This window comes from Rana temporaria, chromosome 2 (genome assembly GCF_905171775.1).
Source record: "Rana temporaria chromosome 2, aRanTem1.1, whole genome shotgun sequence".
Taxonomy (NCBI): domain Eukaryota; kingdom Metazoa; phylum Chordata; class Amphibia; order Anura; family Ranidae; genus Rana; species Rana temporaria.
The window spans coordinates 18,196,166-18,340,344 of NC_053490.1; the positions used below are offsets into that span (position 1 = coordinate 18,196,166).

Sequence of the window (144,179 nt, forward strand, 5' to 3'; positions counted from 1 at the left end):
ATAAGGTCTGCCATAATCACCTCCATTATTGCCAGTGGGTTCAGGAGATCTGTATCTCATCTCTCTCCTGGGGGATACTATACGTACCTCCCTCTCTGGGGATGACGAAACTGAACCCCTATTTCCATCCTTAAGGTTGATTTGCCATTTGAAGGTTTGGTGCTGTTGATAATCATTAGTATCCCTAAGGTATTTTCTCTTTTTGCGTTGTTTAATCTCAAGATCCTTTTGCTCCAATACTTTATTTAATTGGGCAGTGAGCGTTATGAATGAAGGGCTATCCTTATGGCCATCTAAAAACACCTTGCAATCAGCAATTTGTTTATTGATCGTAGCAATTTTTCTTTGTTTCCGTTTAATTAAAAATTGCAATACTTCAATCCCTTTTTCATTAAAAAACTTATACCATTCTTCTATCGAATCTTGGTCAAGGAGACCATCATTTATTGGTACATCCCATCTGAGTCTCCGGGGTACAATACCCTCTTTAATGTATTGTTCATGGGTGGTTAGATCCCACCATACGCTAACCTTCTTTTCCATTAAGTGGCCAAACTTTCTAAAAGTGGTATCAAGATCACCCACTTCAGAAACAGGTTTGGTGGTGAATACATCTTTCAAATCAACTGTGCGATTTTCCATAAATTTGAATATATCCATAATTGCTGCTGAATAGTGATATAGTGACCAGTGAATAAATGTAAAATAATAGTACTACAGCGCTAATTAAATATCAAAAATATAGAGCATTAAGAAAATTACCAAATAATAAACGCAGCAAAAGGTGTGATGTAGGTCAAACAAAGTAGTGCAATGTATATATAGGGTATTTTGCGCTGAATATTAACTTAGATAATGCAAATCGTGCTTATAAGTGATTAAGAAAACTATCAAATATCAATTAATAGACAAATAGATCCAACAAATAGTCCAATTGCATAGATATGCACCAGTGGTTCTCCTAGGAACGACACCCAGATCAGTGTGATGATTAAAGAAGGTGTAATGTGATCACAAACAACGTGCTCCTGCTTCACAAGTAGAACGCCTCTTCCACATTAACCACAGCTCATGGAAAACAAGAGAGAGAAACTCTCATAGCGCATCACACCTTTTGCTGCGTTTATTATTTGGTAATTTTCTTAATGCTCTATATTTTTGATATTTAATTAGCGCTGTAGTACTATTATTTTACAATGCCCTTTACATACCGTATAGCGAAAAAGATCAATGGCGCCAGTGGTTACTTGCTCAAGGAACCCCAATCAACCCTCAGAAGATCCTGTTTTTTTTTATCGCTGGTTACTGATTTCTCTCCCCTCCTCACACGCGGTGTCTGTGTGAGGAGGGGAGAGCCGGCAATGAGAGATGATCTCATATGTTTACATATGAGATCATCTCTCATTGGCCGCACAGATCGCGCTGTAAATAGCCGCTGCGATTGGCTATTTACCGCAATCTGTGTTTGGCTGTGTCCAAGGGACTCGGCCAGCACAGCAGTTCCCCGCTGCGCGCTCGGGAGCGCGCGCGGGGAACGAGCAAAGGGGCGGCCGTAAAAAGGCCTGTTAGAGATTGAGAGAAAGTCGTACGGCCGTCAGCTAGTGGTTAAAGGATGTAATTACAGAACGATGACCACAAAATGCTTTTAAACTTTTATTACATAAAACAAAAAATAGTACAAAAAACCTGTATAAAAAACTGGAAAACGTGTGCCGAGTTTGGACACAACGCACTATAATAAAACTTTGGCCCTTTATTGTTCAAGGGAGGGTTTATGGATACCACAGTGGGCAATGGCATACTATGCAGGACATATAACATCTACATCCAAAGGAAGATGCCCAGGGGACCCAGGAGATTCAGAAGGAAAACATGTGATTCACCCTCTCAATATCCCTCAAGACATCTTGGATACACTCCTGCAGCCGCAGGAGATTCTGCACTATAGCATCGAGAGTGTGCCTACACCACTGCAGATCCGGAGAGGGCTGCACACCTAGTGGAGAACAGAGCCAAGTGTTACTGGCACAGACACAAAACACACAGTTTCAAAGCAAATAGCGATGTGCAAATGAGAGGAGGATCATTGGACCAACCATTCTTAACCAGGGTTCCTTGGAACTCTAGGGTTCCTCTAGAGGTTGCCTGGAGTTCCTGGAGCTGTGGCTGACTTCCCAACTGGTGGTGCCTTAATAGTTTGGGGCTGATTGCCACTTGGCATGCCTGCTGCTATAAAGGTCAGTAAGGTCTTGTTTTAAAACCAGAAATCACTTTCTGATCTCAGCAAACCCCTACTAATAATTGCTTTGGCTATAGCTCACTGTACATTAGCATAATGGTCACTGGGTACAATGCTTCTCACATTTGTAGTCAGTGGCAAGAAAGCCCTCCCTTTAAATGGCTAAAAATATTATTGTCAAGGGGGGCACACTTGGTGTGGGGGCGCTTTCCTAAAGTGGGGGTATTTCTATAAGTGGGAGCACTTGTGACTCTGCACTTCAGCGAATGCACAAAGTAAAAGAACACAAGAAAATACAAAAAATAAATAAAAAACACAGGGCCAGATTCAGAAAAGAGATACGCCGGCGTATCTCCTGATACGCCGTTGTATCTCTGAGTCCGGCCGTCGTATCTATGCGCCTGATTCATAGAATCAGGTTACGCATAGATATGCCTAAGATCCGCCAGGTGTAAGTGTCTTACACCGTCGGATCTTAGGCTGCAATTCCAGGCCGGCCGCTAGGTTGCCTTTCGTTTTTTTTTACGCGACGAATATGCAAATGAGGATTTCTGCCGATTCAGAAACGAACGACCGCCCGGCGCATTTTTTTTACGTCGTTTGCGTTCACCTTTTTCCGTCGTAAAGTTACCCCTGCTATGTGAGGGGTATCCTATGTTAAGTATGGCCGTCGTTCCCGCGTCGAATTTTTTAATTTTACGTCGTTTGCGTAAGTCGATTCAGAAAAGGGCTGGACGTAAGTTACGCTCATGACGAAACCAATGACGTCCTTGCGACGTCATTTGGAGCAATGCACGCTGGGAAATTTGACGGACGGCGCATGTGCAGTTCGTTTGGCGAGGGTATGCACCTGATTTAAATTTTACACGCCTCCTACCCGCGGAATTTGAATTCCGCCGGGGGATTTACGATACAGCACTTGCCTCAAAAACTTGCGGCGGCGTAACGTAAATGAGATAGGTGAGCGGATCTTTAGATCCGCGTAACCTATCTGAATCTGGCCCACAGACTACAGGTGACCTTGTTTTCCTCTTCAGCTCTTTCTCCTTGTAACGTACTCTCTACCACTCCTTCTGACAGCTGTGTCCTCTATTCTTAAACTAACTCTCCTTCACCCCTCTTCTCTCCAACACCTACTAAGGAGCAATCGCCAATTGAACGCCAATAACAGGATGGCATCACTCCAACCACAACACCTATTATGCGCCCTGATCAACACTAGATCGGCAGTCAAGCACAGTTAGGAGATTCCCGACTTCATCACCCAACACAACATAGATTGCCTCTTTATCTTGGAAAGCTGGCTAACACCTGACTGTAACACCATCCTAGCAGAATTAGTGCCTGAGAACTATTGCATCCTAACCGAGCATAAAATATGGCAAAGAGGAGGAGGCCTAGCAGTGATCTACAAATCCCACCTCTCTCTCATCAAACAAACTCTACAGAACTCAGTACCTTTCATGGAAACACTCACCCTGCAACTCTAAACAACAGCCCAGGACACCGTCTATATACTGCTATGCTACAGACCACCGGGACCAAAGACCCACCTTCTCGCACCTTCTCACACCGGAAAAACTAAACACCTCATCCTACTCAGGGATTTTAACCTCTGGGCCAATTCCACCCAGGACCCCATTGCCACCGCCTGCATCGACTAACTGGAAAATTTGGGTCTGCAGCAACTGATAAATGCTCCCACGCATGTTTCGGGGAACACTCTTGACCTTATCTTCAAACAGAATATGGACATCAACACACTAGACAACTCGCCTTTACCATGGACAGACCACCACGCTATCAAATTTAAAATAACTACCAACACTAGTCTCCAAAAACCAACACATCCAATAACAACACATTGGACAAGATCACAGAATAAACTACACTCAGAACTCTTCAAAACCACACTTTCAAATAAAATAACAACGCTCAATCAAAACCATTCAGCGGAAGAAACCCTCAACCTCCCTAACAAAGCATTACTACAAAGAGCAGACATAGTCACTCCAAGACGCAGAGCACTCATCCGCGAAAACAACTCGGGCTGGTTCAATGATGCTCTTAAATTTCTGAAGCAAGAACGCAGACAAGCTGAAGGAGCCTGGAGGAGAAACGGAACAAAGGAAAACCACACAATCTACAAACTAGTTACCAAGAAATGCCACAAAGAAATCTTCAAAGCAAAGAAAGAACACTTCTCCAATACCATCGCAAAAGCCCTAACCCGCTCCGCGAACTTTTCAAACTAGTCGCGTAGTCTATGAACCCCACCTGTCTAGAGCCTCCAGTGAACGAAACACAAGAATTCTGCAATGAACTATCTGATTATTTTATTGACAAAATCGAAAACATTTGTGAAATAATTTTCCAGCCAAAGGAAAAAAAATACATCAATATAAATATTCCTCAATCAACGCCATTCACGCTGCTACCAATCACCATCGACACCACCAAAAGCATCATCAAAAATCTCAGAGACACTACAGCACCAAACGACATAATTTCTACAAAACGCTTGAAAGAATGTACCGAAATCGTGGCACCCACCATAACACATCTCATAAACCAATCATTCAAAGAAGGTATTGTTCCAATTTCTCTTAAGCAAGGCATAATCAAACCCCCTCCTAAGGAAACCAAACCTTGACCCCAAAGACCCAAATTGACGAAGACCGATAACAAGCCTTAGTATCGTCTCCAAAATCATGGTAAAAGCAGTAGTACAACAGCTACAACTCCATCTGTACTCCAACAACCTCCTGGACCCACTACAATTGGGTTTCCGCCCAGGCCACGGGACAGAAACGGCACTTCTCAAAATATGGCATGGTGCTCTTCAAGCAGCAGACGAAGGAGAATCTTGTCTCCTGGTGCTGCTGGACCTAAGTGCAGCGTTCGACACAGTAGACCACAAAACTCTACTCACAGAAGTAGGTGGAGTCGCAGACTCAAATCTACCATGGTTCGCATTGTTCCTAGAAAATCGATCACAGACAGTGAAACTAGGAGCCTTCATGTCAGAAGCCTGCACCGTCACATGCGGAGTCCCTTAAGGATCACCCCTGTCGCCCGCACTCTTCAACATCTACCTCCGCCCACTCCTCACAATCATTAGCAAACAAAACCTGTCCTACCACTCCTACGTGGACGACACTCAACTTTATCTGCGTATCAATAAAGGAAAAAAGGAGTCGGGCTAAGATTAAAGTGCACTGTGCCTGATAAAGTAAACAAAATATACACAGCATTAGTGATAAATGCAATGACACAAATGAGAGTGCCTCAAGCACATAAACAATTAAGGATGAAAAAGAAAATAAAGTCCAAAACGGATGGGTGTGATGATAGTATTGACCCCAGTGTGAAGTTGATCCGCAAAACGGTACAGCAACAGTGATGACAAAGCACCTCCAACACGATCAAGCACTGACCCTTACCGGAAAGATAGATCTCAAAGAGATCAAAAACAGCATAAACACATGGGATCCTCGGATCAGTCAGCAAATTCGAGCAGATCTTCACCAGTAGATAAATCCTCAGGCAATGCCAATTTAAAAGGAATATGTAAAGAGAGGAGGAGGACTCGCATAGCATAAAAACCTTAAGGACGTTTATTTAAATAAAAAGATGTACACTTACATCAATGTAGATAGAATGGAGCGTTTAAAATAACAAGCCGGCCGGCTAACAGAACGTGCAGCCCGTATCTTCCGGGTCCGATCACGTGATGCGGTGACGTCAGAACGTTGCCTCCCAACGTTTCGTCTCGATGGGGACGTGGTCCCGTGCATTTGTCCAGCTAACCACATGCCCCCTGGATCCTGTTCCCTCGCAAATGCTACGTTCACCCCCTGGCTCTATTCTACACTCTAAAACAGTGGTCATCAACCCTGTCCTGCAGGGCCCACTAACAGGCCAGGTTTGCAAGATAACTGAAATACATCACAGCTGATCCTCAGTGATTGCAGTATTCTAGACTGCATCTCCCCAAGGTAATACATAAAACCTGGCCTGTTAGTGGGCCCTGCAGGACAGGGTTGATGACCACTGCTCTAAAACATGCACTAGTCAGCCCCATACTTAAAAAGCATTCACTGGACCCAACAAATCTTAACAACTTACGACCCCATCTCCTTTCTCCCCTTTTTATCCAAACTCCTTGAAAGTCTGGTCTACAACCAACTGAGCAACCACCTTGCTGAGAATAGCATTCTTGATCCCCTTCAGTCTGGAACACTCCACAGAAACTGCTCTCCTAAAACTAACAAACAATCTACTAACGTCCAAAACCAATGTACACTATTCTGTACTCCTACTCCTGGACCTTTCTGCTGCCTTTGATATGGTTGACGACCACCTTCTCCACAAATGGCTCCACGCCTTTGGTCTCCGTGACTGTACTCTTTGCTGGTTCTCTTACTACTTATCCAACCACACCTTTAGTGTTAGTTACAATTCTACTTCCTCCTCTCCTCTTCCTTTCTCTGTTGGGGTCCCCCAAGGTTCTGTTCTTGGGCCTCTTCTATTTTCAATTTACACCTCCTCCCTGGGTCAGCTGATAACCTCCCATGGCTTCCAATACCATCTCTACGCTGACGACATTCAAATCTATTTCTCTACCCCTCAGCTCACTCGCTCTGTCTCCTCACGTATCACTAATTTACTAACAGATATATCAGTCTGGATTTCACACCACTTCCTCAATCTATCCAAAAACCAAACTTATAATTTTTCCTCCACCATGTGCCTCTTGCCCTGATCTCCCCATCAAAATCGATGGCACAACTATAAGTCAATCCCTGCATGCCAAGGTCCTAGGTGTAGTCCTGGACTTTGAACTAAGCCCCACGTCCTATCACTGTCTAAATCTTGCTGCCGCAACCTCCGCAAAATCTCCAAAATACGCCCCATTCTAATCAATGACACAACAAAGCTCTTTATTCACTCCCTTGTCATCTCTCGCCTCGACTACTGCAACTCCCTCCTCATTGGCTTACCTCTACATAGTCTATCCTCCCTTCAATCCACCATGAATGCTGCTGCTAGACTCATCCACCTTACCAATCGCTCTGTGTCTACAACTCCTCTCTGTCAATCCCTCTACTGGGTTCCGCTCACCCAACAAATTAAATTCAAATTACTGACAACTACTTACAAAGCCATCCACAAATCTGCCCCCAGCTACATCACTGACCTAGTCTCAAAATACCGACCTAATAGTTCTCTTCGTTCCTCTCAAGACCTCCTACTCTCTAGCTGACTCATCACCTCCTCCCATGCTCGCCTCCAGGACTTTTCCAGAGCCTCTCCAATCCTATGGAACTCCTTACCCCAATCTGTCCGATTATCTCCTACTCTATTAGCTTTTAGACGATCCCTGAAAACCCTCCTCTTCAGAGAAGCCTATCCTACCCACACCTATAAACTGAATGTCTGTTTTCTTCAACAGCTCATCCCCCACAACTATTACCTTTTGTTTTACTTGACCCTTCCTTCTAGATTGTAAGCTCTAACGAGCAGGGCCCTCTGAATCCTCCTGTAATGAATTGTATTCTAACTGTACCGTCTGCTCTCATATTGTAAAGAGCTGTGCAAACTGTTGGCGCCATATAAATCATGTATAATAATAATATAATAATTGTTTCAGTGGCTACTTACCTGATGCCGCATACACACCATCACTTTATGTGATGAAAAAAAACGACATTTTCTGTGAAGTAAAAAACGACGTTTTTGAAACTTCAATTTTCAAAGACGAAGTTGCCTACACACCATCGTTTTTTCACAATGCTCTAGCAAAGCAAGGTTACGTTCTCACCACTTTTTTCCATTGAAGCTCGCTTCATAACTAGCTTCTGGGCATGCGCGGGTTTAAAAACGTTGTTTTAAACGTCGTTTTTTTGCCACACACGGTCAACTTTTGTGAAACAAAAAACGACGTTTTGAAAAACGACACATAAAATTGAAGCATGCTTCATTTTTTTTTTGTCGTTTTTCACAAGACATAAAACGACGTTTTCCCCCACACACGGTCATTTAAATTGAATAGCAGGGGTAACTATACGCCGAAAAAAGCCTTACAGAAACTAAGTAAAAAATGCGCCGGCCGGACGTACGTTCGTGGATCGCCATATCTAGCTAATTTGCATACTCGAGGCGGAAATCAATGGAAACGCCACCTAGCGGCCAGCGTAAATATGCAGTTAAGATACGACGGCGTAGGAGACTTACGCCGACCGTATCTTAGCAACATTTAAGCGTATCTCAGTTTGAGAATACGCTTAAAGTTGTGACGGCGGGGATGAGGATGGTTTTTAATATATTGTTTTTTATCTACCTCGTGGAGCCTATCACACTGGTTACCACTATGTGTTTTGATACCATGTAACAAACATGTGTATATAACCATGTATTCATGTTAAGTGTATATATTGACTGTGCATGTATGCATTTTGGCCAGGATTCACGTAGCACTTACGCCGACGTATCTTGAGATACGCCGCGTAAGTGTAACTATGCGCCGTCGTATCTGTGCGCCGTGCCCACAGAACTAGATACGCCTGAAAATAGGCTTCTTCCGACCGACGTAACTTTCCTACGTCGGCGTATCGTGGGCGCATATTTACGCTGGCCGCCTCATTGCACATTTGCAAATGAGGAAGATACGCCGATTCACAAACGTAGTTGCGCCCGGCGCATCATATACGCGGTTTGCGTAAGTCGTACATCCGTCGTAAAGTTATTCCCCATATAGGAGGCGCAACTCATGCAAAGGTATGGACCAGGGAACAGCCGTCGTATTTTACGTTGTTTACGTAGTAGTACGTGAATAGGGCTGGGCGTAGGTTACGTTCACGTCGTAGGCAGTGATTCGACGTATCTTAGGGAGTAGTTTCGACGTGATTCTGTGCATGCGCACTGGGTTGTGTCCACGGGACGGCGCATGCGCCGTATGTTCGGCCCATCATTTGCATGGGGTCACGCTTCATTTAAATGGTCACACCCACTTCCACCAACTTTGAACTAGGCTGGCTTACGCCTAAGAATTTACGTTACGCCGGCGCAACGTTGGGAGCATTTGCTTTGTGAATTCCATGCTTGCCTCTCTGCGTTGCGTCGGCATAGCGTAAAAGAGATACGCTACGGCGGCATATATATGCGCCGATGTATGTTAATCCGGGCCTATGTGTCTAATATACGGTACTCTTTATTAATAAATACTTTTATACTCAAATTGTATATTTTATGGTCCGTCATATGCCTCATTCAAAGTCCCGAACTGTCCCCCATGTAACCAATTTAGGGATGGAGACACGTCTTATGGGCCTCATATAAAGTCCCGCCCATTTGCACCCGTGCTCACAGGGATGTCAAACTGGGAGCAGCGGGCAAACACAGGTGCATACTTTAGTATGCCCACGTGAACGTGGTCATACAATGAAGGAAAGTGATTGGATGTTATAGACAGTTGCTTACACAAAATATGACCCGCACCTCTTCCAGGAGCCTCCCCATTGACATGGGGCCCAACATCATTCTGCACTACTTCCACCTCTTCCTCCACATCGGGCCCAGCATCATTCTGCCTTTCTTCCACCTCTTCCTCGCTGAGGTTTGTTGATAGGACTGGGTCCTCTGAATCCAGCAGGGAAGGAGCCTTCATCCCTGCAATATGGGGGAGATCACAGGTATGAGGGTAAAGGCAGAGACATCGAGGGGTTTGTAAACTGCAGTTTGACTGCAGACTCTAGGCTTACAATGTTGAGTTTGATGGCCAGCAGTCTGCATGTGGGTTTGATTTAGCATTGATTAGTGGGCAGTAAACACACAGATTCCAAGTTCAGCAGTAATAGTGCAGGGTTTGACAAATTTGCTTGGAATCTAGGAGCCAGCTAAAAAAGTTAGGGGCCAGAAAACGCACCCCGTCCCGACGAGCTTGCGCGCAGAAGCGAACACATACGTGAGCAGCGCCCGCATATGTAAACGGTGTTCAAACCACACATGTGAGGTATCGCCGCGATTGGTAGAGCGAGAGCAATAATTCTAGCCCTAGACCTCCTCTGTAACTCAAAACATGCAACCTGTAGATTTTTTTAAACGTCGCCTATGAAGATTTTAAAGGGTAAAAGTTTGTCGGCATTCCATGAGCGGACGCAATTTTGAAGCGTGACATGTTGGGTATGAATTTACTCGGCGTAACATTATCTTTCATAATATAAAAAAAAAATGGGGATAACTTTACTGTTGTCTTATTTTTTAATTAAAAAAAGTGTATTTTTTTCCCCAAAAAAGTGCGCTTGTAAGACCGCTGCGCAAATACGGCATGACAGAAAGTATTGCAACGATCGCCATTTTATTCTCTAGGGTGTTAGGATAAAAAATATATATCATGTTTGGGGGTTCTAATTAGAGGGAAGAAGATGGCAGTGAAAAATAGTGAAAAATGACATTAGAATTGCCGTTTAACTTGTAATGCTTAACTTGTAATACCAACGGCCACCACCAGATGGCGCCAGCTCACACAAGGAAGAGCTGGGGACTTCACAAGGCCGCAAAGCCGCGGCCTCAATTACCGGACATCACGGGCCCCCCGCGATCGAGCCTGGGGAAAAGGCGCTCTGCGGACTAGGCCGAAGCCGCGGCCTCACCTAAAACATCCTGCAGGATGTTTTAGGCGAGGCCGCGGCTTTGGCCTAGTCCGCGGAGCGCCGGTCCTATGGAACAAAATGTTTTCTTTTTTTTGCCCACCTTCCAAGCCAAGTCGCCAGGACGCTATTTCTAGTCGCCATGGCGACCAGGATTTGTCGAGCCCTGGTAATAGTGTACTGAAGATCAGTTTGGCAAATGAGACAGGTCCAGCGGGGACTGTGGACCCACATGATGCAATCTGGAAGATGCTGTCAGAGTCTGCCTTGGAGGAGAGGAATGTGGCCTGGCCGGTCCACATCAAAAGTGAAGGCTTCCTGATAGGTAGTGCTGTCCCTGCACCCCCGGAACCTTTTCCTGTCTCTAGTCCTGTCCCTGATAGACAGGGTTACATAGTTACATAGTAGGTGAGGTTGAAAAAAGACACAAGTCCATCAAGTCCAACCTATGTGTGAGATTTTATGTCAGTATTACATTGTATATCCCTGTATGTTGTGGTTGTTTAGGTGCCTATCTAACAGATTTTTTAAACTACCGTATTTATCGCGGTATAACGCGCTCCCGCGTATACCGCGCACCCCTAAAGTTGCCCCCGATATTCCTGTAAAAAAAAATGTTATATGATTTCATTACTTACCGTTTTGGTGTCTTCCCAGCGTCCATCGTCCGGTCCGGCGTCCGTCTGCGGCCTCGGTGGTGTCCTCCAGTCTCAAATCGAGTCCCCGCTTCCCACGCTCAGTTCGAACGCCAACATATACCGAGTGCAGTACACTCGGGTACATTCGGCAAGGCTCGGCGTCGCTCGCGCTCACGCTCTGTGATGTTTATGCGTGAGCACGAGCGAAGCCGAGCCTGGCCGAATGTACCCGAGTGTACTGCACTCGGTATATGTCGACGCAGGATTTCAAACTGAGCGCGGGAAGCGGCTATCGGCGTATATCGCGCACCCACGATTTTCCCATTATTTTAAGGGGAAAATAGTGCGTGATATACGCCGATAAATACGGTATCAATGCCCCCCGCTGAAACTACTGCCTGTGAAAGAGAATTCCACATCCTTGCCGTTCTAATGCCGCGTACACACGATCACTTTTTGTGATGAAATAAAATGACATTTTTAAAAATGTCATTTAAAATGATTGTGTGTGGGCAAAACATCGTTTTTTGTCTTCTGAAAAACGACCAAAAAAAAAATTCGAACATGCTTCAATTTTTTATGTCATTTTTTTAAATGTCATTTTTTGTGTCATAAAAAATGATCGTGTGGGGGCAAAAACGACGTTTTAAACCCGCACATGCCCAGAAGCAAGTTATGAGACGGGAGGTAAAACTACCATTCATAATGGAGTAAGCACATTCATCACGCTGTAACAGACAAAAAACAGGAATCGTCTTTTACTAACAAGTAACCAGCTAAAAGCAGCCTAGAGTGCCGTCGCTTTGTTCATCATTTTTCAAAAACGATGGTGTCATTTTTAATGACGAAGTTGGAAAAATGTAATTTTTTTCCATGATAAAAAATGACATTTTTTTTCAGCACAAAAAGTGATCGTGTGCACAGGGCATTACAGTAAAGAACCCTCTACAAGGTTTAACCACTTAACGCCCGCCTCACGACTATTTAAAATGGCACGGACAGGCAGAAGGACGAATATATACGTCCTTGCCTTTCCGCGGGTCGGGGGTCCGATCGGGACCCCCCCCGCTGCGTGCGGCAGGCGGATTCCCTCGGGGAGCGATCCGGGACGACGGCGCGGCTATTTGTTTATAGCCGCTCCGTCGCAATCGCTCCCCGGAGCTGAAGAACGGGGAGAGCCGTATGTAAACACGGCTTCCCCGTGCTTCACTGTGGCGGCTGCATCAATCGAGTGATCCCTTTATAGGGGAGACTCGATCGATGATGTCAGTCCTACAGCCACACCCCCCTACACTAGTAAACACACACTAGGTGAACCCTAACTCCTACAGCGCCCCCTTGTGGTTAACTCCCAAACTGCAACTGTCATTTTCACAATAAAGAATGCAATTTAAATGCATTTTTTGCTGTGAAAATGACAATGGTCCCAAAAATGTGTCAAAATTGTCCGAAGTGTCCGCCATAATGTCGCAGTCACGAAAAAAATCGCTGATCGCCGCCATTAGTAGTAAAAAAAATAAAAAAAATAAAAATGCAAAAAAACTATCCCGTATTTTGTAAATGCTATAAATTTTGCGCAAACATGGCTGATCGCCGCCATTAGTAGTAAAAAAAATAAAAAAAATAAAAATGCAAAAAAACTATCCCGTATTTTGTAAATGCTATAAATTTTGCGCAAACCAACCGATAAACGATTATTGCGATTTTTTTTACCAAAAATAGGTAGAAGAATACGTATCGGCCTAAACTGAGGAAATTTTTTTTTTTATATATGTTTTTGGGGGATACTTATTATAGCAAAAAGTAAAAAATATAGCATTTTTTTCAAAATTGTCGCTCTATTTTTGTTTATAGCGCAAAAAATAAAAAAAGCAGAGGTGATCAAATACCACCAAAAGAAAGCTCTATTTGTGGGGAAAAAAGGACGCCAATTTTGTTTGGGAGCCACGTCGCACGAGCGACGCAGTGCCGAATTGTAAAAACGCCTTTGGGCATTTAGCAGCATATTGGTCCGGGGCTTAAAGGAACACTAAAGGTTCGTTTTTTATTAGATCAATTGATTGCTGTAAGCTAGAGCATTTAAATATTACTTACCTCGTTTTTCCTTTTGACCTCCAAAATACAGTAATCCAGGTTTGAAAATGCCATTTCCTGTCTCTCCTCTTCTTGCTTTCCACCAGGATCTGAGCTGTTTTGTATGGTGGAAAGCAGAATGTGCTCACCCCCTCCCTATGACTACAGCCCTGCGTGAATATGCTCTCTTATCCCTCACAGGCATGGAGGCTAAACCTAATAGGAACTGTAGTTCCCATTAGGCAGTGATGTAGCAAGAATGAATGCGCACCGCAAACCAGGAAGTCAGTGAGAATAATGATTCAGGAGTGACAGAGGTGAATAAAACAGCTCGATTTCAACATGTATTAAACTAGTTCTAATGCAAAACATTACTTTTTACTTTATCAGCTACTGTCAGACTTTAATTTAAGAGGAAAATATTTTTGTCTTTACAACCCCTTTAACCACTTAAGGACCAGCCCATGTACATATACGTCCACAATATGGCACGTACAGGCACATGGGCGTATAGGTACGTCCTCGCCTATTAGCGGGTGGGGGGTCCGATCGGGACCCCCCCCCGCTACATGCGGAGGTCGGGTCCGCTCGGGGAGCGATCCGGGACCACGGCGCGGCTATTTGTTTATAGCCGCTCCGTCGCGATCGCTCCCCGGAGCTGAAGAACGAGGAGAGCCGTGTGTAAACACGGCTTCCCCGTCCTTCACTATGGCGGCGCATCGATCGCGTCATTCCCTTTATAGGGAAGACACGATCGATGACGTCATTCCTACAGCCACACCCCCAAACAGTTGTAAACACATACTAGGTGCACCCTAACTCCTACAGCGCCCCCTGTGGTTAACTCCCAAACTGCAACTGTCATTTTCACAATAAAGAATGCAATTTAAATGCATTTTTTGCTGTGAAAATGACAATGGTCCCAAAAATGTGTCAAAATTGTCCGAAGTGTCCGCCATAATGTCGCAGTCACGAAAAAAATTGCTGATCGCCGCCATTAGTAGTAAAAAAAAAATAAAAAATAAAAATGCAATAAAACTATCCCCTATTTTGTAAACACTATAAATTTTGCGCAAACCAATCGATAAACGCTTATTGCGATTTTTTTTACTAAAAATAGGTAGAAGAATACGTATCGGCCTAAACTGAGGAAAAAAAAATGTTTTTATATATGTTTTTGGGGGATATTTATTACAGCAAAAAGTAAAAAATATTGCTTTTTTTTCAAAATTGTCGCTCTATTTTTGTTTATAGCGCAAAAACTAAAAACCGCAGATGTGATCAAATACCACCAAAAGAAAGCTCTATTTGTGGGGAAAAAAGGACGCCAATTTTGTTTGGGAGCCACGTCGCACGACCGCGCAATTGTCTGTTAAAGCGACGCAGTCCCGAACTGTAAAAACCCCTTGGGTCTTTAGGCTGCATATTGGTCCGGGGCTTAAGTGGTTAAGTGGTTAAGGTTAAACCGCTTTTCTTCTAATTTTAGTGAATGGCCACGTGTCCCTTCCGCGGCAACGTTTTCTCCCTATTGTGGGGTCACCAGTACGGTATTTGTACATTGAAATCATATCACCTCTCAATCGTCTCTTCTCCAGAGAGAATAGGTTCAGCGCTCACAACCTTTCCTCATAACTAATCTCCTCCAGTCCCCTCCAGTGTAAGCTCCACTGGGTCAGAGACTGATGTGACTGGCTGAGTGTTCTCTGTACAATACAGCAGAGGGTGACCACATTTCCAAACTACCACTCAGGGACACCCTCCCTTCCCAAAAATCAGCTGGTGCTGTAACGAATCAAATCACAGTGATTGGACACAAGAGGCGGGATTTATGATTTCTCCAATCACAAGCAGGGGGCAGGGATTGTGCTCCCCCTGGCATTCCCGGCCAGGACAAGTACTGTCAGTGAGTAAAGCGGTGATGTGGAGGCAACGGCGGATCCAGGGGGGGGGCAACAGGGCAATTGCCCCCCCCGAGGCAATCATGTCACATTGGCTTTAAAAATTTTTTAAACTGCTTTGTGGCAACGGCGGATCCAGGGGGGGGGCAACATGGCAACATGGCAATTGCTCTCCCCCCCCGAGGCAATCATGTCACATTGGCTTTTAAACTGCTTTGCGGTGCCTGCAGCTCCCGCTGCCGAGTCTCTAACTCTCTCTCCCTCTCTCATCACCAGGGCTGGTAGGCTGCTTTGAGCTGTAGCTGACTGCAGCACTCCCCTCTCTCCTGCGTGTATGACACCGGGCATCTCTGGCTGTGTGTGAGAGCTGGGTCTGTGTTCGGCTGTGCTGCCTGTGCTAGACCTGCTCATGTGATAGTAGATGGAGATGGAACACTGATTGAATCAGTGTTTTGTCTATCACACAAGCCCGTCTAGGGTGGGACTTTGCTAGAGCCGAACACAGACCTACAGCTCCTGTTTGTTCCATGACACACGTCGGGAGAGGAGATACCTGCTGTGTGTGATCGAGGCAATGCCATGGTGAGTGCCATGCACAGTGTGGCTGCATTAATAGACAAAAGTGGGGCTGCATTCATATACAGAAGTGGGGCTGCATTCATAGACAAAAGTGGGGCTGCATTGATATACAAAAGTGGGTCTGCATTGATATACAAAAGTGGGTCTGCATTGATATACAAAAGTGGGACTGCATTAATATACAAAAGTGGGACTGAATTTATACACAAAGGTGGGGCTGCGTTCATATGCACAGTGAGGCTGCAATGGTGGGCACTGATGAGGCTGCATTGATCTCTTGTACCATGTGTTTAGTCTCTGACCATCCCTTGTACCATGCCTGCAGTCTCTGACCATCTCTTATACCACGTCTGCAGTCTCTGACCATCCCTTGTACCATGCCTGCAGTCTCTGACCATCTCTTATACCACGTCTGCAGTCTCTGACCATCCCTTGTACCATGCCTGCAGAGTCTGACCATCTCTTATACCACGTCTGCAGTCTCTGACCATCTCTTGTACCATGTCTGCAGTCTCTGACCATCTCTTGTACCATGTCTGCAGTCTCTGACCATCTCTTGTACCATGTCTGCATTCTCTGACTATCTCTTGTACCATGTCTGCAGTCTCTGACCATCTCTTGTACCATGTCTGCAGTCTCTGACCATCTCTTGTACCATGTCTGCAGTCTTTGACCATCTCTTGTACCATGTCTGCAGTCCCTGACAATCGTCTACAAACTATGGGATAGATTTATGGCATTTATATTTAAATATTTTTTACTAGTAATGGCGGCGATCATTGATTTTTTAGCGGTACTGCAACATTGCAGCGGACACATCGGACACCTAATAGAGTTCTGTAAGCAACACCTTATTTTCTGGCAGTGCCCCTCCCGAGACTAGACTCTGGATCCGCCCTTGTGTGGAGGTGTTTTTTGGGGGCATCATATTGGCCGGGGGTGGCTTTGTCAGTTTCATTCCGGGACACTGTATTGTCCTGGAATGAATGTGCCCGGGACAGACCTGCAAAATGCGGGACTGTCCCGGGCAATCCAGGACACATGGTCTCCCCTTACACAGCAGTATATGTCAGAGCTATATACATGTATAACTGTAGTGACTGGCTCAATGCTTTACAAAGCTATATAACTTAATGGGTCAGATTCACGTAGCGCAGCGGATCTATAGATCCGCTCGATCTACGTGAATTAAATCCGCTCCCGCAAGTTTAGGAGGCAAGTGGCTAATTCACAAACCACTTACCTCCAAACTTGCGACGGCGGATCCTAAATCCCCCGGCGGAATTATAATTCCGCGGCTAGGGGAGTGTACTATTTAAATCAGGCGCGTTCCCGCGCCGATTTAAATGCGCAGGCGCCGTCCGCGAAATTTCCCGGCGTGCATTGCTCCCACTGACGTCGCTAGGACGTCAGTGGTTTCGACGCTTACGTAAACGACGTCCGTATTCGAGAACGACTTACGCAAACAACGTTAAAAAATTCAAATTCGACGCGGGAACGCCGGCTATACTTAACATTGGCTGCGCCTAATAAAAGAAGGGGTAAGTATACGCCGGGAAAGCCGCTACGGAAACGTCGTAAGAAGACTGCGTCGGGTCCGCGTACGTTCGTGAATTTGAGTATCTCGCTGATTTACATATTATTTATCGTAAATCAGGGGGAACGCCCCCGGCGCCATTTTTAAATTGAAAAAAAGATCCGACAGTGTAACACATTGTAACACTGTCAGATCTTAGCCCTATCTATGCGTAACTGATTCTATGAATCAGGCGCATAGATAGGACCAGTGTAAGTCAGAGATACGACGGTGTATCTGTAGATAATACACCGTCGTATCTCTTTGTGAATCTGGCCCAATACCTGTATAATTGTTCATTACACTGTAAGCTCCGCACTCACCACTGCTGTCGGCCTCCCTCTTGCAGACTTTGGCCGGTTTTTGTGAAATTAGTATTTGCTCCAGCTCCTCATAGAATGGGAAATCCGAAGTAAGCGCAGAAGCTGGGCACAGACCGTCATCCACCATCCACTTGCGTTTCCAGAATTCTTCCTTCAGAAGCTGCCACTGTGCCTCCACCTGATGCTTGCTGAGGGGACAGAGAACAGAGATGTATTATTTCATACTGGGAGCACATGGCACAGATCAGCTCCATGTCTCCATTGCAGTCAAGACACCATCAACTGGGCACTCAAGTGCTGTTCCTGCTAAGCTGTTCAATACTAACTGACCTGCACATAAGTACATACAGTGGCCTGGATTCTCGTACGAGTTACGCCGGCGTATCTCCAGATACGCCGTTGTAACTCTGAGTCGAAGCCGTCGTATCTATGCGCCTCATTCTTAGAATCAGTTACGCATAGATTTGTATTAAATCCGACCGGCGTAAGTCTCTTACGCCGTCGTATCTTAACTGCATATTTACACTGCGACTGATTCATAGAATCAGTTACGCATAGATAGCCATAAGATCCGACAGGTGTAATTGTTTTACACTGTCGGATCTTAAGATGCAATACCGCGGCCACCGCTGGGGGGAGTTTGCGTCGTAAACCAGCGTCGGGTATGCAAATTAGGAGTTACAGCGATTCCCGACGGTTTTTCGCGTTCGCTACGTCACCGCTAGTCTAGTTTCCCGTCGCAAAGTAAGTCGTTTTTTTTGGTGCCTTAACTTTACACAGCAATCGTATTGCTGTATAAAGTATGGCGGTCGTTCCCGTGTCAAAATTTAAAAAATAACGTCGTTTGCGTAAGCCGTCCGGGAATACGGAATTACGCTACGCGCGTCGCCGTTCGAAAAAATGACGTCACTTCGCGCAAAGCACGGCGGGAGTTCGGAAATGGAGCATGCGCGGTAGGTCCGGCGCGGGAGCGCGCCTAATTTAAATGGCACACGCCCATTTAAATTGGCCCGCCTTGTGCCGGAGGCCGCCGGCGTAGGTTTTCATCGCAAGTGCTTGGTGAATCAGGCACTTGCGATGAAAAATTGCGGCGGTGTAACGTATCTATGATACGTTACGCCGCCGCACTTCTACCAGAATCTGGCCCCATGTCTCCATTGCAGTCAAGACACCATCAACTGGGCACTCAAGTGTTGTTCCTGCTAAGCTGTTCAATACTAACTGACCTGCACATAAGTGTCGTGAAAAAGTATTCATACCCCTTGAAACTTTCCACATTTTGTCATGTTACGACCAAAAAGGTAAATGTATTTTATTGGGATTTTATGTGATAGACCAACACAAAGTGACACATAATTGTGAAGTGGAAGGAAAATAATAAATGGCGTTCATATATTTTTTTACAAACAAAGTGTGGTGTGCATTTGTATTCAGCCCCCTTTACTGAGATTCCCCTAACTAAGAACTAGTGAAGCCAATTGCCTCCAGAAGTTACTTAATTAGTAAATAGAGTCCACCTGCGTGTAATTTAACCACTTCCCTACCAGCTATTGTCATATGACGGCAGCAGGAACCCTCTGACCCTCCGGGCTGCCGCCATATGACGTCCTCGGCTTCCTGGGCCTCTAGGGGGCGCGTGCCTGCCGCGTCACTCGGGAGTTGATGCACGTGCTCAGGGGCCGCGATGTCCGCCGGGCACCCGCGATTTCCTGTCACACAGATCCACGTCCTGTCAGGTGAACAGTGACCGATGGTGTGTTCCCAGTTCAGAGGAAAACCGATCGGTCTCCGCCCCTTGTGAGTCCCCCCCCATAGTTCGAATCACCCCCTAGGTAACACATTTAACCCCTTGATCGCCCCCTAGTGTTAACCCCTTCCCTGCCAGTGACATTTACATCGTAATCAGTGCATTCGTATAGCTCTGGTCGCTGTTTAAGTATCAATGGTCCCAAAATAGTGTCAAAAGTGTTCGATATGTCTGCCGCAATGTCGCAGTCAGATAAAAATCACAGATCGCCGCCATTACTAGTAAAAAAAAAAAAATGCCATAAACCTAACCCCTATTTTGTAGACGCTATAAGTTTTGCACAAACCAATCAATATACGCTTATTGCGTTTTTTTTCTATTTATTTTTTATAAAAAATATGTAGAAGAATACATATCGGCCTAAACTGAGAAATAATTTTTTTTATATATATATATATATATTTTGGGGGATATTTATTATAGCAAAAAGTTAAAAATATTGTTTTTTTCTCAAAATTGTCGCTCTTATTTTGTTTATAGCGCAAAAAATAAAAACCACCAAAAGAAAGCTCTATTTATGGGGAAAAAAAGACGCCAATTTTGTTTGGGTGCCACGTTGCAATTGTCAGTTAAAGCGACGCAGTGCCGTATTTCAAAAAGTGCTCTGGTCAGGAAAAGGGTAAATTCTTCTGGGGCTGAAGTGGTTAAAGAGGTTGTAAACCTCCATTGGTAATTTGTACCTATAGGTAAGCCTATAAAAAGGATTACCTATAGGTACTGGAAATATCTCCTAAACATGCGCCATTTAGGATGGGGGTGGGTCCATCAGAATCTTTGAATCATAACATAAGGAAAGGAACAAAATTATGGATTTATTCGTTATGTTATGATTCAGAGATTCTGATTGATCCACAATCTCCATCCAACCCAAACACAATATGGACCCTTTCATTCTGATCAGGTTTTCAATTAACTACTTCCGGACCCGCCAAAGTACATTTCATGACCAGGGAACAAAGGGACAGATTCACGAAGAATTGCGGCGGCGTAACGTATCGTAGATACGTTACACCGCCGCAAGTTTTCATCGCAAGTGCCTGATTCACCAAGCACTTGCGATGAAAACCTCCTCCGGCGCAAGGCGGGCCAATTTAAATGGGCGTGTGCCATTTAAATTAGGCGCGCTCCCGCGCCGGACCTACTGCGCATGCTCCGTTCCGTAATTCCTGTCGTGCTTTGCGCGCCGTGACGTAATTTTTTCAAACGGCGACGCGCGTAGCGTAATTCCGTATTCCCGGACGGCTTACGCAAACGACGTTATTTTTGAAATTTCGACGCGGGAACGACGGCCATACTTTATACAGCACATACGTGTGCTGTGTAAAGTTAAGGCACCCAAAACGACGACTAACTTTGCGACGGGAAACTAGACTAGCAGTGACGTAGCGAACGCGAAAATCCGTCGGGAATCGCCGTAACTCCTAATTTGCATACCCGACGCTGGTTTACGACGCAAACTCCCCCCAGCGGAGGCCGCGGTACTGCATCCTAAGATCCGACAGTGTAAAACAATTACACCTGTCGGATCTTCTGGCTATCTATGCCTAACTGATTCTATGAATCAGCCGCATAGATAGAACAAGAGATACGACGGCGTATCAGGAGATTATTCCAATTTAATTCCAATTAATACGATACTATTACATAATGATAATAAATAATAAATTTAGTTTCATTTATTTTTAATTAACTTTAGTAATTTTGGGATCTGTCAGGGCTGGTCATTTATGGGATCCAAATTAACCAATACAAGGTGTGTTTTATGAATATACATATACACACACACACACACCATTAATATCCTAATTTAATAATGCCTTCTAATTATTTTGCTGCAGGCGGAAAAAAAAAACCCTTCCGCTCCCTCCCCCCCTACCCACCACCGTGTCGGGCGTCACCCCCTACCTGGTGACCCTCTGTAGAGTTACACATGATCACTCAGCAATTCATTGGGACGCCTGTGTGGGAGCACCTTGAGGTTGGAACATCATCCGGGGAACCAGCTGGACCACCTTTGTTGCGACGAAGAAGCTTGACTTGGACTGTTCCATACTCTTCTATTTGGTAAAAACTATTTTCATATCTATTTTAACTTTTTCTCTTTTTTATTTTTATATGCATTTTTGTTTTTCTTCCCCCCTCCCCCCTCTTTTCCACAGGTGCCCATATACAGACGGGGCCAGGGCAGGGGGACAGTCGATAAAAATATATAACATTAATAAATAATTTTTGTAAATTTATTTTCAGTCACAACAAAAACCTCTGAAGAAGACCTTTAGGGTCGAAACGTGTTAGGATCTAATTTATATATGCTATGTTTATGATTATCAAGCTGTATATTAACCTGTTGTGTGCTGTAAAAAGTTATGGAATTTTTATGCTTTTGTAATACCGCAACTCATATCTTAAAGCGGAGGTTCACCCTAAAAAACAAGTTTCTACCATGCCATCCAGCATACTAGCGTGAGCTACAGTATGCCTTTATTTTTTATTTTTTGCGCCGTACTCACAGTTTAATCCATTAGTTTCATTTCAGACTATTCCTATGAAGAGGGGAACATGATTGACGGCCGGCTATGGCACGTCACGCTTCCCGAAAATAGCCGGAGTAGGACTCGGCTCTTCACGGCGCTATACGGCGCCTGCGCACACACTAGGAGCTGACTGCGCAGGCGCCCTGAAGAGACAAGTCCTATTTCGGCTATTTTCGGGAAGCGTGACGCGCCATAGCCGGCCGTCAATCATGTTCCCCTCTTCATAGGAACGCCCATTCCCCGCGGGGAGTATGAAACGTAACTAATGGATTAAACTGTGAGTGGTAGACAAAAAAAAAATGTTTCTTTTAGGGTGAACCCCCGCTTTAACTATACTCCCATCCCCCCTTTTGTATGTGTTATTCATAATAAACCTTTTTTACACATTGCATCCTAACTTATTATTTGAGCTGCCTAAAAACCCCATTGGGGAAAATTTCTCTGACGCCATTTTCGGGGTGAGCAGCAATTTCTCTCTATAAGACGTGTTTTGTCCCTTTTGCTCTTGTAAGAAGAACCCACACTTGCCAATACTCACCTTTGCTGTGCTCACCTTCAAGAGAGTCATTAATACAGTAGGTGTTTGTGATATTGTGTTTTTAGCATGACAGCATCGCGCTGATTCTCGGCGACATGGTGCCGAGATCTCGCACTCACTGGAATAGTGACAGCACATTCCAACGTGCGCGTCATAGAAGCGACGGGAGATCCGACTTGGATTCCCGCCAATTCTACACGTGTGCGGCGTTTGTTATGAATCCTGAGGGGGAAGTCCCCGCCAGATTTTAAATAAAAATTCGGCATGGGTTCCCCCCTCAGGAGCATACCGGGCCCTTAGGTCTGTTATGGGTTGTAAGGAGAGCCCCCCTACGCCGAAAAAACGGCGTAGGGGGTCCCCCTACAATCCATACCAGACCCGTATCCAAAGCACGCTACCCGGCCGGTCAGGAAAGGAGTGGGGACGAGCGAGCGCCCCCCCCCCCCTCCTGAGCCGTACCAGGCTGCATGCCCTCAACATGGGGGGGCTGGGTGCTCTGGGGCAGGGGGGCGCACTGCGGCCCCCCCACCTCAGAGCACCCTGTCCCCATGTTGATGAGGACAGGGCCCCTTCCCGACAACCCTGGCCGTTGGTTGTCGGGGTATGCGGGCGGGAGGCTTATCAGAATCTGGGAGCCCCCTTTAATAATATATTAGATATCAGATATCAGATACCGGCCCCCCACCCTAAGTGAATGGATGTGGGGTACATCGTACCCCTACCCATTCACCTGGAGGAAAAGTGGTAAAAACACAAATAAATAACACAGGGTATTAAAATATTTTATTAGTCTGCTCCGGAGGCTCCCCCTGTCTTCTTTAGCTCTTTTACCAGGGGGAGCTTCTTCTTCCGATTTCCGGGGGTCTTCTCCTGCTCTCCGGGGTCTTCACCGCTCTTCTGTGACGTCTTCTCCGCTCCGGGGGGTCTTCTTCTATGTTCGCCGCTCTCCGCTCTTGACTCGGCACACCCCGGTTCTTCCTCCCGCTGTCCGGTGCCTTCTCCTTCTTCCGCTGTTCTGTGACGTCTTCTCCTCTTCTTCCGCTGTTCTGTGACGTCTTCTACTTCTACCCATGTGATACCTACCCACGTGGGTAGGTATCACATGGGTAGGTACAGAGCATGATGGGACTGTGAGGCCTATATAGGTCCGATGAAAGCAGCGCACCTGCCATTTCAGCGAGAAGAGCCGGCGTGTCAACATCTGGAGAAGTGAAGAAGATGACGTCACAGCCCGGAAGAAGAAGAATACGTCACAGCACGGAAGAAGAAGATAGACGTTCAGCGCTGAAGGAGAAGGCACCGGACAGCTGGAGGAAGAACCGGGGTGCGCCGAGTCAACAGCGGAGAGCGGCGAACATAGAAGGAGACCCCCCGGTTAGCGGAGAAGACCCATCGGGATAGCGGAAGAAGAAGCCCCCCCGCCGAAGACGCCCCCGGCGGTGGAAGAGAACCAGACGGCGGCCCCCACCCGGCCCCCACCCACCCGAAGACGTCAAAGAAGAAGCTCCCCCTGGTAGAAGAGCTAATAAAGAAGACAGGGGGGGCCTCCGGAGCAGAAAAATAAATTATTTTAAAAACCCTTGTGTGGTGTGTTTATTAACTTTGACATTTTTCCTACAGGTGAATGGTTAGGGGTACGATGTACCCCATATCCATTCACTTAGGGTGGGGGGCCGGTATCTGGGGGCCCCCTTATTAAAGGGGGCTCCCAGATTCCGATAAGCCTCCCGCCCGCATACCCCGACAACGGGGACATCGGGAAGGGGCCCTGTCCTCATCAACATGGGGACAGGGTGCTCTGAGGTGGGGGGGCTGCAGTGCGCCCCCCTGCCCCAGAGCACCCAACCCCCCCATGTTGAGGGCATGCAGCCTGGTACGGCTCAGGAGGGGGGGGGCGCTCGCTCGTCCCCACTCCTTTCCTGACCGGCCAGGTAGCGTGCTTTGGATACGGGTCTGGTATGGATTGTAGGGGGACCCCCTACGCCGTTTTTTTGGCGTAGGGGGGCTCTCCTTACAACCCATAACAGACCTAAGGGCCCGGTATGCTCCTGAGGGGGGAACCCAATGCCGAATTTTTATTTAAAATCCGGCGGGGACTTCCCCCTCAGGATTCATAACAAACGCCGCACACGTGTAGAATTGGCGGGAATCCAAGTCGGATCTCCCGTCGCTTCTATGACGGCTTTGTCTCTATCGCGGCAAGCCAGCTCGGCGCTGGCTCCCGCGATGGGGCTCGTAGGTGCTCAATCTCGCCGAGAAAGGGAGCGAGATTGACACAATATCGCGTGCACCTACTGTAGATACCCATTTCTTCCAGGTATGGGGTTGCATGTGATCTCCTTCTAGGATGCAGTGCTCAGACCTAAGTGGGGAATCTCCAGGCCTGAACACTATCACCTCGGGAGGCCAAAGAAGTTAACAAAGAACTCCAACTTAGACCAATGTAACAATCCAAATACCATACCTGGGACCCAGTGGTCAGGGAGAGTGAACCAATCGCAGGGGCAGGTTCCAGAGGAAGAGGAACAATATAGGGATTGGCACAGACTACTTTGGAGACATCTCCACTATTGAGCTCACTGCATCTGCCTTCGTTCCGCCTCTGTGTCAGGTGCCGCCAGCATCGGCCTTCCACTCTCCTGCTGAAGTTCCGTCTCCTTTGTGGGTGTTGACGCTCAGTTATAACTGTTGAAGAGGCTCAATTGCTGTACCTGGTGCTGTTAACACTATATATCACATTCCCAACCGCTGTTTGTGCTGAGTCTTCCAAATGGGTGCCTACCGCCTGGGTCCTCCCCAGCCCCAGGTTGGTTACAGGCAGGAACATTTCCTAAAATAGTGAATTTTACAACCCAAAAATAATTTTTCAGTCCCGTTTACTATAATGACGCATTAAATGATCCCTTCACCTGACTCTGATGTTGCAGCGGTTCAGTAGGACACTGAGGCGTTCGAAGGTAGCCCTGTTCGAAACAAATTCCTGCGTCAGCCCTGGAATGAAGCCCCCATCCTGGATTAAGTTCAGAAGAGTGTTCCTCTCCGCTGTGGTCCATACCCGATCCTCAGGGTCCATCTTGACTACCCTACGAGGGAGGGGTCACAATGTCATCATAGAGAAAGAATATTGTGGCAGACGTTTCCCCAACCTACCACCCAGGTCTTCAACTATGTATAAGCCCCACACATCAACCAGTAACACAACAGTTTCTATAAGACGGCCATGGTGCACTGTCTAATTGGGCGACTAAGTGGCAGATGAGGTTTAATGTTGATAAATGTAAAGTTATGCACTTGGGGACTAAGAATATGCATGCATCACACATACTAGGGCAGGGTTTGACAAATTTGCTTGGAATCTAGGAGCCAGCTAAAAAAGTTAGGAGCCAGAAAACGCGCCCCGTCCCGACGAGCTTGCGTGCAGAAGCGAACACATACGTGAGCAGCATATGTAAACGGTGTTCAAACCACACAAGTGAGGTATCACCGCGATTGGTAGAGCGAGAGCAATAATTCTAGCTCTAGACCTCCTCTGTAACTCAAAACATGCAACTTGTAGATTTTTTTAAACATCGCCTATGAAGATTTTAAAGGGTAAAAGTTTGTCGACATTCCACGAGTGAACGCAATTTTGAAGCGTGACATGTTGGGTATGAATTTACTCGGCGTAACATTATCTTTCATAATATTTAAAAAAATGGGGATAACTTTACTGTTGTCTTATTTTTTTAATAAAAAAAAGTGTATTTTTTTCCCAAAAAAGTGCGCTTGTAAGACCGCTGCGCAAATACGGCATGACAGAAAGTATTGCAACGATCGCCATTTTATTCTCTAGGGTGTTAGGATAAAAAATATATATAATGTTTGGGGGTTCTAATTAGAGGGAAGAAGATGGCAGTGAAAATAGTGAAAAATTACATTAGAATTGCTGTTTAACTTGTAATGCTTAACTTGTAATACCAACGGCCACCACCAGATGGCGCCAGCTTACACATCTGGTGGTAATAACTTCTAATACCAACGGCTCACCACCAGATGGCGCCAGCTCAAAAAAAAATTGCCCCCCTTCCAAGCCAAGTCGCCAGGACCCTATTTCTAGTCGCCATGGCGACCTGGCGCCCGGGATTTGTCGAGCCCTGTACTAGGGGGAGTACAACTGGGGGGATCTGTAGTGGAGAAGGATCTGGGGGTCTTGGAAGATCATAAGCTCAATAATGACATGCAATGCCAAGCTGCGGTTTCCAAAGCGAGCAAAGTCCTTTTTTGTATTAGAGAGGTATGGACTCCAGAAAGAGATATCACCCCCCCCCCCCCCTGTACAAATCATTAGTAAGACCTCATCTGGAATATGCAGTTCAGTTTTGGGCACCAGTTCTCGAAAAGGACATCGGGGAACTGGAGAAAGTGCAGAGAAGCGCAACCAAACTGATAAGAGGAATGGAGGAGCTCAGCTATGAGGAAAGATTAGAAGAACTAGATTTATTCACTCTTGAGAAGAGGAGAATAAGGGGGGATATGATCAACATGTACAAATATATAAGAGGTCCATACAGTGAACTTGGTGTTGAGTTATTCACTTTACGGTCAACACTGAGGACAAGGGGGCACTCTTTACGTCTAGAGGAAAAGAGATTTCACCTCCAAATACGGAAAGGTTTCATCACAGTAAGAGCTGTGAAAATGTGGAACAGACTCCCTCCAGAGGTGGTTCTGGCCAGCTAAGTAGATTGCTTTAAGAAAGGCCTGGATTCTTTCCTAAATGTACAGAATATAACTGAGTACTAAGATTTGTAGGTAAAGTTGATCCGGGGAATATCCGATTGCCTCTCGGGGGATCAGGAAGGAATTTTTTCCCCTGCTGTAGCAAATTGGATCATGCTCTGCTGTTTTTTTTTGCCTTTCTCTGGATCAACTGTGGGTATAGAATTGGGTATATGGGATTTGTATGATATCTTTTTTGTTTTAATGGTTGAACTAGACCAGGGGTGGGCAATTATTTTTTCGATGGGGCCACATGAGAAACTAAAAATATTTTGGAGGGCCGGGCCAAAAGGCTAAACTCAATACTGCATAAAATCTATTTCTTTATAAAAAGCAGTAAATATCATTGTTGGAAAACTGGTACGAGTACTTGTTATAGACATGGCACAGGAGGGGGACAGAGGCTGGGGACATGGCACAGGAGGGGGACAGAGGCTGGGGACATGGCACAGGAGGGGGACAGAGGCTGGGGACATGGCACAGGAGGGGGACAGAGGTTGGGGACATGACACAGGAGGGGGACAGAGGCTGGGGACATGACACAGGAGGGGGACAGAGGCTGGGGACATGACACAGGAGGGGGACAGAGGCTGGGGACATGACACAGGAGGGGGACAGAGGCTGGGGACATGACACAGGAGGGGGACAGGCTGGGGACATGGCACAGGAGGGGGACAGAGGCTGGGGACATGGCACAGGAGGGGGACAGAGGCTGGGGACATGGCACAGGAGGGGGACAGAGGCTGGGGACATGGCACAGGAGGGGGACAGAGGCTGGGGACATGACACAGGAGGGGGACAGTGGCTGGGGACATGACACAGGAAGGGGACAGAGGCTGGGGACATGACACAGGAGGGGGACAGAGGCTGGGGACATGGCACAGGAGGGGGACAGAGGCTGGGGACATGGCACAGGAGGGGGACAGAGGCTGGGGACATGACACAGGAGGGGGACAGAGGCTGGGGACAGGCAGCCACTGTTTAATCAATAACAATTGATTAAACAGTGGCTGCATGTGATGGCACAGTGGCTGCGTGTGATGGCACAGTGGTTGCGTTTGATGGGCACAGTGGCGACAATTGATGGCACAGTGGCTGCGTGTGATGGGCACAGTGGCAACAATTGATGGCACAGTGACTGCGTGTGATTGGCACAGTGGCTGCGTTTGATGGGCAGAGTGGCTGCGTGTTATTGGCACAGTGGCCCGCGTGTGATTGGCACAGTGGCTGCGTTTGATGGGCACAGTGGCTGCGTTTGATGGGCACAGTGGCTGCATGTGATTGGCACAGTGGCTGCGTGTGATTGGCACAGTGGCTGCGTTTGATGGGCAGAGTGGCTGCGTGTTTTTGGCACAGTGGCTGCGTGTGATTGGCACAGTGGCTGCGTTTGATGGGCACAGTGGCTGCATGTGATTGGCACAGTGGCTGCGTGTGATTGGCACAGTGGCTGCGTGTGATTGGCACAGTGGCTGCGTGTGATTGGCACAGTGGCTGTGTTTGGGAACAGTGGCAACAATTGATTGCACAGTGGCTGCGTGTGATTGGCACAGTGGCTGCGTGTGATTGGCACAGTGGCTGCGTGTGATTGGCACAGTGGCTGCGTGTGATTGGCACAGTGGCTGCATGTGATTGGCACAGTGGCTGTGTTTGGGAACAGTGGCTGCGTGTGATTGGCACAGTGGCTGCGTTTGATGGGAACAGTGGCTGCGTGTGATTGGCACAGTGGCTGCGTGTGATTGGCACAGTGGCTGCGTTTGATGGGCAGAGTGGCTGCGTGTTATTGGCACAGTGGCTGCGTGTGATTGGCACAGTGGCTGCGTTTGATGGGCACAGTGGCTGCATGTGATTGGCACAGTGGCTGCGTGTGATTGGCACAGTGGCTGCGTGTGATTGGCACAGTGGCTGCGTGTGATTGGCACAGTGGCTGTGTTTGGGAACAGTGGCAACAATTGATTGCACAGTGGCTGCGTGTGATTGGCACAGTGGCTGCGTGTGATTGGCACAGTGGCTGCGTGTGATTGGCACAGTGGCTGCGTGTGATTGGCACAGTGGCTGCATGTGATTGGCACAGTGGCTGTGTTTGGGAACAGTGGCTGCGTGTGATTGGCACAGTGGCTGCGTTTGATGGGAACAGTGGCTGCGTGTGATTGGCACAGTGGCTGCGTGTGATTGGCACAGTGGCTGCATTTGATGGGCAGAGTGGCTGCGTGTTATTGGCACAGTGGCTGCGTGTGATTGGCACAGTGGCTGCGTGTGATTGGCACAGTGGCTGCGTTTGATGGGCACAGTGGCTGCATGTGATTGGCACAGTGGCTGCGTGTGATTGGCACAGTGGCTGCGTGTGATTGGCACAGTGGCTGCGTGTGATTGGCACAGTGGCTGTGTTTGGGAACAGTGGCAACAATTGATTGCACAGTGGCTGCGTGTGATTGGCACAGTGGCTGCGTGTGATTGGCACAGTGGCTGCGTGTGATTGGCACAGTGGCTGCGTGTGATTGGCACAGTGGCTGCGTGTGATTGGCACAGTGGCTGTGTTTGGGAACAGTGGCTGCGTGTGATTGGCACAGTGGCTGCGTTTGATGGGAACAGTGGCTGCGTGTGATTGGCACAGTGGCTGCGTGTGATTGGCACAGTGGCTGCGTTTGATGGGCAGAGTGGCTGTGTGTTATTGGCACAGTGGCTGCGTGTGATTGGCACAGTGGCTGCGTTTGATGGGCACAGTGGCTGCATGTGATTGGCACAGTGGCTGCGTGTGATTGGCACAGTGGCTGCGTGTGATTGGCACAGTGGCTGCATGTGATTGGCACAGTGGCTGTGTTTGGGAACAGTGGCAACAATTGATTGCACAGTGGCTGCGTGTGATTGGCACAGTGGCTGCGTGTGATTGGCACAGTGGCTGCGTGTGATTGGCACAGTGGCTGCGTGTGATTGGCACAGTGGCTGCATGTGATTGGCACAGTGGCTGTGTTTGGGAACAGTGGCTGCGTGTGATTGGCACAGTGGCTGCGTTTGATGGGAACAGTGGCTGCGTGTGATTGGCACAGTGGCTGCGTGTGATTGGCACAGTGGCTGCATTTGATGGGCAGAGTGGCTGCGTGTTATTGGCACAGTGGCTGCGTGTGATTGGCACAGTGGCTGCGTGTGATTGGCACAGTGGCTGCGTGTGATTGGCACAGTGGCTGCATGTGATTGGCACAGTGGCTGTGTTTGGGAATAGTGGCAACAATTGATTGCACAGTGGCTGCGTGTGATTGGCACAGTGGCTGCGTGTGATTGGCACAGTGGCTGCGTTTGATGGGAACAGTGGCTGCGTGTGATTGGCACAGTGGCTGCGTGTGATTGGCACAGTGGCTGCATTTTATGGGCACAGTGGCTGCGTTTTATGGGCACAGTGGCGACAATTTATGGTGGCACAGTGGCTGCGTGTGTTGGCACAAGTGGCTGCATGTGTTGGCACAAGTGGCTGCATGTGTTGGCACAAGTGGCTGCGTGTGATGGGCACAGTGACCCCTCCCGGCCCTGCCTACTGTTATCACCGCGGCGGGGAACATTACAGACAGCGTTCGTTTGAACAGCTGTTTTCCCCCGCCGCGCATAGACACTCCCCCTTGGACGGATCTGTCCAATCGCGAGCAAGGGGGAGTCACATAGACACTCCCCCTTGGACGGATCTGTCCAATCGCGAGCAAGGGGGAGTGTCTATGTGACTCCCCCTTGCTCGCGATTGGACAGATCCGTCCAAGGGGGAGTGTCTATGCGCGGCGGGGAAAACAGCTGTTCAAACGAACGCTGTCTGTAATGTTCCCCGCCGCGGTGATTAACGTTAACGCGATTTCGGCGGCGGGGGGGGGGGCCAGATTAAAAGGTCCGCCGGGCCGTAGTTTGCCCAGGTCTGAACTAGACAGACTTTTTTCAACCTGACTAACTATGTAACTGTGGTGAATAAGCCCCACACATCAACCAGCAACACAGAACAGCAGGGCTTTTTTTCAGCAGGAACGAGGGAGAACGCAGTTCCGGCACCTCCAGAACCGAATGTATGTAATGGCAAGGGGTGCTGGGGTGTGCTGAAGGGTCTATTGATGCTGGCTGCTGGGGAATCTATTGTTGTTGGAAGGGATCTGTTTTTTGCGGAGGAAGGGGGTCTATTGTTTCTGAGGAGGTTTTCTGTTGCTCATGGGGTATCTATTGTTGCTAGGGGTGGGTATTATGTTGATTGGGGGTTAATCGTTGCTGGGAGAGATCTACTGTTGAGGGAGGGGTCTTTGTTCCTGGCTGTTGGAGGGACTATTCATCCTGGTTGCTGCGGAATCTATTGTTGCCGGAGGGGATCTATTTTTGCAGGGGGGGGAAGTCCATTGTTGCTGGGGAGGTTCTTTTGTTGCTGGTGGGTGATCTATTGTTGGGGGGGATCTACTGTCTAATGTTGCTGGCTGTTGGAAGTCCATTGTTGCTGGGGGCGGATCTATTGTCACTAGGGTGTCCATTTTTGCTAGATCTATTTTACTGTCTTTCTTGTTATCAATAATACATTTCATACAAAATACTTAGCACCACAAAATGATACTTGGTTCTGTATTCTCTAAAAGGAGTAGTACTGGGAAGTGGGTAAGGGGTGAAACCAAGGAACGGTGCTCGAAGGTGGGTAAGGGGAGGAGTCAAGGGGTGACTCAAAAAGGAGGAGTTCCGACACCTATTCTCTGAAAAAAAGCCCTGCAGAACAGTCTCTACAACACAGTCATGGTGAATAAGTCTCCCACCCCCTGGCAACATACAAGGTTTACGCACACCTGGCAGAGTACCGTATGTACGAATCTAAGAAAACACGATTGCTCAGATCAAATGTATCTTTTTTATTTTTAAACTTGGTGTCCAATCTATTTTTTTTTTCTTTTCTTACACATGTAAAATCTGATTTTTTTTGCTATAAAATTACTTAGAACTCCCAAAAAAACATATTTTCTAAATAAAAAGAGTTCATGGAGAATAAAATGGTGGCTGTTACAATGTTTGTGTCACACGATATTTATCAAAATGTTACTATTTATCAAAATGCTACTGTAATTTTTAGGAAAAACCGCTTCAGCTCCTAAAGATTTAACCCCCTCCCAAACGGCCCATTTTTTTGCGATATGGCACTACGTTATTTTAACTGGCTTTAACTTTAATTGTGTAGTTGTCCGACGCTGTACCCAAATAAAATTGATGTCCCCCCCCCCACAAATAGAGCTTTATTTTGGTAGTATTTGATGACCTCTGCGTTTTTTTATATTTTTTGTGTTAAACAAAAAAAGCCAGACAATTTGAAAAGAAAAAACAATATTTTTTACTTTCTGCTATAAAACATATCCAATAAAAAAAAAAAAAATAGAAGATCGAATTTCTTCATACTTTTTTTTAGACTAATATGTATTCTGCTACATATTTTTGGTTAAAAAAGAAAAAAAAATCATGCACCATTGACTTCAAAGCAAAATCGCATTCCCATTGACTACAATGCAAAACCATGTCCAATTGACTTCAATGCAAAAAAAGTGCCATATTGACTTCAAATGCAAAATCGCATCCCATTTACTTCAATGCAAAAACGCCAGCTACAAAATCCTAATTTTTCATTTTCAGCTGAGTTTTCATTTCGGCGCACCACTACTGTTTACATGCGATTGCCCAACCTAGGTGTGCATTTTCATGTATACACAGGGGGACAAGGGTGCTTTCAGTTTTTTTGTTAAATTATTTTTATTTTATTTATGTTTTTTTTTTACTTTTTTTAAATTTTATTTTCCATTTAATTTACTGCTCTCACAAGGTGGTGAACAAGTCCCCTTGTGATAGCGTTGGGCTCATCATGGAGACATCAGGGGACTATTAGACCCCTGATGTCTCTCCTACCCTCTAAAGCAGTGGTTCTCAACCTTCTAGTGCCGTGACCCCTTGATAAAATGTTCCAAGTTGTGGGGACCCCTAACAGTAAAATTATTTTCATAGCATGAGTTGAAAGCACCCAAGGCAAGACAAGTAATTCACGCCCCTAACCCAGGGACATTTAGCCCTCCCTGAGTGCCTTCCACTCGTAAAGTATTAAAACCCATTATGGTACATTTTAGGATGTACCACCCTTCTTCTTTGTTCTCCTTTCTTTCCCTTTCATCTCTCTTTATCCTAATTCCTTGTTTTTTTCCCCATCTTTCCCTCTAAGGCCTTGTACACACGAGGAGACATGTCCGATGAAAACGGTCCGCAAGACCGTTTTCATTGGACATGTCTCCTGGGAGCTTTTGGTCTGATGTGTGTACACACCATCAGACCAAAATCCCTGCGGACAGAGAACGCGGTGACGTAGAAGACACCGACATTCTCAAACACGGAAGTTCAATGCTTCCAAGCATGCGTTGAATCAATTTGACGCATGCGCGGGATTTCGGGACGCTGGTTACACGTCATAACCAGCGGACATGTCCGATTAAGTGTACTAACCATCGGACATGTCCGACGGACATGTTTCCAGCAGACAAGTTTCTTAGCTTGCTAAGAAACTTTTGTCCGCTGGAAACCTGTCCGCTAGGCCGTACACACGGTCGGACATGTCCGCGGAAACTGGTCCGCGGACCAGTTTCAGCGAACATGTTCGACCGTGTGTACGCGGCCTAACAGTAAAATTATTTTCATAGCATGAGTTGAAAGCACCCAAGGCAAGATAAGTAAATCGCGCCCCTAACCCACGGACATTTAGCTCTCCCTGAGTCCCTTCCACTCGTAAAGTATTAAAACCCCTTATGGTACATTTTAGGATGTACCACCCTTCTTCTTTGTTCTCCTTTCTTTCCCTTTCATCTCTCTTTATCCTAATTCCTTGTTTTTTTTCCCCATCTTTCCCTCTACCTGTCTTTCTTGCTCTCTATTTTTTTCCTTTCTCTCCCTTTTTCTTTGTTCCTCCCCTTATCATCTCCCTTTCCGAGAGAACAGTGCAGGCTTCAGGAACAGCCCAGGATCTGGTGACCCCTGGCAAATCATTATTTGACCCCCGAGGGGGTCCCGACCCCCCCAGGTTGAGAACCACTGCTCTAAAGCAACTAACGCGATGCTTGACGACTCTGAAAGCCGTCCCGACCACTTACCATGGTCCTTAGCTCCCCGGAGGAATGGCACAGCCTGGAAACCACTGCAGTCAGCAGAGCTTCCCATACTACTTTACATGAAAGATGATCAAAGGCTGTATAAAATATGATACCAGGAAGTTGCTCAGGCAACTCAAAGTGCACCGAGCATGTCTATTTATAGGGAAACAGAATGGTATGAGGACCAGGAAGTGATAGAAGGGAAGCAGCCTGGAGTCACCCTCAAACCTCCCTATTGTGTAAGACCTGGCAATGGAAAAAAATAGTGGAACCCTCAGGTAAGATGGCAGAAACTTTAAGGCCCCATACACACGATAGAATCCATCCGCTGAAAAATCCCAGCGAATGGGTTTCAGCGGATAGATCCTATGGTGTGTACACTCCAGCGGATCTGTTTCCGCGGATATTTATCCCCTGGGATGGATTTCCAGCGGATAAATATTCGCTGACATGCTAAACAAATCTATCTGCTGGAATCCATCCCAACGGATGGATCCGCTGGTCTGTATAGACTCACCGGATCCATCCGTCCGAAGGGATCCCCCGCATGCGTCGTAATGATTCGACGCAATGCGTGGAATTCCTTATATGACAGCGTCGCGCACGTCGCCGCGTCATAATCGCGGCGACGGCGCGACACGTCATCGCCAGAGGATTTCGGCGCGGATTTTAATGCGATGGTGAGTACACTCCATCGCATGAAAATCCGCACAAACCCTCGAGAGGATTTATCCGCGGAAACGGTCCGCTGGACCGTATTCGCGGATAAATCCTCTCGTGTGTACGAGGCATAAGGCTTATACAGTAGACACCAACAACCAAGAAGGGGGACCAGTGTCCACAATCAACTGACCCAAAGGTAACAAAACAGATGTTTTGCTGTGCAGTCCTGGGTGGTCAGAAACACAATAGAAACTGAGGACGAGGTTGGTGGAAGGACCTTTCACCCACTGTGGCTTGTGCTCCTCCTACAAGGAGGAACCATTGAACCCTCAGGCAGTAGTGCATTTAGGTTTTGCGCTGGCTTAGGCCTAAATAAAATCGTGCACCCCCAAATTTAAATATGACCCACCCCTTTCTGTCAAGGCCACACCCCTTGCTGTTTAACCGCCTGCCGACCACCCACCGCAGATTTAAGAGCGGGGACTCTTTCCGTGCTGCCCCCCTGCAAAGTGCTGCCCTAGGCCTTGTTGGCCTAGGCCAGGATACAGCATTGCCCCTCAGGTAGATGTCCTGAAAGGTAATCGAGAATATATTTAATGTACGTCACTTTATCCCCCTTCCGCAGTCCATGGGATGACATCATCCTCCTATTGATAAGATCCCGGGGAATGCTGAGTAGCCCAAATCTCACGAGAAGGTACTGAACAATGCAGGATTTGGGCTACCCAACATTCCACGATCCATGGCCAGAGGAAAGATGACATCACCTTCCCCTAGGCAGGGTGGAACGTTGGTGAGCGATAAGTATATTATAAGATAAGTATACTATATATACCCCATAGATTTTTTTTGCTCCTTCATCCACCCTTTTCACTAGGGTGACCACATTTACAAACTACCATTCAGGGGCACCCCCCTTCCCAAAAGTCAGATTGTGCTGTAACGAATCACAGCACAGTGATTGGACACAAGAGGCGGGATTCATGATTTCTCCAATCACAAGCAGGGGGCAGGGATTGTGCTCCTCCAGGCATTCCCGGCCAGGACAAGTACTGTCAGTGAGTAAAGCGGTGATTTGGCGCCCTTTTTTGGGGGCATCAGATTGGCCCGGGGGGGGGGGGGGGTGGCTGTGTCAGTTTCATTCTGGGACACTGTATTGTGCTGGAATGAATGTGCCCGGGACAGACCTGCAAAATGCGGGACTGTACCTGGCAATCCGGGACACGTGGTCACCCTACTTTGCCACCTGTCCGGGATTCACCCGGACAGTTCAGGTTTTGAATCATGTGTTTGGGTTTCAGTCCACCTGAACCCCGGACACAATATTCAGACAGGAATGTGGTTCAGAATAGGGCCCCATAGGAGGGGGGGGGGGGATACTGTGGCCCAGATTCTCAATGGCGTTACGACGGCGCAACACCATTTGCGCCGTTGTAAGTCCTAATCTGGCCCCGGGTATCTATGCGACTGATTCTTAGAATCAGTTACGCATAGATACCCATTAGATCTGACAGGCGTAAGGCTCTTACGCTGTCAGATCTTAAATGCAAATTTGTTTCCCGCCGCTAGGTGTCGCATCGTCGTTTTCCCCGTCGTCTATGCAAATTAGGTAATTCCGCGAGATTCCCAAACATACGCGCGGTCGGCGCTGAGAATTTACGACGTTTCCGTAGCTTAAGCGACGCGTAAAGTTTCCCCTGCTATTATGAGGGGCAACCAATGTTAAGTATGGCCGTCGTTCCCGCGGCGAAATTTAAAAATATTACGTTGTTTGCGTAAGACGTCCGTGAATGGCGCTCGACGCCATTTACGTTAACGTCTAAGCAAATTACGTCGGGGCGACGTCATTTAGCGCAATGCACGTCGGGTAATTTACCCGATGGAGCATGCGCAGTACGCTCGGCGCGGGAGCGCGCCTAATTTAAATGGTGCCCGCCCCATTTGAATTGGGCGGGCTTGCGCCGAGCGCTTTTACGATACACCGCCGCAAGTTTACAGGTAAGTGTTCTGAGAATCAGGCACTAACGCTGTAAACCTGCGGCGGTGTAACGTAAATCACATACGTTACGCTGCCCAGGAGCAACGTAATTCTATGAGAATCTGGGCCTATGTGTGCCACATTACTATTACTCATGCCACGCCCAATATGTAACCACACCTACTTTTTTGCCACGGTGTGCACTGCATACCGCGTATCGACAAGCGTCCATCTTACTCAAGTAGTAATGTTGGTGGGTACCCCCCTGTGTGTATCCCCTCCCCCTGTATACACTTGCACTATTGTCATAATCGTCCAAAAGCAGCAGCTGTATATAAAGTGGCAATAAAGCGTCAGGAGGCGTGGCTATGGCTGTATATAAAGTGTTGATAAAGCATCAGGAGGTTGTTACTTTGGCTGTATATAATGTGGCGATATGACAATAAGGCATCAGGAGAGATGTGGCTATTTCTGTATATAAAGTGGCGATAAAGCATTGGGGGTGTGGTTATGGCTGTATATAAAGTGGCGATAAAGTGTCAGGGGGTGTGGCTATGATTGTTTATAAAATGGCGATAAAGTGTCGGGGGTGTGGTTATGACAGTATACAAAGTGTCAGGAGGTGTGGCTATGGCTGTATATAAAGTGGCGATAAAGCGTCGGGGGTGTGGTTATGGCTTTATATAAAGTGTTGCTAAAGCGTCAGGGGGTATTACTTTGGCTGTATATAAAGTGGCGATAAAGCTTTAACGGGGGGAGGGGGAACGTGACTACAGCTGTATATATAAAGTGTTGATAAAATGTCAGGAGGTGTGGCTACAGCTGTATATAAAGTGTTGATAAAGCGTCAGGAGGTGTGGCTATGGCTGTATATAAAGTGATGATAAAGCGTCAGGAGGTGTGGCTATGGCTGTATATAAAGTGTTGATAAAGCGTCAGGAGGTGTGGCTATGGCTGTATATAAAGTGTTGATAAAGTGTCAGGAGGTGTGGCTATAGCTGTATATAAAGTGTTGATAAAATGTCAGGAGGTGTGGCTACAGCTGTATATAAAGTGTTGATAAAATGTCAGGAGGTGTGGCTACAGCTGTATATAAAGTGCCAGGGGGTGTGGCTACAGCTGTATATAAAGTGCCAGGGGGTGTGGCTACAGCTGTATATAAAGTGTTGATAAAGCATCAGGGGGGTGTGGCTATGGCTGTATATAAAGTGTTGATAAAGCGTCAGGAGGTGTGGCTATGACTGTATATAAAGTGTTGATAAAGTGTCAGGAGGTGTGGCTACAGCTGTATATAAAGTGCCAGGGGGTGTGGCTACAGCTGTATATAAAGTGCCAGGGGGTGTGGCTACAGCTGTATATAAAGTGTTGATAAAGCATCAGGGGGGTGTGGCTATGGCTGTATATAAAGTGTTGATAAAGCGTCAGGGGGGTGTGGCTATGGCTGTATATAAAGTGTTGACAAAGCGTCAGGAGGTGTGGCTATGGCTGTATATAAAGTGTTGATAAAATGTCAGGGGGTGTGGCTATGGCTGTATATAAAGTGTTGATAAAGCGTCAGGGGGGTGTGGCTATGGCTGTATATAAAGTGTTGATAAAGCATTGGGGGTGTGGCTATGGCTGTATATAAAGTGTTGATAAAGCATCAGGAGGTGTGGCTACAGCTGTATATAAAGTGTTGATAAAGCGTTAGGGGGGTGTGGCTATGGCTGTATATAAAGTGTTGATAAAGCGTCAGGGGGGTGTGGCTATGGCTTTATATAAAGTGTTGATAAAGCGTTAGGGGGGTGTGGCTATGGCTGTATATAAAGTGTTGATAAAGCGTCAGGGGGGTGTGGCTATGGCTTTATATAAAGTGTTGATAAAGCGTTAGGGGGGTGTGGCTATGGCTGTATATAAAGTGTTGATAAAGCGTCAGAAGGTGTGGCTATGGCTGTATGTAAAGTGTTGATAAAGTGTCAGGGGGGTGTGGCTACAGCTGTATACAAAATGGCGATTAATCATTTCGACAAGGGTCCCAATGAGCAGCAACCAAATTGGCGCCCTTATGCCATAGTCACACGCCGCCGACAACTAGAAAATTAAATTAAAAAAAGTTTAAAAAAAAAAAAACACACCTTACAGATAAATAGGGAATATATTCACGTCCAGACTCACTATTGGTTACCAAACTCTGAAATGAAGAAAAGTAAATTGGACGCCGTTGCTATGGGCAACAACACTACTTTATTCTGAAACTCCCCCATCCCTACATGAGGTGACCTGTGTGTACTGATCTCTATATACCCTGTATATACACACATCCCAACCTCCCCCGCCCAACATCTCACCGCTCCCTCGCCGAAGCCCTCATCCGTCAAATGTTCCAACTTATCAAATTCTCCAACCGTGTATACTGCGCATGCGTGCGTCAATAGATTCCGTCTGCTCCACGTTGTCCCAGTCTTCGCAACCGGGGTGTACAAAGATGGCGGACACGTCGTGCGCGGGGTGGAACTGAGCGGAACTCCGGGTGCCGATGAGGCTAAGTGGGCGGGGCCAGAAAGTAGGAAGAGGTGAGTGTGCCGTGATAAGCACGTGTGTGTGTGGTTGCTATTGGCGACCGCGCTGATAGTGAGTGGGGGGGCATTCTTTCACCCCCCCCCCCTGTTGTGAAGGGGGCAGTGACCCTGATAATTGAGACTGCCCCCCCCCCCCCACACTCCATAATGTAGGACCCCCCACCGATTATTATAGTGGTCTTCTACCAGTCCCTAAAAAAAAAAAAGGGTCACCATCACTTGCACATACTATAGATAGACACCCCCCAAAATAAAATTGCTGAAAAAATGAAGCCACAACTGTTACAGGCCCGCTGGTTGGCTGCCGCGCTGGGTGTACCAAGATGGCCGCGGCTCCGGAGCTAGGCCGAAGCCGCGGCCTTTTCTGATGCTGTGACCGCGGCGGCAATCCGCGGATTGCCGCCGCGGTCACAGCATCAGGAAAGGCCGCGGCTTCGGCCTAGCTCCGGAGCCGTGGCACCGCTAGCGGCCATGTTAAAGATCGGCCTAATTTGGAAAAAAGTCGGCCGATGCCGATTTCTCCAAAACGGCCAAATATCGGCCGATATATCGGTCGACCTCTAGTTTTGAATCATGTGTTTGGGTTTCAGTCCACCTGAACCCCGGACACAATATTCAGACAGGAATGTGGTTCAGAATAGGGCCCCATAGGAGGGGGGGGGATACTATGTGCGCCACATTACTATTCTCTTTGGAGTGACCAAAGGTGTCCCAGGTCTGTTACAATCCTATAGTGTGTAGGGGTCTCCAAACATTCTAAAGGAAGGACCAGTTTACTGTCCTTCAGACTTTAGGGGGGCCAGACTGTGCCCAGTGGGAGGAAACTATGCCCAATCTTTGGAATTAGGGGGAGAAATAGTTGGTGTCCATGGGAGGAAATGTGCCCAATTTTTGTTGTCGTTAGACGAAATGATGCCCAATCGTTGATGTCAGTGAAAGGAATACTGCCCCATTGTTGGTGTCAGCGGCAGGAATAATGACCCACGGGCCAGTTAAAGGCAAGCAAAGGGCCGCATCTGGCCCCAGGGCCACAGTTTGGAGACCACTGCTATAGTATATCCTAAAAATATACATATTTTTGCCTTGCACCGCTAAAGTGTTGGGGCTTGGCTTGAAGAAAGTGGCACCCCTAGGGGACAGCAGTCTCTTTCTGGTTCTTGTAGTCGCCCCCCCCCTGGTGACGCGCCATGGCCTTTGTGTGTCATCAGGGGACCAGCTGTCTCTTCCTTGTTCTTGCAAACGGACCCTGATGACGTTCACCAGTCCATACAGGTCTTTGGGGGGGGGGGGGTGTCTCATCCCAGTTTTTGCAGCCGTCCCCCTGTTGGCACGCCGTGGCTCATGTATGTCATCGGCGGGGGAGCTGTCTTCTTCTGGTTCTTTCATCTGGCCCCCTGAGGACATGCCATGGTTTATGCATGCCAACTGGGGGTTCAGCTGTCTCTTTCTGGTTTTTGTAACGAGCCCCAATGACACGCAGAAGAGACAGCCAGCTTCTGATGAAGTCAGAGAAGAAGACAGCGGTGTGGGACCGGGTGAGCCGCAGAGAAGTGGGGAAAACCCGTAGAGAACCATGGAAGATGTATGCAGTGTTTACAGCGAGTAGGTTTAGACCATGCCCTCTCATGCCACGCCCAATATGTAACCACACCTATTTTGTTTGCCATGGTGTGCCATGGTAATGCGCATGCGTGCGTCAATAGATTCCGTCCGCTGCACATTGTCCCAGTCTTCGCAACCGGGGTGTACAAAGATGGCGGGGACGTCGTGCGCGGGGTGGAACTGAGCGGAACTCCGGGTGCCGATGAGGCTAAGTGGGCAGGGCCAGAAAGTAGGAAGAGGTGAGTGTGCCGTGATAAGCACGTGTGTGTGTGGTTGTGGGGTTGCTATTGGCGACCGCGCTGATAGTGAGTGGGGGGGCATTCTTTCACCCCCCCCCCTGTTGTGAAGGGGGCAGTGACCCTGATAATTGAGACTGCCCCCCACACTCCATAATGTAGGACCCCCCACCGATTATTATAGTGGTCTTCTACCAGTCCCTAAAAAAAAAAGGGTCACCATCACTTGCACATACTATAGATAGACACCCCCCCCCCCCCCCAAAATAAAATTGCTGAAAAAATGAAGCCACAACCCCCCCCCCCGACACTCACAGTACCCATAAAGGTGGTGCCCCCCCCCTTGCATATACTATACCTACCCCCCTCCAAAAAGAATATTGAAACAATGAAGCCCCCTCAACACCCACAGTTCCCATTAAAGTGCCCCCCCCCTTGCATATACTACCTCCCCCCCCAAAAGAATACTGAAAAAATTAAGCCCCCGACACAGTCCCCTAAAAGGTGGTGCCCCCCTCCTTGTATATACTATACCTACCCCCCTCCAAAAAAAAATGAAGCCCCCACCCCCTCAAAGTTTCCATAAAAGTGGTGCCCCCGCCCCTTTGCATATACTATAGATGCCCCCCCCCCCCAAAAAAAAATAATACTGAAAAAATGAAGCCCCCCTGACACTCACAGTCCCCATAAAGGTGGTGCTCCCCTCTATATACTATACCTACCCCCCTCCAAAAAATATATTGAAAAAATCAAGCCCCCCCCTCAACACTCTCAGTTCCCCCCAGAAAATGCATATACTATAGCTACACCCCCCCCCCCAATACTCACAGTCCCTAAAAAAGTGGCACCCTCTCTTGCATATACTTTAGCTACCCCCCCCCCCCCCCCAAAAAAAATACTGAAAAAGTAAAGCCCCCAACACTCGCAGTTTCCATAAAAGTGGTGCCCCCCTTGCATATACTATAACTACCCCCTCCCCCCCAAAAAAAAAAAAAATACAGAAATAATTAAGCCACACTCACATTTCCCATAAAAGTGATGCACCCCCCCCCTCCTTTGCATATACCATAGCTACCTCCCCCCCCCAAAAAAATACTGAAAAAATGAAGCCCCCCTCGATACTCACAGTCCCCATAAAGGTGGTGCCCCCTTCTATATACTATACCCCCCCCTCCAAAAAGAATATTGAAACAACCCCCCCTCAACATTTCCCATAAAAGTGGTTCCCCCCCTTGCATATACTGTAGCTACCCCCCCCCCCCAATACTTTCAGTCCCTTAAAAAAGTGGCACCCTCTCTTGCACATACTATAGCTAAAATACTGAAAAAGTGAAGCCCCCTCAACACTCGCAGTTCACATAAAAGTGGTGCCGCCTTGTATATACTATAACTACCCCCCCCCTCCAAAAAAATAAGCCTCCCCCCCCCCCCAACACTCACAGTCCCCATAAAAGTGGTGCCCTCTTGTATATACTATAACTACCCCCCTCCACAAAAATACTGAAAAAATAAGCCCCCAACACTCACAGTCCCCATAAAGGTGGTGCCCCCTTGTATATACTATAACTACACCCCCTCAAAAAAAATTAAGCCCCCCCAACGCTCACAGTTCCCATAAAAGTGCTCCCCCCCCAGTACTTAAAGAAAAAAGTGTCACCCTCTCTTGCACACACTATACCTACCCCCCCCCCCCCAAAAAAAAATACAGAAAAACACTCACAGTTCCCATAAAAGTGGTGCCCCCCCCCCTTTGCATATACTATAGCTACACTCCCCCCCCCAAAAAAATACAGAAAAACACTCACAGTTCCCATAAAAGTGGTGCCCCCCCCTTTGCATATACTATAGCTACACTCCCCCCCCCCCAAAAAAAAATACAGAAAAACACTCACAGTTCCCATAAAAGTGGTGCCCCCCTCCTCTATGCATATACTATAGCTACACCCTCCCCCCCCCCCAAAAAAATGACTGAAACTATAAAGGTGAAACCCCCACTTGTAGACACTATGATTAAGCCCCCCCCCTTAAAAGAAATTAAATGATGCCCATAATCCAAATAAAGGTGTCACCCCCCCCCCCCCCCCCCCACATACTCCAACTTACCCTCCTCCAAAAAAAATACATGGGGACGAGGACACTCACTGTCCCCATAAGACCCCTTTCACACTGGAGGCATTTTTTAGGCACTTTAGCGCTAAAAATCTCGCCTGTGAATAAAGCCTTATCTGCAATCCCAGTGTGAAAGCCTGAGTGCTTTCACACTGGGGCGCTGCGCTGGCAGGACATCAAAAAAAGTCCTGCCATCAGCTTCTTTGCAGCGCTTTAGGAGTGATGAATACACCGCTCCTAAAGCACCCCCTGCCCATTGAAGTCAATGGGCAGTGCTGCCGAACCACCGGTTCTTTTAACCCTTTTTCGGCCGCTAGCTAACCCCGACGCTGCGCCCTGACTCTCTGCCCCCACGCTGCGCCCTGACTCTCTGCCCCCTGCCCCGACGCTGCGCCCTGACTCTCTGCCCCGTCGCTGCGCCCTGACTCTCTGCCCCGACGCTGCGCCCTGACTTTCTGCCCCGACGCTGAGCCCTGACGCTGCGCCCTGACTTTCTGCCCCGACGCTGCGCCCTGACATTCTGCCCGGACGCTGCGCCCTGACTTTCTGCCCCGACGCTGCGCCCTGACTCTCTGCCCCATCGCTGCGCCCTGACTCTCTGCCCCGACGCTGCGCCCTGACTCTCTGCCCCCTGACTCTCTGCCCCGACGCTGCGCCCTGACTCTCTGCCCCATCGCTGCGCCCTGACTCTCTGCCCCGACTCTCTGCCCCGACGCTGCGCCCTGACTCTCTGCCCCCTGACTCTCTGCCGCGACGCTGCGCCCTGTCTCTCTGCCCCGACGCTGCGCCCTGTTGCTCTGCCCCGACGTTGCGCCCTGACTCTCTGCCCCGACGCTGCGCCCTGGCTCTCTGCCCAGACGCTGCGCCCTGGCTCTCTGCCCCGTCGCTGCGGCCTGGCTCTCTGCCCCGTCGCTGCGGCCTGGCTCTCTGCCCCGTCGCTGCGGCCTGGCTCTCTGCCCCGACGTTGCGCCCTGACTCTCTGCCCCGACGCTGCGCCTTGACTCTCTGCCCCGACGCTGCGCCCTGACTCTCTGCCCCGAAGCTGCGCCCTGACTCTCTCTGCCCCGAAGCTGCGCCCTGACTCTCTCTGCCCCGAAGCTGCGCCCTGACTCTCTCTGCCCCGAAGCTGCGCCCTGACTCTCTCTGCCCCGAAGCTGCGCCCTGACTCTCTCTGCCCCGAAGCTGCGCCCTGACTCTCTCTGCCCCCGACGCTGCGCCCTGACTCTCTCTGCCCCCGACGCTGCGCCCTGACTCTCTCTGCCCCCGACGCTGCGCCCTGACTCTCTCTGCCCCCGACGCTGCGTCCTGACTCTCTCTGCCCCGACGCTGCGTCCTGACTCTCTCTGCCCCGACGCTGCGTCCTGACTCTCTCTGCCCCGACGCTGCGCCCTGACTCTCTCTGACCCGACGCTGCGCCCTGACTCTCTGCTCTGCTTTGTGTATTCACAGTGGATGGAGCACCCGCATGTCCTCTTCCCCAGGTTTCACCATGAAGGTCCTATTGTCCAGCAATCATCCAGATTTGTGCCCACCCCCCTGGGGTGGGGAGGATATGGAAGCATTCAGGAAGATGTCAGGGATCCCGGGCAGGTAAGTGGGAGACGATGGAGTATGCAGAATTCCTGGCTTATGTACTGACTGACCTGTATCTCTCTGTCTGGCCCACAGAGGCGGTTTATCCCCCTGTACAGCAGAAGAGCGGAGAGATGGGAGACCATCGAGCCAACGCCGGTCCCACTTCTACGCCCCAACACCGGTGAGTGTTCTGTCTGCGTTATGGGGGTCACATCTTCAGCAGGCCCCTTCCTCACCCCCCCCAGGGTAATAGAATCTAAGGGGCAATTCTTTTATTGTATTATGGAAGATTGAATATGGAAGAGATCCCTCCAGGATGATGGGAGGTCAACTCCTCCTAGAATGAGAGGGGTTCTCTCCCTCTGGGGTAATAGAGTTGGGAGTTCTCTATCTCTGGGGTAATTGAAATGAAGTGATTTTCTTTCTCTGGGGTAATAGAAGTGGAAGGGTTCTCTCCCTTTGGGGTAATTGAAGTAAAGGGGTTCTCTCCTTCTGAGGTAATAAAATTGAAGGGGTTCAATTTCTCTAAGGTAGTAGAATGGAGGAGGGGGGGGGGGGGTGTTGGAAGGATTCTTCCCCTTGGGATAATGGAGTTGGAAAGGGGCCCTGCCCATCAGGGTAAGGGAGTTGAAAGAGGGTCCTTCCCCCCTCGGGGGTAAGGGAGTTGGAAAGGGGTCCCTCCCCTCGGGGGTAAGGGAGTTGGAAAGGGGTCCTTCCCCTCGGGGGTAAGGGAGTTGGAAGGGGTCCTTCCCCCCCGGGGGTAAGGGAGTTGGAAAGAGGTCCTTCCCCTCGGGGGTAAGGGAGTTGCAAAGGGGTCCTTCCCCTCGGGGGTAAGGGAGTTGCAAAGGGGTCCTTCCCCTGAGGGTGTAAGGGAGTTGGAAGGGGTCCTTCCCCTGAGGGTGTAAGGGAGTTGGAAGGGGATCCCTCCCCTCGGGGGGGGGGGGGGGGTAATGGAGTTGGAAGGGGTCCTTCCCCCTCGGGGGGTAATGGAGTTGGAAGGGGATCCTTCCCCTCGGGGGGTAAGGGAGTTGGAAAGGGGTCCTTCCCCTCGGGGGGTAAGGGAGTTGGAAAGGGGTCCTTCCCCTCGGGGGGTAAGGGAGTTGGAAAGGGGTCCTTCCCCCTCGGGGGGTAATGGAGTTGGAAGGGGTCCTTCCCCCTCGGGGGGTAATGGAGTTGGAAGGGGTCCTTCCCCCTCGGGGGGTAATGGAGTTGGAAGGGGTCCTTCCCCCTCGGGGGGTAATGGAGTTGGAAGGGGATCCTTCCCCTCGGGGAGTAAGGGAGTTGGATGGGGATCCTTCCCCTCGGGGGGTAATGGAGTTGGAAGGGGATCCTTCCCCTCGGGGGGTAATGGAGTTGGAAGGGGTCCTTCCCCCTCGGGGGGTAATGGAGTTGGAAGGGGTCCTTCCCCCTCGGGGGGTAATGGAGTTGGAAGGGGATCCTTCCCCTCGGGGGGTAAGGGAGTTGGAAAGGGGTCCTTCCCCTCGGGGGTAAGGGAGTTGGAAAGGGGTCCTTCCCCTCGGGGGTAAGGGAGTTGGAAAGGGGTCCTTCCCCTCGGGGGTAAGGGAGTTGGAAAGGGGTCCTTCCCCTCGGGGGTAAGGGAGTTGGGAAGGGGTCCTTCCCCTCGGGTGTAAGGGAGTTGGAAGGGGTCCTTCCCCCCTCGGGTGTAAGGGAGTTGGAAGGGGATCCTTCCCCTCGGGGGGTAATGGAGTTGGAGAAGGGGATCCTTCCCCCTCGGGGGGTAATGGAGTTGGAGAAGGGGATCCTTCCCCTCGGGGGGTAATGGAGTTGGAAGGGGTCCTTCCCCCTCGGGGGGTAATGGAGTTGGAAGGGGATCCTTCCCCCTCGGGGGGTAATGGAGTTGGAAGGGGTCCTTCCCCCTTGGGGGGTAATGGAGTTGGAAGGGGATCCTTCCCCCTCGGGTGTAAGGGAGTTGGAAGGGGTCCTTCCCCCTCGGGGGGTAATGGAGTTGGAAGGGGATCCTTCCCCCTCGGGGGGTAATGGAGTTGGCAGGGGATCCTTCCCCTCGGGGGGTAATGGAGTTGGAAGGGGATCTTTCCCCTCGGGGGGTAATGGAGTTGGAAGGGGATCCTTCCCCTCGGGGGGTAATGGAGTTGGAAGGGGATCCTTCCCCTCGGGGGGTAATGGAGTTGGCAGGGGATCTTTCCCCTCGGGGGGTAATGGAGTTGGAAGGGGATCCTTCCCCTCGGGGGGTAATGGAGTTGGAAGGGGGTCCTTCCCCTCACGGAAAAGGGTAATCTAAAGGGGGTGCTTCCCCTCCGGGCAAGGGAGTTGGAAGGGGGTTCTTCCCCTTGGGGGGGAAAAGGAGTTGGGGGGGGGGGGGGAATGGATTTGAAAGGGGGTCCTTACCCTTTGGGGGAAAAGGAGTTGAAAGGGGGTCTTTACCCTCAGGGTAATGGAAATGGAGGGTCCCCCAGGGTAATGAATCCACTTTTGGTAATTTTAAAGCGATATTAAAGACTTGTTATACTTACCTGCTCTGTGCAGTGGTTTTAATTTTGCACAGAGCAGCCCAGATCCTCCTATTCTCCGGCCCCCCGCCGGCACTCCTAGCTTTTCCCTCCTGCTAAATGCCCCACAGCAAGCAGCTTGATAAGGGGGGCACCCGAGCAGGCTTACTCCCAAAGCCGCGGCTCTGAGTGTCCATTCACACACTGAGCCGTGGCTTTGCCCCGCTCCCTCTGTCTCCTGATTGGCTCAGTGGCTGTGATTGACACAGTAGTAGGAGCCAATGGCGCCTGCTTCTGCCAAAAGCCAATCAGGAGTTCGAGTCCCCAGACAGGCAGGGCTCTCCTGGAATCGAGAGAGGGCTCGGGTAGGTATTGCGGGGGGGGTTAAGGCAAAAAACTTGGGGTCCTTTACACCACTTTAAGGTCCGGCCATCATGTGACCTGTGTGTTTTTATTTTCCAGATTGCGGCTTCTCACCAGTGACAGAATATGACCTGATTCATAGGAAGCTGAAGAAAGCGGAAAACACCAACCCCGGAATTGCCGGAGTGTCCCTCAATTTCAGCAAGCAGGTCAGAGCCCCGCCCCCCATTATGTCACATGACAGGGTAACAGGAATACATCTCCATTGTCCTCCAATCTACCGGATTGAAGTGTGTGCTCCGCCCACCCACCATTTTTTTTTTTTTTTTTTTAGTAGGTAAATAAAAAAATAATACTCCCTACTCATTCACATGTGTGGGGGTGTATCAGGGGGCTGTCTTGTTGAAGGGGGCTTCCAATTTACAATGACCGGACCAGGGTTGTAGGCAAGAGACCCTTGTCCTCATCGACATGTGGATGCCCCCCCATCCCAGGTATCTTGGTTGGTATGGTTCGGGGGGGGGGGGGGGGCACTATATACTTTTTTTTCTCAGCTCTGTCACTTACTGGAGTTTTCCTTTTATTAACTAGAAATAATTCTATTTTCCAGATGGGCAGGTTCTGCTGGGATCAGAGCGGCATCGCTTTCCAGAGTATGGGACGTCTGCTGGAGCCGCACCTCTACCTGGGAGAGAAGCCCCCGAGGGTGACTGTCTAAACCTTATTGCAATGTTTTTGGGGGAACTTGTCTTGTTACACAGCATGGCTGCTGAATGACATCATTCTGTGTTGCTTGTGGCCACCAATCAGAATCGGACCTTTCAGAGTGAAAGATAAAAGTGTATGTCTTGTGGCCGCTGATTCTGGTGACCACGTGCCAGCCATCGGGTCACTATACAGATCTGGGCAATACTCGCCCGTCTGCATTGTCCCGCTGTCTGGATGAGCCGGGCATCACTCTATCACTGGTGAGCGACATTCTGCAGCCTGTCTCATTTATCCAGGTCATGCCATAGCTTGCAGTAGTCTCTGGGGTAGATTCAGGTAGGGGCGCGCACTGCTACAGCGGCGCAGCGTACCGTTTTTTTACGCTACGCCTCCGTAAATTTCTGGAGCTACGCTTCATTCACGAAGCATTTGCTCCGTAATTTGCGGTGGTGTTTCGTAAAAGGGGCCGGCGTAAGCGCGCGTAATTTAAATGATCCCGTAGGGGGCGTGGATCATTTAAATTAGGCGCGTTCCCGCGCCGAACGTACTGCGCATGCTCCGTCGGGAAAATTTCCCGACGTGCATTGCGGTAAATGACGTCGCAAGGACGTCATTTGCTTCGACGTGAACGTAAATGGCGTCCAGCGCCATTCACGATCCACTTACGCAAACGACGTAAATTTCGAAAATCGCGACGCGGGAACGACGTCTATACTTACCATTGGCTGCGCCTCCTAATAGCAGGAGCAGCCTTACGACGAAAGCGACGAACGCAAACGACGTAAAACACGACCGCCGGGCGCGCGTACGTTTGTGAATCGCCGTGAGTATGCAATTTGCATACTCTACGCTGACAACTACGGGAACGTCACCTAGCGGCCAACGTCAGAATGCAGCCTAAGATACGACGGCGTAAGAGCCTTAAGAGTCATATCTTAGGCTACAGTCGGCGTATCGAGCTTTCTGAATACAGAAAGTTGATACGCCGGCGCTACTTAGCAATTACGCTGCGTATCTATGGATACGCAGGCGTAATTGCTACCTAAATCTACCCCTCTGTCTCATTCAATTGGACTTGTTTTGTAATGTTGAAGATGTTTCTCTAAACCTCGTCTTCCGCTCTAATGAGCGATGGGGATAACATACCCCCATTTGTAGATGGTGATGGTCCAAAATATTCTATTTGGAATGCTGCTTATTACATTACTATATTGTCAAAAGTATTGGGACACCTGCCTTTCCACGCACATGAACTTTAATGGCATTCCAGTCTTTTAGCTAGATTCAGTAAGAGTTAGGCCGGCGTATCAGTAGATACGCCGACCTAACTCGGAATCTGCGCTGTCCTAAGTTTAAGTGTATTCTCAAACTGACATACACTTAAACCTAGCTAAGATACGACAGCCTGCGCCGTCGTATCTTAGGGTGCAATATTTAGGCTGGCCGCTAGGTGGTGCTTCCATTGCGCTCAGCGTAGAATATGTAGATCACTAGATACGCCTATTCACGAACGTACGCGCGCCCGTCGCAGTATAGATACGTCGTTTACGTAAGGCATTTTAAGGCGTAAAGTTATTCCATCAAATAGCTGGACTAGTAATGTTAAGTATGGCCGCCGTTCCCGCGTCGAAATTTGAAAATTTTACGTCGTTTGCGTAAGTCGTCCGTGAATAGGGCTGGACGTAATTTACGTCCACGTCGCAACCAATACGTCCTTGCGGCGTACTTTGCCGCAATGCACACTGGGATATGTACACGGACGGCGCATGTGCCGTTCGTAAAAAACGCCAATCACGTCAGGTCACCCCCCATTGCATAAAAAAAAAAGCAAGCAAAAATAGCTCTGGCAGCGAAAGGGTTTAAATCAATCAAACATTTTAATAATGTGAACCTTACTGAACCAAAATGTCTTTGGCCCAGATTCAAGAAGCACTTGCGCCCGCGCAACCATAGTTGCGCGGCGCAAGTGCTTACTTGCTCCGGTGTAACGAGTGCCCCTGATTCAGGAACCTCGTTACACCGACTGCAGCCTAGGATGTGACAAACATAAGCCTCCTTATGCCTTCACATCCCAGGCTGCATTCTTGCGTTGGCCGCTAGGGGGCGCGGCCTTTGTGATCGGCGTATAGTATGCAAATTGCATACTACCGCCGATTCACAAAAGTTGCGCGGGCCCTGCGTACGCAAGGTACGGAGTTTGCGTACGGCGTCTTTAGCGTAAGGCTGCCCCTTCTAATAGTAGGGGCAGCCAATGCTAAAGTATACCCGCCGTTACCGCGTCGTTAAATTTGAATTTCACGTCGTTTGCGTAAGTGATTCGTGAATGGCGCTGGACGCCATTCACGTTCACTTTGAAGCAAATGACGTCCTTGCGACGTCATTTGCCGCAATGCACGTCGGGAAAGTTTCCCGACGGCGCATGCGCTTTACGATCGCCTAATTTAAATGATTCCAGCCCCCTGCGGGATCATTTAAATTGCGCGCGCTTACGCCGGGCAATTTTGCCGGCGCGCCCTCGCAATTTACGGAGCTACTGCTCCGTGAATCGAGGGCAGCGGCGCAAATTTGCGGGGGCGCAGGGCAAAATCGTTGCCCTGTGCCTCCGTAATTTATGCGCAATTCTTACTGAATCTGGGCCTTCGTTTTTGTTTCCTCTTCTTCTGTATTAACATGCATTTCCATTTGTCTCCTGTAGGGAGTCGCAAAAGACCAAACTAAAATGACAGATATGCTGCAGAGACTACAGAACGCGCCGTACCACGAGTAAGTCCGGGCTCTGATGATATTTTACCTCTCCATCTTCTACATGGGCAAGTGTAGGTGGCATTTGTGGTTTGCTCCTGGCATGTGTTACATTTGGGATAGTTTAAAACCGTGGGGGAAAAAAAAAAAACGTTTCCCATGATTAGGACTAAGGATGAGCTCCGGGGTGTTCGCATTGAACACGTGCGGAGCCCGCCAGGAAGTCGGCACCCGCGCTGCGCTAATCACAGCCAGGCAGACATTTCCCAATGCTCGGCTGCAGAGATCCGGAAATGTCTGCCTGGCTGTGATTAGCGCAGCGCGGGTGCCAACTTCCTGGCGGGCTCTGCACGTGTTCAATGCGAACACACAAAATGAATGCTTTAGTGCCTTTGTCAGTATGAACGCTCTGTTATATAGCATGTCATGAGAGTTGTTCATAATCTGGGTTTAACCCCTTCCCGACCAGCCGCCGAAGTTGTACTGCGGCAGGTTGGCTCCCCTGGGCGAACAGACGTAACTGTACGCTGGTTCCAATCCGAGTGCCCGGTGGGCGCGATGACCACTGGGCACCTGCGATCGCTCGTGACAAAACGAGAACCGCGATCAGTGTGTGTGTAAACACACAGATCCCGGTTCTTTCAGTTGAGAGGAGACAGATCATGTGTTCATACTTTGAACACCGATCTCTCTCCTCCCCCTAATCCAGTGTTTCTCAATTCCAGTCCTCAGGCCCCCCCAACAGGTCAGGTTTTCAGGATTTTCCCTCAGATGAAAAGGCTGTGGTGATTACTAAGGCAGTGAAACTGATCAAATCACCTGTGCAAAATAATGGAAATCCTGAAAACCTGACCTGTTGGGGGGGCCTGAGGACTGGAATTGAGAAACACTGCCCTAATCAGTCCCCTCCCCCCCTACAGTTAGAACACACACAGGCAACACTGTTAACCCCTTGATCGTCCCCTAGTGTTAACCCCTTCCCTGCAAGTGATAGTTATATCGTAATCAGTGCATTTTTATAGCACTAATCGCTGTGTAATTGTATAATTGACGCAGTCCTGATAAAAATCGCTGATCACCACCATTACTAGTAAAAAATAATAAAAATGCCATAAAACTATCCCCTATTTTGCAGATGCTATACTTTTGCGCAAACCAATCAATATACGCTTTTTGCGATATATTTTTTTTTTTTTTTCTTATTTTTTTTACCAAAAATATGTAGAAGAATATGTATCGGTCTAAACCAGGGGTCTCCAATCTTTTCAAACAAAGGGCCAGGTTTATTGCCCTTCAGAATTTAGGAGGGCCGGATTGTGGCTATCGGGGGTAGAAATGTCCCGTATGGCCTCAGGGTTGGTGGTGGTCAATAGAAGGAGTAGTGCCCCTCCTAGTAGGAGGAATAGTATCCCATCAAGTGGAAGAAATAGTGCCCCATTGTTGGTGTCAGTGGGAGGATTAGTGCCCAAGGGCCGGATAAAGGCTAGCAAAGGGCCACATCTGGCCCTCGGGCCACAGTTTGGAGACCCCTGGTCTAAACTGAGAAAAAAAAAAAAAATTTAGATTGGGATATTTTATTATCGGAAAAAGTAAAAAATATTGCTTTTTTTTCAAAATACCGTATTTATCGGCTTATACCGCGCACTTTTTTGCCCTGAAAATCAGGGCAAAATCGTGGGTGCGCAATATACGCCGATCCCCGCTTTCCCGCGCCGAGTTTGAATACTGCGCCGACATATACCGAGCGCAGTACACTCGGGTATAGTCGGGCAGGCTCGGCTACTCTCGCGCTGACGTCCTGTACGTCCAGGACGTCAGCGCGGGAGGAGCCGAGCCTGCCCGACAATACACGAGTGTACTGCGCTCTGTATATGTCGGCGCAGTATTCAAACTCGGCGCGGGAAACGAGCGGGGAGGACGCCGCAGAAGGACGCCGGACCCGATGAAGAGGACACCCGAAGCCGCAGACGGACGCCGGACCCGACGAGGCCGCCGATGGACGCCGCGCAAGACACCAAAACTGTAAGTACAAAAAATCTTTTTTTCACAGGAATTCGGAGCAACTTTAGGGGTGCGCGCTATACGCGGGAGCGCGCTATACCCCGATAAATACGGTAGTATTTTTGTTTATTTTGTTTATATCAAATATCATTAAAAGAAAGCTCTATTTGTGGGAAAGAAAGGACGTCAATTTTGTTTGGGTATAGCGCCGCACGACCCTGCAATTGTCAGTTAAAGTGACGCAGTGCCGTATCGCAAAAAAAAATGCCTTAGTCAGGAAGGGGGGTAAATTCTCCTGGGGCTGAAGTGATTAAATACCAACAAATTTTATTTAATAAAATAACTTTATTCACTACTTGTCAGGCTGCTTTAACGGACATATTATGGAGATCAAAGTCCTTCCCTTCTGCAGATGAAAGAAACAAAATAAATACAAGCATAACAATGTTACTTTGTATCTCTCTATCTCCTGTCTGAACAATGGCCCGGATTCAGAGAGCAATTGCGCCTGCGTAACCATAGTTACGCAGCGCAATTGCTTACTTGCGCCGACGTAACGAATGCTCCTGATTCAGGAACCTCGTTACGCCGACTGCAGCCTAAGATATGCGTGGCATAAGGCTCTTATGCCCGCATATCTTAGGCTGCATTCTTGCGATGGCCGCTAGGTGGCGTTCCCGTTGTGCTCAGCGTATAGTATGCAAATTGCATACTAACGCCGATTCACAACGTTAAGCGAGCCCTGCGTACGCAGTTTACGTAGTTTCCGGACGGCGGTTTTCGCGTAAGGCTGCCCCTGCTATTAGCAGGGGGCAGCCAATGTTACGTATACCAGTCGTTCCCGCGTCGCGAAATTTGAATTTTACGTAGTTTGCGTAAGTGAATCGTGAATGGCGCTGGACGCCATTCACGTTCACTTTGAAGCAAATGACGTCCTTGCGACGTCATTTGCCGCAATGCACGTCGGGGAAGTTTCCCGACGGAGCATGCGCTCTACGATCGGCGCGGGAGCGCGCCTATTTTAAATGATTCTCGCCCCCTACAGGATCATTTAAATTGCGCGCTCTTGCGCCGGGCATTTTGCCGGCGCGCCCGCGCAATTTATGGAGCTTCTGCTCCGTGAATCGAGGGCAGCGCAAAAAAATTGCGGGGGCGCAGGGCGAAAACGTTGCCCTGCGCCTCCGTAATAAATGCGCAAATCTACTTGAATCCGGCCCAATGTTTATAAACCCTGTCATATGGTCCTACAGCAGTTTTGGCTGTCATTTTAACAGCTGGGAATTGCTGGCAAGGGTTGAACAGCAGTGGGGTAGGACAGGACATACTTGGTGAGCCCTGTGCACTTCCAGGAAGTTTATTTGGCCGTGTATGGTACGTCCAGTGTTCACAGTTGATTAAGATCTAGGCCCGGATTCAGATACAATTGCGTATCTATCGGCGGGCGTAACGTATCTCAGATACATTACGCCGCCGTAACTTAGGGCGCAAGTTCCGTATTCAGAAAGAACTTGCGCCCTAAGTTACGGCGGCGTAGTGTAAATGTGTCCCGCCTATTTCAAATGTGGATGATGTAGGCGTGTTTTATTTAAATTCCTTGTGACCCCACGTATTTGCCGTTTTTTACGAACGGCGCATGCGCCGTCCGTGAACGTTTCGAAGTGCGCATGCTCCAAATTACGCCGCAAACTGTCAATGCTTTCGACGTGAACGTAACTTACGCACAGCCCTATTCGCGAACGACTTACGTAAAATACGACGCTGTTCGTGTGTTTCCGACGTCCATACCTAACATGACTTACCCCTGTTTTATGAGGGGTAACTTTACGCCGGAAAAAGCCTCACGCAAACGACGTAAAAAAAAATCGCCGGGCGGACGTACGTTTCTGAATCGGCGTATCTACCTAATTTGCATATTCCTCGCGTAAATCTACGGAAGCGCCACCTAGCGGCCAGCGTAAATATGCAGCCTAAGATACGACGATGTAAACCCCCATTCACACCTAGGCGTTTTTACGCCTGTAGTGCTACGCCGCTGCCGCCAGAGGGATGAAAACCCATGTCCCTGGAGATGGTTCACATCTCCACGCTGAACGCCGGACGCCTGCCGCCTGAAAAAAGGTCCCGGACCTTTTTTTCAGGCGGCGTTCGGCTAGGAGATGGGAAGCATCTCCATAGAGGGGGTCAATCTGGGGCACATCTAGGCGGACAATACCGGCGTTTTGTCGCCGCAAATCGCGGTACAAAACGCCGCTATTTGTACCGTGATTTGCGGTGACAAAACGCCGCGAATTTGTCTGCCTAGGTGTGAATGGAGCCTAAGAGACTTACGCCGGTCGGATCTTAGGGAAATCTATGTGTAACTGATTCTAAGAATCAGGCGCATAGATACGACCAAGCGCACTCAGAGTTACGACGGCGTATCCGGAGATACGCTGTCGTAACTAGTATCTGAATCCGGGCCCTAAAGTTTCCATGTGGATGAGAGTTTTTCCTGCGACTGTTCTCTCCAGTGCGCCTTTTGTCTATTTAAATGTATACAGCTTACATTGTTCTCTCCCACAGATGTCCCTACCCATACAGCAGCTACCCCATACGAGGCCTCTCCTTCCTCACTGGCGATTGGCTGCAGGATGTACCGCCCGCATTGCTGGCTCAGCTGGTCGACGATGGCATGGCCGATGAATGGAAGCAGCTGCAATTCCAGGAGTCTCTGACAGGGGGCGCTCTGTCCTGGGCGCCATACCCGGGTGGTTCTGGAGGTTGCCTCATCTATCCTCGTGGGGCCGTTATGAACCAGCTCCGTATCCTTTTCTGGCTTGTTGATGTCTGTGTGCGCCAGGCCCACCAACACACTGTAACCGCACCTCAAGGTTTATCATGAAATCAATTTAATGGATCAAAAAATGTGTATCATCCAATTTTTTTTTTTTTTTATCGTTTGGCTAGAGTAGGAAAGGGTTAAAACAGGGGTTGACAAATTTGCTTGGAATCTAGGAGCCAGCTAAAAAAGTTAGGAGCCAGAAAACGCGCCCCGTCCCAAAGAGCTTGCGCGCAGAAGCGAACACATACGTGAGCAGCGCCCGCATATGTAAACGGTGTTCAAACCACACATGTGAGGTATCGCCGCGATTGGTAGAGTGAGAGCAATAATTCTAGCCCTAGTCCTCCTCTGTAACTCAAAACATACAACCTGTAGAATTTTTTTAAACGTCGCCTATGAAGATTTTAAAGGGTAAAAGTTTGTCGGCATTCCACGAGCGGACGCAATTTTGAAGCGTGACATGTTGGGTATGAATTTACTCGGCGTAACATTATCTTTCATAATATTAAAAAAAATGGGGATAACTTTACTGTTGTCTTATTTTTTTATAAAAAAGTGCGCTTGTAAGACCACTGCGCAAATACGGCGTGACAGAAAGTATTGCAACGATCGCCATTTTATTCTCTAGGGTGTTAGGATAAAAAATATATATAATGTTTGGGGGTTCTAATTAGAGGGAAGAAGATGGCAGTGAAAAATAGTGGAAAATGACATTAGAATTGCTGTTCAACTTGTAATGCTTAACTTGTAATACCAACGGCCACCACCAGATGGCGCCAGCTCACACATCTGGTGGTAATAACTTGTAATACCAACGGCTCACCACCAGATGGCGCCAGCCCACCTTCCAAGCCAAGTCGCCAGGACACCATTTCTAGTCGCCATGGCGACCTGGCGCCCGGGATTTGTCGAGCCCTGGGTTAAAACCTCTGTCAGTTGGGGTTGGGATCATAGGCGATGCTAGCCCATTATCATAGGCTGGGGTATGAATCATGGAGCTCCTTGTCTTATTTAGGCAGTTCATGTACACCAAGGGGCCCCGGGGATGGAAGCACTCCATCAAAATGTAAAAAAGCACAAAGTAAGGGCCAAACCAATAGCAGCAGAGTCCTAAAAGTCTACAGTTTATTAGTCCTAATTTAGAGGGAATCCAAATGTTTTTCCCAACGCGTTTCGGACGTGACAAAATAGCAGCAGAGTCCTAATTTGGAGGGAATCAAAGTGTTCCCTGTCAGGGAATCCAGATCTTTCTGCCAGTGTGTTTCGGAGGTAGCAAAAGTCGCCCTTCATCAGTGTTGAAAGTATACAGACAGTTGAATTTTGCTGGATGTGCCCCAGTAGTGAGATTTCCATTCACTTCCTGTCACAGAGAGGCAGCAGGAAGTAAGAAATCCATATAAACTGTTGACGCCATATAAATCCTGTATAATAATAATAATACTCTAATGCAGGGAGGAGCCGCTGTGGGACCCCAGAACAGGACGATCAGGGCCACTCTGTGCAAAACAAACTGCACAGTGGAGGTAAGTATGATATGTATGTTATTTAAAAAAATATATATATATTCTTTAGTATCACTTTAAAGTGGAACTTCGACTTTTGGGTGGAACTCCGCTTTAACCACTTGCCGCCCGCCAATGACATATTGACGTCGGCAAAGTGGTTGTAGAATCCTGACTGGACATCATATGACGTCCTCAGGATTCTGAGCCGCTGCGCGCCCCCGGGGGGCGCGCATCACGGCGATCGTTGTTGCGGGGTGTCAGTCTGACACCCCGCAACACCGATCAAGGTAAAGAGTCTCTCACGAAGGCTCTTTACCACGTGATCAGCCGTGTCCAATCACGGCTGATCGCGATGTAAACAGGAAAAGCCGGTAATCGGCTTTTCCTCACTCGCGTCTGTCAGACGCGAGTAGAGGAGAGCCGATCGGCTGCTCTTGTGACAGGGGGGGTTTGAGCTGATCGATTATCAGCACAGCCCCCCCGAGGATGCCCACTGGACCACCAGGGATACCCACTAGACCACCAGGGATTATAAAAATAAAGGTATGCCACCCTAGACCACCAGGGATGAGGACACAAAAAATGGATGCCAATCAGTGCCGCAATGGATGCCAATCAGTGCCCACAATGGGCATCACTGATTGGCAGGCATTGTTTGGCACTGATGGGCACTATTGTATGTGTTGTACTAATAGATGCCAATCTATGCCCATCCGTGCCGCCTATCAGTGCCCATCCGTGCCGCCTATCCTTGCCCAGCCGTACCACCTATCTGTGCCACCTATCTGTGCCGCCTATCCAAGCCCATCCATGCCGCCTATCCATGCCGCCTATCAGTGCCCATCCGTGCGGCCCATCAGTGCCGCATATTAGTGCCCATCAATGCCACCACATCAGTGCCACCTCATCAGTGCCGCCTTATCAGTGCCCGTCAGTGCAGTACCATCAGTGCCCATCAGTGAAGGAGAAAACGTACTTATTTACAATGTTTTATAACAGAAACAAAAAAAAACGTTTTTTAAAAAAAAATCGGTAATTTTTTATTTATTTTTGCAGAAAATAAATATCCCAGAGGTGATCAAATACCACCAAAAGAAAGCTCTATTTGTGGGAACAAAATGATAAAAATTTAGTTTGGGTATAGTGTAGCATGACCGCGCAATTGTCATTCAAAGTGCAACAGCGCTGAAAGCTAAAAATTGGTCTGGGCGGTAAGGTGTATAAGTGCCCTGTATGGAAGTGGTTAAGTACCGTAGTTTGTCGCCATTCCACGAGTGTGCACAATTTTAAAGCGAGACATGTTGGGTATCTATTTACTCGGCATAACATCATCTTTCACATTATACAAGAAAATTGGGCTAATTTTACTCAGATTTTTTTTTTTTTAACTTGTTAGCAACAAGTGTCAGAAATAGGCCTGGTCTATTGGAATAAAGTGGTTGTTAAGCCCCTCTAACCTGTATACACCATCAGCACTGCCTCCTATTGCAGTGTCCCCCCTCTGTGGGCGATTTATTAGTATAAATGCTGCAAATACCTAATTTCACAGCCAAGATTGCTTTTACATGACCAGGCAGTTTTCTGACAGATGCAGATTCCCCTGCTGACGTCAGTCTGGAGGAGAGGAGGGGACAGCTGGCCGGTCATGTGATCTCAAACTCGGCTGTGAAATTAGGTATTTGCAGCATTTATATTTATAAACCACACAGAGACAGGCACACTACAATTGGAGGCAGTGCTGATGGTGTACACAGGTTAGTGTTATGCAAGCAGGAGGCGGTAGGGGCGGCACTGTCACGAGGGAGCAGACAGGCGGAGGGGGGAGGAGGACACGAGCAGAGACGAGAGTAGAAAGTTGGCTACGGATGACGGAGGCACATAAACTGACCACGGTGTCAGGGCTCAGCAGCCTTGATACACCGTGGTCAGTTTGCATAGTGGAGAGCAGAAACTAGCAGGATCAGCCAGGTTTTTTAGGTAATACAGGGTGCCAAATGACACAGGACAAGCACATATAACATGCTTCAAAAGAGCAGGATCCATTTATTATTATTTATAAATACCTACAAAAAAACCTCCATCTGTCTCAAAAAAAGATAAAAATTTAGGGCCAGATTCTCGTAGATCCGCATATCTTTGCGCGGGCGTAACGTATCCGATTTACGTTACGCCTCCGCAACTCCGCGACGGGCAAGTGCTGTATTCTCAAAGCACTTGCTCCGTAAGTTGCGGCGGTGTAGCGTAAATAGGCCGGAGTAAGCCTGCCTAATTCAAATTTGGAACATGGGGGCGTGTGTTATGTAAAATAACCATGACCCGACGTGAATGACGTTTTTCGCATGCGCCGTCCGTGGACATATCCCAGTGTGCATTGCTCCAAATACGCCGCAAGGACGTATTGGTTTTGACGTGAACGTAAATTACATCCAGCCCCTATTCACGGACGACTTGCACAAACGACGTAAAATATTCAAAATTCAACGCGGGAACGACGTCCATACTTAACATTGGTACGCCCCATGTACGCCACCATATAGCAGGGGTAAAGCCTAACGTAAACGGCGTATCTGTACTGCGTCGGACGGGTGTACGTTCGTGAATTTGCGTATCTAGCTGATTTACATATTTCTAGGCGTAAATCAGCGTACACGCCCCTAGCGGCCAGCGTAAATATGCAGTTATGATCTGACGGCGTAAGAGACTTACGCCGGTCGGATCTAATAGAAATCTATGCGTAACTGATTCTAAGAATCAGGCGAATAGATACGACGGCACAACTCAGAGATACGACGGCGTATCTGGAGATACGCTGTCGTATCTCCTTTGTGAATCTGGGCCTTAGTTTGGGCATGGCATTACATGACCGTTTATGGTAGTTTGTTGGCATTCCACGAGCATAAGCAATTTTAAAGTGTGACATGTATGGTATCGATTTACTCGATGTAACATCTTTATATATTATGTTTTGATTTTATTTGCATTCAAATGAATTAAAGTGTATTTTTTGCATGACATAAAAAATTTGCAACGACAACTATTTTTATTCTCTAGGGCCTTTGTTAATTTGTTTGTATGTATGTACCGTATTTATCGCGGTATAACGCGCTCCCGCGTATACCGCGCACCCCTAAAGTTGCCCCCAATCCTGTGGAAAAAAAGTTTTTTTTGTACTTAGTTTTGGTGTCTTGCGCGGCGGCCTCGTCGGGTCCGGCGTTCGTCTGCGGCTTCGGGTGTCCTCTTCGTCGGGTCCGGCGTCCTTCTGCGGCTTCGGGTGTCCGTCTTCGTCGGTTCCGGCGTCCTTCTGCGGCTTCGGGTGTCCTCTTCGTCGGGTCTGGCGTCCTTCTGCGGCGTCCTCCCCGCTCGTTTCCCGCGCCGAGTTTGAATACTGCGCCGACATATACAGAGCGCAGTACACTCGTGTATTGTCGGCAATGCTCGGCAACTCTCGCACTGACGTCCTGTACGTCCAGGCCGTGAGCGCGGAAGGTGCCGAGACTGCCCGACTATACCCGAGTGTACTGCGCTCGGTATATGTCGGCGCAGTATTCAAAACTTGGCGCGGGTATCGGCGTATACCGCGCACCCACGATTTTGCCCTTATTTTCAGGGCAAAAAAGTGCGTGGTATACGCCAATAAATACGGTATGTATAAAAAAAAAATGCTGATTTTTACATATAAACAAAAAATATCAGAATAGGCCTTGTCTTCAAGTGACTAATCAGGTGATTCGACAAAAGTTTTTCAACATTCCATTCGACAAAAGTAATTGGGAACAGATGTAGATGGATCAAATTTGTCTGATTCCTAGTGAACCTGCAGCATCTCTTGTCAGCTTACACTGGAACAGCAAGCCTAGGGTGACAACAATGCTCTTGCATAGATACAGTCAGTGTTGTCACCCTAGGAGAGTAAGTGTGTTCCTGGCAGGATCCATATCAGTGGACTGGTAAACTGCAACAGATTACATTTTTGTGTTTAGAAGCACTCTAAAGTCTTAATGGCATAGTACAGAACACGAGCAACCTATTCATACCCCATGGGTTTTACTTGTACCTTTGCGTGATTGGATACTGCCATACTTTTGAGGACACGTCCCTCTGGGATGCTTTCCCTATAATCATACCCCACTGCGTGAGTCCTCAGTTTCTCGTAGGTGATGGACCTCTTTTTTCCATCTCGGAGACACCAGCTTCACCAGTTTATTATTTTTTTGTTCATTATTCTTCTTTCTGAATTTTTAATGATCTTAGATCGGTGCAACTTTGATAGAACCTTGGTACCCCACGCTCTGCAGTGGCTTGTTATGTTCCCTTGGGCACTGGATCCTACCTAGGGCACTTACTTTGACACCTGGGTCAGTGTGGTGAGTTAGCCTTAGGGTGCTATACAGGTCTAGGGCCAAGGTCCATCACAATGGAACCCAGTGCCTGAAGATATGTCCAACATGATGGGCAAAGCTTTGACCTTGCCTGTCTACGATGCAGGACTGTATATAAAGCCCAGGCTTTGCCCATCATGGCGGGCATATCTTCAATTAGGTTAGCCTCAGGGTACTATAGAGGTCCAGGGCCAAGGTCCATCACAGTGTAACCCAGTTCCTGAAGATTTGTCCACCATGACACAGAAGCCTTGACTTTACCTGTCTATGGTGCAGGACTGTATATAAAGCTCAGCCTTTAGCTCATCATGGTGGGCATATCTTCAGTTGAGTTTTTCGCAGAGTGCTATACAGGTCCAGAGCCAGGGTCCATCACAGTGGAATACAGTCTCTGAAGATATGCCCTCTGTGACACAGAAGCCTTGACTTTACTTGTCTATGCTGCTAGACTGTATATAAGGCCTGGGCTTCACCCATCATGGTGGGCATATCTTCAGTTGATTTTTTCTCAGGGTGCTATATGGGTCCAGAGCCAAGGTCCATCACAGTGGAACACAGCCTCTGAAGATATGCCCACCATGAAGGGTGAAGCCTTGACTTTACTTGTCCATGCTGCTAGAGTGTATATAAAGCCTGGGCTTCACCCATCATGGTGGGCATAGCTTCAGGGACTCTGTTCCATTGAGATGGAGCTGTATTTCTGACCATTACAGTGCGCTTGCAGGGATGAGTTTGAAAAAAGACACTCCATGTAATTGATAGGTATCTGCTCAGTGTGATCCATTTTGGTGTTTTATATCTCCGGTGTGCCAGAGTGATCCTTAGCAACATGTCAGACTTTCAGCAGATACTCATGAAGCCCCCCAGAGTGAAGATTAAAGGAAAGCCGGCCGTGTGCGACCTCCAGCAGAGGGTCCAACAAATAAGCACTGGGGAGTTTGATGACAGTAAGTATTAAGCCTCGTACACACGATCAGTCCATCCGATGAGAACGGTCTGAAGGACTGTTGTCATCGGTTAACCGATGAAGCTGACTGATGGTCCATCGCGCCCACACACTATCGGTTAAATAAGCGATCGTGTCAGAAGGCGGTGACGTAAAACACAACGACGTGCTGTTTTTACGCCACCGCCTTGCGTGGATTTTTAACCGATGGTCGTGCCTACTAACGATCGGTTTTGACCTATTGGTTAGGAATCCATCGGTTAAATTTAAAGCAAGTTGGCTTTTTTTTAAAGGTTAATTTTTTTGTTTTTTATTGTTTATAAAAACATAACAAACCAACACTATACAGGTGTATTATCCTAGCGAACATCGCTTCAGTCAAAGTGCAATACAATACTCAGGTATACAGGTAAACATTGTGAAACAACATACAGAAAATATCATCACAAAGCACAATCTACCTTAGTCAGGGCCTAGGCACTGGTAGTTCTAGAAGCATAGTATCCCTATTAAGAGCTGTACCCTAGGAGGCAGGGCCGTTTGAAGGAATTTGGGGGCCCCAAGCAAAATGGACATGGAGGTCCCACCAACCCCCCCCCCCCCCCCCCCACATGCATGCACGCAAAGCCTCCCCATGTTCTTTTTACTCCCCATACCGGGTCCATACCATGTGGCAGGAGATTCAGTTTCCTGTTCCCGGCCGGACTGAAAGGAAGTGAGCACTCAGTGTGCACATCCTGTCAGTCCGGCCAGGAACAGGAAACTGAATTCCAGCCAGAGTCCGGACTGACAGGAGGAAGGAAGAGGAGCTCGGCCACGCTACAGAGAAGGGGAAGTGACAACTCAAGGCAGCAGTGCTGCAGGCTCTCTATAGAGCGCTCAGGCGGCTGCAGCATATTGGGAATGCGGCAGGGGCCCTTTTTGGGGCCACAGACCAGCTCGGGGCCCCAAGCAATTGCTTGGTTTGCCTGCCTTGTAGCGACAGGCCTGCTAGGGGGCAGCTGGTATGGTACTCTCTGAGTTAACCCAGGAGTCCCATATTTTGGAGAACTTTTTGGGACATCCACTCGCTTTGTATGTTAACTTATATAGTGGTATCGATTGGTTGACAAGGGTAAGCCAAAGCTTTATATTTGGTGTGGACTGGGATTTCCAGTGCATGGTAATCGTTTTTTTAGCGTAAAATAGCACTATGCGTATGAAGGTTTGTACGTTTTGGGATAACTCTTCATCAAGTTGGCTTTTTTTTAATTGATGGTTAAATAACCTATGGGGCCCACACACGATCGGTTTTGACCGATGAAAACGGTCCATCAGACCGTTGTCCTCTGTTTAACCTATCGTGTGTACGAGGCCTTAAGATGTATCTAAGAGCAAATGATTTATGATGTGGTGATTTATTGCACCCAGCATTGACTACAGTCCTCTCTACCATTCCATTTCAAGTGTTATCTTCTGACCTGCAGAGATACGCAAGAAAAGTTGTGACTTTTGAATTTACAAGCACATATTAGTGCATTTTGCAAACTTGGCTCTAGTTCTTTAAGTCAACTGACCAGCAGAACAGGACAGGGAGATGTTATAGGGAGAGCCCCATCAGACTGCGCCTGCATGGATAGCTGACAATTGACAGCACTAGTGTGGCCTAAATTTCAGGACTTATATGATCCATGTCATTTAGAGTCCCTTGGTGTACTTTACTTTAATAAATGTTTTTATTGTCTACGGTAGTTTAAGGTGGATGAATTATAAATGAACTTTAGGGGCCAGCAGTCTGCATTAAAGCGGAGGTCCGCCCACCTGTCAAAGACAGGTATCTGCCCCCCCCCCCCCATCTCCCCAAAAGGTGTCAAATGTAGCACCAGAGGGGGAGAGGAGACAAATTCGCAGAAATTCCACTTTTGGGTGGAATTTCTCTTTAAGTTCTAGGGACAGAAAGAAGACATGTGTTCGGGGTTCCAGAGACAGGACAACTGGGTGTGCATGGGATTCCATTGATGGAAAGACCACTTTCTGGTTTCCAGAAACCGGAATACTGCATGTGCGTGGGGTTTCGGGACAGAAAGACACTGTTGGCTTCTGGGGACAAGACTGCATATGCATGCCTGTGTATTTTGTAATGGACTGCCTGTTGCCCCGCCCTGGTGTCCCCTGCCCTCCAAACCCTTCCAGCAGACCAATAGCTATGACCAGTCCTTTACCCCAAGCACTGTACATAGACGTTGAGGTAAAACCAATGAAATCACTTTTTTTGAACAGAAATACAGATTTTTATACACTATTTATTCAAAAATAGGGGCAGTCACCACATGAACAATGCAAATTTCAAACAGCAATCCAGCTCTAATGGTAATCTAATGAAACAGTAATCTAATTAACAGCTAGGCCCCTAGACAAGTCTTATCGGCATGACTAGCAGTCACAGGAATTCCCCCACCCCAGACAGTCCAGCACCTTGTTCCCCAATATTCGGGAAGACCCAGGGCTGTCCAAATCTCATTTACCAGCTTTCTTTTCTCACTGAGTTTCAAGTTAATAGAGACCATCATGGCTTCCTTGTTGAATGTGGTAATAACATGTTATCTTGCATTATATAACAGGATATCTTCCTGAATGCTCTCAGCTCCCTCAAATGCCAGGGCCCATAGTCAGTAGGTGTGACTGAACCGTCCAGCACCCAGCTTGAGTGCTTTCATTAGCATACAGCTTCCCCCAGTCTGGACATAGAAACCAGATATTATAGTGGACCATACAAGACTAGCCGACAATAGCTTGTATGAGAACTGAAACTCTTTATTGGAAACTCACACAGAATTGATATACACAATCAGGTGAGGCTGATAACATTATCGTATGCAAAGGCAACTGCATACAGGATAATAATTAACATAACTAAGAAACAACCAACATAAACTATGCTAATCCACCTCTAGCAACTAATAGCTGGCATTGATATAATTAACATGAGCTAATTAACTAGTCACTTAAGCCAGCCTAGGTGACCAGACTGTCTGGCAACAAAGTACAATACACATTATTATAACCATAACAATCCCATAATGGTTTGGTAACAAGGTACAGTGGTCACAATATCAATCACCTCTGCAAGAGATGATCAGACAGACAGAAACAATAGGTAACTTAATTAGCACAATTAACAATGGGTGAAAGACACTTGGGAGGCACAATATGGGAAAGACCTACTTACAATAAACACATTACAGGAGACCCCAGGCAGGTGGCTTGAGCGGATGATGGTAACATCTGCTATGAGTCTCCAAAGACATGCTGGTAGGTTAATAGGATCCTGCCCAAATTGGCCCAGTATATATGTATATATGTGTGTACGACTGTGTGTCCCAAGCTTGTCAAGATCCTACGGGGTAAATGACCGCACCAGCCAGGAAGACACTGGCTGCAAAAAGCGCCTAGAGGCAATTCAGTTTGCATGTGTAGCGCTATACAAGTCACTCACTCATTCATTCAGTCTCACAGTGTGCGGCAGTCATGATTGGTTACCGGGCATCTAGACCCTAAACATGGATCCCGGGCCTAGATTCCCAGAGTCTGTGTGTTTTGGGGAGACATGAACTTGAATCAAAAACAAGACCACTCCTAGGGTCCCCCAGGCATACATATTCCAAAGAGTAGTGTACCCTTAAAAGTCAGGGCCCATAGTCACTGGGTAAGGGGCCACCCTGCAGTCCCCTCCAAAATCCCCTGTCCTGGTTGGGTTCCTTGGTCAGGAAGTTTTTGTATGCATAGGGGTCTATGAAGACTGCATATTCATGGGGTTTTGGGAACAGGAAGACTATGTATATTCTAGGGGCAAGAAAACTGTGTGAAACAAATTTCAGGGGCAGGAAAGCTGCAAATGTGTTGGGTTCCAGGGACAGAAACTGTGTGTGTTGGATTCCAAGGACAAGAATACGTGTGCATAGGGTTTAAAGGACAGAAAGATTGTTAGATTCCAGAAAAAGGAATCCTATGTGTTGGGCTTTAAGGACATGTAGACTGCGTGCTTGGTTCCAGGAACAGGAAGACTGCATGAGGGGGTTTGGAGAACAGGAAGACTGACTGTTGGATTCCAGGGACAGCAAGACTACTTTGTGTTGCATTCCAGGTAGAGGAAAAATGTGTGTTGGGTTCCAGGGAAAGGACTGCATGTTGTGTTTGAGGGACAGAAAGGCCGCGTGTTGGGTTCCAAGGAAAAGGCCGTGTGTTGGGTTCCAAGGAAAAGGCCGCGTGTTGGGTTCCAAGGAAAAGGCCGCGTGTTGGGTTCCAAGGAAAAGGCCGCGTGTTGGGTTCCAAGGAAAAGGCTGCGTGTTGGGTTCCAAGGAAAAGGCCGCGTGTTGGGTTCCAAGGAAAAGGCCGCGTGTTGGGTTCCAAGGAAAAGGCCGCGTGTTGGGTTCCAAGGAAAAGGCAGCGTGTTGGGTTCCAAGGAAAAGGCAGCGTGTTGGGTTCCAAGGAAAAGGCAATGTGTTGGGTTCCAAGGAAAAGGCAGTGTGTTGGGTTCCAAGGAAAAGGCCGCGTGTTGGGTTCCAAGGAAAAGGCCGCGTGTTGGGTTCCAAGGAAAAGGCCGCGTGTTGGGTTCCAAGGAAAAGGCCGCGTGTTGGGTTCCAAGGAAAAGGCCGCGTGTTGGGTTCCAAGGAAAAGGCCGCGTGTTGGGTTCCAAGGAAAAGACAGTGTGTTGGGTTCCAAGGAAAAGGCAGTGTGTTGGGTTACAGGTACAGGAAGACTGCGTTTTGCATTTTAGGGGCAGGACTGTGTGCTGTGTTCCAGGGACTGGAAGACTGCGTGTCGGCTTCTGGGGACAGGAAATCTTTTGTGTGGGGCTGCAAAAAAATGGACTGAAACAGCTTCTCCTTTTATATGGAGGAAGATGTCCCCTCCTGTTAGAGGTTTCACCTTCCGCTTCTCTTGTATTCTCTCCAGTTTTTGTCGGTGTTCGATCTACATATAATTTGGCCACATGGAGTTTTTCAGCTGATGATCCCCCCAGACCTCTTGGTGTTGTGAGAACGAAGACTCCCAGCACCTGCCTCAATGTCAGGTAAGGCTGAGATTGGTTCACTATCTGTGTCGGTCAGCTGGGGGGCAATGGACAGAGAGGGCCCCTGGAAGTACTGTGAATGTGAGCTGACTAGCTAGGCTGCATCATGGTGTCTGCAGGCCACCAGTATAGATGAGCTGCATGCTGTACTTTGTGTTATCCCCATTATGGATAGTAGATATAATAGTAGAAATATAGTGTTTCCATTGTGTGTCACGTGTCTGTGTATGGTGTCCCCTCTTGGTAATGTTGTGTCCTCTTATCTTGCAGCCCTCACCTGCCTGGTGAACTCTGTGTCTGTACGGAAAGTGGGACATTGTACCTGTGGAACTTGGAGCGGGGGTAAATATCTATAGTACTGCTCAGAGTTTCCTGCCTTTCTGTTGCTTTATTATTGCGCCTCCATGACCTGGGGTCACTGAGGGCCATATTCTCAAAGAATTTACGCCGGCGTATCAGCAGATACGCCGACGTAAGTCCGATTCTAAGGCCGTCGTATGTTTAAGTGTATTCTCAAACTGAGATACACTTAAACATGCCTAAGATACGACGGCCTGCGCCGTTGTATCTTAGGCTGCAATATCTACGCTGACCGCTAGGTGGCGTTTCCTTTGCGGTCAGCGTAGAATATGCAAATGACTAGTCACGCCGATTCTCTAACGTACGTTTGCCCGTCGTAGTGATTTTACGTCGTTTCCGTAAGCGATACGCGGCGTAAAGATAAACATGCCCCCTAGGTGGCGTACTCAATGTTAAGTATGGCCGTCGTTCCCGCGTCGGAATTTGAAAATTTAACGTCGTTTGCGTAAGTCGTCTGTGAATGGCGATGGACGCCATTTACGTTACCGTCAAACAAATGACGTCCGTGAGACGTCATTTAGCGCAATGCACGTTGGGTAATTTACCCGACGGAGCATGCGCATTACGATCGGCGCGGGAGCGCGCCTAATTTAAATGATCCACGCCCCCTACCAGGATCATTTGAATTAGGAGTGCTTGCGCGGGTGGACTTTACGCTACGCCGCCGCAAGTTTACAGGTAAGTGGTTTGGGAATCAGGCACTTGCCAGTTAAACTTGCGGCGGAGTAACGTAAAGGACATACGTTACGCCGCCGGAGATCTATAAGAATATGGCCCTGACTCTCTAACTTTGCACTGATACCAATCAATATCCTGCTACCTTCCTCTTCATCCTTATCTCTTTTCCACACAGTCAGTTGTCACTTCTCTGTCAGTCCTCCATCCCTTTGCGATGATCAGCTTCTGCTCTTTCTCTCTGTGCTCTCCTGGCTCATAATCAGCTGCCATGCTGCCCCCTCCCTATATAACCAGCCAATACCTGGTACTTTCTCTTACTGCCCACCTATGTCTCCTTCCTTCATCTTGTCCTCCGCTCATTTCTATTGGGACCAGCTCAGATGTGTTCAGATCCTTGTCCGATGCCAGCTTCCCGATCCCGCCACGAAGCAGTCACTGTACTGGGCCAATAATAAGCGGCCAAGGCAGCATTCACTGACCTGCAGCCATACATATACACACCCCTTGTATACATGTGGAGTAAGGAATGCTTCGGCAAAGATTAGAACACCAAGCTCATCCCCATGCTCTATGATCAGCCAGTACTCTGCCACAGCCTGGCACTACCCACCTTCCTCTCTCCATCGTATTTCCCGTTCCTTTCTATAACCAACCAATACTCAACGCTCTGCCATAGCCTGGCACTGACTCTATCCCCTCTTTCCAGCTGCATCCTTATAACCAAAAAGTACTCTACCATGACCTGGAACCACCATCTTTCTCTTTTCTCCTCCCTATCACCTGCCACATGGAATGCTTCCACAGCCTAGCTCTGCCCACTGCCAGCTTCTCCCTCCATCCTATTGCTTGTTTCTTTCTATAACCAGCCAATACTCTGCGGTCTGCCATGGCCTGGAACCACCACCTTCCCTTATTCCTTCCTCCCCATAACCCGCCACCTGGTACTCTTCCACAATCTGGCACTGACCACCTCCCCAACCTTCTTCTGCCCTAGACCTGGGCATTTTATGACCCCTGTGCCACACCTGGTCCTTTCTGGAGCCAGGTGTCTGGCTCACGTGAGGTCAATCATAAGTTAGAAATCCCTGGATCAACGCTGGTCAGCCAACCAGATGTTGGTCCTGTTTCAACCCTCCTTGGTCGGCAGTCAAACTTCTACCCTTTATGAGAGGCTTTGTCCCTGTAAGGAGGGGCAGTGCTGCTCATCAAGCGACTGGGAATGATCATAGGAGGTGGGAAACAAAGATATGATGCAGGTGAGGGCATGCAGGGAGGTGTTGCCAGGTCCTTCTTTTCACCCCACAGGTAAGGGGTGGAGCTTATGTCTCCACTAGTCATTCCTAAAGTGTTACTAAATCAAAAAACCTGCATTCAATATATCTGGTCTCCCACAGTACACAGAACATGGAAATGAAATTATTTTAGTCAATTTAAACTGCTAAATTCCTTTTCTCATTAGTAGTATATAGCAGTTTTGTAACTTCTATCAGTGTCCGGCTGATAAGGAGATTTCATTCTCCTCTGACTGTCCTTTGAGGCGCATCGAGGCCTACGGGTAACTGACTGCGTTTTGTACCATTTTGTACTTTTAAGAATTTTAATAAATAAATGAACCATGATTAGCTCTGTGCTGATCACATGCACCCTCCTAAACAAAAAAAACTCCTCCTTCCTGAAGAATCTCTTGTGACGAAATGCGTTGACAACAGACACGTCAGACACTTTGGAACCCAGAAAATCTGGGGCTGCCATATTGATTATGTTCTTTGCCTAAATGTGAGTGCTATAAAAAAAAAAACTCTCTAGCAATACACACCAAACTGAGCATGTGCAGAATGCCTCCTAGTGCTATGTTCTATCAGGAGATGGATTGGGGACTATGGAAGAAAGGGAGGATCAGAGAGGACAGGATCAAACACCCTTTTTACACAATGCGTTGCATTACCCCTTAGTTTCCAGTGAGTATAACGAGCATGCTTTATTGAATTTACAGTCTGCCATGCTGTGGAAGAGACCTCACACACCAGGGAGCGTCACAACAAAACCAATTGTTCCTGCGGCCAATTGGGAATTGCCCACCCCTGGTCTATCGTGTCCGCTCCTCCTCTCTATAACCAGCCAATAACCATTACTCTGCCCCAGCCTGGCTTTGCTCTGCATTTTCCCCTTCAGCTCATTGTCTCTTTAGATTGCAGCGAATCCGTCAGGATGAACAAACCCTTTTCTTCCGCGATGACTCTCACTGGAGATGGAGTGACTTCACCTCCCACCCTCGTGTCCTCCTGTATGCTGACCGCACTGGAGTGCAGGCTGCAGACGTTCGGGTAAGTGCATAATGGTATTTGCTGGACATGGGCATCAGCTCTGTGTGTCACCACACTCACATCTTGCCACCTTCTGGGGATCTCGGAGCTTAAATATTGACTTTGTGTGAGTTTTTTCTTTTTCCTGAACGTTCTGATGGTGTGTTGCCTCCATAGGTGGAAGGTGGTCAGGGCCTGGACTTGTTTCGTATCGGTCAGGAGTCGTCATCCCAGAGAGGAGAGAGGGTGATCTTATCCCGCTGTCTGAGGGAGACGGAACCGGCTCACTTCCTGGTGACCACACAGGTAACACTTCTTCTGTAGGGCGAAGTACAGCAGGAGATGCAGGGGAGAGGTACCAGACATACCCAGAAGTCGTTTTTTTTTTTTTTAACCACTTAACCCCCCGGACCAATATGCTGCTAAATGCCCAAAGGCGTTTCTACAATTCGGCACTGCGTCGCTTTAACAGACAATTGCGTGCTCGTGCGACGTGGCTCCAAAACAAAATTGGCGTACTTTTTCCCCCACAAATATAGCTTTCTTTTGGTGGTATTTGATCACCTCTGCGGTTTTTATTTTTTGCGGTATAAACAAAAATAGAGCGACAATTTTGAAAAAAATGCAATATTTTTTACTTTTTGCTATAATAAATATCCCCCAAAAACATATATAACATTTTTTTTTTCCCTCAGTTTAGGCCGATACGTATTCTTCTACCTATTTTTGGTAAAAAAAAATCGCAATAAGCGTTTATCGATTGGTTTGCGCAAAATTTATAGCGTTTACAAAATAGGGGATAGTTTTATTGCATTTTTATTATTTTTTTTTTTTTTACAACGAATGGCGGCGATCAGAGATTTTTTTCGTGACTGCGACATTATGGCGGACACTTCGGACAATTTTGACACATTTTTGGGACCATTGTCATTTTCACAGCAAAAAATGCATTTAAATTGCATTGTTTATTGTGAAAATGACAGTTGCAGTTTGGGAGTTAACCACAGGGGGCGCTGAACGTGTTAGGCTTCACCTAGTGTGTGTTTACAACTGTAGGGGGGTGTGGCTGTAGGTCTGACGTCATCGATCGAGTCTCCCTATAAAGGGGATGACACGATCGATGTGCCGCCACGGGGAAGCCGTGTTTACATACGGCTCTCCCCGTTCTTCAGCTTCGGGGAGCGATCGCGACGGAGCGGCTATAAACAAATAGCCGCGCCGTCGTCCCGGATCGCTCCCCGATCGGACCCCCCACCCGCTAGAAGGCAAGGACGTATATATACGTCCTTCTGCCTGTCCGTGCCATTTTGCGGACGTAAATAGTCGTGCGGCGGGCGTTAAGTGGTTAAGAAAGCTTTTTAAATGTGCTGGGGGCACATTTAAGATGTTCTCTAGGCTAGTTCAGTGTTTCTCAACTCCAGTCCTCAAGCGCCCCAACAGGTCATGTTTCAGGATTTCTCTCAGATAAAATGGCTGCAGTAATTACTAAGGCAGGGAAACTGATCACATCACCTGTGCAAAATAATGGAAAGCCTGAAAACATGACCTGTTGGGGCGCCCTGAAGACTGGAGTTGAGAAACACTGGGCTATCGACAGGGTCACTTTAGAGCTAAACTCTTAGTTTCAAAATGTTGTTACTTCTTCTTTTCCATAATAAAAAACATAAATTTAATGTAAATTGCCTTATAAATGTGCATGACGTCATAGATTTAGAATGCAGCTATGCCTGGGTACAGGCCTCGATAGGTTATAGGGTTAACTCCAGCTCCCCACTGAGTTAAAGGGTCACTAGAGGCCGAATTCTTTATTTATTTTTTTAAATAACAAACATGTTATACTTACCTCCACTCTGCAGCTCGTTTTGCACAGAGTGTCCCCTAACCCTGTCTTCTAGGGTCCCTCGGCGGCTGTCTCGGCTCCTCCTCGCAAAAGCTTTTTACCTTCATGCGAGCTCCCATGGTGGAAAGCTTTTGCGAGCGCGCTCCCGTGATACAGCGGCGGGCATAGCCGCCGACTGTATCACTCGGTCCCGCCCCCCAGCCAATGGCTGCGCTGCTATCAATCCGTCCAGCCTAGCCAATCAACGGGCAGGCTGGGAACCATAGACCATCACATGGACGTGCTCGGGACTTTCGAGGGGTCAGGTAAGTAAAGCGGGGGGGGGGCGGTACCATCGGATGTTTTTTCACCTTAATGCATAGGATGCATTAAGGTGAAAAAACATTTACCTTTACAATCCCTTTAAGGCACCTCTGGCTCACTGCTACTATGACCTAACACTCCGATTGACTCCTTATCGGACCACCCCTCCGCTGAGCATAGAAAATAAAGTAAACAAACGCAATCGTACAGCACATACAAAAAAAGCTCCTTCCGGAGGAAGTCCCTGTGACGAAACATGTTGACAATAGATGTGACGCCAGATTCTCTGGAACCCAGACGTGATGGGGCTGCCATATTGGTTGTTACTCTTTCTGCCTAAATGTGAGTTATATTTTACAAAAGCTTAGAAAATCTAGACAAGTAAAACGTCATTGCGTAGCGCATAAAAAAAATAAAAATCTCTTGTTATAAAATTGCACTCACATTTAGGCAGAGAGAATAACCAATATGGCAGCCTCAGCACTTCTGGGTTCCCAGAGCGCCTGACATTGCGTCTGTTGTCCACACGTTTCTTCACAAGGACTTTCTCAGGAATGTCGGGCCGTGTCGTTTGCTTTTCTATGCTGAGCCGAGGGCTGGTCCAATAAAGGAGTTCATCGGAGTGTAAGGTGACAGCCGTGGTGAGCCAGAGGGAAGCTGGAGGTCATTTTATAACCTAAGTTGTGCTGGAATGACCTGAGGGGTGTACAGAATATTTTGAGGTATGATGTCCTGGTGAGTGGGACACACCAAGCGGTCTCCTGGCTTGTCAAATATACAGTGAGAGTGGAAGAACAGACCAGGAGTCTAAAAATGTCCAGTTCCCCCGTCTACACTAAATGGAGAAATAATAACCGCTGTTGCTGTTAGAAAGAAGCTACAATGGGAAAAGTACACAACCGGCCAGTGGCCCAGGGGGTTTGGAGGTTGGGACTATGCGGGTTTGGAGGTTGGGACTGTCATGGACCTTGGAATGCGGAAGTGTTCCTCCTTGAAATCTGTTACACAGTGGGGGGTCTTCTGCTCTGTCTTAAAGCTCCAGACGGCTCCATTGTTCTGTGTCTGGCTATTGTGTACATTGATTGCCCCCTGGGGCTTCTGTCTCATTACACATAACAGTCCCTCCATTCAAGCTATCGGGCCAATCCCTGCTGACTCATTTTCAAGTCCTCATTTGCATGGCTAAGGAGGACCTGAAGGAGGACTACATGTACTTTACAATTGACCAATAGGAAAGCGATTGTTGGGGGCGGGATGTTCCAAATTTTGTTTAAAAGTGTGTTGTGTACTTCCAATAAAGGTCTTCCTGTTTGAACTTACATACAGCCTGCCTGGTGTTTGTTCTAATGGATTACGAACGGCACATAGCTGTAGTTCGGATCCCGGAGCCTTGGATGACCGAACCATCAGATGTTGCGATCTGCAAGCTGACTCACTAGTAGTAGAGGAGTGTCGGGAGAGCAGAAGCGAGCGAGCAAGGGTCTCGTTACAGGGACTATGGGGGTTTGGAGGTTGGGACTATGGGGGTTTGGAGGTTAGGGCTTTGCAAGGGGGTTGGAGGTTAGGGCTTTGCAGGGGGGGGGGGGTGTTGGAGGTTAGGGCTTTGCGGGGGAGTTGGAGGTTAGGGCTTTGCGGGGGAGTTGAAGGTTAGGGCTTTGCGGGTTGGGGGGGGGGAATAGGAGGTTAGAACTACAGCGAGCAGCAGTATTGATTTATTTCAGGGATTTGTATAGTGCCGTCAATTTACGCAGCACTTTACATATATATTGTACATTCCCATCAGTCCCTGCCCCCAAGGAGCTTACAATCTAACGTTCCTAACTCGCATACATACTGGGGCCAATTTAGACAGGAACCAATTAACCTACCAGCATGTCTTTGGAGTTTTGGGGAGGTTGGGGGCTAGTGGGGGTAGGAGGTTGGGGGCTAGTGGGGGTAGGAGGTTGGGGACTACAGGGGGTAGGAGGTTGGGGACTACAGGGGGTAGGAGGTTGGGGGCTAGTGGGGGTAGGAGATTGGGGACTACAGGGGGTAGGAGGTTGGGGGCTAGTGGGGGTAGGAGATTGGGGACTACAGGGGGTAGGAGGTTGGGGGCTAGTGGGGGTAGGAGATTGGGGACTACAGGGGGTAGGAGATTGGGGGCTAGTGGGGGTAAGAGGTTGGGGACCACAGGGGGTAGGAGGTTGGGGACCACAGGGGGTAGGAGGTTGGGGGCTACAGGGGGTAGGAGGTTGGGGGCTACAGGGGGTAGGAGGTTGGGGGCTACAGGGGCTAGGAGGTTGGGGACTACAGGGGGTAGGAGGTTGGGGGCTAGTGGGGGTAGGAGGTTGGGGGCTGGTGGGGGTAGGAGGTTGGGGACCACAGGGGGTAGGAGGTTGGGGGCTACAGGGGGTAGGAGGTTGGGGGCTACAGGGGGTAGGAGGTTGGGGGCTACAGGGGGTAGGAGGTTGGGGGCTACAGGGGGTAGGAGGTTGGGGGCTAGTGGGGGTAGGAGGTTGGGGGCTGGGGACTACAGGGGGTAGGAGGTTGGGGGCTAGTGGGGGTAGGAGGTTGGGGACTACAGGGGGTAGGAGGTTAGGGCTTATTACTTTGTTCTGCTTGAGCCAAGCACAGGTTCGCTTTTTAGAATCAGAGATTGGAGGGTGTTATTCTGGAGCCATAGAACTAATACTGAATATATTTTCCAGCGCTGGTCTTTTTCTGGTCTGTCCTACTCTTTATTTCCTCTCTTATAGTTCTCTGTTTACATCATGGACGACCGATTCCCTCTGGTACCGCTGGCTAAATGGACGCACATGCTGGAGAGGCCGCCTGCGTTTGTCAGCGTCATTCCAGGAGGTCAGACTGAGAGGACCAACAAGATCCTTCTGGGAACCCAGCACAGCCAGGAGAGGGTGCTGCTGCAGTACTCAGGTACCCCCGGCTGTGCAATACTGGGCACGCCACATTGGAGTATTTCTTGCTAAAGTGCTGCAGTTTAAAGGTTTACATTAAGACCCCTTTCACACTAAGGGCGTTTTGCAGGCGCTATAGCGTTAAAAATGGCGCCTGCAATACGCCCTAAAACAGCTGCTCCATTCACTCCAGTGTGAAAGCTCGAGGGCTTTCACACTGGAGCAGTGCGCTGGCAGGGCGTCAGAAAAAGTCCTGCCAGTAGCTTCTTTGGAGCGCATTGGGAGCGGTGAACTTATTGCTCCTAATGCGCTCCTGCCTATTGAAATCAATAGGCAGCGCCCACGTACCGCTGGCTTTTTGGGCGGTTTTAACCCTTTTTTCGGCCACTAGCGGGGGTTAAAGCGACATCGACCGAAAAGCGCTGCAAATCCAACAGTAAAGCGCCGCTAAAAATTGCACCGTTTTACCGCCGATGCTCGAGGCAGCTCGGTGTGAAAGGGCTCTTAGAGAAGGAAGGTCATGCGTTGAAGCTAAACTTTAGGCAAATAGCTACCGTATTTATCGGGGTATTGCGCGCTCCGGCGTATAGCGCGCACCCCTAAATTTGACCCTAAAATCCTGTAAAAAAAACATTTTATTACATTTTACTACTTACAGTTTTGGTGTCTTGCCCGGCGGCCTCGTCCGGTCCGGCGTCCGTCTGCGGCCTCGGTGGTGTCCTCCCGCGCTGTCTTCATGTCGAATCCCTGCTTCCCGCGCTCAGTTTGAAGCCTCCGCCGACGTATACCGAGCGCAGTACACTCGGGTATATTCGGCCAGGCTCGGCTTCTCACGCATAAACGTCACAGACTACGAGCGAAGCCGAGCCTGGCCGAATGTACCCGAGCGTACTGCGCTCGGTATATGTCAGCGCAGGCATTCAAACACGGTGCGGGTATCGGCGTATATCGCGCACCCACGATTTTCAGGGCAAAAAAGTGTGCAGTATTCGCAGATAAATACGGTAAATACACATGATAAAGCGAAGCTCCACCCTCCACCTCCACTCCCGCTCATCGGAACCCTCCCCCCCTCCGGTGTCACATTTGACACCTTTCAGGGGGAGGGGGGTGCAGATACCTGTCTAAAGACAGGTATTTGCACCCACTTCCGGCCACACAGTCAGCGCTTCACTTCCTGGTTTCCTCACCAAGGATGGCGGAGGGAGCAGCAGAGAGACGAGTCTGCTGCGGACGGCGCTGGACTCCAGGACAGGTAAGTGTCCTAATATTAAAAGTCAGCAGCTGCAGTATTTTGGCCGGCGTAAGCGCGCCTAATTCAAATGAGGATGTGGGGGGCGTGTTTTATGTATATTACTTGTGACCCGACGTGATTGACAATTTTTACGAACGGCGCATGCGCCGTCCGTGTACATATCCCAGTGTGCGTTGCTCCAAAGTACGCCGCAAGGACGTATTGGTTTCGACGTGAACGTAAATTACGTCCAGCCCCATTCACGGACGACTTACGCAAACGACGTCAAATTTCGACGCGGGAACGACGGCCATACTTAACATTGACTAGTCCAGCTATTTGATGGAATAACTTTACGCCGGAAATGCCCTACGTAAACGGCGTATCTTTCCTGCGACGGGCGCACGTACGTGAATCGGCGTATCTAGGCATTTATATATTCTACGCCGAACTCAACAGAAGCGCCACCTAGCGGCCAAAGGAAAAATTGCACCCTAAGATATAACGGTGCAGGCCGTCGTATCTTAGATAGGTTTAAGTGTATCTCAGTTTGAGAATACACTTAAACTTAGGACGGCGCAGATTCCGAGTTAGGTCGGCGTATCTACTGATACGCCGGCCTAACTATCTCTGAATCTGGCTAATAATGATTATTAGAGGGCAACATTCATTTGTGGGTGGCGTTCAGCTTTCTGGAACTGCTTTACGTTCTGCACAGATCATAGAAATGGGTCAATAGGAATGTGCAGAGATGTGTCTTAGGTTAGGACAGGCTAGGATTCAGCAGTGACCCAGGGGGTTTGGGAGGGTGCTGGAGATATGTGCTCCTCTAGGTGGCGCTACTTCTAATACCCTTTCCTCATTGAAATGTGTGTTGCTTTTTACTCCAGGAGGTGATATGAACCCTTGCCAACTGCACCTACCCGCAGTGAGACTCCCACAGAATTCAGAGTCCCTCCATCATCTGGATCCATTACAGCCCCATCAAAGGGAGATTGTGGCACAGAGACTGGGATCTCCGATGGCAGGTAAGTGTCCCCATGTGCTGCACGAGTACTGACCTCCCTGGTGAGGGATCATTAGTCCTTACACTTAGGGCTAGATTCACGTAGAATCGCGTAACTTTGTGCGGGCGTAACGTATCCTATTTACGTTACGCCTCCAACTTTTACAGGCAAGTGCCGTATTCTCAAAAAAAAGTTGCGGCGGCGTAGCATAAATAGGCCGGCGTAAGCCCGCCTAATTCAAATTGTGAAGAGGTGGGCGTGTTATGTAAAACAGGCTTGACCCGACGTGATTGACGTTTTTCCCGAACGGCGCATGTGCCGTCCGTGGAATTTCCCAGTGTGCATTGCTCCAAAGTACGCCGCAAGGACGTCATTGGTTTCGACGTGAACGTAAATGACGTCCAGCCCCATTCACGGACGACTTACGCAAAACGACTTATGTAACTTTTTCAAATTTCGACGCGGGAACGACGGCCATACTTAACATTGGTACGCCGCAGTTATGCCTCATATAGCAGGGGCAACATTACGCCGGGAAAAGCCTAACGTAAGCGGCGTATCTTTACTGCGTCGGCCGCGCGTACGTTCGTGAATTCGCGTATCTAGCTAATTTACATATTTTGACGCGTAAATCAGCGTACACGCCCCTAGCGGCCAGCGGAAAAATGCAGTTACGATCCGACGGCGTAAGAGACTTACGCCTGTCGGATCTAATGGATATCTATGCGTAACTGATTCTAAGAATCAGGCGCATAGATACGACCGGCCGGACGCAGAGATACGATGGCGTATCTGGAGATACGCCGTCGTATCTCCTCTAAAAATCTGGCCCTTAGTCTACAGACTGGCAGAGCAGTGTCCTTGGTTCGAGACTGAAATCCGCCGAGGCCGATCATAAACCTGGTGTAAGGCAGATAGTAGCAAAGATAGGCAGACGATAGATTCTCCCGTGTAGTTCTGGGCTGATTCCTCACCGTTCTCATGATCATTGAAACTCCACGAGGTGAGATCTTTACATGGAGCCCCAGACTGAGGAAGGTGACAGTTATTTTGTGTTTCTTCCATTTGTGAATAATCACAACTGTTGTCACCCTCTCACCAAGCTGCTTGGCGGTGGTCTTGTAGTCCATTCCAGCCTTGTGTAGGTCTACAATCTTGTCCCTGACATCCTTGGACAGATCTTTGGTCTTGGCCATGGTGGAGAGATTGGAATCTGATTGATTGCTTCTGTGGACAGGTGTCTTTTATACAGGTAACAAGCTGAGATTAGGAGCACTTCCTTTAACCACTTCCCGCCCGGCCTATTGCAAAATGACGGCCGGGCGCGCAACAGGGCTGGGTTTTACGACTGGACGTCATATGACATCCAGCCAGATAAAAGCCGCCGCGCATCGCAGCGATCGGTGGAGCGGTGTGTGAGTTTGACACACCGCTACACAGATCTCGGTAAAGAGCCTCTGACGGAGGCTCTTTACCATGTGATCAGCCATGTCCAATCACGGCCGTTCACAATGTAAACAGGAAGAGCCGTTTATCAGCTTTTCCTCACTTGCGTTTGACAGATGCGAGTAGAGGAGAGCCGATCAGCGGCTGTGTCAAAAGTGTCCACCATAAGGTCGCAGTACCGATAAAAATCGCAGATCGCCGCCATTACTAGTAAAAAAAAAAATCCCCTATTTTGTAGACTTTTGCGCAAACCAATCAATAAATGCTTATTGCGTTTTTTTTTTTACGAAAAATATGTAGAAGAATACGTATCGGCCTAAACTGAGGATTTTTTATATATATATATATATATATATATATATATATATTATATATATATATATATATTTGGGGATATTTATTACAGCAAAAAGTAAAAAATATAATTTTTTCAAAATTCTATTTTTGTTTATAGCGCCAAAAATAAAAACCGCAGAGGTGATCAAATACCACCAAAATAAAGCTCTATTTGTGGGGAAAAAAAGACGTCAATTTTGTTTGGGAGCCACGTCGCACGACCGCGCAATTGTCAGTTAAAGCGACGCAGTGCCGAATCGCAAAAAGTGGCCCAGTCATTGACCAGCAAAATGGTTCAGGCTGAAAAGTGGTTAAAGCTCTTGCTACCAGCAGCTGTTTATAAAGGGGGGTGACAGACAAGTGGTTAAAGCTAAAAAAGTAGCAGGGGGGGGGGGGGGGGTCGGTTGCAAACGAGCGGAATTTCCCCTTTTTGGGTGAACTTCCACTTTGAATGACTTGCCTCTCAAGCCAATTCTGACACTTCTATCCAACATGTTAAAGTCATAATTTTTTTGCTAGAGAATTACTTACAATTTTTTTGTTAGCACAGACCCTAGAATGGTGGTCGTTGCAAATGTTTACGGTGTATGGTATTTGCGCAGCAATATTTTTTAAACGCTTTTTTTGGGGGGGGGGGGGGGATTAAAAAAAACAAAACGCTAAAGTTAGAACGATTGAATAGATACTGAACATGTCATGCTTTAACCACTTAAGACCCGGACCTTTAGGCAGCTAAATGCCCAGGCCAGGTTTTGCGATTCGGCACTGCGTCGCTTTAACAGACAATTGCGCGGTCGTGCGACGTGCCTCCCAAACAAAATTGGCGTCCTTTTCTTCCCACAAATAGAGCTTTCTTTTGGTGGTATTTGATCACCTCTGCGGTTTTTATTTTTTGCGCTATAAACAAAAATAGAGCGACAATTTTGAAAAAAATTCAATATTTTTTACTTTTTGCTGTAATAAATATCCCCCAAAAACATATATACTTTTTTTTTCCTCAGATTAGGCCGATACGTATTCTTCTACCTATTTTTGGTAAAAAAAATCGCAATAAGCGTTTATCGATTTGGTTTGCGCAAAATTTATAGCGTTTACAAAATAGGGGATATTTTTATTGCATTTTTATTATTCTTTTTTTTTTTTACTACTAATGGCGGCGATCATCGATTTTTTTTCGTGACTGCGACTTTATGGCGGACACTTCGGACAATTTTGACACATTTTTGGGACCATTGTCATTTTCACAGCAAAAAATGCATTTAAATTGCATTGTTTATTGTGAAAATGACAGTTGCAGTTTGGGAGTTAACCACAGGGGGTGCTGTAGGAGTTAGGGTTCACCTAGTGTGTGTTTACAACTGTAGGGGGGTGTGGCTGTAGGACTGACGTCATCGATCGAGTCTCCCTATAAAAGGGATCACTCGATCGATGCGCCGCCACAGTGAAGCATGGGGAAGCCGTGTTTACATACGACTCTCCCCGTTCTTCAGCTCCGGGGAGCGATCGCGACGGAGCGGCTATAAACGAATATATTTTCGTTTATAGCCGCGCCGTCGTCCAGGATCGCTCCCCGAGGTAAGCCGCACGCAGCGGGGGGTCCCGATCGGACCCCCAACCCGCGGAAAGGCAAGGACGTATATATACGCCCATCTGCCTGTCCGTGCCATTTTGCGGACGTAAATAGTCGTGCGGCGGGCGTTAAGTGGTTAATATTACAATCACTTGTGGAATGGCGCCAAACTACAGTACTTAAAAATCTCCATAGTTGACGCTTTCAAAAGTTTTACAGGTTTCCTGTTTAGAGTTGCAGAGGATAAAAACAATAAGGTAAACTGTCAGCGCGAAAGACTAGTGCATAACAAATGTAAATGCATATGGACAAAGGATAGATCTAAAAAACAGTCCCAGTTCTTTAGTCCATATTCTAATATGTGGTAATAACCAGTCCTTTAACCACTTAAGCCCCGGACCAATATGCTGCCTAAAGACCCAAGGGGTTTTTACAGTTCGGGACTGCGTCGCTTTAACAGACAATTGCGCGGTCGTGCGACGTGGCTCCCAAACAAAATTGGCGTTCTTTTTTCCCCACAAATAGAGCTTTCTTTTGGTGGTATTTGATCACCTCTGCGGTTTTTATTTTTTGCGCTATAAACAAAAATAGAGCGACAATTTAAAAAAAAAATGCAATATTTTTTACTTTTTGCTGCAATAAATATCCCCCAAAAACATATATAAAAAAAAAAATTTCCTCAGTTTAGGCCGATACGTATTCTTCTACCTATTTTTGGTAAAAAAAATCGCAATAATCGTTTATCGGTTGGTTTGCGCAAAATTTATAGCGTTTACAAAATAGGGGATAGTTTTTTTGCATTTTTATTTTTTTTACTAGTAATGGCGGTGATCAGCGATTTTTTTTCATGACTGCGACATTATGGCGGACACTTCGGACAATTTTGACACATTTTTGGGACCATTGTCATTTTCACAGCAAAAAGTGCATTTAAATTGCATTCTTTATTGTGAAAATGACAGTTGCAGTTTGGGAGTTAAACACAGGGGGCGCTGTAACATTTAGGGATCACCTAGTGTGTGTTTACAACTGTAGGGGGGTGTGGCTGTAGGACTGACGTCATCGATCGAGTCTCCCTATAAAAGGGATCACTCGATCGATGCGCCGCCATAGTGAAGCACGGGGAAGCCGTGTTTACATACAGCTCTCCCCGTTCTTCAGCTCCCCGAGCAGACCCGACCTCCGCATGTACCGGGGGGGGTCCCGATCGGACCCCCCACCCACGTCTAGCAGAGGACGTACAGGTACGTACATGTGCCTGTCCGTGCCATTCTGCCGACGTAAATGTACATGAGGAGGTCGGGAAGTGGTTAAAGGAGGGGAGGAGAGGGATAGGAGGATGGTAGGCGGCAGCTGTCCTCAGAAAAAGCCGGCTCTGTAAGGGGAAGACAGGGGAACAAAACAGAACGCGCCACCAGACGCAGCGTGCCACGCTAAAACCTCCGATTCACATGGTGCTAGTCTGAGAATGGAAGAGCCAACAATCGGCAGAAACATCCTGCAGTTTCTGCCGATTGTCGGCTCTTCCATTCTCAGACTAGCACCATGTGAATCGGAGGTTTTAGCGTGGCACGCTGCGTCTGGTGGCGCTTCCTGTTTTGTTCCCCAGAGTTACAAAGGAGGTCTTGGGCTGGAATTATTGGTCTCGCTCTAACGTTCGCGGCGATACCTCACATGTGTGGGTTGAATGGTGTTTACATATGCGCGTGTGACTTGCGTATGTGTCCGCTTCTGTGTGAGAGCTCGCAAGGACGGGGGTGCTTTACATTTTTTTTTTTTTTTTTTTTTTTTTTTATTGTTTATCTATTTATTTATTTATTTTTGACACTTTCCTATTACATTTTTTTTTTTTTTTTTATCACTTTTATTATCATTAAGCCCCTTTTACACCTGCGGACCGTGGCCCGGATTTAGAGAGATCTGCCTATCTTTCGGCGGGCGTAACGTATCTCAGATACGTTACGCCGCCGTAAATTAGGGCGCAAGTTCCCTATTCAGAAAGAACTTGCGTCCTATGTTACGGCAGCGTAACATATGTGGTCCGGCGTAAGCCCGCTTAATTCAAATGGGGATGATGTGGGCGTGTTTTATTTAAATTTAGTGTGACCCCACGTATTTGACGCATGCGCCGTTCGTGAAAGAATCCCAGTGCGCATGCTCGAAATTACGCCGCAAATCGTCATTGCTTTAGACGTGAACGTAACTTACGTACAGCCCTATTCGCGAACGACTTGCGCAAATGACGTAAAATTTTCAAAATTCGACGCGGGAACGACGTCCATACTTAACATAGGATACCCCTCATATAGAAGGGGTAACTTTACGCCGGAAAAAGCCTAACATAAACAGCGTAAAAAAATGCGTACGTTTCTGAATCGGCGTATCTACCTAATTTGCATATTCCTCGCGTAAATATACGGAAGCGCCACCTAGCAGCCAGCGTAAATATGCAGCCTAAGATACGACGGTGTAAGACACTTATGCCGGTCGAATCTTAGGGAAATCTATGTGTAACTGATTCTATAAAACAGGCGCATAGATATGACTCCGCACACTCAGAGTTACGACGGCGTATCCGTATACGACGGCATGTCCTGATCCTGCCCAGTCACAGAAGCCTTTGTATTATGTGAATTAATTCACAAAATACAAAGGCTTCTTTGAATGGGTAAGCAGAGGGGATGGACAGGCATAGCTGTGGTGTGTGCCTCTCCTCTCTCATAGCCCCGGGTGTCAGTGTATGCTCTGGTTTACAACTACCCGATGATCCTGCATTCTTTTTACTCCACTGTTCTCAGATCCCAGTTCAGACCTATAGAAGATCAGTACTGTGTCATATGATTAATGCAGCTAAAGCAGCCCTTCCTTTGCACTGGAGAGATATCGGGCCCCCATCGATCCTAGACTGGATAAATAGGGTGAGAGAGATAGAAGCCATGGAGGACTTAGGCCCCGTACACACACGAGAGGATCTATCCGCTGGAATTTATCCGCGGATCACTTTCAGCGGATAGATATTTATCCGCGGATATTTTTTTCGGGCCGATGGTTTTCCAGCGGATCAAAATTTCTTAGCATGCTAAGAAATTGATCCGCTGGAATCCAGTCCAGCGGATTGATCCGATGGTCTGTACAGACTCACCGGATCAATCCGTCCGATTCCATCCCTCGCATGCGTCGTAATGATTCGACGCATGCGTGTAAGTCCTTATATTACAGCGTCGCGCACGTCGCAGCGCCATCATGGCGGCGACGGCGCGACACGTCACCGCGAAGGGAATTCCGCGCGGATTTTGATCTCATGGTTAGTACAACCATGAGATCAAAATCCGCCAGAGGATTTATCCGCGCAAAAACGGTCCTCCGGACCGTTTCCGCGGATAAATCCTCTCGTGTGTCCTCTCAGCCAAGGGTAAGAAAAACCAATATGAAGAAAGATGGAAGAGTTGAACCTACCGTATTTATCATGGTATAACGCGCTACCGCGTATACCGCTCACTCCTAAAGTTTCCCCCGAAATTCCTGTAAAAAAAAAAGTTATATGATTTTATTACTTACAGTTTTGGTGTCTTCCCAGCGTCCATCGTCCGGTCCGGCGTCCGTCTGCGGCCTCGATGGTGTCCTCCCGGCTTCTCCAGCACACGCCTCAAATCGAGTCCCCGCTTCCCACGCTCAGTTCGAATGCCTCCGCCGACATATACCGAGTGCAGTACACTCGGGTACATTCGGCAAGGCTCGGCTTCGCTTGCGCTCTGTGACGTTTATGCGTGAGCACGAGCGAAGCCGAGACTAGCCGAATGTACCCGAGTGTACTGCACTCGGTATATGTCGGCGCAGGATTTTAAACTGAGCGGGGGAAGCGGCTATCGGCGTATATCGCGCACCCACGATTTTCCCCTTATTTTAAGGGGAAAATAGTGCGCGATATACGCCGATAAATACGGTATTTAGAAAATCGGACGAGGGGAAGAGACTACTGGATGAGATAGAACAATGAGGAGTAAAGGAAGGGAAAGAAAAAGAGACGCTCCCTGCATAGGGTGAAGGACAAACTTCTGCTTCTTCCAGACCTATAATTTAATAGAAAGGGATTTTTTTTTTTTGGAGGGAAGTGGGGTTAGGGTAGGCTCTTCGCCTGTCTCTCTGTGTGATAGAGAAGGTGAAGGAAAGGGGGAAAATAGGGGTTATAGTGGAAAGATGGACAGTTACCCAATTAATAGCCTGTTGGTTTCAGTATAGGTTAATGAGGAAATAATACAAATGTTTGTAGAAGCCGTCTGCATGCCTAGGTGCTGATTTTATACACCTGTGGTCATGGAGGTGATTGGAACACCCAAATACAATATCCGGAGGGGTGTCCCAATACTTCTGGAAATATATTGTATACTGTGTGTGTATATAATGATTTTTGGGTGGTGGGATGTTAATAATATGGCGGGTGTTGAAACAATCACTTCCATCTGACAGCCAGCAGTCAGCTTGTTGGATTTGAATACACTGGGGTGGGTTTACTAAAGGCAAATAGATAGTTCAGTTGCTCCAGAGCTTAATAAATGAGGTGGACCTCTGCAGACTTCCATCATCCAATCATGTGCAAGCAAAAATCTGTTGTTTTTTGTGTAGCATGTTATTGGGTATTTTTTGCAAAGTGAAGCTTCATCTCATTTACTAAGCTCTGGAGCATCTTCACTTGCAGAATGCAGTCTATTTGCCTTTAGTAAATCCACCCCATTGTGTGTGTAGAACCCACTGTTGTACAATGGTGGCAGCATAACAAAAAAACTATATTGTGTGGCATAATGAGGAACATACTGGAAATAGATTTCTGGTGTTCATACAGTTTATTCAGAAACTTGCAACATTCAAATACAGTTGAAAAAATAAATAGTTTTCTTTTATAATGTCTCACTTCCCTGAATTCTTTGTCTGTTCCCAGGATTGGCTGCCGCATGCACCGTTCTTAATCCAGAATTCCTGGTGCTTTTCCATCTGACAGAGGCTGGTGATGTCTTTACTCAGCAGTTGGCATACAAGAGGTCTCTGGCTCCGAGCTCCAACCATTTTTCCGGAGGGAATCCAAGTTGTACAGTCGAGAGGACAGTGGCTAATGACACCCCAACAGAGCAGATTTCAGAAGCTGTCACCATTGAATTAGACACTTCTGGCCAAGATCCAGAAAGTGGACCAAACCTGGGAGCTGTAGAACGTTCTCCTGAAACTGTCTCCACCAATGGAATTCACGCCACGAGTCCTATCTACGAGGTAATGTCTAGTTCTCCACCTTCGTTCAGCACCAAGTCTAAACTTTCCTTCAGCAAGTGGATCCATCGTGTACTCAATATCTGCAAAGGAAGCGTAGAGGAGCTCCAGCGTCCGGGATGCAAGATTAACAAGTTGTTCCGTGCAGAAGAGTTACGGGAAACTCCTCAGGAGGTAGATCGATTGCGAGATTGCTTACGTCAAGGTATGAGAACGGGCAAACTCATAAAATTGGGCTCCACGACCAGGTCTGAGACGGTGGAGCTTGTGCGCGCCGAGAGCTGGAAAGACCCATTAAGCCAGAGGCTTACCGCAGCTTGGGAGGGACGGCTTAAACAGTTGTGGGACGACCACAAAGGCCTGAATAAGGTCAGCAAGATGCAGGCTCTTCGAGAGAAGAGACGAAGACAAAAGCTGCAGAGGGCTCAAAGCCAAAGCTCCTTAACAGGAAGTCTTTTGTCCTCTCTTAGTTTCCGTTCTGATGTTTACGAGACAGAAGCCAGTTCCCCGTGGTCTTACGATAGTGCCCCGGTGGCAGACGTGGACACGTCGGTCTATTCTGCTGTCAGTGAAAAGCAAGGTAATGCGGTCTCTCTTGACCAAATTTCTAACTGTAGTTTCCAGTCGGGGCCTTCAACAAGGTCAGACCTCTTCCGTGTTAGACTGGCACAAGCCAACTTAAATGTAAGTGACTCAAAGTTATCAGAAACTTGTCCTATCATCTCCTCACAGTCCCTGCGCTCTAAGGGGATCCCTAAAGAGAGGAGGAGGACGCTGCAAGAATTCATGAGCAGAGACCCGCCAACCAGCGTTCCTACACAGATATTTCAGGAGACAGCCCTGTCCCAGAACTCACAGACCCCCCCGTGGTCCTCACAAACTCTCCCAACGGACACTGAGATGCAAACTTGCTCAAAGCTCCCTCCAGGGACAACCTTCTCTCAGAGTTCCCAGACCCTCTCGCAAAGCTTGCAGCGACAGACCTCTCCACAGCGGTCTCAGACTCTCTCAACAGCCACTAGGATGCAAACCAGCTCACAGCTCTCTCAGGGGATGACCTCATCTCAGGGCTTGCAGACCCCTGTCCAGCCACAGACCCCTTCACGGTACTCACAGACTCAAACTCTCTCAACGCGCACTGGGATGCTAACCCGCTCACAGCTCTCTCAGGGGACAACCTTCTCTCAGAGTTCCCAGTTCCTCTCACAAAGCCTCCAGCCACAGACTTCCTCACAGCGCTCAGCAACGCAAACCCGTTTGCAGCAGCCACCAGCTAAAAAGTTTCGTATGGGGTTCTAATTTTTTGCTCTTGTGGCCGATTCTCAACATCATCCTTCACATAATTCCCTTGTGTGTGTGTTTTTTTTTTTTTTTTAAATATATATTTATCTGCATTTGTAAGAAGAAGTTTGCCCTTCTCCGATCAAAGTTCATCTTTTGGTTGATTTTAGAAGTGAAATTAAAGAGTACCTTAAAGTGGAGGTTCACCCAAAAACTTAATTTTTAACATTATATTGAGGCTCGTTTTGTGAAGCAGAATCGGGTGTTTTTTTTTAAATCGAAGCCGTACTTACCGTTTTAAAGATAGATGTTCTCCGCCGCTTCCGGGTATGGGCTGCGGGACTGGGCGTTCCTATTTGATTGACAGGCTTCCGACGGTCGCATACATCGCGTCACGATTTTCCGAAAGTAGCCGAGCGTTGGTGCGCAGGCGCCGTATAGAGCAACACCGACGTTCGGCTTCCTTCGGCTACTCGTGACGCAATGTATGCGACCGTCGGAAGCCTGTCAATCAAATAGGAACGCCCAGTCCCGAAGACCATACCCGGAAGCGGCGGAGAAGATCGCTCTCTAAAACGGTAAGTACTGCTTCGATTTAAAAATAAAACACCCGATTCCCCTTCACAAAATGAGCCTCAATCTAATGTTAAAGCGGGAGTTCACCCGAAAAACAATTTTTAAGTGGTTGTAACCCCTTACCTATACCCAGTGAAGTGACTGGCCTCAGGTGATGCACAGAGATGGAACAAATCCTCCTACATAAGTTGGATTTATTTATCTACAGCCGTCTGTCCCCTACACCCATTCAAAGTGCAGAATTTACACAGGATCTCTCAGCTCTGAAAAGCAGGGGGGCGGAGAGCTGAAGTTACATCAGTGAGGAGAGCTCTGAGAGCTGATTGGTGAGAAGAGACACCTCCCCCCCCCCTTCACACAGCGCACAGAAACAGAGCGGAGGCTGTCGGTCAAAGGCTGTGCCCTTCCCTGTCACCTTTTTTCCCCTCTTGGTGTCAGAAAAACTTGTCAGAAGTGAGTCATGCTGGAAGGAAGCAGCAGACAGAAATGAGACTTGGTGCTCTAGATTGAGACAAGTAAACACTATAGATGCAGGGCTGTTGATGGGGGGGGGGGGGGGGGAGAGTACCACCGGACCTCTTTAGGGGGACCAGACATCAGGGGGAATTGATGCGGCAGGACAGGAGGAAAATTACAGAACATTGCACTGTATCTGTTTCTCTCCCTCCTGCTGGCTTGCAGCTACTGGAGGGAGAGACGCATTGTTCTGAAATTGTCCTCCCGTTCCGCCGCACCAGTCTCCCTCCTTGTGCTGCCAACACCTGATTTCACCCCCCTTGTCACTGTGCCGGCATCCCCCCGCAGCGCCGGCAGCATCCCTCTCCTTCCGGCTGCTACGGTGCACAGGCGGGTGGAGAGCGGGGGAAGGGGCTGGTAAATATGTAATTATCCAGCCCCTTCCTCTTTTGAATTGGACATAGTGAGCGCTCAGTATCAACCATTCCTGTTTCCATTCATAACTGAGCTTAGTAAACTGTGTCTCCTCTGCTTCAGATTATTCATCTTCAGTGTAGCTGAGGGCACAGAGAAAGGACTTGAAGAATCTATTTCCTCAATTCCTTTCTCTGTCTCAAATTTAGAGGTTCTGTCTAGTTCATCCAACCCCCCCCCCCCCCCCCCCCCCCACACACACACACACACACACACACACACACACACACAAACAGCATTGTAAAAAGATTAATAAATACTAATTTAATAAATAAATAAAGTTATAAAAAGGCTGTACGGGGTCCCATAATTTCTAATGGCAGCTCTGTATAGAGGGATATGCTTTCATATTTCATGTCTGAGGTTTACAACCACTTTAAATCTGACCTCCGGCCTTCCCTTCAGTCTTGCACAGTTTTACCGGCTTCTCTCCTGTATTGAATTGGTTTACTCTGATTTTGCCGCACACTGTGAGCTTCTCTTAAAGTGCATTAGAAGCAGCGGCAAGTCAGAGGGAGCCAACATCACTTCCTGGCGGGAGGACCTCCAACATCATCTAGTGCAGCCTTTCTTAAGGGCCCTTTCACATGGGGCAGATCAGTAATGATCCACCTCCGTGTGTCCGCTTTGCTCAGCGGGGATCCTCCGTAAATACCCGCTGAGCCATCGGCTGACAGGGCGGTCCCCGCACACTGTGCAGGGACCGCCCTGTCTTTCCTCCGCTCTCCCCTATGGGGGGATCGGATGAACACGGACCGTATGTCCCTATTCATCCGATCCAATCCGCCAGACGGAAGAAAAATAGGATTTTCTTCCGTCCGCAAAATCGTATCTTTGCGGAGGCGGGTGATTACAGGTGTCAGCGGATAGTCATCAGCTGACACCCGCAATCACATAGGGACCGATGTATGTCCCGTTTTCATCCGCAACATCCGAGTCAGTGCAATGGGTGATAAACTCTTCACATGGTTCAATCCATAATATAAGTGCTTCGATCCATAAAAAAGTAATTCCAATTGCAGATCTTCCTGGTAGATGGGCTCACAGAGCGCTTACCTTAATAGGTGAATGAATCAGCTTTCGATGGCTATACCCCAGCCTCCCGAGCAGATGATATTTTCTATGTGAGTCTTCTTGGTACTGGCTGTGATGGTCTTCAAGAAAATGGAGGCTCACAGACGAAACAGGTATTTACCAGGCAAATAAAGAACAAAAGGGAAGTCCCATCGTGAAGTACGCAAAGATAAATAACTTTTAATAAAAATATATATATGCTTACATTGCATACAATAAAACCAAGCAGGGATTAAAAACTGGCATCCAGACGGACTCGCGTCACTTCCGGTCACGTGTGCTGTTCCTGACGCGTGTCGTCGCATCACGTGACTTCATCAGAGGAAGTCACGTGACGACACACGTCAGGAACAGCACACGTGACCGGAAGTGACGTGAGTCCGTCCGTCTGGATGCCAGTTTTTAATCCCTGCTTGGTTTTATTGTATGCAATGTAAGCATATATATATTTTTATTAAAAGTTATTTATTTTGCGTACTTCACGATGGGACTTCCTTTTTGTTCTTTATTTGCCTGGTAAATACCTGTTTCGTCTGTGAGCCTCCATTTTCTTGAAGACCATCACAGCCAGTGCCAGTACCAGGAAGACTCACATAGAAGATACCATCTGCTCGGGAGGCTGGGGGATAGCCATTGAAATCTGATTCATTCACCTATTAAGGTAAGCGCTCTGTGAGCCCATCTACCAGGAAGATCTGCAATTGGAATCACTCTTTTATGGATTGAAGCACTTATATTATGGATTGAAGCATGTGAAGAGTTTATCACCCATTGAACTGACTCTTTTTGGACTATTGATTTCTTACAATTAGGAAGACTGGGTAAATGCTTGTTTACATCAGCATTTCCCCATTCTTCCTCACCGTGACACGATCGTAGGTATGCCCGCAGACATCGAGTCCACAGTACCCGCGGTCGGAGTCATGGAGCTTGCGTCGCACGCGTCCACAATGCCGCTACTTAAAGGGGACGTATATATACGTCCTTTTGCCTGCCCATGCCATGCTGCAGATGTATATCTGCGTGCGGCGGTCGGCAAGCGGTTAAACGATCCTCAATTGGTACTAAGGGGCCAAGAAAATATCTCCCACACCATTACACCCCCACCACCAGCCTTAACCGGTGATACATAGCAGGATGGATCCATGATTTCATGTTGTTTACACCAAATTTTGACCCGACCATCTGAATGTCGCAGCTAAGATCGAGATTCATCAGACCAGCCAACGTTTTTTCCAATTTTCTATTGTCAAATTTTGTTGAGCCTGTGCCAATTGTAGCCTCAGTTTCCTGTTCCTAGCTGACAGGAGTGGCACCCGGAGTGGTCTTCTGCTCCTGTAGACCATCCACTTCAAGGTTCCATGTTTTGTGCATTCAGAGATATTCTGCATACCTTCATTGTAACGAGTGCTTATTTGAGTTCCTGTTGTCTTTCTATTATCTGGAACCAGTCTGCCCATTCTCCTCTGACATCAACAAGTCTTTTTCTTCCACACAACTATATAAAAGGAAAAGATCTGCGCTGAAACCCTTATTAAATAAATAATAGTGAAAAAATTACACCAATGTGCAAACAAGAAAATTGCAAAAATAAAAATACTGGGCCAGATTCATAAAGAATCGCGGCGGTGTAACGTATCGTCTTTACGTTACACTGCCGCAAGTTTTCAGAGCAAGTGCCTGATTCACCAAGCACTTGCGTGTAACCGTACGGCGGTGTAACGTAAAGCCGTCCGGCGCAAGCCCGCCTAATTCAAATGGGGCGTGTACCATTTAAATTAGGCGCGCTCCCGCGCCGGACGTTCTGCACATGCTCCGTGCGAAAATTTCCCGCTGCGCTTTGCGCGAAATGACGTCGCCCCGACGTAATGTTTTGACGTAAAAGCTAATTTGCATACCCGACGCTGGAAAACGACGCAAACTCCACCCCGCGGCGGCCAAAGTATTGCATCCTAAGATCCGAAGGCGTACGCCTGTCGGATCTTAGCCAAATGCCGTTGTATCTTGTTTGTGAATCACAAATTAAGATACGACGCAGCAAATTTGAAAGTACGCCGGAGTATCAGCAGATACTCCGGCGTACTTTTTCTGTGAATCTGGCCCACTGTATTTATTGGCGTATAACACTCACTTTTTTTTACCTTGAAAATAGAGGGTAAACTGTGCCTGTGTGTTATACGCAGGGGGCTGTGGATATTTTTTTTCCTGAAACTTTCCTCTTAAAGTTAGGGTGCGTGTTATACGCCTATGTGTGTTATATGCCGATAAATACGGTAAATGATAAATAAAGTGGAGCTTCAATCAAAAAACCTTAAAACTTCAATCGACATACATATATAAAAAAAACGTATTGCGCTCCCACCTAGAAAATGTAAAATTATCATACAAACTCAAGTGTCCTTCAACAATAGTGTTCATACAAAAAAAAAAAAACATGTGAGTTCATAAATACTAAAGGGTTAACTCTGAAGATTTGTTCCAATAGATAAATATGAATGGCAAAGTCCATATAAATTAAATGGCATAAGGAAAACTTGACAGCAGGTGAATCTACTCTGATGTTCTGTTCATTTAGTAAAAGAAAGGCATTCAGCCCTGGTTCACACTGGGTACGATTTGGAACGATTTGAGATGCGATTTGACATGCATCTCAAATCGGCGGCAATTGTCGGCAATGGCACTGTCCTAATCAGTGCGACGCCGCATCTGCGATTTCAAAAAGTAGTTCCTGTACTACTTTTTGCGATTTCGGGCCGCGATTTACATTAAATTGCGGCAAAATCGCAGCCGCGAAATCGCAGTAAAATCGCATTTTACCGCGATTTTGAATTTGCAGCAGTGTGAACCTAGGCTCAGAGCCGCTTACCAGATAGGAGATCGTATAACGCCCATCAGAATATACTCCAGCCAGGCCAGGATAATCATCCGGGGATTCCTCCTCCAGGACACACCGTTCATGTTGTGCTGAATTCCGTTCGGCTTACACTGGATTCCTGCTGCGGTATACTCCTCACAGCTTCACCCGATCGGATCACCGATTCCATGTAACACTCAGGCAGAATAGAAAGAAGAAAGCCTCATGGTGTAGTATGAAGATTCAAAGGCGTTTATTAAATACTAGCCGACCAGCCGCCGTCATTCTACGGCGGCAGGTCGGCTCTCCTGGGCGAGAGCACGTAGCTTTACGTCGGCTCTTCGAGCGGCCACTAGGGGCGCGTGCGCGCCGCCGGAGGCGCGTGCGCGCCGCCGGAGGCGCGCGCTCGCCCCCGACTCCCGTGCGTGTGCCTGGCGGGCTCGATCACCGCCGGGCACCCGCGATTGCTCGTTACAGAGCGGGGACCGGGAGCTGTGTGTGTAAACACACAGCTCCCGGTCCTGTCAGGGGGGGAAATGCTGATCCTCTGTCAATACAATAGAGGATCAGTGTTTCCCCTAGTGAGGCCACCCCCCCCCCACACAGTAAGAACACACCCAGGGACATACTTAACCCCTTCCCCGCCCCCTAGTGTTAACCCCTTCACTGCCAGTGGCATTTTTATAGTAATCCAATGCATTTTTATAGCACTGATCGCTATAAAAATGCCAATGGTCCCAAAAGTGTCCGAAGTGTCCGCCATAATGTCGCAGTACCGAAAAAAAAATCGCTGATCTCCGCCATTACTAGTAAAAAAAATATATTAATAAAAATGCCATAAAAATACCCCCTATTTTGTAAACGCTATAACTTTTGCGCAAACCAATCAATAAACGCTTATTGCGGTTTTTTTTTACGAAAAATATGTAGAAGAATACGTATCAGCCTAAACTGAGGAAAAAAATGTTTTTTTATATATTTTTGGGGGATATTTATTACAGCAAAAAGTAAAAAATATTGCATTTTTTTCAAAATTGTCGCTCTATTTTTGTTTATAGCGCAAAAAATAAAAACCGCAGAGGTGATCAAATACCACCAAAAGAAAGCTCTATTTGTGGGAAAAAAAGGACGCCAATTTTGTTTGGGAGCCACGTCGCACGACTGCGCAATTGTCAGTTAAAGCGGCGCAGTCCCGAATCGCAAAAAGTGCTCTGGTCTTAGGGCAGCAATATGGTCCGGGGGTTAAGTGGTTAAAAAAAGTTGCACTGCAAACACACCGCAAATACACCAAAGTGCATGCAAAGATAAAAAACACAGCCGCGGCTGACAGTCCGATCGGCTCGTGCGTGGTGACGTATGGAATACTGAGGTATTGCACACCTCTTCCACACAACTGCCATTTACTGGATAGTTTCTCCCTTTCGGACCATTCTCTGTAAGCCTTATGCCCCGTACACCGGTTTCCTGACGGGAAAACTGCGATGAAAGCTTTTGGCTGGGATTCCCGGCCGTGTGTATGCTCCCTTGCAGTTTTTCCGACGGGAAAACTGCCAGCTCTCTTTTTTCCCAGGAAATTTCCCGACTGACTTTTTCCCATCAGAAAACCCGGCCATGTGTAGCAGAAAACGGACATTTTTTGCCGTTTTCCTGTGGGGAAAAACTCAGACGGAGCAAACACAGGGTTGGGATTACCGAGGAAAAGCTCTCATTCCCGACGGGAAAACCGATCGTCTGTACAGGGGGAAAAGTAGAGAGCAGGCTCTCGGTTTTCCCCTCGGGATTTTCGACGGATCTTTTCCTGACGGGAATCCCGGTCGTGTGTACAGGGCATTAGAGATGGTTGTGTGTGAAAATCCCAGCAGATCAGCAGTTTTTGAAATATTCAGACAAGCCCGTCTGCCACGTTCAAAGTCACTTTCGTCCCCATTCTGATGCTCGGTTTGAACTTCAGTAAGTCGTCTTTACCATGTCTAGATGCCTAAATGCATTGAGTTGCTGCCATGTGATTGGCTGATTAGCAAATTGTGTTACCAAGCAATTAACCACTTAACGACCGCCGCATGTACATATACCCTGTTTCTCCGAAAATAAGCCCTACCCCGAAAATAAGACCTAGCGTGAGTTTCTGGGATGGTTGCAATATAAGCCCTACCCCAAAAATAAGCCCTAGTTAAAGTCCTTGTAAAAACATGTAATCCGTTCTGTAAAAAGATTATATAATGTGCAGTGTGTCTCCCTTTTGTAACTTTATTGTGGAAAATACCTTATTTACAGCACTGCTGGGCGCTCACGTGACCCGCCGGAGCTCTTCTCCTCTCCTCCCGGCTGATGTCAGCTGTTTTTTTTTTTCAATAAAACTTTATCAAGCCCCTCCCACTACAGTACTCTGAGTGGGGCTGACGTCATTGGGGATCTTGGCCCCTCCCTCTGCAGTATTTGGAGTAGGGAAGAAGAGCTCCAGCGGGTCACGTGAGTGGCAAGCGGCACTGTAAATAAGGTATTTTCCACAATAATGTTACACAAGGAGACACACTGCACATGATATTATCTTTTTACAGAACGGATTACATCATTTTATAAGGTCTTTAAACAAAGGTTTATTTTTGGGATTACAGAATTTCACAATGCTGACTCCAGAGCTGACAGGGGAGAAACTTTTTTGTACATACCATAAATAAATAAGACATCCCCTGAAAATAAGCCCTAGTGTGTTTTTTGTAGCCAGAATTAATATAAGACCCGGTCTTATTTTCGGGGAAACACGGTGTGACGGTATCGGTATGATATCCCCGTCAACGTTCCCTTCTTCCCATAACGAAAATCACCCCAATAGTCCACGAGAAGGGATATCCCTGGAATCGCCCAGAAAGCCACACATGCCAAGCTTACTGCTGGAACAAGACACTTTATTGACACAAAAACTCAGCTTATATGTGGTTACAGCCTGTTAGGAACGCCCCCCTCACACAGTGGGGTTTCCCATACAGATTATAGGAGACAAGTCGGAGCCGACCCTGCAGACACGTTTCTTTAGATAAAGACATCAGTGGAGTTAAATACTAGTTGTAACAGCCTGACCACAATGAAGCAATCAGAATAATTAACATGAGCCACTTATCTAATCATTGTAAACAGTAAGGCCGGTCTCCTTCCCACACACAATAAATCAATTACCATTTGAACTAGGGAGCTGGCTGAGGAAGGGTCATTAACATGTCAATGGCTTGTAACACATGAATCCATCTAACCCACAATTTAACCAAGCAGGGAGATTTACACTGACATATCCTTCACAATGGCCCCCCTTTTTCTCCCTGCTCCGGCAAACCCGGTTGGACCTTCCCTGGTCCAGTAGGGTTGACGGGTTCAGAGCTTTTAGTCCGAGGTTAACTCCGTTTGGCGTGACTGACCTCCATTGGTAACTGCTTCCGACTCAGGTATGCCACCGGGTCGTCAGATCACACGCCGGTCAGTCCCCAAGTCTTTGTGCGATCTGCAAAGTCACCAGAAGTCAGTGTGAAGACAGCGAATGGGTCTGTGCGCCGCCGTCTAGGTGTCCCGCTATGGGAGGGGGCAGGTTATGGCTCTGAAGTGACAATCACAGGAGATTCATAAAAAGAAAAAGTTATATTTGTTGAAATGCTGTAGCACTGGTGCTCAGAGTCCGGGGGGGGGGGGGGAATCAGAGCCCCATAAGATCAGCCACCCCCTGCTCCCTCCGCAGCCGCCGGTTCTCCTCTTGGAGCTTCTCCAGCTCCATCTCCAGTTCATGGAGCCTGGGGGGGTCAGCCTGCTGTGACCTCAGGTGGTTGTTCTCCTCCTCCATGCGGCTTATGCATTCCTCCAGCTCTATGTACTCACGGATCAGCTCCTGCTTGCTCATGTCCTGCAGGCTCTCCACGTGGTCCTTCATCATCAGGAACTGGGTGGTGGTGTAAGGGGCCACCGGTGGGCCCTTGGTGAACATCTCGGCCCGCATCTGGGATGCCCGCTGTGACTCCCTCTCCTCCAGTCGCTTCTTCTCCTCCCAGGTCAGCTTGTTATACGGCTTCCAGGACCTCTTCTTCTTGAAGGGTGGCTGGCGGTGCCTCTTTCTGCCCAGCTCCCTCCAGGGCCCCTCCGTCTCATGGCTGTCGCCCATGACCAGCTGACAATGGTGTTCCCTGTTGTCCGTAATACCAGATTGTACCGTGAGGACTTCGTAAACGGTGTCCGATGGTTCTTCCGGACCCAGCTCCTGGAGATCCCAAGCCGAGTCTACACAATGGGCTGCTGCTGGTGGGCGGTACCCAGGTTGAGACCAATTTGACCTGGTGTTGTCACTCATGGGGCAATTCTGCTTGAAGTGACCCAGCTGTTTGCACCGGAAGCAGCGTTGTTCGTTGTCCTCCTGGCGTGGATAGCGAGGGCTAGATGTCATCGGTCTGTTAGGAGGTTGGTATCTAGCGGCTGGTGGGTGTGAGGGCACCGTTTGTGGTGGAGGTTGTACCCGTGGTGTGACCTGGTTTGTCTTGCGAGTATCCGCATATTCATCCGCCAACTTCGCGGCCTCTGGTAGAGTCATGGGCCTGCGATCTCTCACCCAGTCTTTGACGTCCGTCTGGATGTGATTGTAAAATTGCTCCAGGAGCATTAGTTGCAAAATGTCCTCTGCGGTGGTGGCCTGGCTGCTGTTAGCCCAGTTAGAGGCCGACCGGGACAACTGGCATGCCCATTCCGCATAAGAGTCTTTCGTGGTTTTGCGTGAGTCCCTGAACTTCTGTCGGTGGGACTCTGGGGTTACTGCATAACGAGCCAGGAGCACTTCTTTAACCCGGGCGTAGCTATGGATATCCTGATCTGGCACGGTCCGGAAAGCATCAGAAGCTTTGCCTGACAGTTTGCCTGACAATATTGCAACCCAGTCTCCTCTAGCTATTCGGTGCAGGTTACATTGTCGCTCAAAATCCGCCAGGAAGTTATCAATCTCACAGTCCTTTTCATCAAAAGCTTTAAAAGCGCTAAACGGAATCTTCCTTGCATCTGCTGTGCTGTACTCACTGTTTGGAGAATGTGCGGCTGCTTGTTGGACTGCTGCCAGTTTTAACTGTAGTTCTGCGTTTACTAATAGGTCCATCACTTTCAGCACCACATCCGGCGTTGGGTTCGGGCCGAACCAAGCTAGCTTCTCTCTCATTAGTTTGTTGGCTGGCGATTCCTCCTCCTGAATCACTGGTGTCTCCATCTCTTGTACTGCTGGCGTTGCTGCAATCCCGTCCTCCTGGTCTAGCTCCATTGATTCTGCTATGATGACCCGCTTGGTTTTGTTGCTAGCAATCCTTCCACGAACTTCCAGTAGTTCTTCCAGTGTCTGCTTGGAATCCGGGTGTAAAGGGGAATAGAAGGGAAGATCCCGCTGCTACCAACCAATTGTGACGGTATCGGTATGATATCCCCGTCAACGTTCCCTTCTTCCCATAACGAAAATCACCCCAATAGTCCACGAGAAGGGATATCCCTGGAATCGCCCAGAAAGCCACACATGCCAAGCTTACTGCTGGAACAAGACACTTTATTGACACAAAAACTCAGCTTATATGTGGTTACAGCCTGTTAGGAACGCCCCCCTCACACAGTGGGGTTTCCCATACAGATTATAGGAGACAAGTCGGAGCCGACCCTGCAGACACGTTTCTTTAGATAAAGACATCAGTGGAGTTAAATACTAGTTGTAACAGCCTGACCACAATGAAGCAATCAGAATAATTAACATGAGCCACTTATCTAATCATTGTAAACAGTAAGGCCGGTCTCCTTCCCACACACAATAAATCAATTACCATTTGAACTAGGGAGCTGGCTGAGGAAGGGTCATTAACATGTCAATGGCTTGTAACACATGAATCCATCTAACCCACAATTTAACCAAGCAGGGAGATTTACACTGACATATCCTTCACACACGGTACATCCACAGAGTGGCACGTACAGGCATATGGGCGTACATGTACATCCCTGCCTAGACAGGGGTCGGGGGTCCGATCGGGAGCCCCCCCGGTACATGCGGCGGTCGGAAATCGTCTGGGAGCGATACGGGACGACGGCGCGGCTATTCGTTTCTAGCCACCCCCTCGCGATCGCTCCCCGGAGCTGAAGAACGGGGAGAGACGTATGTAAACACGGCTTCCCCGTGCTTCACTGTGGCGGCGCATCGATCGTGTGATCCCTTTTATAGGGAGACTCGATCGATGACGTCAGTCCTACAGCCACACCCCCCTACAGTTGTAAACACACACTAGGTGAACCCTAACTCCTACAGCGCCCCCTGTGGTTAACTCCCAAACTGCAACTGTCATTTTCACAATAAACAATGCAAGTTAAATGCATTTTTTGCTGTGAAAATGACAATGGTCCCAAAAATGTGTCAAAATTGTCCGATGTGGGGGGCGTGGCCGGGATGTAGAGCGAGACGGACGTGCATTGCCTGTGCTCCTGCCATCCGTGATCTGAATCCGTCTCCATCCTTACCTTAGGGTGCCATCCTGCTCAGCAAGCTTCTTCCTCCTGTCCGGGGGACAGCCCCGGTCCTCCCGATGACTGGAAAGCGCGGCTCGGCCAAGAAGGCGGTGAGTTCTTCTACCCGGCGCCCACCGCCAAACACGCGCGCGGCGGCCATCTTGCCGCCTTCACCATCCTTCCCGGCCTCGGGGGCAGCGCAAACAGAATCCTGGATGGCGGACCTCGAGTCGCTGGACCTGGAGGGACCGCAGATGGAAGAGAAGGACCCGCCGGGGATGTTGGGAGGTCGGTCCACCGCCGCGATCCTGGCGGCCATTGCGGACAGCAAGTCCTCCGTGGAGGGTAAGATTGACACCCTGGCCATAGAATGTGGGCTGATAAGGCAGGACATGGACAAATTTAGAGGCCGCATGTCAGAGGCAGAACACCGCATATCTGTGGTGGAGGACACGGTGGCCTCCACCGCTCACTCGGTTGGGGAGCTGCAACAGCAGGTCAGGGTCCTAATGGCCCGTTCAGAAGACGCCGAAAATCGCCTCCGCCGCAACAACGTCAGGGTGGTTGGGCTCCCAGAGGGCGCAGAGGGAGCCAACCCGGTGGAATTTGCGGAGACATTCTTTAAAGAACTCCTGGGCCTGCGGAATCTGTCCCCTGTCTACGTAGTGGAGCGCGCTCACAGGGTCCCCACCGGCAAGAGGCCTGTGGGTGCATGGCCGCGTGCGTTCCTGGTCCGCCTCCTGAATTTCAGGGACCGGGACATGATCCTGGCAGAGGCCCGAAAGCACCCGGAGCTGAAGCATGAAAATGCGGCGATTCATTTGTATCCTGACTTCTCCCAGGAGCTGCAGAAGAGAAGGCGCTCCTTTACGGATGTCCGTCGTCGCCTGCGGGAAAAAGGCCTAGTGTATAGCATGCTCTACCCTAGCCGCCTAAAGGTGATCCATAGGGGCTCTGCAAAATTTTTTGACTCTCCGGCGGAGGCGGTGGATTGGCTGGATTCGATGGCCTAGAGGCCTGTGGAGGCTGGGTGACGGCGCAGTCGGCCTAGGGAGGAAAAGTTACTTACCTCATCAAGATTGCCCTTGCTGGGAGCAGTGGTTCCTTGTCGCAGTACCTCCTTACTGCACTCCGGTTGCTCTTGGCTGCTGAACTTTGTAGACTAATGATGGATGGACTATTCTGCGTGGTCAAGCATCCGTTCCTGACAGGAGCAACAGGTACTGTTAAGCACGGTTTGAAATTTCTCTGTGTTTCCCTGGAACCCCTGGGAACTTTTGTTTTTCATTTACTTTTTCTCTTGGAGTGGATGAACTGTTGAGACGTTTCACACCTGATTTCTAAGTTTTTGGGTATAAAGTTTCTCCGGCGGTAATACCGTTTTTTAGTTTGGTTCGCCTGGAGCAAACAGGGCGTTGGGATTTTAATGACGTTTTTTTGTTTTAACTTTTGGTTGTTAATTTTTTTCCTTTTTTTCCCAGGCATTTTTTGCCTTTCCCCTGTCTTTCTATATGAGGATCTGACTCTGTGCCTCCACCCCCTGTTGGCCCTTGGGCCTCGCTCCATATGTGCTACACTGTACAATGTGCAATGCTCTAAGTGTCACACTCTGTTGAACTGCTGTGATATGCTATTCAATGGCTCTCTGTGTCCAGCTTCCTCTCTCCTCGTATGCTTGATTCACCTTGCATTAACATGTTACCTCCCCCCACCTGATGAATGATATTAAGCTAGTGTCGTGGAATGTCCGCGGTCTAAACTCTAAATACAAAAGATCCCTAGTTCTACAGTACCTTAAATCTCTAAACCCACATATTGTTCTCCTGCAAGAGACCCACCTGATGGGTAGTAAAACTCTTTCCCTGAATAGGAACTGGATACAGAGAGCGGTACACTCCACTTATTCCTCGTATGCAAGGGGTGTGGTCATCCTGTTACACAAGAAACTGCAATGTAATATAGAACATGTTGTGACAGACCCCCACGGGCGATATGTTATTGTGGTTCTCACTGTTGACTCCCAGCTGCTGGCCATAGCTAATGTGTACATCCCTCCCCCCTTCAACAAAGAGGTATTATATCTGGTTTTAGAGAAGATTGCCACCTTTGGCCCATTAAAATTGCTGGTGGCTGGGGATTTCAACAATGTATTGGACTACGGGTTGGATACTTCTAACCCCAATCGGGCGCGAAACCTCGACCTCAGGCACTGGGCGGATGTTGCGGCTGTGGAGGAGTTATGGCGGTGGAAACATCCTGGTGAGAGAGGTTACTCCTATCTTTCCCACGTCAGTTCCTCCTCCTCCCGTATAGACCTTGCCTTCGCAAATCCGGCCCTCCTGCCGCAGGTGACGGATGTTGATTACCTGGCCGGGGGACTCTCGGATCACACTCCCTTACAGGTGACACTGAGTCGTCCCGGTGGGGGCGGTCGGAGACTCTGGAGGCTGCACCCGGGATGGGTAGATGAACCATCAGTTGAGTCACTGGTCTCTGGTCATGTAACGGAGTACTGGGAGACAAATGAAGGCTCTGCGGGTGGACACATGGTGTGGGATGCGTTCAAGGCGTCCACCCGGGGAGTATATATTGCTGCTATTAAGGCTGCCAGGACTGAAAAGAACTCTGAGTCGGAAGCGCTCCAGGCGCATGAGATTCGGTGTGCGAAAGCACATGCTGAGGCGCCCTCTGCCTCCACACTGGTGGAGTTGCAGATGGCCAGAAGAACTTTCTTGGTCCACCTACAATCACTTACACAATGCACGTTTAGGCGTAGGGCAGAGGATCTATTTGAAAGAGGAGACAAGAATGGGAAACTGCTTGCCTACCTGGCAGCAGATGTCAGATCACACGTGTCCGTTCCATGTATTTACACGCCTGGGGGCACTCTGGTGCGGGACAGGGAAGGTATCCTACAAGCGTTTGTGTCCTATTACTCAGACCTATATGCGGCTATCCCACAATATGACAACCAGGTTCTGACGGACCTGCTGGATTCCATTCAGATCCCGGTGCTGCCTGAAGAGGCGGTCAAGCTTTTGGAGGTTCCTTTCTCCCCCAAGGAGCTGGCCGTGGCTATTTCCTCCTTCCCGAATGGCAAGGCGCCGGGCCCTGACGGCATTCCGGCAGAGTGGTATAAGACCTACTCAGAGGTGGTGTCCCACAGACTACTGAACCTTTATGGGGAGTGTTTGGAGATAGGGAGTATGCCCCCCTCTTGGTATGAGGCTCATGTGGTCCTGCTCCCCAAGCCTGAGAAGGACCCCCTTTACTGTTCATCCTACAGGCCTATTGCGCTGCTGAACATGGACCTCAAGATATTGACCAAGATGATGGCCAATCGGTTGATGTCCTGTTTAGACCATTTAATATCTCCTGACCAGACGGGGTTCATGCCCAAAAAGGCTACTGACATTAACATTCGCAGGGTATACACGCACACGCAAATTGACGGAGAAATATCTCACGGGGGGGCCCTGGTGTTCTTCGATCTGGAAAAGGCGTTCGACTCCATTGATTGGGGCTACATGACGCGGGTGCTGGAGCGTATGGGCTTTGGGCCTGTATTTCTCAAATGGATATCGTTGCTGTACGACAAACCAGTGGCGGCAATTCGTCTGAATGGCGAGGTGTCGGGCGCCTTTCCAGTATCCAGGGGCACCAGGCAGGGTTGTCCCCTGTCACCGGGCCTGTTTGCCCTGGTGATGGAACCCTTGGCGATTGCGTTGAGATCTTCGCCCCTAATCCAGGGTATCAAGGTGGGCACTTTGACTGAGTCGGTAACTCTTTATGCGGACGACCTGGTTTTATTTCTGGGGGATACTGGCCCCTCTCTACATGCCGCACTGTCACTGATGGGCAAATTTACTGAGGTATCCGGCCTCAAAGTCAACTGGACCAAATCCAAAATCCTCCCACTCCGCTCCCATGTGTCCCTTGGAGGGGCCGACCCCTCAAGCCCCCTGCAGTGGGTGACCCAAATCAGGTACTTGGGGCTACAGATTACTAACTCAGTAACAAACTTTATTGAACTTAACGTGTCCCCATTGCTAAATGTCGTTGCCAAAAAATTGAACTCCTGGAAAAATCTCCCCCTGTCCCTCATAGGCAGGGTCAATCTTCTTAAAATGAAGATCCTCCCTCTCCTGCTCTATACGCTTAGGAACGCCCCAGTGTGGATACCAAAGACGGTTTTCAAGGCCATAGATGGCATGATATCCTCTTTCCTGTGGCAGGGTAGTTCACCCCGCCTTAAGTTGACCATTCTCCAACAGCCATGGGGGGAGGGAGGTCTGGCGGTGCCCAATTTTTCTAAATATTTCCTGGCCGGCCAGTTGACGGTAGCACACCGTTGGCTGACCTCTGCTCCGGATGATGCCGCGGTGTCGCTGGAAGCTGCTTGCGTGGGCTCCTATGAGGCACTCTCCCGGCTAGTCTACAGGGGCCCGAGGGCCCCGTATCCCTTAACGCCTTCCATGAGGTCAGTGATCAGAGCATGGGTCGTGGCGCAAGCATTAAGGCCTACTGATCGTGCTACCTTCTCCCCCCACACGCCCTTATGGAGAAACCCCAACTTGGTCCACTTTCTGGACTACCCGGACCCGGTGGTATGGACGGCCTACGGGATTAAGACCTTGAGCCATGTGGTAGTAAATGGTACCTTAAGGACGTTTGATGACTTGAAGACGCGACATGACCTACCCAATACCCATTTTTTTAGATACCTACAATTGCGCCATGCGTTTCAGGCACAGTTTGGAGGAAATCCGTTGGTCCTGGAGTCTGGGGACCTGGAGTCCCTGGCCCGTAGTGAACCACTTCCCAAGGAGGTTTCCAGCCTCTATAAAGACCTTTTCCCCGAGACCACCGGGTTGCTGTCGCCCTGTAGGCGTGCTTGGGACTCGGTGACCATGGGATTGGACAGAGATGACTGGGACGATGTCTGGGGGGCGGCTTTCCAGGCCTTAGTCTCTACAAGAGACAGACTTATACATTACAAGTTCCTACATAGGGCGTACCTGACTCCTGCCAGGCTGGCTAGAATGTACAGGGGTCAGGGATCGGCCTGCTGGAGGTGCTCCGCGCCTACTGCCGATTTTATGCATATTTTTTGGGAATGCCCCCCGATTCAGGCGTACTGGCAGGCAGTGGTAGATTGCATCCGGTCGGTCACTACTATTTCAATCCCCATGACGGTAGAGGTGTGCTTGCTACTTTTGGTCGAACCCCTAGCGACGACTAGGGCTATAAGGACGCTTCTCATTCTTGTGCTCTTCTATGCTAAGAAACGAATCATTCTTTCTTGGAAAAGTTCCTCTGCCCCGACGGTGACAGCCTGGAAGGTATTAGTCAATAAAGCCATCCCATTTTACAAAGCCACATACTTGAGTAGAGGGGCATTAACCAAGTTCGATAAGGTGTGGGGGGGTTGGATGGCCTCCACAGACACGGTATCAGACTAAGTCACATCGATGGAGAAGTTCAGTGCCTGGCAGCTACAGTGGTTGGGGAATCCTGAATGGGAGGAACTGGGGAGAACTGCGACCCGCACGCATAGGGGGGACGATTCAGGTCTATGGAGGATCTTGGGGTAAGCTAATGCTATGGATGGGCGCCTTGAGAGAGAATGGGGCCATACGTCTTTGGATTTGGCACTGGAGCCGGGTGTAGGTAGAAGAGTCTCAGGTATATTGTATGGGGGGGATCGGTTGTGCTCTGACCCATATCGTCATTTCCATCCATCCTAGCCCGTTCAGCACCTGCTGACGGGGCTCAATGTGAGCATTTTGGTCCCCCCATTCCTCCCCCCCCCCCCCCCCCTCTTCCCCCCCCCTTTTTTTTTTATTTTTCTCTCCCCCCCCCCTCAGTTTTTGTCATGTTTGGGTTCTGTACACCGGTCTCTGTGTTTTCACCGGTCAATGTTGGTCACATATGTGGCCTGTTATTGTATATGTGTTTTGAAAACTTAATAAAAAATAATTTTACAAAAAAATTGTCCGATGTGTCCGCCATAATGTCGCAGTCACGAAAAAAATCGCTGATCGCCTTCATTAGTAGTAAAAAAAAAAAAAAATAATAATAAAAATGCAATAAAACTATACCCTATTTTGTAAACGCTATAAATTTTGCGCAGACCAACAGATAAACGATTATTGCAATTTTTTTTTACCAAAAATAGGTAGAAGAATACGTATCGGCCTAAACTGAGGACAAAAAAATTATTTTTATATATTTTTGGGGGATATGTATTATAGAAAAAAGTAAAAAATATTGAATTTTTTTCAAAACCGCCGCTCTATTTTTGTTTATAGCGCAAAAAATAAAAACCGCAGAGGTGATCAAATACCACCAAAAGAAAGCTCTATTTGTGGGAAAAAAAGGACGTCAAATTTGTTTGGGAGCCACGTCGCACGACCGCGCAATTGTCTGTTAAAGCGACGCAGTCCCGAATCGCAAAAACCTGGCCTGGGCCTTTAGCTGCATTTTGGTCCGGGGCTTAAGTGGTTAAACAGGTGTACCTAATAAAGTGTTCGGTGAGTTACAGAACTGCGGTACATTCTTTGTGGTTGAGGGATCGCAGATGTTAATCATCTGCTTAAATAAGGTCAATTATAATTCACTTGTATTATCAAGCTACAGAAAGTGTTCCCATTGTGAAATCAGCATTGTCAGCTTGTGTTCTGTGGCTAGGGTCAGTCTATACAGCTGTGTTATGTTGAAAGTGAAACGGAGAAGCTTAACATAAATATCACAGGAAGGGGACCAGAAGTCACGAAATAAGAAATCGCAGGGTTTCCTTCATCTAAGTTCTGAGAATCGTGTCCATAAACGGAACAAGATTACTATAAAGATCCCGGGAAAGTGACCAGAGTCCACCAGAGAAGAAACGGATCCCATTGCCTCCTCCTTGTAAGTGACAAGAATCACGTCTATGACACCAGAGAAGATACAGATCACCTTGTCTCCTCCAGGTAAGTGATGAGTATCACGTCTATGAAAGGGAAACGTTTCAAGTGGAACTTTTTTTAACCTTTCCATCTCTCTAGTAACATAAAAAAAATACTAGAGGGCATGATCTAAGTGCATTTGAATAAAGGTAGGGTTCGTTGGGACCCCAGGGACCCAAAGAAGCCAAAGAAAGTGGGTGAGGGCTAGTGGACTTTATCGGTACTAGATAAATCAGTTATACAGAGGAGTATAGTAAAGGTAAAAAAGTTTAATTTATTAAAAAATAAACATAGCATAAGGGGATTAAGGAGTACACAATGTTTTAAAATTACAACAATAGTAAAACAGATAGATTATATGACCAGCCAACACATCATAGAGATGGTATATAAGCCCTATTCTGCGGGCAACGATGAGACGGAGGGGGTCATATAGATCAGGATCTCTACTAGTTTCGCTACTCGTGGTAGCTTCGTCAGGAGATATTGGTCTGTGCACACAAATTCACTCCTTGGGGGAGTCTGAGCCCAGCGTGGAGAAAGAGATCTCACACGGGGTATGAGATGGTAGGGATGCCCCCAGCAAGGTGAGGATCTGTAGTGACTATAGGAAATATTCAAAACTTTAAGGCCCTAGGACCTAACTGATAATAGGCAGGGACCAGGAAGGAACCGCCAGAAGCAGCGCGGAAAGAAGCCAATTTAAGGGGTACCAGCGTTAGAGGTAATTAAGTTTAAGACCACTTGTGGTAGGTGTACCGTCAAGTGTGTCCCAGGGTCGGGTGTGATCTAAGTGCAGTATGATATGCATTTTATTGATTTAAAAAGATAATTGGCCAGTCACGTGTAGTAGAATAAAAAGTACCTTGGAGATGGCGGATGCTTCTATTTCTCAGGTTGGAATCTTATTGCACAGCACAGGATCGCCATCTGATAACAACCTCAGTGCATAGAACATGGTGCTTTTTATTCTACTACATACTGTATGAGTGGCCAATTATCTTTTATTTTCATCGATATGTAGCACTACCCCCGAAGGAGCTGCTGGTTTGTTTTGGGTGGCATGTTACCTCTATTTCCTCGCCGTCTAGGGCAGGGGTCTCCAAACTTTTGAAACAAAGGGCCAGTTTACGGTCCCTCAGACATTAGGGGGGCCGGACTGTGATCACTGGGCGTAGAACAGGTCCTGATGTCAGTGGGGAAAAAACAATGCCCTTTCTTTGGTGTCAGTGGAAGCAATTGTGCCCCTTTGTTGATTGGGAGGAATAAAGCTCCATCATTGGCGTCATAGGAAAAAATTGGGCTCCATCATTGGTGTCATTGTGCCCTATTGTTGGTGCCAATGGTAGAAATTGGGCCCCATCTTGGTGTTATTGGGAGGGATTATGCCCCACAGTTCGTATCAGTGGATGAAATGGTGCCCCAAGAGCCAGATAAATCTGGCCCCCGGGCCGCAGTTTGGAGACCACTGGTCTAGGGTATCAGATGAGAGTTGAGAAAAAGTTCAATGTCCCCACTTTGCACTTCTTTTTCTTTGATTTATTTGCTGAACTTGGTAAAAGAATAAAATAAGTAGTTGAAGAGGTGGAACCGTTTTTACAACCGTTTTTCGGGTTGTAAAAAATGAAATTTTTGGTCCAGAAAAAACAACGTAAAATTTGAGCATGTTCTAAATTTTTAATGCCCATTTTTTACATCGTGAAAAATGCCCTGGAGCCAACACACGATCGTTTTTAATGACATAAAAAAAAAACTTATTTTTTTACAACCCGAAAAACGGTCGCGTGTACGCGGCATAATGGGTAATAGGTTCAGGTGCATAAGTTCAATCCAGAAACACTTCTGCTTCCAGCAACACAGTTTTCGTCGCCACTCTAACCAGAGTGGGTTTTGCGCACCCGGATAGGTTTCTCTCACTGGCCTCGCAGCCGTGATGGCGCACGGGGTCTCTGCCACAGACCTTCCCACACGTGGAGGTATTTTCGGTCCCAGATCCTCATAGCACGGGATTCAGCACCTAGATCTCTCCAGATTAACTTCTTATGAACTTAGAACTGGCGATCATCATTCAGCCTTTCAGTAATGGTGCGTCCTTCGATGAAGTTCAAGGCCTCTCCTGAGATACCAGCCCCGTGCTCGGTGCTCTCTAAGTTAGGTTCTCCAACGAGTGGCTTCCCCCCTCCAGGACGTGGCTTCCTCCCTTAACCACTTCCGGACCGCCGCATGTACATTTACGTCGGCAGAATGGCACGGACAGGCACATTGGCGTACCTGTACGTCCCTGCCTAGACCGTGGGTCGGGGGTCCGAACGGGAATCCCCCCCCCCGTACATGCGGCGGTTCCCGGGAGGAGCGATCCGGGACGAGGGCGCGACTATTCGTTTCTAGCCGCCCCCTCGCGATCGCTCCCCGGAGCTGAAGAACGGGGAGAGCCGTATGTAAACACGGCTTCCCCGTGCTTCACTGTGGCGGCTGCATCGATCGAGTGATCCCTTTTATAGGGAGACTCGATCGATGACGTCAGACTTACAGCCACACCCCCCTACAGTTGTAAACACACACTAGGTGAACCCTAACTCCTACAGCGCCCCCTGTGGTTAACTCCCAAACTGCAACTGTCATTTTCACAATAAACAATGTAATTTAAATGCATTTTTTGCTGTGAAAATTACAATGGTCCTAAAAATGTGTCAAAATTGTCCGAAGTGTCCGCCATAATGCCGCAGTCACAAAACAAAATCGCTGATCGCCGCCAATAGTAGTAAAAAAAAACAAAAAAACTATCCCCTATTTTGTAAACGCTATAAATTTTGCGCAAACCAATCGATAAACGCTTATTGCGATTTTTTTTACCAAAAATAGGTAGAAGAATACGTATCGGCCTAAACTGAAGAAAAAAATAAAATGTTATATATGTTTTTGGGGGATATTTATTATAGCAAAAAGTAAAAAATATTGCATTTTTTTCAAAATTGTCGCTCTATTTTTGTTTATAGCGCAAAAAATAAAAACCGCAGAGGTGATCAAATATCACCAAAAGAAATCTCTATTTGTGGAGAAAGAAGGACGCCAATTTTGTTTGGGAGCCACGTCGCACGACCGCGCAATTGTCTGTTAAAGCGACGCAGTGCCGAATTGTAAAAACCCCTTGGGTCATTTAGCAGCATATTGGTCCGGTCCTTAAGTGGTTAAGTACTCCTCCCCAGCATGCACAGCGGGACGATCAACCTCCACTGATTGGCTGCCGAGGGGGAACACCCAAAGCACCTTGACCTGACTCCTGCCACCTTTGGCCTGGGGTGGTAACGGCACCCCAGACAAACAACAGTGGTCACTCACAGTACAGCCATGGCTGAAACAGAGGCCCAAATTTGTAAAGATCACAAAAGTCTGAGCCAACTAACTCTCAGACTACCCTCTAAATTTAAAGCAGCGCCAGCTCAAAAGGAGCAGGCCGCTACAGATAACATACATATACAGTGGAACCTTGGATTACGAGAATAATCCGTTCCAGGAGAATGCTCGTAATCCAAAGTACTCGCATATCAAAGCGAGTTTTCCCATTGAAGTCAATGGAAACAAAAATAATTTGTTCCGCATTGACTTCAATGGCATGCAATACTGCGTGCGGCCAGAGGCGGGGGAGGCACCAGAGAGGCTTGTAAACACTTGGAAAAGGCAGAGGACACCTCGGCTGAACTCGGAAAACCTTGGAAAGGCTCAGGAACTGAGTATTTTCGCGATTTTCCGAAGCATTTCTGAACGGCACCGCTTGGGTCTGCTCGGCTCCGGCGCCCCCCACCTCAGTCCAAACGCGGAATTGCACACCGCTTTGGCGTGAATCCTGCTCGTTTTATGTGACAACAATCGCAAACCGATTCAGGTTTTTTTAAAAATACAGTGCTCGTATTGCGAAATGCTCGTTAACCGCGTTACTCGTAATCCGAGGTTCCACTGTTCTGCACTTAGATCACGCCCTCTGGTGTGTCTTTAAAGCAGAACTTCAGTAATTTTTTCAACTTAACATCTATTAAATCTTCTGCCCTTGTTGTTTTAACTTTGGATAGTAAAATTTTTTTTTTGTTCTGCCAGTAAATACGTTATACAGCCCACTTCCTGTTTCTTGTCTGGTAAAAAGCCTAGGCTTATGACATCATGCACAATTCTCGTTCTTGTGAGAGTTTGCCAGGAAGGGTGGGGGGGGGAGTCATAAGAGGGCCAATGAGAGCTGCAGGACTGGAAGTGTGCCTCTGTGCGTTTCTGTAAATCCAGGAAGTAAACAGGCAGCAGCTTCAGCTGCCCACAGTTTGGATGCCACCAGACTTAGTGAAGGAAGATTTCTGCAGCATATTTGGCAAGTGCAGAATCACAGTACAGTGGAACCTTGGTTTACGAGTAACGCGGTTAACAATCGTTTTGAATAACGAGTACCTTTTTTTACAAATTCTGACATGGTTTGCGTGTGTTGTCTCGCAAAACGAGCAGAATTCAAGCTAGTGGGGTGTGCAGTACCGCAATCGGGCAGAGGTGCGGGGGGCGCCGCTGACACTCTGAACGGTTCGGAGCCGTTCGGAATTTTTTTAACCTTCCCGAGGGTTTCCGAGATCAGCCAAGCCGGCCCCCGAGTATTCCCGAGGCTCTCTGGCGCCCCCCACCTCTGGCCATATGTGGAATTGCATGACATAGAAGTCAATGCGGAACAAATTATTTTCGTTTTCATTGACTTCTATGGGGAAACTCGCATTGATATGCAAGTGCTTTGGATTACAAGCGTTCTCCTGGAATGGATTATGCTTGTAAAACAAGGTTCCACTGTATATATAAAATAATATACAAAGTGGTTGAAGAGAAGCTTCAGAATGGCAAAGATGTTTAGCAAATTATGTGAGCAGACTGCAGTTCCTCTTTAAGCATAAATATCCCAGCAAAGGGCTAGATTCATAAAGGAGTTACGTCGGCGTATCTCCAGATACGCCGGCGTAACTCCGAGTGCGGGCCGTCGCCTCAATGTTGCCTAGATACGACCGGCGTAAGTCTCCTACTCCGTCGTATCTTAGGGTGCATATTTACGCTGACCGCTAGGGGCGCTTCCGTAGATTTCCACGTAGAATATGCAAATGAGATAGATACGCCGATTCAGAAATGTACGTCCGCCCGGCGCATTGATTTATGTCGTTTACGTAAGGCTTTTTCCGGCGTAAAGTTACCCCTGCTAAATGAGGCGTAGCCAATGTTAAGTATGGACGTCGGGCCAGCGTCAAATTTTACGTCGTTTGCGTAAGTCGTACGCAAATAGGGCTGTGCGTAAGTTACGTTCACGTCTAAAGCAATGACTATTTGCGGCGTAATTTGGAGCATGCGCACTGGGATACTTTCACGGACGGCGCATGCGCCGTTCGTTAGTAACGTCAATTACGTGGGGTCACGATTATTTAGCAAACAACACGCCCCCTACCAGCCTATTTTGAATTACGCGGGCTTACGCCGGCCCATATACGATACGCCTCCGTAACTTCGGGCGCAAGTTCTTTCTGAATACGGGACTCTCAAAGTTACGGCGGCGTAGCGTATTTGAGATACGCTACGCCCGCCTAAAGATAGGCATTTGTTTCTGAATCTAGCCCAAAGTGACCAGAGGCAACCAGAGAAGATGTAGCTCTTCGGGCTTCCTCCAGGTAAGTGATGAGAAGCTTAGCATTTTGTAGAACGGGGGGATCAGGGGACACAAGACAAGATACAGATGATTGTGTCTCCCCCAGGTCAGTGATGAGAATCTTGTCTATGAAAGGGATACGTTTAGCATAAATATCACAGAAAAGTGACCAGAGGCCACCAGAGAAGATACAGATCTCTGGGCTTCCTCCAGGTAAGTGATGAGAATTGTGTCCATAAATGGGACAAGCTTAGCATTTGGTAGAAAAGAGATCAGAGGCCACCATAGAAGATACAGATCACTGTGTCTCCTGTGAGGAGAATCATGTCCACAGGGATTCCATCAGGAATTATGGGGCCCCATACACAGCTTTAGTCATGGGCCCCCTTTTTTTTTTTAAAGGGGGTTGCCATCTGGGCCCCTGCTGGCCGGGGCCCGCTACAACAGGGCCAGTTGTACTGGCTTATCAGCGGCCCTGCATGTCCATGAAAGGGACAAGCCAAGCATAAAGACTGCCTCATAGTGACCAGGGTCAACCAGACAAGATACAGACCACTTCAAGGTAAGTAATGAGCAGTGTGTCAGTGATTGTATTCCCCTATATACACTGGAATTCCCCGTACACACGACCAGTTTTCCTGTCGGGAAAACTGCCATGACAGCTTTTGGCTGGGAAAACTGCCATGACAGCTTTTGGCTGGGAAAACTGCCACGGAGCATACACACAGCCAGTACTGTAGCTGATGACTTTTAATATGAGGACACTTACCTGTCTAGCAGTGCCGGCTCAAGACATTGTGCTGCCTGGTACCAAGAATGAAATGCTGCCCCCCCCAAAAAAAATTTTTTACGCCCACCAAAATGCCCAAACATCCATTATTTTATATCATGATAACTAAAGTGGACTTATCATGGCTCTATACATGTATATATATGACCTGGTATGGCTTTATTCATGCAATTAACCCCACAGTGGAGCAGAGAGCGGAACGGGAGGAGCGGTCGGGCGGCAATTAGCCCCACAGTGGAGTGGAGAGCGGAGCTGGCGGAATGGGATGGCGTGCGGGCGGCAATTTGCTGCCCCCCTGAAAGTGCTGCCTGGTACAATGGTACCACCGGGTCCCATGGTAGGGCCGGCCCTGCTGTCTAGATTACCTGTCTAGGGATGTCAGCACCACAGCTAGGGTGCCCACGTGTCCCGGATTGCCTGGGACTGTCCCGCAATTGACATGTCTGTCCCTGTTCCCGGGCACCTTCATTCTGGGACAATACAATGTCCCGGAATAAAATACAGGACACAGCCACCCCCTACTAACTAATAACTACATTTCCGGAACTGGTTGCTAGGGCCAGCGCTGCCTGGCATCTTGCAACCAGTGACAATTTACTCTCAGACAGTGAGACCTGGAGCCTAGTTCAGCACGGCTGTCCCCACCCACCTCCTCCTTCTCCGGAACCCAGCGGCAAGCATCAGGGACTGGTGTGATCTTCACTCTCCAGATAGTGACTCCACTCCTTTCCTTCTACGCACGTGGGTCATGCAGAGGGAGTGACAGCAGCACTGCGCCTTTTGGCAGGCTATGGGTGGCAAGCGGCACTGCATCTGGTGGCAAGTGGCACATTCACCTGACAAATAACCCGCCGCCAAATTCCCCATCAACCCCGAGACTACAATAATCCCCCGCCCCCCCCCCTCGTCTTTTTTGGGGGGAGGTGAGAGAGGGGGTGTGTCCCTGAATGGCAGTTTGGAAATGTGGTCACCCTAACCACAGCTGATTTTCCGATCGGCTTTCGGGTGTGTGCTGCCGCCATTCATGGTAAGGGAGAAGATCATTGAAGCCTTTTGGCTTCCCTACTGCGCATGAGCAAAGCGCGCTGCGCTTTCTAACTGGCCCAGTGGCGGAGGAAGGAAGAGGGGGCCAAACTTCTGAGGGACCTTACTGCATCTTGCCACAGCCAGATCTCCCAAAAGTGGGGACAAGTACCGAAAGGTGCCAAATGTGGCACCGGAGAGGGGGAGGAAGCAAACAAGCGGAGCTTCCACTTTTAAATGGAACTTTGCTTTAAGTGCAGAGGAGGGGTTTGGGGTCTTATAGACCCCAGATCTCCCCATAAAGAGTACCTGTCACTGCCTATTGCCATCACAAAGATATTTACAGTCCTAGTGACAGCAATAAAAGTGATAAAAAAAAATTAGCGCAACAATGTAAAAATAAAATAAATGAATAATGAAAGGAAAAGAAAAGAGCCCCCGTCTTCCAATGCTTCCATTCTCCTAAAAAAAAAATTGCATTTTAAAAACCGCTGCACAAATACCGTGTGACATGAAAAATTGCAAAACCTACCAATTTATTCTCTAGGGCCTCTGCTTTAAAATAGTATATGTTTGGGGGGTTCTAAGTAATTTTCTAGCAAAAAATACTGATTGTTAACTGTGAACAAAAAGTGCCAGAAAAGGCCCGGAATGGAGGTGGTTAAAGCAAATAAAAATAAAGTCTGCGCTCGGTTTACTTAGGTAAGAACAGCCCACAGTGATGGTATTCAGATACTGAGTGCTTAAAAACAGGAAACCACTGAGAGGTTGCAGATGCATATAGCGTGACCTCCCACCACAGTTCTCACAGGTATGACTCACCAGAGCTATTGCCCCCCAAAAATTAGGTCATTATGTCCTTATGTTGTTTATCTTCAGAAGATAGGGCAGGAAGCCCCTCGACTTGTCCAGCTATCAGGTCCACCTAGCAGGATCGTGCTTACTCCAGGAAGCCCCTCGGCTTTTCCAGCTACCAGGTCCACCTAGCAGGATCGTGCTTACTCCAGAAAGCCCCTCGGCTTTTCCAGCTACCAGGTCCACCTAGCATGATCGTGCTTACTCCAGGAAGCCCCTCGGCTTTTCCAGCTATCAGGTCCACCTAGCAGGATCGCGCTTAGTCCAGGAAGCCCCTCGGCTTTTCCAGCTATCAGGTCCACCTAGCAGGATCGTGCTTACTCCAGGAAGCCTCTCGGCTTTTCCAGCTATCAGGTCCACCTAGCAGGATCGTGCTTACTCCAGGAAGCCCCTCGGCTTTTCCAGCTATCAGGTCCACCTAGCAGGATCGTGCTTACTCCAGGAAGCCCCTCGGCTTTTCCAGCTATCAGGTCCACCTAGCAGGATTGCGCTTACTCCAGGAAGCCCCTTGGCTTTCCAGCTATCAGGTCCACCTAGCAGGATCGCTCTTACTCCAGGAAGCCCCTCAACTTGTCCAGCTATCAGGTCCACCTAGCAAGATCGCTCTTACTCCAGGAAGCCCCTCGGCTTGTCCAGGTATCAGGTCCACCTAGCAGGATCGCTCTTACTCCAGGAAGCCCCTCGGCTTGTCCAGCTATTAGGTCCACCTAGCAGGGTCGTGCTTACTCCAGGAAGTTCCTTTGGCTTGTCCATCTGACAGGTCCACCTAGCAGGATCGCGCTTACTCCAGGAAGCCCCTCGGCTTTTCCAGCTATCAGGTCCACCTAGCAGGATCGCTCTTACTCCAGGAAGCCCCTCGGCTTTTCCAGCTATCAGGTCCACCTAGCAAGATCGCGCTTACTCCAGGAAGCCCCTCGGCTTGTCCAGCTATCAGGTCCACCTAGCAGGATCGTGCTTACTCCAGGAAGTCCCTTTGGCTTGTCCATCTGACAGGTCCCCCTAGCAGGATCGCGCTTACTCCAGGAAGCCCCCTCAGCTTGTCCAGATATCAGGTCCACCTAGCAAGATCACACTTACTCCAGAAAGCCCCTCAGATTGTCCAATTGACAGATCCATGTAGCAGGATTGTGCTTACTCCAGGAAGCCCCTCGGATTGTCCATCTGACAGGTGCATCCAGCAGGATCGTGCTTACTCCAGGAAGCACCTTTGGCTTGTCCAGTTATCAGGTCCACCTAGCAGGATCGTGCTTACTCCAGGAAGCCCCCTCAGCTTGTCCAGCTATCAGGTCCACCTAGCAGGATTGTGCTTACTCCAGGAAGCCCCTCGGATTGTCCATCTGACAGGTGCATCCAGCAGGATCGTGCTTACTCCAGGAAGCACCTTTGGCTTGTCCAGTAATCAGGTCCACCTAGCAGGATCACGTTTACTCCAGGAAGCCCCTCGGATGCAGCAGAAAACACCAGTAGTATCATCTTAAAGGAGAAAAGTGCTGTATGGTGCAATCAGGGACGGAGCTAGCCTAACTGATCTGCGGGTGCAGTAAAAAAGTCACAGGGGGGGCATAATGTCAACTCTGTGAGCCAATCTGTCATGACCCAGAAGTAATGTGCAGAGCAAAAAAGTGTTTCGTTTCGATTTGGTATTTACATAAATTTATTTAGTTAAATTATATTCATTTGTTTAATTCGTTTTCAGAATTTGTTTAGTTTTTTCGATTCAAATTCCATTCAAATTAATTTTTTTCAAAATTCGAATTTTGGAAAATGGTTATATTCTTTCTATTCTATTGTCCTTTTCTATTTTATTATTTTATTTTCTGTTCTTTTATTTTCTATTACATTCAAATTTATTCTATTCGAAATTCTAATTTATTCTAGTCGAATTTCAGAAAACGGTTATTTTGTAAAAAATCTTTCTATTCTATTCAAAATTAGAATTTTAGAAGATGGTTATATTCTTTCTATTCTATTTATTTTTTCTATTCTATTCTATTATTTTCTATTCTAGTCTATGTTATTCTTTTATTTTCTATTCTATTCTGATCTATTCTATTATATTATATTCAAATTCATTCTATTAGAATTTTGGGAAATGGTTATATTCTTTCTATTCTTTTTTTTTATTTTATTCTTTTCTATTCCATTTGAATTTATTCTGAAAGGAAGAAGGTCACCGTATTTATCGACGTTTAACGCGCACCCCAATTTTAAGATGGAATTTTCTGGAAAAACTAATACTATCATTTATTTTGCAATCAAGCCTGGTCTAGAAGAATACAAGAGAATGAGTAAGAGATTAATAGGTAGATTCAGTAAGAGTTAGGCCGACTTATCAGTAGATAAGCCGACCTAACTCAGAATCTACGCCGACTTATGTTTAAGCGTATGCTCAAACAGAGATACGCTTAAACATATCTAAGATACGACGGCTTGCGCCGTCCTATCTTAGATTGCAATATTTTGGATCGCCGCTAGGTGGCGCTTCCATTGCGGTCGGCGTAGAATATGTAAATGAGGAGATACGCCGATTCATGAACGTACGCCCGGCCGACGCAGTACTTTTACGCCGTTTACGTAAGAGAAAGGCCGCGTAAAGTTAGAGCTAGGCCCTATTGGAATAGTAATGTCAAGTATGGCCGCCGTTCCCGCGTCGAAATTCGAATTTTTTACGTCGTTTGCGTAAGTCGTCCATGTATCGGGATTTACGTCGTTTACGTCCACGTCAAAATCAATAGGCCCGTGCGGCGTACTTAGCCGCAATGCACACTGGGAAATGTAGGCGCCCGGCGCATGCGCAGTAAAAGAGACGTAAAAAACGTGAGGTCAAGCGCCATTAACATAAAACACGCCCCCCTCAAACACATTTGAATTAGGCGCCCTTACGCCCGCCGATTCAGGCTACGCCGACGTAACTTAGCAGGCAAGTACATTGTGAATCATGTACTTGCCTCGCTATCTTACGGCGGCGTAGCTTAAATTCCTTAAGCTACGCCGCCGCAAAGTTACGCCAACGTACCTGAATCTACCTATAAGAGTATGAGAATAGGTTCCATGCAAGGCAGTCCAAAATGCATGGCAGAGCAAAGGATGACCTTGTTTGTGAGTCAATTGAGGCAGATATGCAGACAGAGTAGGTTGTGGAGGAACCTACAGCAGAATGTGTTTCATCTGTCTCATGTTACAAGTTGTTTGGGTACAGCTTAGTTAAGTAAAGGTAAAAGGATTTTTAAGGCTGTGGATGTCGAGCAGTCTGCTGCTCTGCTCGACATCAACAGCCTTAAAAAAAAAAAAGAAGTGAGCCTCCTGGGACTGTCCATTGCCACCAATATGTTTTTCCCTTGCATGATCTCATGACGGGCTTGATTACCACATGCGTCCATCCATGAGTCTTCTCTACATGGTTTGTTTCACCATTGGATCAACTCGGCTCCTGATGATCGAAGGTTTGCACATAAAAAGGTGTTCCCATTGATCTTGTTGCTGCTCTGGAGTTCGTGCATGTCTGTTTGACACACCGTCGCTGACGAGTGTGTCCACGCCAGTTGGTAAGAGTACCCCACCTTATTTTTATCTTTTGGATATTACTGTGGATCGTTGCTGAGACCTCCATTGGCTGTACGAGTTATTTGATTCCTGTATTTGAGAAAGAACTACCCCATAGGATTTTGGTATCCAGTGTCTCTCTACGGAACTTTTTTCACTTTCATCATTGGACTTTAGATTTATTTCACATGCATTTGTTTATATTTTTATATTTATATATGTTTTGCTGGACTTACATATCCACTACCACTTGGGTTTGTTTTGCCATTATATGGCCAATTGCACCTTTTTAGGCCTTTGGACACATTTATAAGTGTGTTATATATATGCAACCATCTCTGTGTGTGTTTTCATATATCACCCATACTGAAACCTCTCCAGTGGTTCTCTATGGTACTACATCCAATTTATATATATCATCATTCTATGGTATTCTTTTGAGTAGCGGAGTTTGATGATATTTATCACAGGATTCCTTTCATGGAATATACGTTCCTGATTTTTTCACTATACATTGTCTGATTGGTTTCAGATAATACTTAGCGCTGCACTTTTTCTTTTGTTACTTTTGCATACAACACTGTCCGTTGTTAGTGCTGGCTGCTATATATGTTTTTTTCCTACAGGTTTAGCGCAACTTTTTCTTTTAAGTTTTTTTATAAAATAAACCCTGGCCACTTGGGGCATCTGCCTTCCACACAGGAACTTATCTATGGGGTCTGGCACAGCCTAGTGCTGGGCAGACACTGCTGGTCATACAGCAGAAAAACAATAGTCTTTTGATTTTTATCACACAGAAAAATCAATTTCCTCCTCACCTCCTCAGAAGACTTTCAGCTACTGCTCTCTTTCACTCAGAAAGCCTCAGGATGCAGCAAATCAGTGGTAATCCTCTGGATTACTTATAGAGGCCTTAATTGCCTCATTCCGAACAGCTGAAGTCTTCCAACGCCCTTAGACCTTTTCGGGCTACATTTGCACCTGACGCCTAATAACAATTGGTGTATTGTCTAAACAAGGCAGAAATGTATGTCCCGTCTGTGACAACACCCACAGATTTACATGTCACAATGGTTATATTATTTCTATTTTATTCTATTCTATTGTATTTTGTATTCTATTCTATTCCTTTTTTTTCTATTCTATTTTATTCTGTTCTTTCATTTTATTTTTTATATATAAACTGACTCTGTACTGTTTGGACATGGATACTTTCGGTATTGATTAGGCATGCTTTATTATCTATATGTATGTAACTGATTTCATTTATTATTATATGATGTTCTGCGTGTGTTATCTTCAAACCAATAATAGCCTGATCACCCTTACGGAGTAGGATGGATCCAGCTCAAGACTTATGAGCCTCTATATAAGGCTATTCATCTTAACGGACTGGATATACTTTCCAGCCGTATAGGAATTGCTATGTGTTATCTACACCTGTAATCCCATTTATGTAGCTGCATCTCCCTCCCGGTCTTTCCCTCTTGGTACATCTATTTATGTTTTTTTTCACACAATACTTTTTCCATTAATTTCTATGCCTACCACCTTGTTATTTATCTTTATATAGACATTCAGGTCTCAATCTTCTCACTTGCTATGGCACCCTGTTACTAATTATTGCACCACCCCGTCTCAATTTATGGGACTTTTATTATCCACACAGCTATCTTTTCACTCCTTTCCTTTTTTCTGGTATGTCCTCCCTTTATTCCACACTCATTTCTTCACGTCACTCATTGCTTTGCATGCAATTGCAGCATCCTCTAGCACCTTGTTTTAATTCATTTTAATATGAACTTAGGGACATTACATGATACCCCCATTCTGATGGGTTCCTTTACACTGTATGCACTCATGGTCATCTAGGTATTTTCTTTCACCTTATTTCTTTTCACTTACCTTCACCTACATATGGGTTATTTCTTACATCAGAAGTTCTCACTTCACATCAGAAGCACCCATCACATCATAGGTGCCTCTTCACATCAGAAGCCCCCCCCCATCTCATCTCATCAGAAGCTCTGTCTTCACATCAGAGCCTGTCTCACATCAGAGCCCCACTTACATATCCGAGTACCTCCCTACAGAAGGGCCCCATCAGAGCCCCGTACCACCTTACATCAGAGCCCCCCTTGCATTAGGTTGATTTGAATCCTCAGTCTGTGAAGTGATCTACGAAAATACCACTGACCCTAGCTAAAAATAATCTTGTAGTGGGCCGCAGGTGGCCTGTGGGCAGTACTTTGGAGACCCCTGATCTACAGAACTGTTACTTGTAACTTAACCACTACCCGACGGCCGTACGACTTTATACGGCCACGGGGTGGTTCTGAATCTCTAACAGGCCGTAAAAACACGGCCTGCGCGCGCATCTAGTGGCGCGGGCGCGCGTCCGACGGCGGCGTGCGCGTGCTCGCCGCATCTCTGAGATGCCGATGCGAGTGCCTGGCGGCCGTGATGTCCGCCAGGCACTCGGGAACGGCGGCTACAGGGACAAGACGTGGAGCTCTGTGTGTAAACACAGAGATCCATGTCCTGTCAGGGGAGAGAGGAGACTGATCTGTGTCCCTTGTACATAGGGACATAGATCGGTCACCTCCCCCAGTCACCCCCCCTCCACCTACAGTTAGAACACTATGCAGGGTACACATTTAACCCCTTCTTCACCCCCTAGTGTTAACCCCTTCAATGCCAGTCACATTTATACAGTAATTAGTGCATATTTATAGCACTGATCGCTGTATAAATGTGAATGGCGCCAAAAATGTGTCAAAAGTGTCCGATGTCTCCGCCATAATGTCGCAGTCATGAAAAAAATGCTGATCGTCGCCATTAGTAATAAAAAAAAATAATAAAAAATAATAATAATTCTGTCCCCTATTTTGTAAGCGCAATAACTTTTGCGCAAACCAGACGCTTCTTGTGTTTTTTTTAATTTAATTTTTTCCCAAAAATATGTCGAATACGTATCGCCTAGACTGAGAAAAAAAATGTTTTTTAAAAAAAATTTGGCTATTTTTTTATAGCAACAAGTAAAAAATATTTTTTTTTTTTTAAATTGTCGCTCTATTTTTGTTTATAGCGCAAAAAATAAAAACCGCAGAGGCGATCAAATACCACCAAAAGAAAGCTCTATTTGTGGGGAAAAAAAAGAAGGCAATTTTGTTTGGGAGCCACGTCGCACGACCGCGCAATTGTCAGTTAAAGTGACGCAGTGCCACAAGCTGAAATTTCACCTGGTGAGGAAGGGGTATATGTGCCCAGTAAGGAAGTGGTTAAGGAGACAAATCCAACTATTAATGTAGAATAATAATATATAACTTATTTTTTTTTTTTTGTTCCTGCAGATTATTGCATAATGAGATTCCCTGCGGGTATACTGTTTACTCTCTGGCTAATATTTGGGATTCAGCGGACACAAGCGGTATGAAGACTGAAGTAATAGGTCATCAAATACTTAAAAGTGTAATTTACCATAATTGCTTGTGATTAAGCAGTTCGTTTTCTGATAAAAAATGTATGCAAGATATATTTATCCTATATCTTTTTTTACAAGCCTTATTGTAAATTTAGAGCTGATATACAGTAAATGACCTTCTAGCTCTGTCTCTTTGGCTGTTTTATACGGGCAAAAGTTAAGACCGTGTTACACCAAACAAAAGGTGTTCTTATGCCGAGTACGCACGGTACTCACGGTTCCGACAACAAATGTTCGATGTGAGCTTGTTGTCGGAAAATCCAACCGTGTGTATGCTCCATCGGACATTTGCTGTCGGAATTTCCGTCAACAAAAATTTGAGAGCTGGTTCTCAATTTTTCTGACCGTGTGTACACAATTCAACACACAAAAATCCTACGTATGCTCGGAATCAATTCGACGCATGCTCGGAATCACTGAACTTCATTTTTCTCGGCTCGTTGTAGTGTTGTATGTCACCGCGTTCTTGACGCTCGGAATTTCCGACAACATTTGTGTGACCGTGTGTATGCAACACAAGTTTGAGCGAACATCCGTCGGAAAAAAATCCACGGTTTTGTTGTCGGAATGTCCGATCGTGTGTACGCGGCAAAAGACATTGGTCCAGATTCTCAAAGGGCTTACGACGGCGCAACGCAATGTGCGCCGTCGTAAGTCCTAATCTGGGCCGTCGTATCTATGCGACTGATTCTTAGAATCAGTTACGCATAGATAACCATTAGAACCACCAAGGCTCTTACGCTGTCGGATCTTAAATTAAATTTTTTTTTCGCCGCTAGGTGTCGTCTCCGTCGTTTTCCCGATCGAGTATGCAAATTAGCAAAATAAGCAAATTCCTGAACGTACGCGTGGTCGACGCAGTGAAGATACAACGTTTACGTTAGATTTGCGACGCGTAAAGTTGCCCCTGCTATATATGGGGCAACCGATGTTAAGTATGGCCGTTGTTCCCGCGTCGAAATTTAAAAATTTACGCCGTTTGCGTAAGTCGTCCGTGAATGGGGCTGGACACCATTTACGTTCACGTCGAAACCAATGACGTCCTTGCGACGTCATTTAGTGCAATGCACGTCGGGAAATTTTAGGGACGGCGCATGCGCAGTACGTTCTGCGCGGGAACGCGCCTAATTTAAATGATCCACGCCCCCTACCCGGATCATTTGAATTAGGCGGGCTTGCGCCGGGGGATTTACGCTACGCCACCGCAACTTTACAGGCAAGTGCTTTGTGAATCAAGCACTTGCCCGTAAAACTTGCGGCGGCGTAACGTAAATGAGATACGTTACGCCGCCACAGAGATGCGGCGATCTACGAGAATCTGCCCCTTACAGTGCATTTTCTTTATAAAGCAATCACAGCATGTGTAGAGAAACTGCCCCCTGCCAGCATACTGTAGCGATGTACTCCTTTTCTATTTGTGGAAGCAGAGGTCTCTCCGCAGAGGTTGGGCACACCACCTGTTAAGCCAGGCCTATAGTTCTGCAATCAGCAAAAGGAATGCTCTCTACTGATTGGAGAGCTCTAGCTCTTCTTTGCAGCATGCTGGAAGGGGGAAAGTCTTTTTACCCTAAAGAAAACCAACTGCAAGGCTTCAGCTACCTTGTTTTGGTGCACCTGGCATGTAGTTAGCGGATTTAAAGTAAATGTTCAGTTGGGCTTTAAAATTATTGTAACTGAGCAAGGAACAGTGGCACCTGAAGTGAAGGGGAGGAGCCAATGTGTGAATTTCAGCTTGAGTAACTGAGCTCAGCAACCAACAGGGGAGCCTGAAAAATGCACAAAGGAGCAAAGGGCTGAATTCCCTTCCTGCATTTGAAAATACAAACTACTAATATGCACTATTGCAGATTTACACGACTTATAAAGAAAATAAATTAAAGCATTATTATTAGATTCAGACCATAAGTAAGGAAACAAAGTATGTACAAAAACAGTATATTGCCTTTAATAAGGAAGGGTGACACAAGACTGGCAGCCTAAAGCCTTGTACACACAATCGGATTTTCCAACAACAAATGTGCGGTGGAAGGGTTTTGTAGGATAATCCAATCGTTTGTACGCTCCATCGGACAATTGTCGGAATTTCCAACAACAAATGTTTTATAGCATGCTTTCAAATTTTCCGACAACAAATGTGTCTTGTCGGATTATCCAAACTCTGACACAAAAAAGTACAAACACTCATGCTCTGAGCCAATGCTAACCAAAAGGACAACATTAGCAGAAGTTGCCCAAAGGGTGGCGCTAAGGAGCTGAAAAAAACACATAGGGCCAGATCCACAAAGAAGTTACGCTGGCGTATCTATTGATACGCCGCGTAACTTCTAGGTTGCTCCGGCGTATCTTTGTTTTGTATCCACAAAACAAGATACGCCTGAAGCTGGGCTAGATCCGACTGGCGCACGTCTTAGTACGCCGTCGGATCTAAGGTGCATATTTCCGCTGGCTGCTAGGTGGCGCTTCCGTCGATTTCCGCGTAGAGTATGCAAATTAGCTAGATACGCCAATCCACAAAACGTACGTCCGCCCGGCTTTTTTTTTTTACGTTGTTTCCGTAAGGCTTTTTTCGGCATATAGTTACGACTGCTATATGAGGCGTACGCAATGCTAAGTATGGACGTCGGGCCAGCGTCGAATTCAAAAAATACGTCATTTACGTGGGGTCAAGTAAAATTAACATAAAACACGCCCACATCTTTATCATTTGAATTCCGCGCCCTTACACCGGCAGATTTACGCTACACGCCACCGTACCTTTAGAGGCAAGTGTTTTGTGAATACAGCACTTGCCTCTCAAAGTTGCGGCGGCATAGCGTTACTACGATACGATACGCTACGCCTGCCTAAAATTACGATGCGCTACGTGGATCTGGCCCATAGTTGTGTATGTTGGCTAAAAAAGTTCTACCGTCTGTATGCATACCAAGTTCACGGCCAACGCCCCTGCACAAAATTCCATGGATTTGTCCGATGGAAATCCGAGAGTGTGTACGAGGCTTAAAGGTCAGTGCTGGCACTGACGGGCTTCAGACTTGTGTTGGTTGCATCAGTTTGAGATGCTTCTGAAATCTTCGGACCTGCATTTGACCTGCTTGCATCCCTATAGACTTGTATGGGAAGCAGAAAAAGACAGTTGATGCAGAACCTTATATCTCCCACACCGATATGTAAAAACAGAAGCCAATTAGTCATCAGGTTATTGGGCAATGGGAGGGAAGCTAAAAACATGGGAAAAACTTACAGAGATATAAGAAGAACATACAAATTCCATGCGGGTAACATTCCTGGTAGAAACCCAGGAACCCAGAACATCACTGTTAACCCACCATTCCGTCTACTAATGTGCCATGATGAAGTTTGAATAGTCTCCCGTATTTGTGGAGGTTCTTCATCGGTACTTTGATTACTTTCTGTAGTCCAAAAAACATTCTGGTGGGTCAACTGACTTCTGACTATTATGACCTAAAATTCTGCATGTACATTTATGACCCTAGTATGACCATAACGGAGTTTTTCTGATCACTGTAGGATTTCACTCTGAATATGAATGACAAGGCGTTTGATGATCAGTACGAAAATTGCACAGAAGAGATGGAAAGTAGAATAAATTCCCTACTTGCTGAAGAAAAACAAGCTGACCCAGAATTTAATAGCACTTGGGATGCAGCGGAAAAGAAATGGAACACCGAGAAGCCAAGTGTACCGAGTGGCTTTCGGGATGAGTACGGCATTGCCATCATGGCTTATTCCAACAAAACCAGCCAGCTTTATTCTAGATTCAACATCGCAGTGAGAAATTATAGTGGCAAGGGCACCTTCCATTACCATTCTCTGCATTTCTTGATGACACGCGCTGTAGTGCTCCTCAGGTCAAGCTGTCGGTGGTCGCCATGGTCGGTATACAGAGGGATAACAGGCATACATTTTGAACCTGAAAAAATTGGGGGAGAAATCCGATTTGGCCAGTTTTCCTCTTCATCCACCAGCCAGAAAGTAGCGGAGGACTTTGGAGGTGACACGTTCTTCACCTTCACCAGCTGCTTCGGTGCCAAGATCAAAAAATATTCCTATTTTCCAGAGCAAGAGGAGGTTCTGATACCAGTAGACGAGGTTTTCGAAGTGACCAACTTTACAAAGCAGGAAGGTAAAAACAGATTTGTCCTGAAAACGACAAAAAGAAGATGTCACTACTACAATTGTGACTACCTAAACAAAGGTTAGTAAACTTTACTTGTTTGACAGTGTGCCTGGGCTTCCACGTGAACAAAAAAAAGGCATGAGGGTCCAAACATGGGCAATTCAAATTAAACATGTTAAAAAAACATTTGAGTTACATTGCTACATAGGTTGAAAAAAAAAAACACAAATCCATTGAGTTCAACCAACAGGAAAATTAGTAAGTAAATTGTAAACCTTGAACCATAAACCCACAGTTGATCTAGAGCAGTGGTCACCAACCTTTGGGACCTCACACACCACTAAACTAAAAATTGTGAATCCCGCAGATCACTGACATGAATTATTCATGCCTTATACTGTACACACAATGGTCTGACTCTCTGCCCCCCCCCCACTCTGCATCATACTGCTGCCTTTTACTCAGACTCATCATGGGCTCTCTCCTCCTTATCCAGCCATGTGCTCAAGCTCCATGCTCCCTCCCACAATCTGTTGTCAGCAATGGGGTAGATTCAGGTAGCAATTGCGTCTGCGTAACCATAGTTACGCAGCGCAATTGCTTACTTGCCCCGGCGTAACGAGTTCTCCTGATTCAGAGAGCTTGTTACGCCCACTACAGCCTAAGATATGCGTGGCATAAGGCTCTTATGCCCTCATATCTTAGGCTGCATTCTTACGTTGGCCGCTAGGTGGCGTTCCCGTTGTGGTCAGCGTATAGTATGCAAATTGCATACTAACGCCGATTCACAACGTTACGCGAGCCCTGCGTACGCAGTTTACGTCGTTTGTGTACGTTGGGTTTCGCGTAAGGCTGCACATGCTAAAAGCAGGGGCAGCCAATGCTAAGGATACCCGTCTTTCCCGCGTCGCGAGGTTTGAAATTTACGTAGTTTGCGTAAGTGAATCGTGAATGGCGCTGGACGCCATTCACGTTCACTTTGAAGCAAATGACGTCCTTGCGACGTCATTTACCGCAATGCACGTCGGGAAAGTTTCCCGACGGAGCATGCGCTCTACGCTCGGCGCGGGAACGCGCCTAATTTAAATGATTCCCGCCCCCTACGGGATCATTTACATTAGGCGCCCTTACGCAGGGCATTTTTGAAGAGCGCCCACGCAAATTACGTGGCTACTGCTTCATGAATGAAGCGTAGCGCAAATAATTTGCGTAGGCGCAGGGTAAAAAGGGTACACTGCGCCTCCGTAAGGAGCGCGCAGCTGTACCTGAATCTACCCCACTGCAATTGGAAGTCTCCTCCTCCTTCACCTTCCACTCTCTGCACTACTGTCAGGAAGGGCATGTCAGTAGACAAACTTTCTAAACAAAGGGCCAGTTTACTGTCCTTCAGACTTCAGGAGGGCCGAACTTTGGCCATTGAAAGTAGAAAAGGTTCCGAAGTCAGTGGGGAAAAAAACAAACAATTCCCCAACGATGGTGTCAGTGGGGGGGAATCGTGCCACATCGATGGTGTCAGTGGGAGGGAATGTGTCAGTGGGGGTAATTATGCCCCATTGATTGTATCAGGGGATGGAACATTGCCCCAAGGGCCAGATAAAAACAAGCAGAGAGCCGCATGTGGCCCCAGGGCCGCAGTTTGGAGACCACTGCTCTAGATGGACCTCTGTGTCTCTTTACAGGCTAATTCATGTTCCCTCTCATACACGTAGGCATTTGGCTAAAACGTATGTGCATGCGCGAATGCATATCGATGGGCATATATGTGCACATCAGTGTGCTCACATGCACATCAGCATGCTCATGTGCACAGCTGACAAAAGTTGGCGCCAAGTGGGCCATTTACTGGGTCAGTGCTCTGGTTTAGTACTGCTTTGAGCCCCCTGTGACTCTGTATCCTTATCCCAATTGCTGACCCGGCTTGCCTGACCACTCTCTAAACTCAGCCTGCATCGACCCCGGCTTGTCCTTGACCTCAGCTTCTGTCTGCTCCTTTGGCCACTCTTCCACCGATTGGCTCCTGATCCAGCTTGTACCGAGACCACACTCCTACCGTCTCCTCTGTACCTGATCCGTCCTGCCAGTGTATGACCTGGCTTACCTGACTCTGCTTCCTGACATATCCTGTTGTCCTACAGTCTGTTACCAGTGCATGCCTCACCTGCCCACTGTCGCCAGTGCCAGCCTGCTTCAGTCTGCCATCCACCAGCTGTCTACCAGCCTGCCTGCTTCTCTGAAGACTAATGATGCCTGGCGTGAATACCCGCTCTGCTACTTGCAAAATGTACAGGCACTTGTGCCACTCTGCACTCCTCTGATTTCTGTTCACACTACCAGGTGCCCCGAGTCAGTGGAGTAAGAGAGGCCTTCCTCATCATTTCAGGCTCTGCTTCCAGGTATGTTATAACTACTCCCGGCATCTCCCTCTGAGTTCACAGCAGCCGTAACTACAGAGGAGGCATCGGGTATCAATGTGTGCTGACAGTATTGACTGTCAGTGCACACTGAGAAAAACACTGGAAACATTGGGCGGTATACAACCGCCACAATGTTGATTTGTGGCAGAATCCCTGGGGACCACCAACATTTTCTTGTTAACCATCAGTGGTCCACGGACCACTGGTTGGTGACCGCTGATCTAGAGGAAAGAAAAATTCTTATACATTATGGTCCAATTTGCTCCAATCGTGGGAAAAGAATCCTTCGTAATTCCTGAAAAATGCAATCTTAGATCCCTTTTTCAGGCTTCAATTGCATTAGATCTAGGTCATCCAGAAAGCTTGCATCTAGTAAATTCAGTTAGCCAATAAAGGGTATAACTTACAGGGTATGTTCACTTTTTCATGAAAAAGGAAAACGTGAACTAAATCCTCTCCTGGCAAACCCTCTGGACCCCAGTGCACCTAGCGGCCACGATTCCCCTTGCTACAAGTGCAGCATGACCATGTAACTGCGCTGACCAATGAGAAGCACTTTTTTATTTTGGAACACCTTGCTGGAAAAATAATGTGCTTCTCATTGGTCAGTGTGGTCACATAGCTTGCCATTGCTTGATCATGAATGCTTACCATTGTGAGCATTATGATTTAAACTCATTGAGGGGCTGTGTATTTCGGTATGGACCATTACAATAGCAGAACGAGATATCATGGCAGCAATGTGCAACTGGGAACAGAGGGGGCCGGGGTATTTGAAGTTAGTTAATCTTTTCATTTTTCATGAACAGTTGAAATTACCTTTCAAACTCCAAACTTTCTGCATTATTCAAATGCTCACTATCACGTACCTGGTGACAACTGAATTTGTTGTGGAGGCCTCTCTTGCACCTCCTGCCCAACCCTCCTGAAGGTAGAGACAGAAAGTGAGGGCATGGAGTGGCACGAGTGCCGGGGTAGCTGGCTGGTGAAGTCTGCACTTAGATCAGGGGTGCCTAACCTTTTGAAGAGCAAGGGCCACTTAAGCAACTTGGTAACCAGTCGAGGGCCACAATGAGCGGAGCGGGCAGATGACAGGTCACGACTACTCTATAGGCCCTTCAATCCATCCAGATGAAAGGTTATGAATTCCCTTCTGTTTTTCAGATTGGAGGTAGGCGGGCGTAAATGGACATTTGTCGCTCTATAGAAGTGAATTGAGGCTCCCATTTGTTTGGGCTGATCGTGTGAAAAGGGCCCAAGACTGCTTTCACACTGATGTGCTGCGGTTTACCCACACCTGTGCACCTGTGTCTATCCTTCGGGTTAGCTGAACTTTGCCATAGACTCCACCTGTGGCAAAAGCCAGCGCTGTAGAGGAAGCATCGGCTTATGGAATTCTGCTAAGCAGCCGCTTTGTTCCTTCACCACCAGATTCATTCACAACCCTGATTCTGTGGTATGGCGGGTCGGCAACCTGCGATCTGGGCTTGCCAACCCACCATTCCAGAGCAGGAGGGCTCCGCGGGCCACATCAGAGGGCTCCGCGGGCCACATGTGGCCCCCGGGCCACTGGTTGGCTACCCCTGACTTAGATGGATGAAGCTGGGGGGTGCAGACATAGGAACAGGATGCTGAAGCAGCTTGGCACCAGAGCAGGAGATGGTAGCAGAGCCGGCATGCAGGCAGCGACCACAAATCCACAAAACTATGGACATCCTCTTGACTGTAATAATGGATATGTATGAAAAGCTTTAGGTGTCCATCAAAAAATAAATAACAAATATCATATTCCTTGGGAAAATCAAAACATATATAAAAAAAGAAGAGAAAAATCTATTAAAACAATTACCAGTCAACTTGACACATGGACAACGAGACGCATTGCGGATTATTGGCCTTTTCTTCCCAAGGAGTTTTATCGTTTTTTGAGGGACACCTAAAGCTCCTTACGCAATGTTGTATCCAAACTTTCTGCACACTCTAAAGTTCTAACAATCCAGAATAAGTCCAGTTACCGTTAACTAATAAAAGCACAGATGTTATTTCATTTTCAAGTATTTTGACTGCAAAGGTCAACTCCAAAAAATATTACATGGGTTATTTTTCGTTAAAATACCATGAGCTTCGGGTTGGTGATAACTCTTAGGCCTCGTACACACGGACGGACTGTCCGATGAAAACGGTCCGCCGGACTGTTTTCATCGGACATGTCCGCTGCCGGATTTTGGTCTGATGGTTGTACACACCATCAAACCAAAATCCCCGCGTACAGGATACGCGGTGATGTGGCCGCGCCGTCGCCGCGACGATGACGCGGCGACGTACGCGACCCTGGAAGGTCAATGGTTCCACGCATGCGTCGAATCACTTCCACGCATGTGTCGAATCACTTCCACGCATGCGAGGGCTTTCGGCCGAGCAGACATGTCCGGTAAGTCGTACAGATGACCGAACATGTCCGACGGACAGGCTTCCAGCGGACATGTTTCTTAGCATGCTAAGAAACATTTGTCCGCTGGAAACCTGTCCGATCCGCCGGAAAATTGTCCAGTCGGACGTACAGACGACCGAACATGTCCGCTGAAACTGGTCTGCGGACCAGTTTCAGCAGACATGTTCGGTCGTGTGTACGAGGCCTTAGTCTTGATTGGAGTAGGACCAAGAACCATTTCAGATGGTGTTTAAAAATATTTAAAAGATACGCCATTGTTTCATAATAAAGTTAGGCTTACAGTAGAAAAAAAATACATTTAATGGCTGAATTCGATTTGTTACCTGAATTTGTCTTGTTTGTGAGTTGATCATTTTAATATAAATTTATCAGATTAAAAAATTGAGTTAATATATTTCATCCATCATGACTTGAGATACTTCAATGTTTCATTAAAAAATCAGGCTTACATTAGGTAATTTAAAGAAAAAGAAAGAAAATTGCAAACCTAAATTATTTTTATTATCTGAATTTATTTATTTTTTAAGCTGATAATTTTAGGAGACATTTATCAGATAAAAAAAAATAAAAATTAAAGAACGAATCTGTCATAAATACTTTAATATTTCATTAGAAAACTAAGCTTACAGAAGGTAATTACAAAAAAAGAAAATTCCACACGTAAATTATATATATTTATTACCTGAAATTGCTTTATTTTTGAGTTGATAATTTTAGGAGAAATTTATCAGATAAAAAAAAAAAACAATCGAGTTAAACTAATACACACGATCGGTTAAACCGATGAGAATGGTCTGATGGACCGTTTTCATCGGTCAAAACCAATCGTGTGTGGGCGCCATCGGTTATTTAACCATCGGTTAAAAAAAAGCCAACTTGTTTTAAATTTAACCGATGGATTCCTAACCGATAGGACAAAACCGATCGCTAGTAGGCACGACCATCGGTTAAACATCCATGCATGCTCAGAATCAAGTCGACGCATGCTTGGAAGCATTGAACTTCTTTTTTTTTCAGCACGTCGTTGTGTTTTACGTGACCGCATTCTGACACGATCGGTTTTTTAACCGATGGTGTGTAGGCGTGACGGACCATCAGTCAGCTTCATCGGTTAACCGATGAAAACGGTCCATCGGTCCGTTCTCATCGGATGGACTGATCGTGTGTACGCGGCATAACTCTCCATCAAACATTGAGCTATTAGCCTTCCATTTAAAACATTCAATAAATCCATGCCCAATCAATAATCAGAGAATTACCTTTTACCCCGTCACTTTTTGTTTCCTGTCTTCAAAAAGTGGATGAAGCTTTGGGCCCCATCAAGAAATAAATAATAATGACCTTTGTATGTGTTAGGTATGGAGCCGCCCCCATACACCAAATTACTTGATTAAACATATGGGGGTGCCTGCTGGGAAAATATTTTTTACTCTAGTACAGGCACAGCCATACTTCATGAAAAATGTAAAAGAATTTCCGAAATGTCCATAAGCTCATATCATCACTGTAATAATTATCACTCCTGAGTAAAATTTATAAACAAAAATATTTCTGATTAGTTAATGATATTGCTCACTATGCTGGTCATATTCCCTGTTGGGAGCTTCAGTGTTCTTGTTGTGATGTGACATTTCTGGTCATTATTTTTACAGGAGGAAAATCCACTACATGTGTGACCAGCAAAGGTAAGCATGAAACCCTCTCTTAAATGAATCATGGATACTAATATTTATGATATCAAGAAAGATAGAATTATTTTATATGTGTTTCTTAATAGAAAACCCAAAATATCAAAGAGAACATATCCCCATTCTTCTTAGTTCCTAAGTATTCCTACCTTATGGAGGTTCATGTTGGAGGGTTTAATATCCCAGTGGTGGGTGAAACCAGAAAGGTAGAGAGAAGGTCAGAAACAAATAGCTAGATTCAGTAGATACATCGTCGTAACTCTGAATCTACGCCGTCGTAAATTTAAGCGTATTCTGGAAACCAGATACGCTTAAATTAGGCTAAGATACGAGCGGCGTAAGTCTCCTACGCCGTTGTATCTTAGGGTGCATATTTACGCTGGCCGCTAGGTGGCGCTTCCGTTGATTCCGGCGCATTTTTTTCACGTCGTTTACGTAAGGCTTTTTCCGGGCGTAAAGTTAGTCGAACAAATAGCTGGCCTAGCCAATGTTAAGTATGGCCGTCGTTTCCGCGTCTAAATTTGAAAATTTTACGTCGTTTGCGTAAGTCGTCCGTGAATGGGGCTGGACGTAATTTACGTCCACGTCGAAACAAATACGTCCTTGCGGCATACTTTGGAGCAATGCACGCTGGGATATGTCCACGGACGGCGCATGCGCCGTTCGTTAAAAACTTCAATCACGTCAGGTCACCAGTCATTAACATAAAACACGCCCCCCTGTTCCACATTTGAATTAGGCGCGCTTAGGCCGGCCCATTTACGCTACGCCGCTGTAACTTAGGAGGCAAGTGCTTTGTGAATATAGCACTTGCCTCTCTGACTTACGGCGGCGTATCGTATATGCGATATGCTACGCCGCCTCATAGTTATGCCAGTCTTTCTGAATCTGGCTAAAAGTATTTTTCTACCTTAGGAACGGTCATGTTGGAGGGTGTGATATACCAGTGGAGCAGTAATCGTAAAAGTAGGGGAGAAGGTCAGAAGTAGAGTAGTAAGTGTAATCAAAGCATTTTCTACCTTATGTAGGGTCATGTTGGGCTGTGATATCCTGGTGGTAAGTGTAATCACAAAGGTAGAGAGAATGTCAAAAGCAGAGTACTGTCTACCTTGTGGAGGGTCATGTTGGAGGGTGTGATAATGCAGTGGAGCAGTAGACAAAAAAGTAGGGAGAAGTTCAAAAGTAGAGTATTTTCTACCTTATGGGGGGTCATGTTGGAGAGTGCGATATCCCAGTGGTGGGTGTAATCAGAAATGTACAGAGAAGGTAAGAAGCAGACTATTGTCTACCTTGTGGAGGATCATATTAAAGGGTGTGCTACCCGGAGATGAGTGCATTCAGAAAGGTATAGAGGAGGTCAGAAGTAGAGTATTTTCTGTTTCATGGAGGGTTATGTTCGAGGGTGTGATATCCCGGTTGTGAGTGTAATCCAAAAGGTAGAGAGAATTTTCTACCTTTTGGATGGTTATGTTGTAGATTTGATATTCTAATGTTGGATGTAATCAGAAAGGTGAACAGAAGGTCAGGATCAGATTATTTCCTATCTCATGGAGGGTCATGTTGGAGGTTATGATATTCCAGTGGTGAGTGTAATGAGGAAGGTATAGAGAAGGACAGCAGAAGAGTATTTTCTATCTTATGGAGGGTCATGTTGGAAGCTGTGATATCCCATTGTTGGATGTGTGGCACCACTCCCAAAGGAGCCGCTGATAATAACTGGATTTTCCACAACAGTACAGAGGCTGCCAGTCAACCAAGCACCAGTCCAAACACTCCAGCTAAAATTAATTTGTCTAGCATTTGCCTTTTTTTAGGTTTAGTGCTTTAGGAACCTTAATAGAAGTGGAGATCAGGGTACGGGATGCTTCAAAACACTCAACACTTAGTGATCAAAGGACAATCATTTTCTTGAGCAATAGTGGGTGTTGAACAGTTTAACCACTTCCCGACCGCCGCATGTAGATATACGTCGGCAGAATGGCACGTACAGGCACATTGGCGTACATGCGGCAGTCGGATTCCCGCGGGGAGCATTTCGGGACGACGGCGCGGCTATTCGTTTATAGCCGCTCCATCGCGATCGCTCCCCGGAGCTGAAGAACGGGGAGAGCCGTATGTAAACACGGCTTCCCCGTGGCGGCTGCATCGATCGAGTGATCCCTTTTATAGGGAGACTCGATCGATGACGTCAGTCCTACAGCCACACCCCCCTACAGTTGTAAACACACACTAGGTGAACCCTAACTCCTACAGCGCCCCCTGTGGTTAACTCCCAAACTGCAACTGTAATTTTCACAATAAACAATGCAATTTAAATGCATTTTAGGAACGGTCATGTTGGAGGGTGTGATATACCAGTGGAGCAGTAATCGTAAAAGTAGGGGAGAAGGTCAGAAGTAGAGTAGTAAGTGTAATCAAAGCATTTTCTACCTTATGTAGGGTCATGTTGGGCTGTGATATCCTGGTGGTAAGTGTAATCACAAAGGTAGAGAGAATGTCAAAAGCAGAGTACTGTCTACCTTGTGGAGGGTCATGTTGGAGGGTGTGATAATGCAGTGGAGCAGTAGACAAAAAAGTAGGGAGAAGTTCAAAAGTAGAGTATTTTCTACCTTATGGGGGGTCATGTTGGAGAGTGCGATATCCCAGTGGTGGGTGTAATCAGAAATGTACAGAGAAGGTAAGAAGCAGACTATTGTCTACCTTGTGGAGGATCATATTAAAGGGTGTGCTACCCGGAGATGAGTGCATTCAGAAAGGTATAGAGGAGGTCAGAAGTAGAGTATTTTCTGTTTCATGGAGGGTTATGTTCGAGGGTGTGATATCCCGGTTGTGAGTGTAATCCAAAAGGTAGAGAGAATTTTCTACCTTTTGGATGGTTATGTTGTAGATTTGATATTCTAATGTTGGATGTAATCAGAAAGGTGAACAGAAGGTCAGGATCAGATTATTTCCTATCTCATGGAGGGTCATGTTGGAGGTTATGATATTCCAGTGGTGAGTGTAATGAGGAAGGTATAGAGAAGGACAGCAGAAGAGTATTTTCTATCTTATGGAGGGTCATGTTGGAAGCTGTGATATCCCATTGTTGGATGTGTGGCACCACTCCCAAAGGAGCCGCTGATAATAACTGGATTTTCCACAACAGTACAGAGGCTGCCAGTCAACCAAGCACCAGTCCAAACACTCCAGCTAAAATTAATTTGTCTAGCATTTGCCTTTTTTTAGGTTTAGTGCTTTAGGAACCTTAATAGAAGTGGAGATCAGGGTACGGGATGCTTCAAAACACTCAACACTTAGTGATCAAAGGACAATCATTTTCTTGAGCAATAGTGGGTGTTGAACAGTTTAACCACTTCCCGACCGCCGCATGTAGATATACGTCGGCAGAATGGCACGTACAGGCACATTGGCGTACATGCGGCAGTCGGATTCCCGCGGGGAGCATTTCGGGACGACGGCGCGGCTATTCGTTTATAGCCGCTCCATCGCGATCGCTCCCCGGAGCTGAAGAACGGGGAGAGCCGTATGTAAACACGGCTTCCCCGTGGCGGCTGCATCGATCGAGTGATCCCTTTTATAGGGAGACTCGATCGATGACGTCAGTCCTACAGCCACACCCCCCTACAGTTGTAAACACACACTAGGTGAACCCTAACTCCTACAGCGCCCCCTGTGGTTAACTCCCAAACTGCAACTGTAATTTTCACAATAAACAATGCAATTTAAATGCATTTTTTGCTGTGAAAATGACAATGGTCCCAAAAATGTGTCAAAATTGTCCGAAGTGTCCGCCATAATGTCGCAGTCACGAAAAAAATCATTGATCGCCGCCATTAGTAGTAAAAAAAAAAAAATAATAAAACTATCCCCTATTTTGTAGACGCTATAAATTTTGCGCAAACCAATCGATAAACGCTTATTGCGATTTTTTTTACCAAAAATAGGTAGAAGAATACGTATCGGCCTAGACTGAGGAAAAAAAAATTTCATATATGTTTTTGGGGGATATTTATTATAGCAAAAGGTAAAAAATATTGCATTTTTTTCTAAATTGTCGCTCTATTTTTGTTTAGAGCGCAAAAAATAAAAACCGCAGAGGTGATCAAATACCACCAAAAGAAAGCTCTATTTGTGGGGAAAAAAGGACGCCAATTTTGTTTGGGAGCCACGTCGCACGGCCGCGCAATTGTCAGTTAAAGCGACGCAGTGCCGAATTGTAAAAACCCCTTGGGTCATTTAGCAGCATATTGGTCCGGTCCTTAAGTGGTTAAGGACTCATAGCTGAAGACCATGGGGCAAGTCTTTTTGGCATCTGGTTACCTTGCGCTGATGCATAACTGCTGGTACCCAGTGCAGTTCCAGAACACTACACACTCACATGGCTTAGCTTAAAGGGGAGTTCCACCCACAATTTCCCTTTTTAAATATAAATACCCCTGTAATACACAAGCTTAATGTAGTCTAGTAAAGTTAGTCTGTAAACTAAGGTCCGTTTTGTTAGGTTGTTAGGGCATTTAGTTTGTTTATAATCTAGAAATAGACCGTGGCCATCTTAAGTGTGGGCATCATGAAGCCAGACTGTATGACTTCCTGGATTTCAGCCTTGCAGATCTCGCACATGCTCAGTGCTGCAACAACCGATGTAATAGGTTTCAGTCAGGTTTCCATAGCAACGGGAGGGTCAGAGGAAGTTGCCGTCCCTTCTCTATGCAAATAGGCCATTTGCAAGGACTACTGGGATACATGATGCCTATCCCAGAAACCCTTGCGAATAGCCTTGTGACTTAAAAGCCTAGGCTAATAAGGAGGAGGAAGTAATGAAGGACTACAAAATAAAGGCATTTACAAGCAACAAAATAAATAAAAATTGTCCATTCTGAACACTATGAGATTAGGGCATGCAGCACAGACAAACATAAAAAAATGGGTGGAACTCCACTTTAAGGTCATTACTCACAAGACCCCAGGACAGATGCCACCTTCCACCAGACTAGTGAGCAAGACCAGACCAGTTCCCTTGTGGCAAGGTTCTGCAATCAGCTTCTCCAAGGCCCTCAGCCCTGTCACCACTGAAGCCTCTAAAGCAGCTGTACACTCCATGAGATGCCTGAGGACACCAGCCGCTCTATCTCTAGAACCCTCCTGGGGAGAAGGAACTCTGCTCACCCGTGTCTCAGACTATTTATCACCATTCCAGCCCCCCTTTTGGACAATCCTGTCCAGGAATTGGCTGAAACCTAATATTCGGGTTGGTTGTTTTGACTCTTTCACCCTTAGCTCTGTAAGCTTCCTCAAGAGGCAGGGGGAAGCAATCAAACTCCCACACTGAGCAGACTAGGCCAAATAATTACTGCTTCGTTGTTTACAGAGGGAGCCAACAACTAAATTTTCCCTAACATCCTATGCTAGGAGGGTGCTTCAGATCTAATCAGAAAGGTAGAGAGATAGTCAGGAGCAGAGTATGTTTTACTATATGAAGGTCTCACATTAAGGCCCAGATTCACGTAGATCGGCGCAAAATTGTGCGGGCGTAACGTATCTCATTTACGTTACGCCGCCGCAAGTTTTTCAGGCAAGTGCTTTATTCACAAAGCACTTGCCTGTAAAGTTGCGGCAGCGCAGCCTAAATCACCCGGCGGAATTCAAATTAGACGGGTAGGGGGCGTGTATCATTTAAATGAAGCGCGTCCCCGGGCCGAACGAACTGCGCATGCGCCGTCCATAAAATATCCCAGTGTGCATTGCTCCAAATGACGTCGCAAGTACGTCATTGGTTTCGACGTGAACGTAAATGACGTCCAGCCCCATTCACGGACGACTTCCGCAAACGACGTAACTTTTTAAAATTTCGACGCGGGAACGACGGCCATACTTAACATTGGCTGCGCCTCATAGACCATGGGGCAACTTTACGCCGGGAAAAGCCTAACGTAAACGTCGTAACTTTACTGCGTCGGCCGCGCGTACATTCAGGAATTCGCGTACCTAGCTAATTTGCATACTCAACGCAGATTTCGCCGGAAGCGCCACCTAGAGGGCCAAAATAAAAAAATGCACTTAACCACTTAATGCCCGCCGCACGCCTATTTACGTCCACAGAATGGCACGTACAGGCAGATGGGCGTATATATACGTACTCGCCTTCTGGCGGGTGGGGGGTTCGATCTGGGATTCCAGCGGGGAGCGATCCGGGACGACGGCGCGGCTATTCGTTTATAGCCGCTCCGTCGCGATCGCTCCCCGGAGCTGAAGAACGGGGAGAGCCGTATGTAAACACGGCTTCCCCGTGCTTCACTGTGGCGGCGTATCGATCGAGTGATCCCTTTTATAGGGAGACTCGATCGATGACGTCAGTCCTACAGCCACACCCCCCTACAGTTGTAAACACACACTAGGTGAACCCTAACTCCTACAGCGCCCCCTGTGGTTAACTCCCAAACTGCAACTGTCATTTTCACAATAAACAATGCAATTTAAATGCATTTTTTGCTGTGAAAATGACAATGGTCCCAAAAATGTGTCAAAATTGTCCGAAGTGTCCGCCATAATGTCGCAGTCACGAAAAAAATCACTGATCGCCGCCAATAGTAGTAAAAAAAAAAAATAATAATAAAAATGCAATAAAACTATCCCCTATTTTGTAAACGCTATAAATTTTGCGCGAACCAATCGATAAACACTTATTGCGATTTTTTTTACCAAAAATAGGTAGAAGAATACGTATCGGCCTAAACTGAGGAAAAAAAAAATGTTTTATATATGTTTTTGGGGGATATTTATTATAGCAAAAAGTAAAAAATATTGCATTTTTTTCAAAATTGTCGCTCTATTTTTGTTTATAGCGCAAAAAATAAAAAAACGCAGAGGTGATCAAATACCACCAAAATAAAGCTCTATTTGTGGGGAAAAAAGGACGCCAATTTTGTTTGGGAGCCTCGTCGCACGACCGCGCAATTGTCTGTTAAAAAACCTGGCCTGGGCATTTAGCTGCCTAAAGGTCCGGGGCTTAAGTGGTTAAGATCCGACGGCGTAAAAGACTTACGCCTGTCGGATCTAATGGATATCTATGCGTAACTGATTCTAAGAATCAGTGGCATAGATACGACGGCTCAACGCAGAGACACGACGGCGTATCTGGAGATACGCCGTCGTATCTCGGTTGAGAATCTGGGCCTATGGGTCATGATCCTTCTATCCAATAATTAAGGATCTTTTCTCTGAATCAGTTTGTTATTGTTTAGTAAATATTTAACAAATCTCCATGTGTTTTCTAGGGACCCAGGTCGTTTCATCCCTGATGATGATGGCTCTTATGCTCTGCCAATGTATCCTCTTTAAATGAAAGGTCTCCAATGTGTGTTGAGGAGCTCGTAAACGGACTGACCATCTTGCTATTGGCTATAAACTGATTTTGGGGGCGTGACATATCTGTCATCCAGGAAATAAACTTTGTAATTCATCTGTTCATATGTGATAAAGTAGAACCTTACAAATTTGGACGGAGTGGGGAATGGTTACTTCAGTCAGGTTTTTATCTCTTTCCCTTTTACATCTGTCGTGGATATCAGCAATTCATTCCAGCAGCTTATTTTTACTGCAACTGAAGATTTATTGCAGCCTTTTATGTTGCGCTTGTTTCTGTGTGAACGTGTGAAAATTAAACTTTTGAATTTTTATTCAGTGTGATTCTTGTGACACCGGGACAGGAAAACCTCCTGTGGTTTCTGACAGTTTTCTCATCCTGGGTTATAACCGCAAAGTTGTATTTAATGCGGAACTTCAGTCATTCTTTCATCTCTCCATCTATTAAATCTTCCGCCCTTGTTGTTGTTTTAGCTTTGGATGGTAAAACATTTTTTTGTGCCAGTAAATACCTTATACAGCCCACTTCCCGTTTCTTGTCTGGTCATTAGCCTTATGACATCATGCACAGTTCTCTCTTTCACTCTCATGAGAGATTGCCAGGAAGGGAGGGGGGGGGGGTGAGTCAAAAAGTGTTATATTTATGTTATAATTTGATGTATGTATTACATCACTATTTTCTTGTTCATTAATGGGACAACCATGCATTTTAAAGCATATTTGAAGAGTGTATTATGTTCACCAGTGCCCATCAGCTCAGCCTCCCCAGTGCCCTTCAGCTCAGCCTCCCCAGTGCCCATCAATGCAGCCTCACCAGTGCCCAAGGCCGCCATCAGGAATTATGGGGCCCCTAACACAGCTTCAGGCATGGGCCATCCTGGAGCAGAGAACCGGGGGGGGGGTGCTGCCACCTGAAATTTAGAAGCGGGGGCTCCCGCGATTTGAGAAGTGGGGGGGGGGCCCTTTACAAAAAAAAAAGAAGTAAAGAAAAATATATATTAAAAAAGGGGGAGTAGCCATCCGGGGCCCTGGGGACCCCTGGGCCCTTTAATAAAAATAAATTTAAAAAAGAATATATATAAAAAATATATATTTTTAAAAGGGGGGTTGCAATCTGGGGCCCTTTAACCACTTAAGGACCAGCCCATGTACATATACGTCCACAATATGGCACGTACAGGCACATGGGCGTATGGGTACGTCCTCGCCTATTAGCGGGTGGGGGGTCCGATCGGGACCCCCCCCGCTACATGCGGAGGTCGGGTCCGCTCGGGGAGCGATCCGGGACCACGGCGCGGCTATTTGTTTATAGCCGCTCCGTCGCGATCGCTCCCCGGAGCTGAAGAACGAGGAGAGCCGTGTGTAAACACGGCTTCCCCGTCCTTCACTATGGCGGCGCATCGATCGCGTCATTCCCTTTATAGGGAAGACACGATCGATGACGTCATTCCTACAGCCACACCCCCAAACAGTTGTAAACACATACTAGGTGCACCCTAACTCCTACAGCGCCCCCTGTGGTTAACTCCCAAACTGCAACTGTCATTTTCACAATAAAGAATGCAATTTAAATGCATTTTTTGCTGTGAAAATGACAATGGTCCCAAAAATGTGTCAAAATTGTCCGAAGTGTCCGCCATAATGTCGCAGTCACGAAAAAAATTGCTGATCGCCGCCATTAGTAGTAAAAAAAAATAAAAAAATAAAAATGCAATAAAACTATCCCCTATTTTGTAAACACTATAAATTTTGCGCAAACCAATCGATAAACGCTTATTGCGATTTTTTTTACTAAAAATAGGTAGAAGAATACGTATCGGCCTAAACTGAGGAAAAAAAATGTTTTTATATATGTTTTTGGGGGATATTTATTACAGCAAAAAGTAAAAAATATTGCTTTTTTTTCAAAATTGTCGCTCTATTTTTGTTTATAGCGCAAAAACTAAAAACCGCAGATGTGATCAAATACCACCAAAAGAAAGCTCTATTTGTGGGGAAAAAAGGACGCCAATTTTGTTTGGGAGCCACGTCGCACGACCGCGCAATTGTCTGTTAAAGCGACGCAGTCCCGAACTGTAAAAACCCCTTGGGTCTTTAGGCTGCATATTGGTCCGGGGCTTAAGTGGTTAATATAAAAAAAATAAACATTTATAAAAAAATATATATATTTAAAAATAAAAGAAATAAAAAAATATATATAAAAAAAATTGTTTTTATAAAAAAAAGGGGGTTGTCATCCGGGGCCCTGGAAATCTCCGGGGCCCCTGGGGACCTCTGGACCCCTAAAAAAAAAAAAAATTGTCCCTTTAACCACTTAAGGACCGGACCAATATGCTGCCTAAAGACCCAAGGTTTTTTTACAATTCGGCACTGCGTCGCTTTAACAGACAATTGCGCGGTCGTGCGACGTGGCTCCCAAACAGAATTGGCGTCCTTTTTTCCCCACAAATAGAGCTTTCTTTTGGTGGTATTTGATCACCTCTGCGGTTTTTATTTTTTGCGCTATAAACAAAAATAGAGCGACAATTTTGAAAAAAATGCAATATTTTTTACTTTTTGCTATAATAAATATCCCCCAAAAACATATATAAATTTTTTTTTTCCCTCAGTTTAGGGCGATACGTATTCTTCTACCTATTTTTGGTAAAAAAAATGGCAATAATCATTTATCGGTTGGTTTGCGCAAGATTTATAGCGTTTACAAAATAGGGGATAGTTTTATTGCATTTTTATTATTTTTTTTTTTTACTACTAATGGCGGCGATCAGCGTTTTTTTTCGTGACTGCGACATTATGGCGGACACTTCGGACAATTTTGACACATTTTTGGGACCATTGTCATTTTCACAGCAAAAAATGCATTTAAATTGCATTGTTTATTGTGAAAATGACAGTTGCAGTTTGTGAGTTAACCACAGGGGGCGCTGTAGGATTTAATGTTCACCTAGTGT

The 144,179-nt window shown here is 47.4% G+C and overlaps 3 protein-coding genes across 4 annotated transcripts; 2 read left to right on the forward strand and 1 right to left on the reverse strand.

Moving 5' to 3' along the window:
* Positions 1-1,648: 1,648 nt before the first annotated feature.
* On the reverse strand, positions 1,649-39,761 carry LOC120928870. 2 transcript variants are annotated; one of them, XM_040339931.1, is made up of 5 exons: positions 39,701-39,761; positions 25,766-25,939; positions 17,978-18,165; positions 9,740-9,910; positions 1,649-1,996 (listed from the first exon to the last, which is right to left on the reverse strand). In XM_040339931.1, the coding sequence occupies exons 1-5, from the start codon at positions 39,721-39,723 to the stop codon at positions 1,860-1,862; spliced, it is 693 nt and encodes a 230-aa protein (XP_040195865.1). In that variant the 5' UTR covers positions 39,724-39,761; the 3' UTR covers positions 1,649-1,859. The 2 variants fall into 2 exon arrangements, with proteins under 2 accessions (XP_040195865.1, XP_040195864.1); XM_040339930.1 differs by having other exon boundaries at positions 9,722-9,910.
* A 91-nt stretch (positions 39,762-39,852) lies between these two features.
* On the forward strand, positions 39,853-89,014 carry TAF1C (TATA-box binding protein associated factor, RNA polymerase I subunit C). Its single transcript, XM_040339932.1, has 15 exons — positions 39,853-39,925; positions 45,328-45,468; positions 45,547-45,634; positions 48,384-48,493; positions 48,895-48,990; positions 51,688-51,755; positions 56,298-56,536; positions 63,277-63,387; positions 68,322-68,439; positions 68,710-68,781; positions 71,666-71,801; positions 71,958-72,086; positions 76,659-76,836; positions 78,942-79,079; positions 87,347-89,014. The coding sequence occupies exons 2-15, from the start codon at positions 45,331-45,333 to the stop codon at positions 88,966-88,968; spliced, it is 3,243 nt and encodes a 1,080-aa protein (XP_040195866.1). The 5' UTR covers positions 39,853-39,925; positions 45,328-45,330; the 3' UTR covers positions 88,969-89,014.
* Positions 89,015-123,040: 34,026 nt separating this feature from the next.
* Positions 123,041-141,540, forward strand: LOC120928872 (ecto-ADP-ribosyltransferase 5-like). The gene is made up of 4 exons (XM_040339933.1): positions 123,041-123,120; positions 126,703-127,390; positions 133,831-133,863; positions 141,141-141,540. The coding sequence occupies exons 1-4, from the start codon at positions 123,055-123,057 to the stop codon at positions 141,206-141,208; spliced, it is 855 nt and encodes a 284-aa protein (XP_040195867.1). The 5' UTR covers positions 123,041-123,054; the 3' UTR covers positions 141,209-141,540.
* The last annotated feature ends 2,639 nt before the right edge of the window (positions 141,541-144,179 follow it).

Bases quoted from the DNA above. Each gene is read 5' to 3' on its own strand.
- LOC120928870 (XM_040339930.1), bottom strand. From the start codon at position 39,723: ATGAGGGCTTCGGCGAGGGAGCG. The intron at 25,940-39,700 runs GTGAGATGTTGG...CCTCCCTCGTAG, and splicing joins AGGGCTTCGGCGAGGGAGCG to GGTAGTCAAGATGGACCCTG. The intron at 9,911-17,977 runs GTGAGTGCGGAG...CCCATATTGCAG, and splicing joins GAGGGAGGCCGACAGCAGTG to GGATGAAGGCTCCTTCCCTG.
- TAF1C (XM_040339932.1), top strand. From the start codon at position 45,331: ATGGAGCACCCGCATGTCCTCTTCCCCAGGTTTCACCATGAAGGTCCT. The intron at 48,991-51,687 runs GTGACTGTCTAA...TGTCTCCTGTAG, and splicing joins TGGGAGAGAAGCCCCCGAGG to GGAGTCGCAAAAGACCAAAC. The intron at 51,756-56,297 runs GTAAGTCCGGGC...TCTCTCCCACAG, and splicing joins CAGAACGCGCCGTACCACGA to ATGTCCCTACCCATACAGCA.
- LOC120928872 (XM_040339933.1), top strand. From the start codon at position 123,055: ATGAGATTCCCTGCGGGTATACTGTTTACTCTCTGGCTAATATTTGGG. The intron at 123,121-126,702 runs GTATGAAGACTG...TGATCACTGTAG, and splicing joins GGATTCAGCGGACACAAGCG to GATTTCACTCTGAATATGAA. The intron at 127,391-133,830 runs GTTAGTAAACTT...TTATTTTTACAG, and splicing joins TTGTGACTACCTAAACAAAG to GAGGAAAATCCACTACATGT.